The sequence below is a fragment of the Papio anubis genome, chromosome 16 (genome assembly GCF_008728515.1).
Source record: "Papio anubis isolate 15944 chromosome 16, Panubis1.0, whole genome shotgun sequence".
NCBI lineage: Eukaryota > Metazoa > Chordata > Mammalia > Primates > Cercopithecidae > Papio > Papio anubis.
In genome coordinates this window covers 85,815,515-85,958,911 of record NC_044991.1, presented here as the reverse complement: position 1 = coordinate 85,958,911, position 143,397 = coordinate 85,815,515, and the positions used below count along the sequence as shown (strand labels likewise).

At 46.7% G+C, this 143,397-nt stretch overlaps 3 protein-coding genes and 2 long non-coding RNA genes across 9 annotated transcripts; 2 read left to right on the top strand and 3 right to left on the bottom strand.

Annotated features, from left to right (window-relative positions):
• Positions 1-7,236: 7,236 nt before the first annotated feature.
• Positions 7,237-9,290, bottom strand: LOC101007697. The gene is made up of 2 exons (XR_161726.5): positions 8,548-9,290; positions 7,237-7,681 (listed from the first exon to the last, which is right to left on the bottom strand). It is a non-coding gene; the product is annotated as an uncharacterized LOC101007697 (long non-coding RNA).
• Positions 9,291-64,927: 55,637 nt separating this feature from the next.
• On the bottom strand, positions 64,928-105,026 carry NPEPL1 (aminopeptidase like 1). 2 transcript variants are annotated; one of them, XM_031656864.1, is made up of 13 exons: positions 104,940-105,026; positions 87,693-87,762; positions 85,556-85,741; positions 84,963-85,133; positions 79,766-79,855; positions 79,269-79,350; positions 77,389-77,531; positions 71,612-71,689; positions 68,175-68,275; positions 67,228-67,351; positions 66,682-66,858; positions 66,103-66,213; positions 64,928-65,605 (listed from the first exon to the last, which is right to left on the bottom strand). In XM_031656864.1, the coding sequence occupies exons 2-13, from the start codon at positions 87,753-87,755 to the stop codon at positions 65,447-65,449; spliced, it is 1,485 nt and encodes a 494-aa protein (XP_031512724.1). In that variant the 5' UTR covers positions 87,756-87,762; positions 104,940-105,026; the 3' UTR covers positions 64,928-65,446. The 2 variants fall into 2 exon arrangements, with proteins under 2 accessions (XP_031512724.1, XP_031512723.1); XM_031656863.1 differs by lacking the exons at positions 87,693-87,762; positions 104,940-105,026 and adding an exon at positions 86,422-86,686.
• On the bottom strand, positions 98,778-127,636 carry STX16 (syntaxin 16). Of its 4 annotated transcripts, none has more exons than XM_009215858.4 (9): positions 126,243-127,636; positions 118,709-118,720; positions 110,635-110,742; positions 110,101-110,241; positions 108,765-108,927; positions 107,614-107,705; positions 106,916-107,059; positions 104,940-105,020; positions 98,778-102,118 (listed from the first exon to the last, which is right to left on the bottom strand). In XM_009215858.4, exons 1-9 carry the CDS (start codon positions 126,372-126,374, stop codon positions 102,014-102,016), a joined length of 978 nt encoding a protein of 325 aa, XP_009214122.1. In that variant the 5' UTR covers positions 126,375-127,636; the 3' UTR covers positions 98,778-102,013. The 4 variants fall into 4 exon arrangements, with proteins under 4 accessions (XP_009214122.1, XP_003904602.1, XP_009214124.1 ...); XM_003904553.5 differs by having other exon boundaries at positions 126,294-127,636; XM_009215860.4 differs by lacking the exon at positions 118,709-118,720.
• LOC116270831 lies at positions 121,269-126,354 on the top strand. The gene is made up of 2 exons (XR_004179129.1): positions 121,269-121,373; positions 126,163-126,354. It is a non-coding gene; the product is annotated as an uncharacterized LOC116270831 (long non-coding RNA).
• Positions 127,637-140,464: 12,828 nt separating the features above from the next.
• LOC101008777 (histone H3.3) lies at positions 140,465-141,305 on the top strand. Its single transcript, XM_003904555.4, has one exon. It carries the CDS (start codon positions 140,575-140,577, stop codon positions 140,983-140,985), a length of 411 nt encoding a protein of 136 aa, XP_003904604.3. The 5' UTR covers positions 140,465-140,574; the 3' UTR covers positions 140,986-141,305.
• Positions 141,306-143,397: the final 2,092 nt, after the last annotated feature.

Sequence of the window (143,397 nt, the reverse complement as noted above, 5' to 3'; positions counted from 1 at the left end):
GTTTTTACCCTGCTTTGTTCATACCTGAGGTAGGAGTTGGAAGCCATAAAGAAAATGGAAATGGTGCTGGTGAGATCTTTGGGTCTCTTGGGAGCTGCAAGCTACGCAGATGAGCAATGTGCTCTTTCTCCCACTCTCTAATCCCTGAAATAATGGGCTCAGAAATGTGGAATGAAATGGAGCCCTGCTGTAGGATGAGGAGAAAACTTGGGGAGAAATGTTCTCTTTTAAGTCCACCTTGGCCCCATTAGATCAACTCACTGAATGGGTGAAGGGGTAAAGGTTTTCAGTGGTGGGCCTGTTGTTTTCACTATATGGAGGACGCTGACAATATGTGGGACCAGATTGCCGTTGTTACGTCCCAGAAGCACCAGCCCCCATTCATTTCCAACATTAGAAAGGCTTTGTGGTCTGTATCCCCCAGCAACTCCAAGGAGGAAACTGATGTGCAGCTCCTGTTGGATGTTCTTTTCTTTAAGATTCCTTCTGCACGGAGTTTTCTCCTCTGCTTGCCTGTGCTAGTGATGCCTCACCTTGTTCAGGTGCTGTGTTCCTGCTCATCCAGTGTTAATCTCATTCTCTAAAAAACTCCAGCAGGGAATGAATGCCCATCACTACGGGACTGGTTAAACAAATAATGGTCTGTCTCAGCAGCATAATGCTATGCAGCCGTTAAAAAGAATGAGTCCGCTCTATATATACTGATACGGAATGAGCTTCAAGATCTATTGCCAAGTGAAGAAAGCAAAGTGCAGAACACTGTGTGTAGAATGTGCTACCATTTGTTTAAGAAAAAGCTAAATATGCACATGCTTTTACATGCAAAGCATATCTTTGGAAGAGCAGAGAAGAAACCTGCAGTGGTGCTTGCCTCAGGGGGAGAGGGAGACAAAAGTGGGAAGGAGAGTTGCTTTTCACTATTTCCGCTTTTGTGCCTTTCGAAATATTTTTCAAGTATGTGCATGCATTGTTTTGTTAATATAATAAATGAGCACAATATTAAAAATCGATTAGGGAGTTTGCTGGTCAAATAAATCCAATGGAAATGAATGCTTTTGTAGACAGAGGAGTCTCCCTCTTTCTCCTCTCCCCTCCACCCCGCCCCCTCACAGGCTTAAGTTTACAATTTGGAAACATCAAAAGAGTTAAGAGCTAAATCATGAAGGGAAAGGCATTCTAGTTGGATTTCTGGAGTCATTTGTGCCTGAGAATATGAGAGAAGCATAGACATGATTCCCAACAGTGTAGAACAAACCAAGTCTAGCTGGAATTTTTTAAGTGACCAAGTCAATGACCATGCCTCCTACCCAATATTTCCTAGTGACTTGAACCCATTTTACTTACAGGCTTTGATAAAACCAGGTGGCCAGGTGACACTCCATTTGATAAAACCAGGTGGCCAGGTGACACTCCATTTGATAAAACCAGGTGGCCAGGTGACACTCCATTTGATAAAACCAGGTGGCCAGGTGACACTCCATGCTTAGATGCCTAAGCATCCTCTGTCTTTGGTTTTTAGCCTAGGGCCTGACAAGGGGAAAGGGTGCAACTCAGAACTTAGCAGACAAAGCAAGCAGCATTGTGCTGGGTGAGCTGTGGAGACAAAATATGGACATCCTGGGGGAAGGTGCCACAAAGTCGAAGATGTCACTTCCCCCCGAAGTCCTGCATGATGCATCTTGGGTTGCTCTGAGTGTTACTAAGAATCCTGGGCTTTCAGGCCAACAGTTGATTCATTAAAAAAAAAAAATTAATTGAGGCCAGGCACAGTGGCTCACACCTGTAATCCCAGCACTTGGAGAGGCTGAAGCAGGAGGATTGTTTGAGACCAAGAGTTTGAGACTAACCTGAGCAACATAGTGAAATCCTGTCTTTATAAAAACATACCAAAAACAACAACAAAAACTAATTGATACTGTTGACCTGATTCAACAAATGCCTCCCTGATATTTTATGTTGGGGGCAGGCAGAAAGGGGCAGCTTACTGTCCCAGAGGTGGGTGGACTCGCTGCTGATTTCCCACCCTCTCGCTGCTTGCTCCTGTGAAGCAGCTAGGCGTTTTACTCTGATGCCATGAGGAGCCATTTACGTTAGTTGGACCTTCAAATTCAGAATTCCACAATGATTCTGATACTGGCTGGGTTGGTAGTTGCCATTGCACTTTCAGTGAATGAATTGTTTGCAAACGAAGAGTGACAGAGATTTCTGTGTTTGCTTACTTAGGGAACGAGCTGCTTACAAGTGATTTCAGGAACATGCGTGTGCTTCATTCAGCTTGTGGTTGAGATCAAAATAAGAAATGTGGGCGCTTAGCACAGTACCTGACACATTCTGAGTACTTAATACATGCTAGTTGCTTTCATTTTTCCAAATTAGAATCTTTCTAAACTTAAAGAACAACAAATGTAGGACAGCTTCTATTGGTTGAACTTCAATTCTTCTTGGGCATATAGTTTTGTTCTTTATTCATTTGTGCATCAATCAGTGAGCATTTAGTGAGTGCCTTTTACGTGCCAAGCACCTGGGATAAGCATGGAAGTGATAAAAGGAAATAATTGGTCTTTCTCCCCTCAAGGGACCCAATCCAAGACAGGAAGGAGTCAACCAACCATGGCCCTTGGGCCAAGTCCAACACTCTTGTTTTTGTGGATAAAGCATCTATGTATTGTCCATGACTGCCTTCATGCCACCATGCAAGCTGAGTAGTGTGACAGCAGCCATATGACCCACACAGTCTAAAATATTTACTATATTCCCCTTTTACAGAAGCAGTTTTCCAACCCCTGGTCCAGAGGGGGACACAGGAATATTAACATACCTGGAGTATGGGGAGAGTGATGTTATGGCAGAAGGTGATACAGAAAACTTTGGAAGCAGAGAAGAGGAAGCCTGGTCTGGAAGCAGAGGGGCCTTGCTATAGGTATTTAGTATTATCAAAAAATGACATTAAAAAAAAATCTACCACTTCCTAGTTTTTCTCTGCTTTGTTCTGGCTTCCTCTTTAATGCAGAGGTCTGCATATTATTTTAAACAAGAAACTGGACCCCACACCATCCCTGGGTGTTTGGGCAGCCTGTCAAAGGTTTTCTCTTCCCCTCAGGGGAGGAAGCAAGTGATGGAGACTCGGCAATGAACACGCCGACCACAGGTTTGCTGAAGCTTCTAGAAGTGGTTAATGGGACTCAAATGTTTCTGGGTGCATTCTGAAAATACAAATCCCGAAGCTCGTGGCCTCTGTGATCGTCAGGCTCAGACTGTAGGCGGTCAATGACTTTCACAGAAAATGTGTGCTGTCGGGGTTTGGAGACTCAGGGGCAGGTTTTGAGACCTTTTTCCCTCTCTGTTGCAGAGTTTAGACCTATAATTTAAGGTCCCGTGAGTGTTTTTTCAAACTCTCTTTTTACCCTAATTTGAAATGCTCCTATCTCAGCCAGGGAATGAAGACCAAGTTAAGGCGACCCGCAGACGCCACGCTTCCCTGAAAGGTTTCCCTCAGGCGCTCCCTGTGTCTCATCCTCTGGGTGGTGTCCCTGCCCTGCGCGAGATTCTGACCTGGTGCCTCCTGTGTTTCTGCTATTTGGGAATGTGTGCCGGGGACCTGCAAGATGCTGTACCTACTGTCATGTGTCATGCCGTCTGCCTACTCCTCAAACTGCTCAGAGGAGTGCTTCATTCCAGACCAGAGCCTCTCCACACCCCAGTGGGAGCTCCTTGGTGGAAGACAGGGACTGAGTCTGGATTTCTCCAGAGCCTGCCTTCATAGAACCTTCTCTAAAAAGAACCAACTCTAAGAAGAGTTGTCGAGTGAACCATTCAGACGCAGTGATTGGAAAAATGCCGTCTAGTGCAACTCTTGCTATTTTAAAGAGGCCCTGGGTGGCAGGGACACAAAAGACTCATCTAAGATTCTACATTTCCTTCATTCACTCATTCATTCATTCAACAAACACTGATGGATGGCTATTCTGTGTCAGGCACTGTGCTGGGAGCTGGGCAGGCAGTGAGACCCCACAGATGAGATTCCAAAGGAGCAGATGGATATATGCAAGCAAGCAGAGACACTTGTAATGGGAAGTGGTGGCAAGAGCTGTGGGGAAGGGTGGAAGCTAGTGAGGGGACCAAGAGGGTTGAGTGGGGTTAAGCACTAGGAGGTCAGGGGAGACCATGAGAGAATGAGGGCTGGAACTGTGAGGGTATCAAGGGAAGAACCCCAGGAAGAGGGCACAGCAAACCAGAGGCCATGAGGTGGGAGGGAGCCCAGGGCAGGGCAGGCAGCAGAGTCCAGGTCCCCTGACCCCCAGACTGGCCTTCCTTCGGCCTCTTGGCCTGTTCATGGTGCATGCAAGAGAACATGATGGCACAGAGCCTCCACCCTCTTGGGGCAGGTGGAGAAGCAGACAGCTGTTGGCTTGTGTTGTAGGGAGCTCTAGAAGGAACTCTGCTAGGGGCAGGCATAGAAATGGAGCAGGAGGGGAGCTTGTGAGAAGCACAGTTTCTTAGGGCTCAAAACTATGAAAGGGCAGGACTCTGGGAACAGAGCTCAGGCCTGTAGGCCCAGAAGCAAAGGCACCCACTGCTCCTCTGCGGCTCCAGCCTGTCCCACGCTAATCTGAGGGCTGGTGAGGCTCATGGTGGGGACGGACTACAAGGGAGTTGAAAAGATGGCCCTGCTCCATCCTGATCTTTTATAGAGGGGGAAACTGAGGCTCAGCAAGGTTCAGGGGCCTGCTTGGGGTCTAGAGTTCCAGCCTACTTGCTTTCAGCCCGAGGTCCTTCCTGGACAGCCCTGCAGCCTGAGTTCCTTCTGCAGCCCATAGCTGGGGCAGACTCCTCACCAAGCACCCGTGGTGGTCATTCCTACCTCTCCCAAGGTGTGGCAAGGGAACAGAACATGCCCACTGGCCAAGCTTGCCAGAAAATGGATTTTCTATCTATCTGCAGCCTGTGGACCTGGCACAGTGGCTTGGAGTGTTAAGGAAATGTGATGGCCAAGAGTTGCCTTGTCTGAAGGTAGGGATGGAATAATGGCCCATGATTAGTGGGTGCAGACAAATGGGGATGTCAGAGAAGTGCAAACCTCCGGGATCTGTGTGCCAGGGAGGCTTGGAGGAGATGAAGTGGCTGGCTCAGGGCCTGGCACATAGTAGGCACCCACTCGATAAGCTCAGCATCCCCTTCCCTTCCCTGGGGAACATTACATTAAGTAATTGCTTTGGTGGCCAGGTTCTATATTACCGAGAATGAACCTGGCTCCGACTTATCATTCACTTTTACTGTTTTGCCTACAGTGGTTTCTGTGGCAGCTCAGAAAGCCAGAAATGAATGAGGAAAGAGGTGACATTAAAGGAGGGCTGTTAGCAGAAGTGAAAATTAAACAACTCAGCCAAAATCAAAGCCTAGTTGCACCTCGCCTAGACGAATGGGGAGATTAATTGCCCCCCTCCGGAGCCCCTGCCAAGTGCTGGGAATTTGCAAGAGTTTATCTATTTTGATCCTCTTTAGATACAACCCTGAAGCTAAAGGGTTGTAGCTCCATTTTCTGGAGGAGAATATTGAGGCCCAGGGAGGTGCGATGACCTGTCCAAGGCCACACAGAGAAGGAATGATGGGGCTGGAATGGGACCCCATCTTGGAGTCAACACTGGGCTGTTGGAACATCTCATCTCACCAGATCACCCTTGAGGAAAAGGAGGCATGTGAAGAGGGTCCTACTCACCCCAAGCAGGCAGACAGAAGGTGGTGACAGCAGGTACAGTGGAGAGAGTGGGGACAGACACCACCTTCACTCCATTTGGGTGGGTGGTCCCAGGCCTCAGGTTTAGAACAAAGAGGAATTCAAGAGCAAATGGGAGGAGTCCCTAGTAACCAGTCTAAGCATGTGGGGAGCAAATGTGGCTGGCCAAGAATCTCTGATGCAAGAAATTGGCATTATGATAGTCAGGAGTGGCTAAGATTGGTGTTTCCGGAGCCCTAGCATCCCCCCACAATGACCCATGCATTTTCAGCATTGTGATCACTTTACTTGTTCACTGAATTCCTGCTCTGGCCCCACTAAGAAGTGCCCTTCTCAGACGAGGACCCTAAGGTCCAGAAGGCTCATGCCGCTCAGCCACAGTCATATGGAGAGAGGCAGGCTGAGGCTTTGCCGCTTATAGCTCATTCTCATGAGAAACGTGCAGACCACAGGACCATCTACCCTGCAGCCTAGTTGGGCTGAGCTCTGGAAGGTGAGGGAAGGGCTGACCTCACTCATCAAGGAAGAACTAAATCGTGCTCAATACACACTGTTGAGAAGGCAGGGAAGACCAGGAATCTATTTTTTTTTTTAAACAAGTCACCCAAGAAGATGAACAAGAAGGCTTTGTGGTGGCCACAGGGACAAATGCTCTCCTCTTCACGGAGTCACCTCGGGCAGACCTCCATGATTCATTTCCTGGGAGTGCTGGAGCGCCGGGGTTTTGTTGTAAGACATTTTATTTAAAGAAGTGCCAGGCTCTGTTGGTGACCACTCAACTCCAGACCTTGCCCCAAAAAGCTTATGGAAAGCGATGCACCAGCCATCCAAATCCTCAAACAGAAGTCCTATTTAGGCCCCATCTCCTAATTTGCTGAGAAGATGCATAGGAGGGCTCTGTACAGCCACAGGAGGCTGGTCAGAACAGAGAATCTCTATGAACTTCATGAAAGAGAGTGAAGAGTCCAGCAGCATCTGCATAGGAATAGGGGCGGCGCTTGGACCGTCTGGGGCGCTGAACAGACTGTGCTCTTCATCTCAAATAATTAGTCTCTTGCAAGTGCCCTGAGTCAAGCAAGAAGGGCATACTTATGCCTAAATATGATCTAATAAGGTAATCCTTTTCATTTCAATGTCATATAATCAATAGGGAAAATACAGCATATTTATAACTGACAATTAGCCTTTCACCGCATTCCCCCCACTTCGTTCATCAACAAACACCCTCTATAACCCCCATCCCCAAATCTGAGTCATTCTCACTCTATCAGTCAAGTCTTCATGGGTGTAGGGGAAGAGTCTATAGCATGGCTATGACTTTTTTTTTTTTTAAAGCCCACTAAGGATGATTTTAAAATCCACACATCATGCAGTAAGATGGATTTCAGCATTAAGCGGCCTCATCACGAAGAGCTGGCAGCCTAGAGGGGCGATGTCCTTGAGAGGGTGTGTTGGGTGTGCATTGTGTTATCAAGTAATAGAATCAAGCCAAGTAAATGAACTCATTATGACTGGTTTTTTATTCCCCACTTGTCAGGAGTCATAACTGTATGAAACATTCTCCACCTCGATCAATTGGAAAATCAATACCTTGGTATTTGTGGAAAGCATCTCTTATAGGAAGAAATGAAAAGAAATGTTTGGGAAACATTCAGGAAATTAGCCCATCTGACAGTCCCTGTTTTAAAGCAGTCATTCTCCTTTGCAGGAGTTGGTGCTGAAACATGCTCTTTCTTTTGGAAGGGGGCAGGCTGGCTGGGATGGTAAACGGTTTTGATCATCCAAATCATAGTTTTCTTGAAGCATTGATGATGGTGAGTCCAGGTGAATATTTCATTTGCTTGCCTCATGGGTGGCCCTGGCGAAATGAGGCTTCCATCCTGGGTAGCGATGGTTCGGGCTTGCTTGGTTTGGCAGAACCAGTTTGCCATCTTGGCCCTCAGGACTCTGGGGGTGATGGTGAGTAGGCATCAGAGATTACACTGCTTTTGGAATCAGCTGCCAGAGCCCCTCACTGGCATGATCATTGACATCATCACTCCAGCACTTCTTGATGATGGGCTGATGAACACTTTGCAGTATTTCATCAACTATAGATTTTACAAGCTTGGCCTTGAGGTGATGTTCCTGCATAGGCCCCACTTCCTGGATTGTTGATTGCTTTTGTTAAAAAAAACAAAAACAACAACAAAAAAAAACATGGAAAATGGGCCTGGCGCAGTGGCTTATGCCTGTAATCCCAGTACTCTGGGAGACCGAGGTGGGTAGATCACCAAGTCAGGAGTTCAAGACCAGCCTGACCAACATGGTGAAACCCCGTATCTACTGAAAATAGGAAAAAACAACAACAACAAAAAAAACATAGCCGGGCATGGCAGTATGCACCTACAATCCCAGCTACTTGGGAGGCTGAGGCAGGAGAATTGCTTGAACCTGGGAAGCAGAGGTTGCTGTGAACTGAGAGAGCGCCATTGTACTCCAGCCTGGGTTATAGAGCAAGACTCCGTCTTGAATATATACATATATATATATATATATATATATATGGAAAATATCAAACATATGTACAGTAGAGAGAATAGTACCATAAACCCGCATGTATCCCTCACCATCCTCAATAGTTGACCCCCTCTGTCTCCCCTGACCGTGAGTTATTTTGGAGAAAATGCCAAACACCACAAATATTTCTGTGTGCATCTCTAAAAGATGTGGGCTCTTCAAAAGACATAAACAATACCATTATCACAATGAATTATCAATTCCTCCGTATCAAATATCGAATCTGTGTCCAGGTTTTCTTGATTGGCTAATACCTTTAAAAGAAAATGTGTTCAATTCAGGATCCAAATCCAGTCTATGTTTTGTAAGTGGTTACTTGGTTGATATATCTTCTAAGTCTTAATCTACAGATACTCCCTCTATCCCTGCAATTTACCGGTTGAAGGAATCTGATCAGATGCTGTAGAATTTTTCATAGTCTACATTCTGCTGATTGCATCCCCATGGTTTCACTTAAAATGGTAATATTCGAGTTCTAGTGTGTCTTCTTTATTGCCTGAAAGACTTCTATAAAGAGAAACTGCCCCTCATTAACTATCCAATTTCCCTGATATACAGTTCTTATGTTTTTTTTTTTTTTTAAAGCAAGATAAATGCTTGATTTTCCCCTTTATTTACCAGTTTTCGGAATAGTGAGTGAGTTCCCTAGCATCCTCCCAAGATGCCCAGTGAGCTTTCAATGTTTCCATTCCTGGCAGTCATCCCACTGATGCCCGAAAGGCCCCATCTTTGACCAGTGGGAGTGCGTTGCCATCACTGCCTGGGATCTCTTTAACGGGCTCTGCCCTTGACTTTTTCTTCTGTTTAAATCTCAGACCCACTGAGAGCCCCTCTGGCCAGGATCCACCACAGAGCGTGACCCTGTCTCCTTGTCACTGTGCGGTTGACAGATTCTGCTTGCTTTTCTCTCTCGACAGACCTTAACAAATTAGTCTTGTTATTTATCCAATGTCCTAATACCCCAAAGGGTTATAATGAATTTCTGGCAGTGGGGGTGCATTATAAAAGCAAAAAAAAAAAACCAAAAAACAAAAACCAAAAAAAAAAAAAACGCACAAATTAACAAACTGAACTCCCCACCCTCCCCAAATCCCAACAGTCTTCCCGCCCCAGGGCCTGAGATTGCCGTTCTGTCCTGTGGCGTTTACTCGCTGATGTTCAAGGATGTTGTTCGGCATCTTTTTCTTTTTTTGAGACAGAGCCTCACTCTGTCGCCGAGGCTGGAGTGCAGTGGTGTGATCTTGGCTCACTGCAACCTCTGCCTCCCGGGTTCGAGCGATTCTTCTGCCTCAGCCTCCTGAGTAACTGGGATTACAGGTGCCCACCACCACACCTGACTAATTTTTTTGTATTTTTACAAAAATGTAAGATGGTTTCACCATCTTGGCCAGGCTGGTCTTGAACTCCTGACCTTGTGATCCACCTGCCTTGGCTTCCCAAAGTGCTGGGATTACAGGTGTGAGCCACTGCGCCCAGCCTGTCTTGCATCTTTCAGCCTGCATTTCAGCTGCGCCTCGTGGCCGCCCTCAATGCCACAGGGCAGCACATGGATTTCTACTCCCTTATCCATGTCATCTGGTTGATTTACTTGCTGAATCTTCAGTGGAGAAAAGCAGTTGCTGAGGTCTGGCTAGATACTGTGGTTTTCTTGTCAGTCTTGGGATCTTTTAGCATTTTCCGTTCCTGGGGCTGCCTCCTGCTTTCTGCAAAGGTAAGCCCAGCAATCTACATGTCTACCTGACTCTTCCGGGGAAATGCTAATTTTTGGCAAATACTTTGCCCTAGACATGCTGGGTGTCTTTGGGCAGGGGACCTAGGGTTCCTGTGCCTCAGTTTCTTTTTAAAGAAGAATGGTTGCATTGAGGAATAGGACCTCAGAAATAATTGGGCCTGACACCTGGGTCACCTTGTCCTGGAGAATGATTGACTGCTATGGGCACAGTTCAGGAATAGAGCCAAACCCACCAAGCCAACCCAGGCTTGCCTTGAGAGGAATAATTGGCTCACCTCTGCCCTAAAATGCAAATAAAAATGGAAAGAGCAGGAAATAGGAAGAGTAATGCCCCCTTCCACTTGTGTACACTCTTAGCTTTCCTAGCATTTCACACTTTTTCCTTATAGCAGTCCTATTAGGTTAAACCAGACACCAGCACTCCCGTTGTACAGATGGGGAAGCTGAGGCTGCCAAGGAAAGGAGCACACGCTGCACACCAGGGGCTGTGCTGGGGAGTTTTGCTCCCTTGTAACTAGGGTTACAGAGCTCTTGGTGGCAGAAGCCAAAGAAGGCCTGGGTCCGCAGACTACCGGGGTCATCTTTTCCTGGGATGGTCTTATCTCAACACAGTAAAGATTCAAAAATGTATCCTGAGTCAAATTAACAACCTCAATTTTAATCTTAAGTACCATCTCCCAGCACACACAGCTTTTCTGCTTAGGGGTTTTCCTAAGAACATTTCTACTGTCTGCATTAGGCTTTCTCACTGAATTTCTTTGGCTTTCCATTTCTCTCCTTTCTTCCTCTTCCTCCTCCTTTTCCTGCCTCCTCTTCTCTCTCTTTCTTCCTTCACTCTGCCCTCTATTCCCCTCTTCTATTCTTTCCAAGCCTCTTCTTTTTTCTTCCTTCCCTCTCTCTCTGTGATTCTCTCTTTCTTGTTTCTGGCTCTTTCTGTTACCAGCTCTCCCTTCTCATTTTCTTTCTCTTGTTCTCTCCTCTTCTCCTATTTTGCCTTCTCTTTGTGGACAGTCACACTCTCCTACTTTCAACCTTCTCTCCTCTCACCCTCTTTTTCTCCCAGCTTGGTGCTGAAATCTTTAGCACTCCCCCTTCACGTGGTTTCTCTCATCCCTTACAGCCTTGCTCAGCCCCCGCCTCCCAGTTCCCAACGTGGAGATGTCACCTGGGTTTACCACCTGCAGATCACCCTATAGCAACCCTGTTCAGTTAATCAGACACCAACACTCCCATTGTACAAATGGGGAAGCTGAGGCTGACAAGGAAAGGAGCATGGGCTGCATCCCAGGTGTGCAACTGATCCCCAGTACCACGTGCAGGCTGGGCAGGTGTCTCCGTGAAATACCCCACATACCGTGGGGTGGGCAGGATCATGGTTCCCCAGACGAACCAGCTATCAGGCTTTCTGAAGCAGTTTCCAGCATCCTTTCAACTTTGTAAAAGAGAGTTCATCCCTTGACTCTGAAATTATCATCTCCAACATCCTCATCATTCCATATAATTTGAAAGAAGCATTAACAGAACATAGACTCAATGGTCTTTAGAAAAATAATGAAGACAAGGCTAGGCGCGGTGGCTCACGCCTATAATCCCAGCACTTTGGGAGGCCAAGGTGGGCGGATCATGAGGTCAGGAGATCAAGACTCTTGGCTAACATGGTGAAACACCGTCTCTACTAAAAATTACAAAAAATTAGCCGGGCGTGGTGGCGGGTGCCTATAGTCCCAGCTACTCAGAAGGCTGAGGCAGGAGAATGGTGTGAACCCAGGAGGCAGAGCTTGCAGTGAGCCGAGATCGTGCCACTGCATTCCAACCTGGGTGACAGAGTGAGATTCCATTCTTAATAAAAAAATAATAATAATAAAAACAAAAAGAAAATGGCTCCTTTACAGATTACCCGTGGAGAACCACTAGTACAGAAATACCCTCAAATCTCAGTAAGTGATTGTATCTCCCAGATTTTTGCCAGGAAGCCGGATGCCAATTTGTTACTCCCCGAGTACCAAGGGTGTCTGAGTGCCTCTTCACGTTGGGAACTTCAGATTGGACAGGCAATTGAGAACTTAGGACACGCCAAGTGCCATCTCAGCCTCTCTTCTTTGCCAATCTTCTTTCCAATATTTCTCCATTTCATCTTCTTGTAATCACCCAGACAGTACTCAGGGAAGAAATATAGTTACCAGGTTCCAAGGTCTCCATCTAATTAAAAAATGCTTGTGTCGGAGAGAATTTTAATTCATAAGCATTATTCTGAAGGGGTGAAGTGGGGGGGGGGTACTTTCAACAGATGATTTAAAATCCAGATATTTAGTAAGATACTAAATAAAAAGTGGATGATTTGCAAATAAGATTTCCAAATGGCATCTCAAATAAAGACTTTCAAAAATATGGATTGGGGGGAGATAGTGTTCCCCATCCAAAGGTAAGCAGGCTTTGTCTGCTTTTAGGGTTTGCCCTTCTCAGCCTAGAACATATCCATCTTCTTGAAAGCAAATGGGGTTCTATAGGGGAAAATGTAACTATGAATGGTAGAAATAGTCAAAAGGTTTCATTTCCTTCTCCCACTTCTTGCCTTTTCCTTGAATTCTGTCACATGCAAAATCTACTATTTATTTATTCACTCATTTATCAAATGCTGATAGATCCAAACTAGGTGCCCGAGCACTGAGCATGGAGACTTGGCAGAGAGAAGATGGCAAAGTCTCTGCTTGGTAGAGTTTGCATTTCACCCAACCCGGGTCTTCAAGGGTTTGGAAGGGTGAAGAGAGCACCTGCCGGGGAACCCAGAACTCCACTGAGGTTCCACATGGAAGAACGAGTCCTCTGCCTGCAGCTCTGGGGTCACACTCTGAGCTGGGCAAGGAGGCTTCAGGAGGTGCCTTCTGGAAACTCACACGGCATCCTTGTGCTACCTCCTTTACCAAGGAGATGGTGACAAGGGAAGCACCCAAGTGATCTGAGAGGATGAACTTGGCCCCTGAGCATATGACCTTGGTAGTCCCGGGGGCCTTCCCTGCATTGTGTCCCCTTATGGTATGGCCGCTGGGTGAGGTCCTCATTTGGGTGCCCAAAACCATGGGGCAGGGCAGCCATGGCCAGGGACCTTGAGCCCTCTTTGAATCTTTACAGTTGACTTTCTGCTTCTCCTGGTAGCCTCCCTGCAGTGGCAGGTGTTTGTAGATGGGAACAGAGTGTTGTGAGGATGCAGGCAGGTACATCAAGGAGAGGAGCGGAGAGCTGAGGCCGGAAGACCTCGCCCAGCTCAGCCCTATTCTCAACTTTATTTTCTGCCGGTAAGACCTGAGGTCCTGGTCCCAGGCCCTCTGTGGGTGGGCAGTCTTTGCTCCCTTTCAGCATGGTGAGCCCAAGAATTGTTGCTTTTGGAGAAGAAATCACGATAATTTTCTTTTTTAATTTTAAAAATATAAAATTGAGGTATAGTTTATATACAGTGAAACATTCAGATCTTAAGTATGATAGTCAACCTTGATGGAGACACATGAAGGCACAGACGATTTCCATCATCCCGGACATTTTCCTGTCTCCTCTTCCTAGTTAATTCTTCTCCCAGGGATTATACCACATTTTGATGATCCACTCATGAGTTGATAAACATCGATTCTGTTTCCAGTTTTGAGCTAATATGCATAAACCTTTCACAAACATTTTTGCATAGAGTTTTTGTGGAAATATAGTTGTTCCTCTGGATAAAAACCTAGGCATGGAATCACTGGGTAATGGGGTGAATGCACCTTTAGTGTTTTAAGAAGCTGCCAAATTGTTTTTCGAAGAAGCTGTACCATCTTTTTTTTTTTTTTTTTTTTTTTTGAGACAGAGTTTTGCTTTTGTTGCCCAGGCTGGAGTGCAATGGCCTGATCTCGGCACACCGCAACCTCTGCCTCCCGGCTTCAAGCAATTCTCCCGCCTCAGTCTCCTGAGTAGCTGGAATTACAGGCATGCACCACCATGCCAGGCTAATTTTTTGTATTTTTAGTAGAGACTAAATGTTGGTCAGGATGGTCTTGAACTTCTGACCTCAGGTGATCTGTCTGCCTCAGCCTCCCAAAGTGCTGGGATTACAGGCATGAGCCACCGCGTCAAAAACTTTCTGAATGTCTCCTCCCCAAGTCACATGTATGTGTTGACTGGGTCCTGGCATGGGCTCACCACTCATTCACGCAGTCGCAATTTTATTGAGCATCTGTTATGTACTGAGCAGTGTTCAAGATCAGTGGTACAGAGAGTTCAGAAAAAATAGTCTTTTCAACTGATGCTGCTGGAACAATTGTATGCCCATAACCCAGCCCCCCAACCAAAAAACTTAAAACACAAAATGCCTTAATCCAGATCTCACATCATATACAAAGATCATCTTGAAATGGATTGTAGACCTAAATGTAAAACCCAGAACTATAAAACTTCTACAAAAATAGGAAAAGCTTTTCATGACCTTGGATTGAGAAAATATTTCTTTAATATGACACAAAAAAATCATGCTATAACAGGAAAAAGTTGATTATCAGTATTCATCCAAAAAACACAAAACATGTTTTTCAAAAGACACTATCATGATCATGAAAGGATGAATCACAGACTGAGAGAAAATATTTGCAAAACCGGTGTCTGATACAGTACTTGTATCCAGAATACATGCAAACTTTTACAGCTCAATGAAAGAAAACTCATTTTTTAAAATAGGCAAAAGATTTAAATAATCAAAAAAGATAAGATATTAAGCATATTTTGAAAAGCTACTTAACAGCATTAGTTATCAGGGAAATGGAAATTAAAAATTAAGATGAAATACCACTACACACTTATCAGAATGGTTAAGATTAAAACAACAAACCAAAACCCCCTGGTAATACCAAGTGCTGGAAAAATGCAGAGCAACAGGAATTCTCACTCATTGCTTGTAGGAATGCAAAGTGGCACAGTCACTTTGGAAAACAGTGGCGGTTTCTTATAAAGTTGAATGTATACTTACCATATGACACAGCCATTCCCCTCCTATATATTTACCCAAATGAAATGGAAACTTAGTTCCATGCAAAAACCTGGACATGAATGTTCACGGTAGCATTACTCACAATCACCAAAAACTGGAGACAACTCACTTGTTCATTACGTGGCAGATGGATAAATTGTGGTATATCCGTGCAAGGGATATGACTGAGCAAGAAAAAGCAAGGAACTACTGGCACTACGTAGATAACGTGGATGATTCTGAAAAGCGTTATGCCAGACAGCAAAGGTGACATACTGTATCATGCCATTTCCAAGATATTTTGAAAAAGGCAAAACTGTACGGACAGAAAAGGGATCAGTGGTTGCCTGGAGGGATGGGGACTGCAAAGGAGCCCAGGAAATTTTGAAAATAATGGAAATATTCAGGATCTCAATTGTAGTTGTGGTTACAGGACTGTATGCATTTGTCAAAATGCAAAGAACTACACACCTAATAAGGGAGATTTTTACTATATGCAAGTTTTACCTCGAGGAGCCTGATTCTACACAATACCCTGCCCTCAAGGGCAGCACCGGCTGAGGGTCTCCTGCTCGCTGCATTTCTCCCACTGCCTCGGTTTTACACGTTTCTTGAAAATATTTTAAGGTGCCCTGCAGAAGATATGCTTTTGTCCCTCTGTCAAATGACAGCATCTTTGCTTTTTACTCGCTCTTCAACCTTCCAGATCCTACTTGGACATGGTGAAAGTTGCTGTTTTTTGGTATCGTTTTGGATGTGTGCTCTGGCTGTTTTTTCTTGTGGGAATGGCGTGGATCAACAACTCAGGGGCTGGGTACCTGGTGGCCTTTGGATACCTCATGCTGCATGGAGGCCACCTCCTCTTGAAGCCCTTGAAGTTCATTCTCCGGCCACTGGACTGACTGATTGCCTGCTCGGTGCTGGTGGTTGCTGTGAAGACTCTCCTTTCGGTATGGGAGGCTTTCTTTCAAGACTGCTCTTTGTTTTCCTAGCCTGACTGTCTTAATACCCCAAGAAAAGGCACTGCCAAAACCAACAGTCGTCTTAAAAGGCCTTTTTCAAAGTCATGTTTACCAAAGGTGGAAAATGTAAAATGATTCCCCATATGTCATGCATGATGCAGCCTGGGCTTTCTGGAGCAGCTTTTGATGTTGAAGAGCTCTACATTTAAAGGAAATCAAGAGGCAAAAAAAGAGGAAGCCCAATAGAAAGAATGTTTTATAAACTCACTAGTAACCTAGAGACGATCCCCTGATGAATCTGGTGTTCATTCATGGTAACAGAAGGTACTGTATATTTCAAAGAGCAGTCACATTAAAATAATGCAGGGAAAAGTTCATTAACAGTTTGAAGACTGGAGAACTCATGAGTCTGAAACCTGGAAGGGGCCTCAAGAGATTATTTGGTTCTTCCTTCTCCCCGACTCCCTACTGCCATCTTGGGTTGGTAAAACTCAAAATTCCACATGATAGATGAAGACAGAGAAATAAGAGACCAGCCCAGTACTGTCAGCTGGCCTGCAAGCCACTGACCCATCTCCAGACCCCCAGTGCTTATTTTTTCTGTTTAATCTGCTGTGCCCCATGCATGAACTTCCAACTCGGCTGTACATTAAACTCCACTCAGCATAATGGAGTCATTTTTTGGACAACCCAAAGCCACAGATCATTATTCAGAATCTTGGTCCTCGTTGGCCTCCAAGTGATTGCCTGTCGGATAAACTAGCTTTTACTGTAATGGTGACATTCGTGTTACCAATTCATCATATCTCATCTTCCTGGGTGGAACTACCACAGTGTCCTCCAGTGTAATACATCTTAGGACTTCATCCTCCTAATGGCCAGTAAGTCTTCCTTGATGAAAAACACAAATCGTGACAGGGAAGAAGGCTTTAGAGATGATGTGACTTTGCAGATGACAGCATGGAGGATGAGAGAAAGGCAAGGGTTCGGTCTTAGCCCCACAGTTGTGTCTGGCTGCTCAATTTCCTTTGCTCAGTCCTTAGCAACATAGAAGATTCTTCCACAGCTTCCTGGTTAAATCCACTTTAGGTTTCTGGGGAAGAGTATAATTGGATCTCTTTCGCTGCCCAGCCAAATGGTAGTCTCCTGAGTGACTAGTACCCTTGAGGAGACAACTAAAGAGACAAATGAAAGATGACACTGGCGGGGCGCTGGCTCACACCTGTAATCCCAGCACTTTGGGAGGCAGAGGCAGGCGGATCACCTGAGGTCAGGAGTTCAAGACCAGCCTGATCAACATGGTGAAACCCCGTCTCTACTAAAAATACAAAAATTAGCTGGGCATGGTGGTGTGCACCTGTAATACCACCTACTTGGGAGGCTGAGGCAGGAGGTACCCTTGAACCCGGGAGGCAGAGGTTGCAGTGAGCCAAGATCACGCCATTGCACTCCAGCCTGGGAGATAAGAGCAAGACTCTATCTCAAAAAAAGAGATGATACTAGTTGTGGAGGGCAAACTGGTGGGGGGCACTGCAGATGAAGACAAGGGTGAGTCCTCCCCATATTTCTCCTCTGTGGCCAGTCGCTATGTGTGAGTACCTAGAGGTTTTACTTGTCTCCCACTGCTGGCTTGTCTACAGTTTGGACTTGAACTGCACAGTGAAGGGGATCAGTTAGGTAAGCACCCAGAATGTTCACCAGCATGGTGCAGGCACGACCCCAGGGACAGTTGGCATAGAGCAAAGTTGAAAGCATAGTACAGTGATCACCTGCATACCCACCCCTAGATTAACAGCTGTTTAGCCACCTTTGCTTTATCTATATTTGTGTGTGTGCACGTGTGTCTGTGTGCCTGAGTACTTTTGAGACATCTCTGAAAACAAAGATGCAGACATCAAGCCATTCTCCTTTATACCCACCACATTATCAGTCCACCCTAAGAAGATGACTCTAATTCCCTAGTATCTTCTAATACCTGGTCTGCATTCCAGTGCCTCCAGTTGCTCCAAATGGTTGATTGCAGCTCTTATTATTTTTAGAATCAGAGTCCAATCAAAGCTCACATGCTGCATTTGACTGTTTTGCCAGACTGTCCTCTGAAGGGCCACTGAGAAAAGCCCTGGTGGGACCTGGAGGACGTCCATTCCCTCCAGGGAAAACTCAGGGACCAAACCGAGAGGAAAAAGAGGGGATAGAACATCCAAGGCTCTGCCTCAACACCAAATGTCAAGTCAAGGGCAGTGGCCCCTGCGGTCAGTGGCTCCTCGGCTTTGGGGATAATCCCACTCTGTGCCACGGGTGCTTCTGTGGAGTTTGCCAAACTTCAGCCCCGCCACTAATGACCAGGATTCTGGCCTGTTTAGAGAGGGAGGAGCCCTGAGTTCTGCCCGACTGGAGCTGTAACTGGCTTCCTTTTATGAATGAAGGAAAAGGGAAAATGTATTTATTTTCACTGTTGTCTCTGAGTGACATCTTGGGTTAGGCTCTCATTCTCTTTCTTTTAGTTTGTCAAGAAAATATGTGAAGACACAGCTCTCATCTTTCACAGACAAGTCCAGGGCTTAGTGCCGGGCCACGGGGAGTAGGTTTCCGTGCACCACAGTGAGTTGTTGAAATGGAAGAATCTACGGTGCCACAAGTTACCTGTCCCACCCTGTCAATCAGCTGCCTGTTTACCCCAAAGGGAAGGCCACGCAGTGGCTTTCAGCAGGAGTCACCTCAGGGAACCTGGTACGGGGATGGGCTCAGCCTCCAGGGAGGGGCCGGTGCTGATGGGGGAGCAGAGAGAACTGGGTACATTTCCCCAGCTCTGACCTCATCTCCTTGTTTCCCTAGAAAATCAGCCATTTGAGTGAAAAGGGGAGAGGGGAGATGAGCAAAGGACAGAACAGTCCAAAAGGAAGTGAAGCAGGGTCTGTCCAAATTGGAACTGACCCCTTCCATCCAGAGGCATGACCCATGCCAGGCTCTGGCCTGGGTTCCTGGCTTCTCCCGTCTTCCATGTAGCTATCGCTGAGGACAAACCCCATGAACCCCAAGAGAAGGAAGAGGGAGTCCTTTGGGAGGCTGTGCGTTTCACCTTTCTGCAAGTCCAGCGACAGAGCTTCCTGAGTTACTCCCTCCTGGATGTGGTCGCCAATTCGGAGGCCACCAAAGCCTCAGCGTACAGGCACCAGGAGACCTAGGGACAAACACATCAGACTTCAGGGGCTCCAAGAGTGTCCTGTCCCAAAGGGAACAGGCGTAAACAGGCGGCTGATTGCCGGGCTGAGACAGGCTTCTGTCCTCATTTGAATGTCTGCACAACTGGTTTTAACTGATGGGAACAACTCCCTAGAGTTGGACCTCACGCTGCATTTTAACCCTGCACCAAAGAGGAGGGACAGATTTGATCTCAAGGGAATTGTGCTGGACTGCATGACAACTTAGAAATCACAGAAACCTCAGACCACCTGATCCCATCCCTCCTTTGGACAGAGGAAGAGCTGAGGCTCAAAGTGAGTCACCCACCTGGGGCTGCTCTGCTGACTCGGCGAAGAAGAGGGCTGACTGCCATCCCTCCTCACTGAGCCCTTCCACCACACACAGCTTTGTTGTGAGTTTGGGACTCAGTTCTTGTTGTCCCCTTGTGGGCCTCTAATTGTGTAGGGCCATGAGACCTGGGGCCATATGGACTTGTAAACACAGTGGAAGGGTGCAGGAAAAAGACCTGTGGGGAAGTGGCATTGACCCAACGGCACTGAGGAACCAAGGGCAGCTCAGAGTCAAGGGCGAACCTGGCCAAATTCCTCAGAATCTGCAGGTCAACCAACCCTGTCCAACCTCCAAGAGATTACCTCTCTATGCAGTCTCCAGCCCCATCCCAGCTCAGGCTTCTCTCCTCATTTGAATGTCTGCAAGACCGGCTTGCCTGACAGCCCCTTCTGGTGACAAATTCCTCATCTGATACTAAATTGATCATCCAACAGCCCTGGGCTGTTCTCTTTAATTGATGGGAGCAACTCCCTAGAGTTGGACCTCACGCTACATTTTAACCCTGCCCCAAAGGGAAGGGACAGATTCAATTTCAAGGGAATTATGCCATCCATTTTAGCAATTCAGACCATATTCCTGAATTCAGATATGCCACTGATCAAATTGTTTGCTCTGAAACTCAACAGCTTCTTACCCTAAGATCTTGCCTGTCAGTTTTCAGGCTGGGTGTAAAGTTTGTGGAGTTTGTTGAGTGTTCTGTCCTCCATCTCTTGAGCAAAACCTGGTCATTATGCTCTGGAGGTTCATGCTCTTTGGGGAGAAAAGAAGAAAAGGATGGATATCTGTGAGTAGCCAGCTAGACCTGTCTTGTTATGTGAAATGATTGATACAATTCATCTTAGTGCAAAAATTGGTAGTGACTTTTTACTAGCAGAATTCACACAAAAATGTTACCCAGGCTAAGATGACTTTTTAAAATGCATTTTATTGTACAAACAGGAGTGCTAAGCTATTGAAGCAGACCCTAAGTCAGGCGTTGGAGCAGTGAAGATAAGAGAAATCCCCACTGATTGCCATGAAACAGTCAAGTTGGCTTTTCTTTGTTTTTATCCTGGAAGCATATCCCTTCCAAAGGATCTGCCACCTTCTTCTTGCCTGTTTCTTTCTTCGATATAGGGTTTCCCCTTTTTCTTTCTCTTATTTTTGAGTTTCACCAAGAGGAAGAGGGCAATGAGACTGAGGATGTTCCAGGGTTGGGAGCGTGGAGCACTAATGAGCTCTAAATGTGGGTCAATCAGCGGATGGAGGTGGAGAAATTGTGGGCTGATTCTTCTAACTCGGAGAACAAAGGCAGAGCTCTTGAGTGTGATGAGAACATGCGCTTCTCCTGGGAGGAACCATCTCCTGATGTAATTCTTAAATGAAGTGATGCTTAAGCTCTTGACAGCTCAGACGCTCTGCTTTGGCTAAACCCACTGTCCCCCCGAGCAGGCCACATGCCTTGCTGGGTATGAGTCTGTCCCTTGCTAAAAGGGGTTACCCAGAACCTTGTTTAGTCAAGACCATGCTCTCTCTCTCTCAATGTGCTATAAGGCACACATCCCAGATGCTTCCCAGGAAGGCTTTAGGGGGTACACAGATAAACGTAGTTTTTGCTTAATGGTTACACTAAAAAATGCAATTCAGGCCTGGCATGGTGGCTCACGCCTGTAATCCCAGCACTTTGGGAGGCCGTGGCGGGTGGATCACAAAGTCAGGAGTTTGAGACCAGCCTGACCAACCAACATGGTGAAACCCCATCTCTACTAAAAATACAAAAATTAGCCGGGCGTGGTGGCACGTACCTGCAATTCTAGCTATTCAGGAGGCTGAGGAAGGAGAATCGCTTGAACTCGGGAGGTGGAGGTTGCAGTGAGCTGAGATCGCGCCACTGTACTCCAGCCTGGGTGACAGAGCGAGACTCTGTCCCCCCCCCCCAAAAAAAATAATAATAAAATAAATAAAAAGCACAATTTAGCTGGAAGTATCTAGACCGTCCAGTAGGTGATTTCAAGGATATTATAGCTTGGAATGAAACAAAGTTTAAAATTGAATGGACTGAAAGTCAACTATGGAAATCAAATAATATTGGAGAAATTATGGCATGCATAATGACTGAAATTGATGAAGTGCTATTTGGTTGCCTGCTCAAGTCTGAATTCCAAAGTGTCTGAGCCTGCCAAGACCTCCCCAACCCCAGACCCTCATCTGCACTGTGGTCACCTGACGTTGGCAAACTCCACCTGTAACTCGTGTCCCATCTTCTCAACCAGACAGGGGTCAGCAGTCCCCCATGGCTCTCACCATTGACTCCTTTGCAGTACCTAGAGCAGAATCCTGTCCATGTTGCTACATGAGCTGTTAGCTGTTGGAGACTGAGTGTTGATGAGGCCCCTCTGAACTAAGGGAAACTTGGGAGCATAACTTTGGGCATCTCTTCCTCAGCCTCGGTTTTAGGGGAAAAGGCAAGCACTGAAACCAACAAAATGGCAAAGGCATTTTGATTGGTGGAGAAGAAAATGGCTTTCTCTGTTTGTCTTCAATTGCCACGATGTAGAAAATCAAAGCAAAGCAAAAGAAAATTGCTGCTTTGCAGAGAGCCTGCAGGAGTTCTGACGATTTGGCCATTAACAGGAGTTGCCTGCCCAGAAAGGAAGCTGCCAGAAGGGCCTTCATAAAAGGTGAGATGCTGTTACCATGGGATCATGGAGGTGACCTGCTCCCAGTGGTCTTGAAACAGGGACACTAAACTGATCCCTCTGCCACCCTGGGAGCCAACAAGAAAATGAATTTCTCCCCTCTGAACTGTGGTATAATGGAAGTGCCTTTTTGTCTGGCGCATGTAAAGAGCTTAGGTTTGGAATCGTGCTTTGAGTTGAAATTCTGAATTCAAACCGAAGTTGCAGGAAGGACCTTCCCCCAGCAGCAAAATAAAAACCCCCCTGGTCAAGAAGTGTTCTTTTTGACTGGACCCTGGTTTTGGGGAAATGGTTAGGTTATTTATTTTAAATGACATTTCTGCCCTTTTGTTTTGAGATTTTCAGAAAACATGACCCCCCAAAGGGCCAGGAGGCTCAAGAAGAAAGACGTTTCAGTTTTTGTTGGTCACGAAATAAATATCTTTCTAAAGTTGTCCCTTTTAAAGTGGACTAGGTTTTTTCTTTCCTAGTTGAACAAGTTGAAGAAAATCATGTCATCACTTGGCTCTCGACCACTCTGATGGTTCTGTTTTATCTGGCAATTTGTATGAGGGGTGTGATACACAGTTTAACCTTCCTAATTGGGGGACACACTGTCTGATTTAGTGACAAGACTGAATTATGGTGCTTTTAAGAAAAGATATTCCACTTTAGTACTATCAAGTTCACAAAACCATTAGAACTGGTCTCCCAAAGCAACGCTCAGTGGTGCCTCTGTGGGGAATCTTCTCAAAACAGAAAAGAAAAAGGGCTTATTAGCCTGAACACTCTCAAAATCAGCATATTATTTTAGGTTGTTTATGCATTTCCTTTTCAAATTTTATTTGCACTAATTAATTTGCCCAAACAAACCATTTTGTAAGATTGGATGAGGGCAGGGGGAGTTCATAAACACTCCAGGAGTTGGTTCTGGTTTCTTCAGAAGCTGAGTAAATTTTAGCCCAGTCTCTGTTTTGAATGACCCCAACCTGGTCCAGGGTGGTGATGGCTGATAGACTTCAGGTTTTGTCTCTGACTAGATGATCTTCCCATGACAGGAAATGAAGATGAGACAAAATGGTGGCAGCCTTGGGTGACATATCCTTCCGGTAAGTGGGCCATGAAGGGGGCCTCTACTCAGCTACTCAGCTGCCAGGAGCACAGCCCTTCAGAAGTCCAAGTATGGGAGCCAGTTGGGCCCGCTGGCTCTTCTCAGTTCCCGAAGATCAGCCCATTCTTCAGAAAATGTCCGCCATCTTACACAATGGGGACTGTAGCAAGGAAGCAAGCAGTGGCTCATGCTCGGCATGCAAGTCCACAAAGACCTTTAGAAGCAAAAGCTTCTCCCCTTTTATATAGGTATCCTATTAGTTCTGTCCCTCTAGAGAACCCCGACTAATACAGATTTTGGTACTGGGAGTGGTTATAGAGGAACAGAGTATTAAGGATAGAACTATTTCATTGGTTTTGAGGTTTCTGGAGTTGGCTGCTTAATATGATTAGACCCAAAAATGCTAAGGACTCTACTTCTAATATGGAGAACACTGATAGTCCTTGGCATGAACTGTTTAGAGAATCATGCAAAACAAATGTATCTAACACTCCTGATTGATTGCTCCTAATTGTCAAGGAGTTTAGTGACTCTATACATAATGCCTTTGACCATATGTGGAGTACCAAGCTGGTTGGTTGCTCCTAAGTCCAGTGGACAAAGTGATGAAAGAAAATGATGAACTCAGGGATTCTGTCTCCCAGCTTCAGAAGCAGATCCGGGGCCTTGAATCTGCTGCTCCTGAGTGAGAGTCTTATTTCCTGTAGAGAAAGAGCTGAAATGGTGGAAAAACAGACACAAGCTCTTATTATGTGAGTGGCTGACCTGCAAAGAAAAGTGCATGTACAGCCTCACCAGGTGTCTACTGTTAAAGGGAGGGCATTGACTGGAAAAGAATAGGACCCTGCAACTTGGAATGGGGACATGTGGGAGGACCCTGATGAAGCTGGTGACACTGAGTTTGTAAACTCTGAGGAACCTTTTTTGCCAGAAGGAACAGCTTCCCCACTCCCAGTACCAAAATCTTTATTAGTCAGGATCCTATAGAGGGACAGAACTAATAGGAGATACATATATATATACATACACACACACATATATATGTATAATATATAAGTATGATATATAAATATATAAAATATAAATATATAAAATATGTATAATATAAATATATAAAAATACATAAATAATATATAATATAATATATAACTATTATATATTATTTATGTATTTTTATATATTTATATTTTATATTATATTTTTAATAATATTTTATATTTTATATTTATATTATATATTTATAATATATAACTATTATATATTATATATTATATATATATATAGGGGAGTTTATTAAATATTAATTTACATGATCACAAGGTCCCACAGTAGGCTGTCTGCAAGCTTGAGGAGCAAGGAAAGCCAGTCCGAGTCTCAAAACTGAAGAACTTGGAGTCTGATGTTTGAGGGCAGGTAGCGTCCAGCACAGGAGAAAGATGTAGACTGGGAGGCTAGGCCAGTCTCTCCTTTTCACATTTTCTGTCTGCTTTATATTCGGTGGCAGCTGATTAGATGGTGCCCACCCAATTAAGAGTAGATCTGCCTTTCCCAGCCCACTGACTCAAATGTTAATCTCCTTTGGCAACACCCTCACAGACACACCCAGGAACAATACTTTGTATCCTTTAATCCAATCAATTAATCCAATCCATAACACAGGTCAACCAGTTTTCTTGGCATAAATCACTCCCATTGTCATGGACAGGTGCAAAACCCAAAGGCGTGGAAACAGAAGTGCTCATGTGGAGATGTTAATCAACCTCTTTGCAGTATTTCGGGCAAAAGGATAAGCATTTCCAGGGGCGGTTCAGTCCTCGTCCTCACTATGCATGTGTGAGTGTGTGCAGGTTGCATTCTTATTATTTAGGTTGTTTTCTTAAGTGTGCATTGTAGTTGAAAGTATGCAGAAAAATACTGAAGTGAGGGAAAAGAACCTCATATGTTATTACTCTTTGCTCCTTTAGGGTTCCATTTTTCAAAAAATTTTGTTTTTATTTTTGGCAAAGCCACAGCTACTTAGAGAGGAGGAGGAAGGCTGTTGCCCCGTCTTAGGCCCTTCTACCAAACAGCACTGACTTTTCCAGGAATAAGGAGAGAGATCATCCAGCAAAATTCTCTTTGGGGTTGACTTTGATGTTCCGATGTCTAGATGCAACTTTAAACATCTTTTAAATTCACAAACCACTCCTAAGAGCCTTTTCTCTTCTGAAAGGAAATTACTTGGAACAAATATGACATCGATTTTCCATCTCCCTTGCTTAGTCTCATTTGGTCTGATTTTTATTATTTAAGGCTTACCGACAACGAGAATATACAGTGAGCAATGGTTCTAATTAGATTTTGTGACCTTTAAGAAAGAAAAGGAGGGTCTGGGCCCGACAACGTCTGAAACTGCCAGAGAACAGGGCAGGGATTTATGAGTGTCTCCCTGCAGCTCACATGTGACGCTCGGACAAATAGCTCTGCGTTTGCTCTCAGGAGGAGGAGGCAGGACCCAGGTGGGATGGGGAGAAGCGTGTGAGAGGAAGAGGGGGAACCATGGCGTTGCTGTGGAGGTACTGCGACAGCAAAGCGGGGTTTGTGTGGTCACTTTGATCAACAGATGGCCAAATAAGGAACACTGGCATCCAACAGTTCTGCCTTTTGACTGGGTCCATTAGCAACAAGTGGACTATGTAGGAGAGATGAGGTCATGAGGCCTATGGGAAGCATAGGGGCTCTTTTGTATGCTCTGATAGGGAGCGGGTATCAAGAAGGTGATCCCCATGGCTGGGGCAATGGAATATTTGCTGAAGGGGCAACTTGTTAGTCTGAGATGTTGGGGGGAACATGCATTTTTCCAAGCCTGTTTTCCATAATGGCTTGGGCTTTGGAATGCACTGACCGACCCAGAGCGAGATAAATATGTGGTCTGTCGAGTGTCCAATCTTTCCTAAGTGAGGCATTCACTGGAGTGAAGCCCTGGACCCTGACAAATAGTAAATAGGAGCCAACACAAATTCGAAAGGCTTTTTTCCTTACACCGGCCTGCTTTTCCTAGTGTCTGGAATGAAGATCAGGTGACTGAACATTCGTGCCTGTAGGGTACTCGCAGCCTCCAAAGAAGTGCGCAAGGTTATTTATTACGTTTAAGGTGGGCCATAACTTCCCCAACCCCATCAACATGCCTGCCTTAGACACACACGCACCCCTACTAGGATGTAACAAGCATTTACAAAAATGTACGTCGAAAGCAGATGGGAATTTCTGATGGATGCCTATTTTATTTTTCTTTGGTGTGATTTGGGAGGTGAGAGGCTGGTGATGCACATGGCTGCAGCTGAGGCCAAGAATTCAGATGAACCTGGTACGTATGGAGGCTTTACCATATCCAACACAGGAGAAAAACCTACCAGGGAAAACAAATGGGACCGGGTCAGTGCACATACTCCAGCAAGCTTGGTCGGGGATGAAAATGCGTAGAGGCAGCTCAGAGAGGTAAACACAAAATAAAACCAAGCTCTAAATAAGACACTGCCAGACTTTCCAGTGGCGTTTAGCTACCCTTTCTACCACGTTTCCGAGGTGAAGCAGGAGAAACACGGCTCTCTTTGGGAACCTGTGGCTTCAGCCCTTTTTGATGTGACATGGAATCTTCGTTTCTGGAGAAAGGTAGAGTTTAGGGGCTAGAGTGGCCCCTGGCTTGCAAATGCTTTCTATGCTTGGAAGCTCATGAGAGAGAACACTGACTGGGCTGTCTCCCTGGGGTTGAGAGGTGCGTATTCACACCCAGTTGTAGGAACCAGCCCATGGCCAGTGTTCATCAGGGCTTACCGCGTAAGCCAGGCACAAATCTGACCCCCCTTAACACAGATTCTCAGGTAAAGATAGTGATCAGGAGGTCACACAACTTGCACAAGGGCCCTCAGCAGGAAAGTGCTGGAGCCAGGATGTGCCCTGTGACAGCCCCTCTGACCCGTCCACCCCCAGCTCTCTCCTCCCCGTTTGCTGGGGAGTTCGTCCAGGATTCCCCCGTCCACGATTTCAAATGACCTTTCTTCCTGAGCAAGTTGGTCTGGGATCAGCTCCGACCTCCACCCCACTAGCTGATGTGATCTTCGGTGAGTTAGTTAAACTCTCTGGATCTCAGTTCTCCATCTGCGACGAAGGATAACGAAAGGATCTAAGGGAGAGGATTGCTCTAAGATAAAACCACACTGGAGCATGTGCATAATAAGTACTTAATAAACATCAGCTATTTATAATGCAAACCTTACTCACCACCCTGTCCCAACTGCAGAAGGAGGGGTGGAAGCTGGGTAGGGTGCTTAGAGACAAAAAGGTCTCTTCTCCCCACTCCACCCCTGGAACCCATCTTCTTCATCCACAGTTCCCACCTTGGACAGGAACCTATAGAGTCCAGGGAAATCCTCCTAGCAGGGCCCCCACAGCAGCGCCTCAATACTTATTTGGTGTGCTGGATGGATTTTTGTTGATTTTGGCTCTGTGTGGCAAGTTAACAGAAAGAAACAGCGATGGTGTTGGTGGCATTTCATCAGCTGTCTCTCTCAGATCACTGGGGCCAGCTTTCTGTCGCCAATGATGGAAAGCTGATGAGCCAGCAAGTCACCTCCTCAGAGGGTTCCTGTTCTTTCCTCACAGAAAGCACAGCCTGGAGGCTCCTTACCATGGCCTGGTTCTCCTGGGTGTTCAGGAAGGTCACCAAGGCCTGGGGTGCACCAAGCAGAGACAGTGGCAGTTTGGTGGCCCGGAGGGTGGAGCAACGTGTGTGGCGGTCAGCTGTCAGTAAGGCAAGCTTGGCCGCGGCAGAGACGGCTTTCTCTTACGATATCAATTTCTTTTAATTATCCCATTCCGACAACTTTGAAAGTCACTTTGTAAGCTGACAGATGATTTATGTCTTGCATTAGCTCCTGGCAATGGCTGCTGAAGGCCTGGACTACTCCCACCCTCCCTCCTGGCCACACACCCAGCATGATCCCAGTGAAGCCCGCAGGGAGCCGCAGTGCTCAGCCACCCGTGTCCAGGGTTCCCCGGGAGGTCTTTGGGCTGACAGCAGGAGATCCCCTTGGTGATCCTAGGTGGCCACTTGAGATGCAAATTGCGAAGAATTGCGTGTGGTCAGTTCCCTGTAATGGAAGTAGAACGTGCTGATTTTTCACTTCCTTCTCTGTTGCCCTCCTTTGCTTCCCTCCTTTTTCTTTTTCTTACTAAAATAAAGATCGGACATTTATCTCCAGGGAATGAAGGCCACCAGAGAGAGCATTCTGAGATACCGCCATGCCCCACTGCAAGAGACTGCACGAGCCGCCACAGTCAACAGGGAAAAGGGATAGAAGCCGCAGCCGGGCGGCAGAGGGTTACCCAAGTCCTGACAGCAGTGGCCAGAAGATACCCAACTGGCTGAGGAAAGAGGCGAAGCCATGGCTATAAAGATCCACAGAGAAACACGCACAGCTTCAGCCTGGATCCCCTCCAAGAAGGAGGTGGATGACAGGTTGCCCTCCTCAATGGTGGTAGCGCACTGTTCTCAGCTCCAAAGAGGTTCCCTGCCCTGGAAGGACCCCACGTGAAAAGGGCACCTCCTGAAAACTCAATCTCTCTGAAGGTCAAGACTGCGTTTTGTGGGCCAAGGACATTTATAGAGCTGTAAAAGGAATCATTTTTGCTAATGCTATGAAATTATACTCCGAGGTGAATAACAGCAGCCCACGGCAGGTAGAGAAGTAATTTCCTCTTGTGCGAAACCTGGCTTTTAGAGAAGTCAAGGCGGCCCCGGTTGAAGTTGACAGGGCCCCTTTTTCTGTGCAATTTAAGTGACCAAATGGGAGCTGTGACTTGGTAAATGCGTGCCTCTAACAAAGTCGCCTGGGAGGGGTAAATGATGCAGGCCTCACGAAGACACGTAATAGGAGTGCCAGAGCAGGAGGGAGACCTGGCGAGAAATTCTAAGAGGCCTCGTCCTGGGTCCGTCCATAAATTCAAATGTGGCTGCATTCTTGAGCATGGGCAGGCCCTGTCCTTGTCGCTGGAACCAGGATGACAGGCCCCTTGGGATGACAGCCCGGGCCCATGGTGTGCTGAGGAGACAGATGCAGGAGGGGCTGTTCCCATCAGAGTGGTAACAAGGGCTTGTTTCCAGCACTTTCCATCTGCCGGCCATGGTCCTGAGTGGCTTTGTGAAGATAAACTTCCTTAACCACCTCAGTAACCCTGTGAGGAAGGTAGTAAGATTATCCCCATTGGACACAAGGGGAACCGGAGGGCCGAGATCACCCTGCCGCCATGTTCCCAGAATGGGTACCTCCGTGGGTGTGGATGTCCGCTTGCTGTGGACACAGTCTGAGTAGCCACGGCGGTCACCTCTGCCTGTCCACTGGCACCCCTGCAGACTGGGGAGTCTCAGTGCCGCTCAGAAACGCTTTTGCTGGGACCTGGGTGACACCTCAGCTGTTCCTGTGGCTATCAATCCAAACCTGAGCCCCTCCCCACTCCCCTCGACCCCACCAGCTCTTCCATCCCAGCAGGAAGAGAAGCCAAAGAGGAACATGAACATTCCCGAATCCTCTTCCCCAGACCTGCCATCTTGACCCTTTCCCCCGTCTCCCATGAGCAGTGGATTCTCACCTCGAGGCTGGGTTCCCCTCCCCTGGTCCGGGGCCTCCCTCATTCCTGCTCTGCTCCCCTGAGTGCCGTGGCTGTGTTGATTCTATTTTCTAGCCCTGCTCTTCCATTCCTTCCTGTGACCCAGCAGGTTGGGGTCTTCAGAGGCCTCAGCGAGTCACGCCCTTACCCCATGCCTCACCACCAAACTTCTTCAAAGCGTCAAAGGGCAGCTTAAGCCTTGTGCTTAATTTCCACACCAGCCATTCCCTATTTGGTCTAGCACAGACTGATAATGAGACCACTCTGCCTAACAAGGGTGAACCCACGCCCATCTCCTTGCAAATTCCTTCTATTTGACTTCTTTGGCGAGGCTCCCACCACCTTCCTGGATCTCGGTGGCCTAGATTTTGGACACCACTTTCTCTTGGTTCTTCCTCTGCGTGTGTCCTAAGCATCAGGCCAGCATTTCCACCTGCTCAGGAGCTCTCTCTCACCCTGCAAGATCCAGGCGCGTGACTTCCCCCGCCGCTGGAACCAGCTCCCTCTGCTCTGTGGTCTTTGCCCATCAACAGCCTTATTCCAAATCTCATAGAAAGTCTTCACCAGCCATCTGGTTCCTGGTGTGGAATCCCAGGTGGTGTCGTTACCTTTTTTTTTTTTCTCCTTACCCACCATGTCCAGGGGATGCTGCACGCGGGGACTATTTTGGGAAAGTCTCTGGGTTTCAGGACTGTACCCACTGTGGCCCTGACTCAGAGCATTGTTGTCTCTTCTCTGATCTCTCAGTGACTCTCCACTGGTTCCAGCCCCTCCTCAACCCAATTCGCTCTTTAAATTGACCCGGATTCTTCCCATACCTGCCCTTAACTCTTCTATGGTTGTCCTACCTCTGGAAGAATGAAATCAGATCACCAAGGATGAGAACACCTCAGCCCAGCCAATGAGGCCCTTTGTGATCTGATGGGCTTTCCATTCCCCAAGCCCCACATTCTTTTTTTTTTTTTTTTTTTTTTGAGACGGAGTCTCGCTGTGCTCCCAGGCTGGAGTGCAGTGGCGTGATCTCGGCTCACTGCAAGCTCCGCCTCCCGGGTTCACGCCATTCTCCCGCCTCAGCCTCCCAAGTAGCTAAGACTACAGGCGCCCGCCACCACGCCCGGCTAGTTTTTTTTTTTTTTTTTTTGTATTTTTAGTAGAGACGGGGTTTCACCATGTTAGCCAGGATAGTCTCGATCTCCTGACCTCGTGATCCACCCGCCTCGGCCTCCCAAAGTGCTGGGATTACAGGCTTGAGCCACCGCGCCCGGCCCAAGCCCCACATTCTTTGAATTGCACAAGATACAAAATGTGCCGAGAATGTCCATTCACCAGGCTTCTCTGGTGGGAGGGTGTATTAGTCCGTTTTCATGCTGCTGATAAAAACATACTCGAGACTGGGCAATTTACAAAAGAAAGAGTTTTAATGGACTTACAGTTCCACATGGCTGGGGAAGCCTCACAATCATGGTGGAAAGCAAGGAGGAGCAAGTCCCATCTTACATGGATGGCAGCAGGCAAAGAGAGTGAGGTTGTGTAAGGGAACTCCTCTTTATAAAACCATCAGGTCTCATGAGACTTATTCACTATCATGAGCACAGCACAAGAAAGACCGGCCGCCACGATTCAATTGCCTCACACTGGGTCCCTCCCATAACATGTGGGAATTGTGGGAGTTACAATTCTAGATGAGATTTGGGTGGCCACACAGCCAAACCATATCAGAATGGTTTCCCCTCATCCTCCAAGACCTAACCCAGCCTCATCTCTCAACTTCTATGCCACCTTAGACGTGACTCTGCCCCACCTACTGTGCCCTGGGTCCTGCCTTTCACTGGGGCTTCTCTGCCTTCCCTGACCTGTGAGCCCTGTGAGGACAGAGGGGGTGGGATCCCTCTTTGTGTCTCTGCAGTCTAGTTCAAGGTCTAGAACGCAGCAGGTTTTCGGTGTTTGCTGGTAGACTTGTTAAACAAATCAATGCAGTCTTCATTGATCACGCAAGAATAAATCTCACACCATCCCAAGTGATTGTGAATTCCACATGGGAAGAGTCTGGAATCAAAATTCATGAGGCCTTTTTAAAAACATGTAGAATGCCCTTTGATGCCAATGTGATCAGTTGGTCATTGAAGGTTTTAAAAAATGATGTCTTCAGGGTCTAGGGAGGTCACAGAGATGGTAATGCATAGTTGGTGTGGGCCAGCTAGGAGGGGCAAAGGCGTAAGCAGGGAGAGGAGAAGGACCCCACCCCAGGAAGGATGCCTGGATGGGTAGCTTCCCTTGCAGACAATGGGCTGGTAAGTCCAAGCGGTACCTTGACAGCCATTACATCCCACCTGTTATACCTCACCTATTCAGAGAGTCAAAAAGACCAGCAACTGCAGCAGAAAAGCTCCCTTCAAGATGTTGCCAGCTAGTGATCTGTGCTTTAAAAGGCAAGGAGTATCTGTCACCCAGGTTAGGCACCAGCATATTTTTCTTGTTCAATCCAGCCGCCCAAATGGTTGTACTTGGATTAGCAAGTTAAGCTAAATGGTGTTATGCTAGATACTCTCCAGTGCAAAGCAAATGGTTCTTTGAATTTGATTTCTTGTTTGAAAATACTTTAGTCAATAGAGAAATTGTGAGCAATTGAGCTCTTTTTTTTTTTTTTTCAAATCACATAAATTTTTTTAAATGCATCTAGGGAGTGCCTGGTAAATGGAAAACCTTGTGGCTGAGTGTTCCAGGAAAGTAAAGAATTGCTCGCTGTGTAGAGTTTGAAAAAAATCAAGGGTTATTTTTACCTATCGGTATTTCTTGTCTGGGGTTGTAGTCCTGTCTTTCTGGGACTCACGGCAGGGTCACTTCTTTCCCTAGCATGTCCCAGGATGGCAGCTGAGCAGCCAGACAGCGTTCACGGGAGCCTGCCACGCCTGGTGAAGCCAGCCTTCGCCTTACTCCAGATGGTCATGTCCAGGTCTGAGATGCTCTATTTGGTGATCATTCTGAATCACGCGCTCTTGGCTTCCATCCTCTTGATGTTCTCCCCATCTTGTCTTTCCTATGGGCCATGCTTTCAGTCCCAAGGCTCTTAAAACAATTTTGGATGGCAGCAATCTATTACATGGAGGTAGGTACCAAGGGGAGACCCCTCCAAGACCCATCTGCTGCCAGTGGATTATGGCAGCAGATGAGATACTCCGCCCACCACCATCCCAGCCACCCACACCCTTTGAGGTGACTTTACAACAACAGTGCCACATGTCAGGTGCTAGAATCAAATCACCTGACCTGGTGGAACCAGAGACTGCAACCCCTACTGTTCTCATTGTCTCCCAAGAGTGTGTCAGCTTTCACAAGTCAGGTGAAGTGATAACAGGTACTTCTACCTGCCTCACATGTAGTAAATACTTACACAGTGGACTTCGGGAATGCATGCTTCTGTTTTTTATCTTTTCTTCTTTTTGCATCTTAGACATAATTTACTACTAGCTCTGGTGCTCTTTCTGACTCCAGTGCCACATTTGCAAACTTGAAGACAGCCTGTCTATGAAATTAATTAGAGCAAAAATTAAGTACCAGTCATTGGGTTCTTTCTCCCACCACATCATTTTTATGGTTCCTCTCCTGTCACTGCCCCTCCCGTGCTCCCAAGAGCTCTGGCTGGGGAGGGAGGGACGCCTCCCAGATCTGTGTCCCCTCCTTCAGAATCACTGGAGACTCCTGGGGGAAGAGGCAGCTGGCCAGAGTCCATTCTGGCTCTTTTTAGGCTCTGATATCCCAGGATTGTACGAGCTAGAAAGAAATATTTGTGGGTTTTTTTGGTTTGCTTGTTTTGTTTTGTTTGAAAAAAAACAGTAAACATTCTAAAGGAAATTTTAATCCACTAAAATAATGCACTTTTAAAAGTCCTTGTTACTTTTTTTTGTGTACAAGTAGATCCTCCCAATTATAAATGAAACAGATTGGTTTTGATTGACTGCTTATAGCTGAGTCCAATAAAATTTGATGCCCCTTAAACTATTCCTCTAATTGGACCTTCAGTTAATACCATCTCACATTTGGATGGCTTGATCTGGGAGGGTCTATACAACTTTCCCTCTCTCTTCATATCCTTCAATCCCTAGGGGCCTTCAGAGAGGCCAGGCCCTGCAAAGAGAGGGAACATGGGCTGGGAATGACATGCCTGAGTCATTGACAAGGGCCCACATCTCCTGTCTCCATGTTCATTGACATTTCCTCTACCAGGAACAGAAAACACTCTTTGGTCTGCACGTGGCTTCTTCCATCAGGTGCTCATGGCAGACATCCCTAATCTACCAAGGCCTGGTGACATCCTCAGGGTCATTCCCAACTCCTACAGAGTCCGACTTATTTCTCAGGGTGAGACTCGCCTGTTCTTGCCTCAAGCCTTTGAAGCTCCAGCTTTCATCTGCAGAGCATGGTTTTCCGTGACGTGCCGCATTTGGGGTGCTTTAGAGAGAGAAAACCACACACGCCAGTGTCTGAACTTGTCCCTGCCAATTGAATTATTTGGAGTCATGAAGTCATGCTGGGATTCCAAAGGTAGAGACCTTGTGGCTTCTCCATGAGTAGCACTCGTACTTAGAGGGCTGGCTCTCCTCAGTTCCAGCTGACTAGTAAAAATAGGTTTTTAAAGAGAATTAGAGAAGGTCAAATTGGAGAGTGCCTTAAAGATCATCTAGACTAACCCCCTAAATTTTACAGACAAGGAAACTAAAAGGGCATTGGTCCAAGGCAGAATTGCAGGTGTGAGCCCACTCCTGAACTCTCTTCTGCATCACACAGGGAGATTCCCCATCAGTCAGTTCCATCCTAGCTGCCAGGATTACTGATGACAGATGTAGGGGGTACTGCCCACTCCCCAGGACCGGAGGCATCTTTCCACGCCCACTCCTCTGTTATCTCTGTGTGAACCAGCTTCCACACAGGAGCATCAACAGCCGGCCCCCAAGGGGGTCCCCATGAGGCACGAGGCTATTTATGTGACAGAAGAACTTGTACTATAAGAGCTGGTGAGATAGAAGCAGTTCTCTCTCCCAGGGTGGTGCCCGAAAATAGCATTAAAGAAATTTGGTCTAACATGACGCATCCGGCCATTCACTTTCTTGGCTCAGAAAACTGCTCTCCCTGATGTCTGATAATCTATCAGCATTAAAAGGATGGGGACTTTGGGTGACCTTTTCCTCTTGCCAAAGGAAACAAAGCCATTTTTGAGCATTTTCAGCATAAAAAGACAATCTCTTAAAACCACTATTCCACGACTCGCCGATGAGAAGGGGCAGGCTGGCAGAGCCGTCTTCACCTACCTGCCATGCATCAAATTGATTTAGCAGGCAACAAATGTCAGGAGAAATTAAAAAGGGAGTAATAGCTCAAAGAAATTAAAAAGGCTGGCCAGCCTTCAGCAGTGTCACATGGGGCCAGCTTATGTATTCACGGTGGTTTCTGGTGTTTTATTTCCTTTTAATCTCTAGCCTCTGATGATGACCAGAACAGTCTCTTACATTTGTGACGCACATTAGCATACACTGAGCGCTTTCCTAGGCATTCACTTGCTTTATGGGTGTGTGCGCGTGTGTGCGTGCGTGTTCATCAGACCGTTTGCAACGAGTTTCCCTGTCTGTTTCTCCTTCCTGTCTGGAGGCCACTGTCGTGGTCAAATAATTTTGCAGTTTGGATTCTTTCCCTGGACCACAAAGTGATACACTGGCATCAGTGGGAAAAGCCACTTTCTCTGCCAAATATAATTGGAATGGAGAAGAAGGACAGCTGTGTCCTCTGTGATCTCCTGCAGTTACTTGTGCTGTTCACCCACCGCTCTACCACGAAGGGACATCAGCCCCAAAGCAGGGGGGTTATGAAAGCTCGTTCCATCTCCTACAAGACGTTCTTTGCTCATTTCTTATTTCTAATTAAAGTAAGAGGGGATTGGCCAAGGCCGTAGTAACTGCCTCCATTTTCCAGATGTGGAAACTGAGACTTCCTGTGGCTGCTAGAACGTCTTCCTTGGCCAGGGACATCACAATAGCAGAGACTGACCATGGAATTTTGACTTCCTGGTTCAGCCTCCAGTGGTCGTTGCCCTGCCTTCTGTTTGAGCGTGCTTTCTTTTCAGTGAAGTTTAAATCATTTGGTTTCGGACTTTCTTGTTCCCTGGCTAACTTCCCTGGAGTTCTGAGCCATGGCTGCAGTCCTTCCTCAGCAGTGAGCCCCACTGTGTGCCGACTCCCTTGCTCTCTCCCCACAACCTCGGGGAGCCCCCAAGTTGTGTTCTCATGCTCCTCCTCTTGTCCCACTCTGTAGAAAACTGTCCCTGTCACCGTGCCTCTCCTTCCCTAGAAACCTTTCTTTTTCATCTTCCTGCCAGGGATTTATTTTATACTCCTTTGCCTCTCTCCTGCTTTCTCCCTGCCCCCAGGGAGCCACACCCACTCTCTCTCCTGTGCTTCCCCTCCTGCCCTCTGCGGACACTCCAGCACCTTCTCCAGTCCTCATATCCTCCAGCTGGTTTGTGGGCCGAGTGTGAGTTTGGGGAGGCTGTGTGGCCATGGTGGTGGGTGGAGACTCCTCAGCCCCCTCCTCCCTGCCTGTCCTGCCTCTCCGGGGCTTGGGACCTGGTTCATTGCAAGGGGAAGAAAAAAGGCAGAAAGCAAGAAAAAGCAGCCACGGGGCTCCAGGCAGTGGCCACCTCATGAGACAGGTTGAGCAGAACCCCTACTCCTAGGAGCTGCCTTTGCAACTGCCAGCCCAGCGCTGGGCGTGCTGAAGAGTGTTGCAGAGTAGGCTATACCCCACTCGGTCTGGACCCCAGGCTCCCGAGGAGGAGCCCCCCATAGTCTCAAACCAGCTGCAGTCTGGCAAAGTGTGGGCCATTGGGGTTCCCAAGTGATGGGCCTGGGAGAGGGTCTGCTGGTCATTGTTCCCAGGCCCACCACACACTTCCTCCTCACCCAGGGCCCAGACCTCCCTGCTGCTCCACCCCCACCCCACCAGGCTCTCTCCTGTCTGGCCTGGGACTCCAGACCTGGTCCCTTGGGATCAGGGGACACGACACAGCAAACCCCCAGCCTGAGCTCAGACGCTGGTGGAAACCACGTGGGGCTGGTCATGGGGGTGGGAATCAGTGGAGGAGATGGGCAGGGTGCTCCCAATTAAAATAGCTTCTGGAAGAAAAGGTCAAGGAGAAGGCCTGTATTATTGTGTCTTGCCAGGGGGTCCCCAAGACCCAGAATCCAGGAAGAGATAGAGCCTACTCAGGAAATTCCCATTCAGTCAAAAGCAACCCAGCCAAGGGATGCTAAAGAAACAGCCGAAGAAAGCCAGGAAGCAGATCATTAAAAGGTAATTAAGAGACTTCATTCAGAAGGAATGGGAGAGGAAGGCCGTGAGGTAGGTGCCTTTCCCCCTTCCTCACAGACCAACTCTCAGCTGCAGGTAGAGCTGGCATGGCTAAGGAGGGCCGCGTGGTTACTGTGGAATTATGTGCCCCTGAATCCATACATGGTGGAGGCTAGAACTGGGCCTTGGGAGGAACACTCAAGCAGGAGTCAGATCCTAGACTTAGGTCTGCCACTTCCAAGAGCACCCATCCTCGCCCTGTCTCTAGTCTGTCTGTAGAACTGCAGGAGATTATTTATTCACCCATGCTTTTGCCCAAGCATTTGTCAATTCATACTTTGGTCTTTCCTCTTATCTGCCAGTCCAATCACTCATCCACCTAACTATCTTTTCCTACCATATCCCTCTTTCCATTTTTATCTTTCCTTCCATGTCCATTCATCATCTACTTCCTTCCATATTTCCATTCCATCCCTTCATCTACCATTCCATTATTCCATCCATCCCCACCATCCTTCCACCATCCACCATCCATCCATATATACCCATCCATTCACTACCCCATCCTTCCATCCACCTACCTATCCACCCATCCATCCACTCCATCCATTCCACCCCTCATCCATTCCTACCTATTTACCATTTATCCATTCCACCATTCGACCCAGCTTCTCATCCATCCACCCATCCACACATCCACCTACCCACCCATCCATCCACCACCCGTCCACCAGCTCGTCAAATCCCGCCGTCCATTGCCCACCACCATCCATTTCTTCATCCATACCATCCATTCCACCCTTCCACCATCCATCCATCCACATCATCCATCCCACCACCATCCATCCACACCACCACCATCCACCACCCATCCATCCACCCACACACCCATCCATTGACCCTATCCATGCACCATCCATCTACCTACCTATTCACCCATCAAACCACCTACCCATTCATTTACTCACCCATCCACTCATCCATTCACGCACCCATCCTTCCGCCTCCTCCGTCATCCTGCCATCCACCCCTGTTCATCCGATCTGCCACCTCCTGCTTGTCAGCCTTGGCTGTGGAATCACACATGCCCATTGTGCTCTTGTTCCCGAGATTAACCTTCACGTCTGTCAGCATTTCCCCTCAATTACCCCGGCATGAGATCAGACTGGGGCTCCTGCTGGATTTGAAACCTGAGGAAAAACAGAAACAGAGCAACTTGCTTAGTGTCACACAATGGAGATGTAAACCTGGTACCTGTTCTACTCCACCAAGCTCTTCTCCAGCTGCACCAGACTAACCCTTCAGCAATTGTGTTTGGGTTAGTGCTGTGCACCAGCACTCATGGTAGGAGGAATTCAGGTGTTGTGAAAAAGAAGCCTGGCATTCCCCTGTAGATTGGTCCCTGAACACCAGAGTACTTGCCTTCAGTGCTCTTTGCAAATATGAGCTTGGGAAAAATAAACACGTGTGCTGTCCTCAGCTTCCCCATCTGTCAAACCAGAGTCCTCTATGGCATCCTCCTAGAAACTTCCAGCTGGTTGTGAGGAGTTGTCCAAATTGGGGTGGCCTACAGCGTCCTCCTCTGCCTTCAGGACCTTCCAGGTCTACCACCCCATCTGCCCACTCTTCCACAACCTCACCCACCTGCAGGCCAGCCGGAGGTTGAGTCCTCACATTACTGGTGGACGTGCTCAACTTTGCCCTCATCCTCTTTGGGTACTGACTAGGCCTTCAGGGTAAGCAAATGAGCCCCAGGCCCATGCAGCTCCCCCCAGACTGCCGAGCTCAGCACTTTGGTTTCCTGGGAATCACTGCCCAGGACTCTGGATTCATGGAATTTCCTTCTGCAATTTCCTTCTGTTGTTAGGGGCTGGGGCAGCCATTAGTTATCCTTAATAACCAGGCAGACGACAAGATAGCATTGCCCTCAGCTTTCTTAAAAGCAGAGTGGTCACCCTCTCTCTTTAGAATAGCAATTCCACCGACTCCATTACCGAAATGGCTCTTGCCTTCCGTGCCCCGTCCAAGTTGCTATTTTGTTGTTTTATTGCTTCTCTGAAAAGCTCCTACTAATTAAGGGGAAAGCTGGATACAAATCGGGCTGGGGCTGCAGTGCAAAGGACAGGCCCTGTGCTAAACTGGCTATAGGGGCTTCTCAGGGGCCCTGCAGCTGCTGCCTCCTCCCTGTCCAGGGCTCTTGGCATCCTTTGAGAAGTCATTAAAGACTCTGAGAACCTGAGATATTTGCCAGTCAGAGTGGGGCTGGAAAGAGAGACCAGACTGCCTCACAATGCCTTCAGCTCTAGTCTGTGCTCAGTGGCTGGAGGTGGGATGCAGTGACAGTGGGGATGGCCAGGGTTCCCTCCAGCTGTGGATCTCAAGGAGCATGTCTTATTCTGTGTCTCAGAGCTCACAGAAGTGTCAAAGGCAGCAGACCCCCCAACAACAGACTGAGAATTCCACTGAAGAGACAGGGACATACATGTATTAACAGCAAACCACAGTCCAAGCCAGAGTCCATCAAGGTCCTTGGGTCCTGAGGCCTGTCAGGGTCCTTGGATGCCACATGGGTGACCCTTGGGGATGGGAAGGAATGTCTGGAGGGTTTTCTGGAGCTGGCAGACATTGGAACGGTCCTTGAAGACCAAGTCAAAGGACAGGAAGAGAGACAGAGAGAGAGAGAGAGAGAGAGAGAGAGAGAGACAGAGAGAGAAAGAAACAGATACAGATATATATATATATGGAGAAAAAAGATATATATACACACATATATATGTATATATATGTATATACGTATGTATATACACATATATATGTGTGTGTGTCTGTATATATATATATAGAGAGAGAGACAGAGTCAGAGACAGAGACAGAAAGAGATAGAAACAGAGGGAGGGAAAAGAGGGGCCCTCCATTCCTGGCCGGTGTCCTGCTCTTTCTGTGCCTGGGCCTGCAGTCCTGAGAGTAGCTCCTTCTACCCTTCTGCAGAGCTGGCTCTGTCTCATCCTCTGTCCCATCCTTCAGGTCTTGGCATAAAGGCTATCCCCAAACCCCCAAGCTGATGTACCTGGCCACTGCCTGGTGACTTCCTTTGCAACACTTACCACAATCATGGGTGGTATCCCTGGCTCCCTGGGGGTCATCAGTGTCATCCTACTGCAAGTTCTATCTCCCTTCTTCACCCACATATCCTGAGTACTTAGCACATGGCCTGCTGGAGAATGTGATTATTTGTGGAAAGGGTGGTGAACAGATGGGATCACTGTGGTGGCTGGGGTCTGACGTGGATGGGGATGGGATAAATAGAGTATATCAGGTTTTGAAGGCGTTGGGGTGGAGTGGGACATGATGGGACAGATGAGGTGATGGATAGGTTGGGTGACAGGTTGGGGAGAGATGACATGGCATGCACAGGTTGGATGGACCAGTGCCCCCTGGTGACCTCCTGGTGGTCCTCTGTGCTCCAGGTTCTGCCTCGTGCCTTTCCTCTTGGAGCTGAGAGCTGTTATAGACTGGGTATGGATAGACACTGCCCTCAGTCTCTCTAACTGGATCCATCTAGGGCACCTGTGTGCAAAGGTCTTCATCATGAAGCACTGGTGGGAGTCTGAGAAGGTGGGTGTGGGTGGGAGGCGTGGAGGTGGCAATTTTCCTTGCCTCAGTCCTGTCCTTACAGCAGTGAGACTCATGTCTTGCCCAGTGTACCAGGTGCTTACCTGGCAGCTTGGCCCTGGCTCCCAGGGCTCATGGAGTTTGTAGTGAGTTCCTCAGCAAAATGGCAGAGCCCATGCTGAATTCTCCCACCATCACTTGGGAGTGCTCAAAACCACCTGGCAAAGCAGACATCCTTTCATTCCCATTTTACGGAGGAGGAGACAGAAGCTCAGAGTGGCTGTGCGTCCAAGGTCACATAGCTGGTTAGCAGTGGCATTGGGACATGACTCCAGCTCCCCCTGACCCCAGTGTGACATTCTCTGAATCACCCACCCTCCTCTAACTTTTAAGAGTGATTTGCCAACCTGCCCTCCCTTGAGTCCATGTCTGTCTGATCCAAGGCATGGCCCTGACCTGCCTGTCCTCTTCAGCAGAAACATCCCAGTCTCCTGGGCACAAGAGGAGGCTGGGAAATATGGAGTTGGGGTTGTTATCACATTTGCTTTGATTTTCATGTGGTTCCTCCTGGTTTTTATGTCCCTGTTGAAGACAGTGGGTGACAAGATCAACCAGCCCCTGAACATGCCTGTCAAGATTGCCATTTATAGCTACAAGGTTGCGACAGTGGAGGAAGGGAGGTGCCTGTCCCTGGTGCTGTACTCAGTGGGGTGGAGATGCCAGTGCCTGCTCCCCAGCCTGAAGCCTTTGCTCCTCCAGCTACGGTCCTAGAGGAAGACTCAAAGCTCAGACCAGCCTCTGAGCTTTTTTGCCTTATTATCATTTTCTGTTTTGTCATGGATTTTTTTGAGGAGCAAATTCAGAACGTTAAATGGGGCATACGAGGATGTGATGACATTAATTGAAGGTTGAACAATATGTTTTCAACAGTATGATAACAATATGTCATAACTTTTTATTGAGATGAAATTTACATACAGTCAATTCACAGATAAGTGTACAATTTGATGAGTTGTGAGTGATACAAATAACCATGTAATCACCACCCCAATCAAGACAGATATCATTGCTGTTTCTCCAAAAAGTTCCCTCATGACTCTTCCAGTCCACACTCACTAGACTGGACTGGTGTAGTTTCCATAATCATAGATCATTCTTCTCTGATCTGAACTTCCTATACATGTCATCATAGAATATGTACTCATTTATAGAACATGACAGTTTTCAGATTCATCTGCATTCTTGCATGTGTCTGTTTTAATGCTGAGTAATATATCATCATATAAAGATATACAACAATTTTTCATTCTTCTATAAATAGATATTTGGGTTGTGCCTGTTTTTGTGGACATACATTATCTTTTCTTTTAAGTGAACATGTAAGAATGGAATTGTTTTGTGATGGAGTAGTTGTATGTTTAACTTTTAAAAGAAATCTAGAAAGTTTCCAAAGTGGCTGCACCATTTTGCACTCTCACCAGCAATGTCTGAGAGTTCCAGTTGCTCCATGTTTTCACCAACAGCAGGTATCATCAATCTTTTGAATTTCAGCCTTTCTGATAGGTATGACTTGGTATCTCATTGTGCTTTTAATTTACATGTCCCTGATGACTAATGATATCGAGTAACTTTACATGTTATTATCCATTTGTGTATCTTCTTTTGTGAAATATCCATCCAAGTCTTTTTCTGTTTGTTGTTGTTGTTATGCTGTTTTATTATTGAACTGTAGGTGCTCTTTAAATAGTCTGGATATAAGTTCTTTGTCAGACATACATATTGCAAATATTTTCTCCCAAACTGTGGCTTGCCTTTTCATATTCTTAATGTTGACTTTTGATAAGCAGAAGTTTTTTATTTTGATGAGGCCAATTTGTTAGTATTTCTTTTTGTGATCAGTAATTTTGGGGTCCTCTCTAGGAAATCTTTGCCTACCTCACGTCCATGAAGATATTTTCTCATGTATTCTGCAAGGAGTTTTATAGTTCTAGCTCTTATGTTAGGTCTATGATCCATCCATCTCAAATTAATTTTTATTTGTCATGTGAAGTAGGAGTCAAGACTCTTTCTCCTCTATATATATTCCTAGTTTTTCTAGCCCATTTGCTGAAAAGATGCTTTTTTTCCTCACTTGGCATGATACCTTTTTGAAAAATCAATTAACTGAGTATGTCTAAGTTGATGTCTATTTTCTATTATGATCCATTGATCTGTCTGTGATTCCAACAGTACCACACCATCTTGATTACTGTAGCTTCTGATATATTTTGAAACCAGTAAGTTCAAGTTCTCCAACTTGGTTGTTTATTTTAAAGATCAGATTTTTTTCTTTTTAACTGTTCTAAGCCTTTTGCATTTCCATTTAAATCTTAGAAACAATTTGTCAATGTTATTTAAAAATTCTATTCATATTTGGATTCGAATTGTGTTGAAGCTAGAAAAATCTGTTCAGTCTGGGAAGAATTTGCATCTAAACAATACAGAGTCTGTAAGGTACACATGTGGTTTTTATCCATTTATTTAGATTTTTAATTTCTCTGAGAAATGTGTTCTACTTTTCTACATGTAAGGCTTGTACATATTTAAAGTTATTCCTAGAAAAATAAAGTTATTGTATGGGCCTTGATGCTACTATAAGTGGAATTGTTTTAAAATTTCATTTCTAATTGCTTGCTGCTAAAATTAAAAATGTAATTAATTTTATATATGTGGTTTGTATTCTGTTACCTTGCCTAATGTGCTTATTAGTTCTAATGGTTACTGTGGTACATTCTTTAAATTTTTTTTTCATGTAGACAGTCATGGCATTTTTAAGTATAGGGAGGATTATTCTTTTATCCCGGTCTATATGCTTTCTATTTTTCTTGCCTTATTGCACTAGCTAGACTTTCAGTGCATTGGTGAAGAGAAATGGTGAGTTCAGGCATCCTTACTGTGTTCCCAATCTTAGGAGAAAAGTCTTTAATGTTTCAGCAATAAATGTGATGTTTACTAGAATTTTCATAGATGTCCCTTATCATTTTGCAAAAGTTATCTTCTTGTCCAAGTTTGCTGAGAATTTGTGTCATAAGTGGGCACTGAATTTTGTCACTTTTTCTGTATTTTTTGAAGTGGACATTTGTTTTGCCAGCTTATTTTGTTAATATGGTGAGTTACATTGGTTGATTTTTAAATGTTCCTTGGAAAAAAACACTTAATAATGATGTATTATTATTTTGTATATCGCTGAATTAAATTTCCTAATGTTATCTTAGGGATTTTTTTCTGTCTGCTTCATGAGGCACATTGGTCTATAATTTTCTTATAATGTCTTTTTCAGATTTTGGTATCTAGATTATACTAACTTTCTAAGATGATTTGATAACTATTTTCTTCTCCATTTTCTGAAAGAGTTTATGTAAGAGTTGTATTATTTTTTCTCTGAGTGTTTAATAGTATTTACCAGTAAATACTCTGGGCTGAAATTTCCCTGTGGAAAGGATTTAAAAACAAATTCAACTTTGATAGATATTAGAACAATCTGAGTATCTTTTTCAAGTTGTGCCAGTGTGGGTAAATTGTATTTTCTAGGAATTTCCCCACTTCATGTAAGTAGTTGAATTTATTGGCATAGAATCTCTCATAATATTTTCTTATGATCCCTTTGATGTCTGTAGGATCTATAAGGGTACCCCTCCTTTATTTCTGATACAGGCAATTTGTGGGTTTTCCCCTTTTTTCCTGATCAATCCTTCTAGGAATTTTAAAAGAGATTTATCAAGATATACTTGGCATACAATAAACTGCACATGTGTAAAGTATATAATTTGATAAATGCTGACATACTGTGAATGCTGACATCTGTGGAACCATCACCATAATCAAGATAATGAATATTTTCATCACACATAAAAGTTGATTCATGTCTTACTGTAATTCCTTTCTCTCTCCACCCCCGTCCCCATGCAGCCATTTTCTCTCTGTAACTATAGATTCATTTGCATTTTCTATAAATTTATATAGACAAATTTACATAGTCTGTGCTATATTATTTAATCTGGCTTCTTAAGAAGTACCAAAATTTTAGGTCATATTGCTTCATGAAAAAAATATATCAAAATTTGTTTTTTTATCACATGGTGATGGACATTGGCATTTCCAGTTTTTGTCCATGAAAATTAAAACTGATGTAAACGTTCAGGTGTAAGCCTTTATATGGATAAGGCTTTCATTTCTCTTGCATAAATACCTAGAAGTAGAATGACTGGATTTTATGATAGGTCTTGGTTAACTTAAAAAAAAAAAAAATTCAACTGTTTTCCAAAGCAGTTGTATAATTTTATATTCTTACAACAGTGTAGAAGAGTCCCGATTGCTCTACATCTTCTCCAGTATTTAACGGCCAGTTTAAAAATTTGTAGCTATTCTAATGGGTGTGTAATAGTATTAAGTTATAGTTTTAATTTGTAATTACCTACTGACAAATGATGCTGAGCATCTTTTTATGTGCTCATTTTGCCATCTACATATGTTTTTAGTGAAATGTCTTCTAAAATCTTTAGGACATTTTAAAGTTGGTTGTCTGTTTTCTTATTAATGAATTGTAAGAGGTCTTTATTGTGAATAAAAGTGTTTGTCAATTATGTTTTGCAAATATTTTCTCCCAAATTGTGGACTGCCTTTGCCTCTTCTTAACAGTGCTTTTTGGGGGGGAACAGGGTGCTATTTTTTCTCTTCTCTCTCTCTCTTTTTTTTTTTTTTTTTTTTTTTTTTGAGACAGGGTCTTGTTCTGTTGCCCAGGCTGCAGTGCAGTGGCACAATCATGGCCCACTTCAGCCTTGACCTCCTAGCCACCCAAGGTGCTGGGATTACAGGTGTGAGCCACCATGCCCAGCCTTTGGTCTTTTTAAAAGAATTTAATTTTATTTTTAAGTGACAAATAATAATTGTATATATTTATGGGGTAAAATGTGATGTTTTGATACATCTATACATTGTGGAATGATTAAATCAGACTGATTAACATATCAAACAACTCCCATACTTATTACTTTGTGGTGAGAACATTTAAAATTTACTCTTTTAGTAATTTTGAAATATATCATAAATTATTAACTAGAGTCACTGTGCTATGCAATAGATCACTAGAACTTATTCCTCCCAAATGAAACTTTGTACCCTTTGACTAACATCTCTCCCTTCCCCAGTGATGTCCTCCGCTCTGCACTCTTGTATCCACCATTCTACTCTCTACTCATATGAGTTCAACTTGTTTTGATTCCACATAAAAGTAAGTCCACGTGATATTTGTCTTTCTCTTGACAGTTTCTTTTGAAGAACAAAACTCTTTAATTTTGATGAAATCCACTCAGCATAATTATCTTGTGATCCATCCGAGTTGTTGCATAAATCAGGGCTTCATTCCTTTTCATTGTTGAGAAGTATTCCATGTTATGGATGCACCACAGTTTGTCCAACCATTTACCCACTGAAGTTCATCTGGGTTGTTTCTTTTTTGGTTTTTACAAATAAAGCTGCTATGAACATTTGTGTACAGGTTTTTCCATGAACATACGCTTCCATTTGTGTTCAGCTGCTGGGTCATGTTGCATGTTTAATCTCACAGGAAACCACCAAACTGTTTTCCAGATTGGCTGTGCCGTTTTATAGTTCCACTATCAATACGGAGTGATCTATTTTCTCTGTAAATAGTGATAACAGTGTTATTGTTATTTTTTATTTTAGTCATTCTGCTAGGTGTGTTGGTGATATCTCATTGTGGGTTTAATTCGCATTTCCTTAATGGTTAATGATGTTATACAACTTTCCATGTGTTTATTTGTTTTCTGTATATCCTCTTCAGTGAAATCTCTATTCATGTCTTTGGCCCATATTTCTAATTGGGTTGTTTGCTTTTTACTGTTTAGTTTTGAGAATTCTTTATGTATTCCAGATACTAGTTTATTTTTTGTTGAACATATGGCTTGCAAATATTTTCTTACAATCCATAGCTTATCTTTTCATTCTCTTAGCATCGTCTTTGGTAAAACAAATATTTTAAATTTTGATGAGGTTCAATTTATCCGTTTTTCTTTTTATGGATCACGCTTTTGGTGTTAAGTCTAAGAATTCTTTGTTAGCCCTAACTCCTGAAGATTCTCTCCATGTCTTTTTCTAAAAGTTTATAGTTCCATAGTAACTCCATAATCAATTTGAGTTAATTTTGCATAAAGTGTGGGATTTAGGTAGATGTTCATTTTCTTGCTTATGGATATCCAATTACTCCAATACCATTTGTTGAAAAGATTATCCTTCCTCTGTTGAATAGCCTTTGTGCCTTTGTTAAATATCAGTTTGGAGCATATTTGTGTGGGTCTCTTTCTGGGTTCTCCATTCTATTCCATTCATTGATGTGGTTCCCCTCCACCAGTACCATACTGTCTTGATTACTGTAGCTAAAGTGTAAACCTTAAATATCAGAGTGTGTCCTCTCATTTTATTCTTCTTTGTTGTTTTAGCTATCCTAGGGTGGTGTCTTTCCGTATATATTTTATTTTATTTATTTATTTATTTTGAGATGGAGTCTTCCTCTGTTGCCCAGGCTGGAGTGCACTGGCATGATCTTAACTCACTGCAACCTCTGCCTCCCGGGTTCAAGTGATTCTTCTGCCTCAGCCTCCTGAGTAGCTGGGATTATAGGTGCCCACCACCATGCCTGGCTAATTATTTTGTATTTTAGCAGATATGGGGTTTCCCCATGTTGGCCAGGCTGGTTTTGAACTCCTCACCTCCAGTGATCCACCCGCCTCAGTCTCCCAAAGTGCCATATAAATTTTAGAATAAGCTTGTCTATGTGTATTTTAAAACTTGGAATTTTGATAGAGATTATATTAAACCTAAATACCTATTTGAGGTGAATTTGCATCTTTATTATATTGAATTTATCAATCCATGAATATGGTATGTCTCTCCATTTAGTTAGGTCTTTTATTTCCTCAGCATTTTATAATTTTCAGCATAGAGATCATGCACATATTTTGTTAAGCTGATAATTATAGCATAGGCCTGTTTTTTGTTGGTTTTCTGTTGTTTTTTTGTTTTTTTGTTTTTTGCTTTATTACAGTAGCTGGGACTTCTTGGACTCTGTTGAATAAGATGGTGAGAGTGTACATCCTTGCCTTGCTCTTAATCTTAAGAAGAAAGCATTCCATAATTTACCATAAACTATAATATTAGCTGAAGATTTTTGTAGTTGCTCATTATTGGGTTAAGGAAGTTTCCTTCTATTCCTAGTTTGCCAAGAATTTAAAAAATTGCGAAGGAATGTTAAATTTTGTCAAAGGACTTTTTCACACATGTTGATGTGATTGTGTGTCATTGATATACGCATTTCACTGATTTTCCAACATTAAACCAGCCCTTTTGAATTCCCAGGATAAGCTTCACTTGGTCATGAGGTATCTCATGTACATATGTCTTTTATATATATACACACACATTACACATAAATATTTCAATACACAAATATTTTTAATGTATATATACATATATATTTATAAATATGTATTATCTTTGTTTTTACAATTTGTAAGTGTGTTGATAATTTTTGCACCTATATTTATGAGGGATATTGTTCTGTAGTTTTCTATTCTTGTGATATGTATGTCTCAGAGCAATGCTAGCCTCATAAAATGAGTTTGAAAGTGGAACTTCCTCTTCTGTTTTCTGGAAGAATTAGCATGGAATTGATACTATCTCTTAAATATTTGGTAGAATTCACTAGCAAAGTCATCTGGGCCTGGGGTTGTCTCTGTGAGAAGGTTTTAAAGTACAAAATCAGCTTCAATTCCTTCAAATTCAAATTTAAATTCCATTTATTTAGTAGTTATATTGTTATTCAGGTTACATATTTCATCCTGAGTGAGTTTTTATTCTTTGTGTCTTTTAAGATATTTGTTCATCTGACCTGTTGCTAAATTTATTGACAAAAATTGTTCATAATATTCACTTATTATCCTTTTCATTCCTATATGATCTGTAGTAATCATCTCTCTTTAATTCTATTATTGTTAAATTATATCTTTCTTGTTTCCTCTTGTTTCCACCTTGTTACAGGTGGCCCATGCCTGTAATCCCAGCAGTTTGGGAGGCCGAGGCGGGCAGATCACTTTGAGGTCAGGAGTTCAAAACCAGTCTGGCCAACATGGTGAAACCCCATCTCTACTAAAAATACAAAAACTAGCCAGGTGTGGTGGCAGGTGCCTGTAATCCCAGCTACTCAGGAGGCTGAGACATGAGAATCACTTGAATCCAGGGGGCAGGGTTTGTAGTGAGCTGAGATCATGCCACTGCACTCTAGCCTGGGCAATACAGTGAGACTCTGTCTTAAAAAATAAAATAAGTTTTGTTTTGGTTGATTTCTCTGTATAATTTCTCTGTTTTCTCTTGTACTTTGGGTTTAATTTATCCTTTTTTTCTAGTTTATTAAGGTAGAAATTTAGATCATTGATTTGGGTTCTTGCTACTTTTCTAATGTAAGTATCTAATGTTTGACATTTTCTTCTAAGCTTTAGCTGCATCCCACTAATTTAAGTCCTGCTTTAATTTTCATTTCGTACAAATATTTTATACTTATTCTTGTAATTTCTTCCTTAACCCATGGGATTTTTTTTTTTTTTTAAAGAATGCTCTTTCGTTTCTACACATTTAGGGAGTTTCCAGATATTGTTGCTATTAATTTTTAATTTCATTTCATTATGGTCAGAAAATATTATTTGCACAATTTCAGTTCTTTTAAATTTATTGAGAGGCTGGACATGGTGGCTCACACCTGTAATCCCAGCACTTGGGGAGGCTGAGGTGGGAGGATCAATTGAGGCCAGGAGTTTCAGACAAGCCTGGGCCACATAGCAACACATCTCTACAAATAAAAGCAAACAAACAAGTAAATAAATTTATTGAGAGTTGCTTTATGGTTCTGAATATGGTCTATCTTAATGAATGTTTTATGTGCCCTTGAAAATAATGTGTATTCTGCTGTCATTGTTGATGGCATTGTTCAGGTCTTCCATATATTTACTTTCTACCTGTTTTATTGAAAGGTTTTGAGAACTCCAACTAACTATGAATTTGTCTATTTCTCTTTTGAAATCTGCCAGTTTTTGCTTCATGTATTTTGAAGCTCTATTATTTGGTGTATAAATATTTACGATGATTTGGTTCTTCTTCAGGAATTGTCCTTTTTATGATTCTAAATGATCCTCCTTTTCCTTGTAATATTTCCTGCCCTTAAATCCACATTATCTTTATACTAACACAGCGACTCCAGATTTCTTTTGATAAGTGTTAGTATATACCTTTTTCCATCCTTTTACTATTCCTTACTTTCAGCTTTTGAAGTGGATTTCTAGTAAACAGCTTAGAGTTGGGTATTGTTTTTATATCCAAGCTTATTGTCTCTTATTTTTAACAGGTGTGTTTAGACTATTTACATTTATTGTAATATGGTTAAATTTAAATTCATTATCTTGTTATATGTTTTTATATGTTTCATTTGTTTCTCATTTCCTTTTTCCTCTTTTTGTGCCTGAAAAGATTTTCTAGGCCACAGCACAGGGAGTGGGTATGCAAAATTCAGTGAAATCTATGAGTTGAACAAGAATCTAGAGTTTAGAGAAGCCAGGGTAGTGATAATTTGTGAATAAGAGTATTTGATACTGTACTTCATCTAATATATATAAACATTACAACAATATAGATCCACTTATCCACTCTCACATGATCCTTTGTTCTTTGTTGCTATATGCTTTACATATACACATGTCATACACCTTGCCATATGATGCTATAATTTTTGGTTACGCAGTCAGTTGTCTTCTAAGAAAATTCAAAAAAGAAAAAATTATTTTAAATAATCCATGTTTTTACCATTTTAGTTGCTTTTTATTTCTTCCTTTAGATCTGAATTCTATCTGCTGTCATTTACCTTCAGTCAGAACATCCTTTAGAATGAGCTTGTCCAACCCATGGACCATGGACCATGCAGCCCAGGACGGCTTAGAGTGAGGCTCAACACAAATTCATAAACTGTCTTAAAACATTATGAGTTTTTTTGTGATTTTTTTTTTTTTTAGCTCATCAGCTATCATTAGTGTGAGTATATTTGATTCGTGGCCCAAGACAATTCTTCCATTGTGGCCCAGGGAAGCCAAAAGGTTGGACAGTCTGCTTTAGAAGATCTTGTGGGGCAAGTCTACAAGTTATAAATTCTCTGTTTTTTGTTGTTCCTATTGTTACTGTTTTCAACATTTGAAAATGTCACTATTGGCTGGGCGTGGTGGCTTATGCCTGTAATCCCAGCACTTTGGGAGGCCAAGGCAGGCAGATCACGAGGTCAGGAGATCGAGACCATCATGGCCAACATGGTGAAAACCCGTCTCTACCAAAAAAATACAAAAATTAGCTGGGTGTGGTGGCACACGCCTATAGTCCCAGCTACTTGGGAGGCTGAGGCAGGAGAATTGCTTAAACTCGGGAGGCAGAGGTTGCAGTGAGCTGAGGTCACGCCACTGCACTCCAGCTTAGGTGACAGAGTGAGACTCCGACTCAAAAAAAGAAAAAAAGAAAATGTGATGTGCGCCTGTGATCCCAGCTACTAGGGAAGCCGAGGCAGGAGAACTGCTCAAACCTGGGAGGCAGAAGTTGCAGTGAGCCAAGATTACGCCACTGCACACCAGCTTGGGTGACAGAGCAAGACTCCATCTCAAAAAAAAGAAAAGAAAAAAATAAAAGCAAATGTCACTATTTCATCCTCATTTTTAAAGATGTATTTTTTGTTTGTTTGTTTCTTTGAGACAGAGTTTCACTCTTGTTGTCCAGGCTGGAGTGCAATGGTATGATCTTGACTCAAAGCAACCTCTGCCTCCTGGGTTCAAGTGATTCTCCTGCCTCAGCCTCCTGAGTAGATGGGATTACAGGTGGCCACCACCATGCCCAGCTAATTTTGTATTTTTAGTAGAGATGGGGTTTCACCATGTTGGCCAGACTGGTCTTGAACTCCTGACCTCAGGTGATCCACCCGCCTCGACTTCCCAAAGTGCTGGGATTATGGGCGTGAGCCACTGTGCCCAGCCAGGATATTTTTGCTGTCTATGGAATTCTGAGTTGAGAGGTTTGGAAATTTTTTTCCTAATGCAGACATTTGAAGATGTTGTTCTCTTATCTCCTAATCTTCATTATTCCTGAGAAAAGTCAGTGTCAACTGTACTGCCAACCTTGATTGTAACGTCTTTTATCTCTGACTGCTTTTGAAATTCTTTTTTATCTTGGGTTTTCAGCAACATGATTATGACCTTCTTTTCATGGTTTTCTTTACATTTATCTTGCTTGTGTTTTTGCTGGTCATTCTGGATCTTAGTTGATTTTTTTCCTACCAAATTTGGGGAATTTTTGACTTTTTCTTCAGATATTCTTTCAGTTCCATCCTCTCCCCCTAAAATAAATAAATAAATAAATAAATAAATAAATAGCTGATTGATATTGTCTGAAAGGTCACTGGAACTTGATTCATTCTCCTTCATCTTTCTTTTCTGCGTTATGCTCTTTACTTGTCTTTAAGTCTAGTGACCCTCTCTTTTGCTGTCTCTGCTATGTTGTTAAGTACATTTAGTGAATTTTTCATGTGAGATATTGCAATTTTTTAGCTCTAGAGTTCCCATTTAAACCTGACTTTTAAAATTTTTCAAAATGTTGGTACAATGAACATCTAAAATGTATCTTAATCATTTTTAACTGTACAGTTCAGTGGTAGTAAGTACATTCATATGGTGTGCTGCCATCACCACCATCCAACCACAGAACTCTTTTCTATGATGTAAAACTAAAACTGTCCCTGTTAAACATGAACTCTTTAGTGTCCCTTCCCCTAACCCTTGGAAATCCCATTCTGCTTTCCGTCTCTATGAATCTGACTAGGGAACTCATATACGTGGAATAATAATTGTATTTGTCCTTTCGTGACCATCTTATTTTACTTAAGCATAATGTCTTCAAGGTTCATCCAAGTTGAACCATGAGTCAGAATTTCCTTCCTCTTTAATGCTGAATATACATACATTGTATGCATGTATCACATTTTATTTATCCATTCATCCATTGATGGAGACGGGTTGCTTCTACCTTTTCGCTATTGAAAATAATGCTGCTATGAACATGGGTATGATGCTGATTTTTAAAATTCATATTTGAAATATTCATTGTTAATATATAGAAATACAACTGATTATTGATATTGGCCTTGTATCCTCCAGCCTTACTAAAGTCACTTAGTATTCTAGAGACTTTTCAGTAGAATCCAGTAGATTATAGCATTTTCTACACAGATAGTCATGTTTTCTGTCTTTATTTCCTCCTTGTCAGTTTTTTTTTTTTTTTTTTTTTACTTTTTCATGCTTTTTTTTTTTTTTTTTTTTTGAGACAGAGTCATGCTCTGTTGCTCAGGCTGGAGCACAGTGGCATGATCTTGACTCACTGCAACCTCTGCCTCCCAGGTTCAAGCAATTATCCTACCTCAGCCTCCCAAGTAGCTGGGATTACAGGTGCCTCCCACCATGCCCAGCTAATTTTTTATATTTTTGGTAGTGATGGGGTTTCACCATATTGGCCAAGCTGGTCTTGAACTCCAGGGCTCAAGTGATCTGCCTGCCTCAGCCTCCCAAAGTGCTGGGATTACAGGTGTGAGCTGCTGCACCCAGTTTGCTGAGAGGTTTTTAAAATCATAAATGGATGTTGAATTTTCTCAAGTACTGTTCCCTCATTTATTGAAATGATCACATGATTTTCCTTCTTTAGCATGCTAACATGATGAATTACATTAATTTATTTTCTAATGCTGAACCAGCTTTTCTTTCCCAGGATAAACCTCATTTGGTCATAATACATTGTCTTTTTGTATATTGCTGGGTTTAACTTACTACTACTTTGTTGAGGATTTTTGTACAGATATGAATGAGTTGTCAATCTTTAGTTTTCTTCTAATGTCTTTGTTTTTGATATCAGGATAATGTTGGCCTCATTAAATAAGTTAGAAAGTGCTCTCTTTCTGAAAGAGCTTGGATGTAATTGGCATTATTGCATCATTAAATATTTAGTAGGATTTGCCTATGAAATCATCTTGGTCTGGAGTTTTGTGTATTGGAAGGTCTTAAAATAAGAATGCACTTTCTTTAGTAGAAAGGCATATCAGGTTATCACTTTCTTCTTGGGCGAATTTTGGTGCTTTGTGTCTTTCAATGAATCCATCATTTTATATAGATTGTTAATTTATGGGTGGAGTTCTTCATAGTATCACCTTGTTATTCTTTTAATATCTGTAGTGTCTAGTGGTATCTCCTTTTTATTTCTGATATTTATAATTTGTGTTTTCTCTCTTTTTATTGCAGTTAGTCTCCCTAGAGAGTTATCAAGTGTATTAAATATTTTCAAAAACCTAACATTGGGTTTAATTTATTTTTCTTTTTCTATTTTTCTGTTTTCAGTTATACTAATTTCTGCCCTTATTTCTTTTATTCTATTTTCTTTGGGTTTAATTTGTTCTTTTTTCTAGTTTCTTAAAGTATAATCTTAGATCATTTGGCACTTTCTCTTTGACATACAGATTATTTAGAGGTATGTTGTGTAATTTCCAAATGTTTGCGAATTTTCTAGATATCCTTCTGTTGTCAATTTCTAGTTTAAGTCCCTGATGGTCTGAGACTATACATCATATAATTTTTAATTCTTTTAAGGTTGTTAAGCTTTTAAGGACCCAGGATATGATCTATTTTGGTGAGTGTTCCATTTGTACTTGAAAAGAATACATGTTTCATTACTGTTGGCTGCAGTGACTGATAAACATCAATTAGGTCAAGTTGGTACTGTTATTCAGGTCTTCTATACATGTGTTGAATTTCCATCTATGTATTCTATACTGAGAAAGAAGTGATGAAGTCTCCAAACATAACTGTGGATTTCTTCTTTTAGTTCTATCAGTTTTTGTCTTATGTAGTTTGAAGCTCTGTCATTGGGGAATCTACTGTTTAGGACTGTTATGTCTTCTTGGTGAATTGGTTATTTTATTATTATGTAACACCCCTATTTGTACCTGGTAATTTTTTGTTGTTCTGAAGTCTTATTTATCTGATAGTAATATAGCCATTTCTACTTTGTTTTGATGAGTATTTGCTTGGTATATCATTTTTATCCTTTTACTTTTAATCTGTCAATTGAGGGGCCAGGAAACTTTTTTCTGCAAAGGGCCAGTTATTAATAGTAAATATTTTAGGTGGCAAGGCGCGGTGGCTCACGCCTGTAATCCCAGCACTTTGGGAGGCTGAGGCAGGCTGATCATGAGGTCAAGAGATTGAGACCACGGTGAAACCCTGTCTCTACTAAGCATACAAAAAAATTAGCCAGGTGCAGTGGTGGGCGCCTGTAGTCCCAGCTACTCAGGAGGATGAGGCAGGAGAATGGCATGAACCCAGGAGGCGGAGCTTGCAGTGAGCCAAGATCATGCCACTGCACTCCAGCCTGGGTGTCAGAGCGAAACTCTGTCTCAAAAAAAAAAAAAAAAAAAATTGTATATATGTGTGTGTGTGTACACATATATATATATTTATTTATTTATATTGTAGGTTTTGTGGCCACATATGGTTTCTGTTACCTCTTTCTTCCCCTCCTTTTCTTCTTCACGACCCTTAAGAAATGTAAAAACCATTCTTAAAAACGGGCCATGGGCTGTATTTGGCCTCTGAGCCATAGTTTACTAATTTCCAGTCTATACAATTGTATTTAAAGTGTATTTCTTATATATAGTATATTAGTCTGTTTTCATGCGGCTGATAAAGACATATCCGAGACTGGGCAATTTACAAAAGAAAGAAGTTTAATTGGACTTACAGTTCCATGTGGCTGGGAAAGCCTCATGGTCATAGCGCAAGGCAAAGAGGAGCAAATCATGTATTACATGGATGGCAGCAGGCAAAGAGAGGGCTTGTGTAGGGAGACTCCTGTTTTTCAAAACCATCAGATCTCATGAGACTAATTCATTATCATGAGAATAGCACAGGAAAGGCCTTCCCCCATGATTCAATTACGTCCCACTCAGTCCCTCCCATAACATGTGGGAATTCAAGATGAGATTTTGGTGGGGACACAGCCAAACCGTATCATTTAACATATGATTGGATTCTGGGTTTTTTGTTTTTTTTTTTTTCAATCCAATGTGACAATTTTGTTTCACTGCTATATTTAAAATGTTTCAATTTAATGTCATTATTGATATAGTTAGATTTAGGTCTACCATTTTATTATTTTTCTATTTTCTCATTTTTTTCTATGTTCCTTTCTCTGTCTTTTTTTGAATTATGTGAATATTTTTAGCATTCTATTTATTTTATTTATTGGCTTTTGTTGTTATATCTCTTTGTGTTATTTTTTAGTTGCTGCTTTAGGGATTATATACATACCTAACCTTTCATAATCTATTTAGAGTTAGTATTTCATCATAACATGTAAAATATAGAAGGCTTATAACCACGTGGTTATCTTTACCTTCTCTGTGTCATATTTTACCCTCTTTATGTTATACTTTTAACTTCTCTGTTATAATTGTCATATGTATTAAATCTACATACATTGAATCCCCTTGATAATGTTATAATATTTGTTTTTGATAGCTTATATACATTTTAGGTACTTTGGAGAAGAAAAGTAGCCCATTATATTTACCAGATATTTACCTTTTCTGTTGTTCTTCCTTCATTCCTGAAGTTCCAAGTCTTATACTGGTGTAATTCCTTTGTCTGAAGAACATCCTTTCTTTTAGAGTAGGTCTACTGGTGTTGGATTCTTTAATTCTTTTATTCTTCTTCCTCAGAATGTGTCTTTTTTTTTTTTTCTTTCATTCTTGACAATTTTTGCTCTATGTAGAATTCTGAGTTGACAGTTCTTTGGTTTCATGCTTTTAAAGATGTGTTTCTGTGTCTTCTGACAACCATTTTTTCTGGTTAATCTTCAGTCATTATTTATCACTATGGTAGGTGTGCTTTTTCTCTGGCTGCTTTTTAGATATTTATCTTTGGTTTTCAGTTAATCTGATTATGATGTGTTCGGGTGTGCCTTTTTTTGAATTTATCCTGTTTGGAGTCCTCTAAACTTCTTGAACCTGTAAATTTATGGCTTTTCCCATATTTGGAATGGTTCTGCTATCATTCTTTCAAAAAATATTTATCTGCACAAATCTTTCTTCTCTTAGGGATTTCAATTAAGAGTATTAGATGTTTTGATATTGTCTTTCTCTCCGTGCCACTCTCTTCTTCCCAGTTCTCTGTCCAGCAAACTCCAGCTGCCTTGGCCATCCTGGATGTTCAACTCTGTCGCTTGAGCTCATGGAGCCCCCCTGCCTGGGCTTGGCTTGGGATTTCTCCTCCCTGGGCCACACCTGGAAGCTCTCCCCTGGCAGGGAGCTGGGCTGGTTGGAGGCTCATGTCATTTGTTCCATTTCTCACAGGCATCATTCTGGTGCTGCATGTTTCTTGTGTCTGAAACACTGCTTTCTATATATTTGTCTGGCTTTCTAACTCATCTAAAGCAGTAGGTAAATGCAGCCCCTGCAGCTCTACCATGGCCAGAAACAGGAGTCAGACCAAATTTCAAGGGGCTCTGCCTCTTGCCTTGCAGGACGTCCTCACTTCCCCCCATCCGCGGGACTTTCCTGGGCTCTGACAGCCCAAATTCCACTCCCTCCCTCTGAAGTCAGTAAGACTGTGGCTCCCTGTGTGAATTCCAGCCACCCCGTGCTGAGGACTGGGGCATCCTCAGGGAAATGGTCATATTCACACGGCACTCTCTCATGACCTGCAAGGCCTGTGTCCACCTCTCCCACCCCATCTCACTTCCCCATTCCCGTGTCCCCCTCTCCTTTTCAGGAGCAGTGGCCTCCTTTGCGTTTCTGTAACTTGTCATGGCCCACTCCAGCCCTGGGCCTTTGCACATGCTGCATCCTGTGCTGGAACTGATTTACCCCATCTTCTGCACCCTTGAGTACTCACGTCCTTGCGCTCTCAGTTCAGATATCTATACCTCCGGGGAGGCGTTCCCTACCTGGTCCCCTCCCCAAGCAATGACAGGCCTCCCTTTAAAATGTCCTCATCATGCCACCTGCCTATACTTCACAGCAGTCATCCCAGTTTGTGGTGTATTTCTTTGGGCGATAATGTGATAAGCACCTGTCTCCCTGGCGGCTGTGAACCCTGGGAGGGCAGGGGCCATCTCTCCTCAACTTTGTCTGTCAGTACCTGACACACAGCAGGAGCACAATGAATGTTGATTGAATGAATGAGTGGATGCAAAACTACACGCAGAGGGGAGGTGGGGGCCTGCAGTGTTCCCTGACACCATCCCCTCTGCCTAGAACTGCTGTCTGTGAGTCGTTTATTTATAGCATGGGGAGGAAATAGGGCTGCGCCATCTTCCAGCCATAGGAAGATATCATGTCTTCCTTCGGGGACCCACGAGTTTGCACAGGAGTGGGCAGGAGCCACGTGTGTCTACTCTGTTTGGAATTTTCAGGGCCAAGTGAGGATTGGATGGAGGAAGCAGAGCTGAGAGGGCAGAGGGTGCGGGGCGCAGACTGGACGGGGAAGGAAGCCAGGCCCGAGCACCTGGGGCTACCTTTGTTTCTCCAGATCTGCACTTGGTTTTTCCTTCCCCAGTTCAGGAATTCGTCTGGCCATGAATGTGGAAGCGGCCGGCAAGCACGTGGTGTGCTACACGGAGAAGGAAACTCGAGACCCACTGGCTGGCACGCTCCTGCGCGCCCGAGAGAGCCTGTAGGAGCCCCTCCTTGCTCCAGCAGTGCCCTGGCACAGAGGGTTTTCTGCTGAGCACAACTGTTGCAGGGTGGGGTTTAGGACGTGACCAAAGGAGTTGTCTTTTGCCCATTTACATGGCACTTTCATGGACCTATGTCCCCCTTGCATAGGTAAAGAATCTGGCTGACAGACGCCAGGTCTCAAAGCTACAAAAGTGGCAGAGTCGGGATTTGAGCCCAGTTCCGCTGACCTGGGCACGGCACATGGAGCCATCCTGCCTCCCGGGGCACAGGTGGCCAGAGGAGTCCAGGGCCCATCTATATTTTTTAAATGTATTATCTTTTTATTGTGGTAAAATACACATACCATAAAATCTGCCGTCTTGCCCATTTTTGAACGTACAGTCGAGTGGCATTAAGTGCATTCATAATGTACAACCCGCACCGCCATCATCTCCACAACCCCTTTCATCTCATAAAATGGAAACTCTGTGCCCGTTCAACACTAACTCCTCATTCTCTCCTCCCTTCAGCTCCTGGCAACCACCCTCCTACTTTCTGTCTCTATGATTTTGACTGCTCTAACTTACCTCGTAAAAGTGGAATCCTCCAGTATTTGTCTTTTTGTGACTGGCTTATTTGACTTAACATAATTCCTCAAGGTTCATCCATGGTGTAGCCTGTGTCGAAAACTTCCTTTTTAAGGCTGAACATCCACACCTTGTATTTGTGACATTTGATGATTACTCGTTCATCCACTGATGGATATTTGGGTTGCATCTACATTTGAATGATTGTGAATAATGCTGCTGTGAACCTGAGTGTGCAAATATCTCTTTGAGGCCTTGCTTTCAATTCTTTGGGGTGTATACCCCGAAATGGAGTTGCTGCATCATGTGGTCATTCTATTTGTAATCTTTTGAGGAACCACCATACTGTTTTTCACAGCACCTGCCCCATTTTCCATTCCCACTGACCATGCGCCAGGATTGTGATTCCCTTACATTTTTACCAACACCTATTATTTTGTTTTTGTGATAGTGGCCCTCCTAATGAATGCAAGGTGGTTTCTCACTGGGGTTTTAATTTCGATTTTTCGAATGACGGTCATGCTGAGCATCTTTTCCTGTGCTTATCTGCCATTTGTGTACTTTCTTATCTATTGAAGTCCTTTGAGTGTTTTTGGATCAGATTCTTTTATTGTTGTTGTTGCACTTTTGGAGTTTATATATTCTGAATACCAATTTCTTATCAGGTATATGATTTGCAAATTTTTTCCCATTGTGTGGGTTGCCTTTTTACTCTATGAATACTGTCTTTTGATATGAAAAATTTCTTACTTTGCATGAAGTCCAGTTTGTCTATTTTTTCTTTTGTTGCCTGTGCCTTTGGTGTCATAGCCAAGAAATCACTGACAAATCCAAAGTCATGAAGATGTTTGTTTTGCAAGGCCCATCCATTTTACAGATGAGGAAACCGAGGCCCAGAGTCTGTGGTATTCAACAGCAACAAGTCCTCTTGGCCTGGCTGTATGTCTCTGTCCGGCCATCTATTTATTCACTTCCCTCCCTCCCTCCCTCCCACCTTCATCAGCCAGCACACGCGAATCTGCTGGGCCGTCTGGATTTGGATGCCCCCTTCTCTTTCACAAACGACCTGTGCAACCTGGGGCTTCTGCACCTGTTGGAATGGGGGAGAAGATAACAGCACCTCCCAGGGGCTGCCTTGCAGGTGGCAAAATTGCTTATGATGCATTAGCTCTTCTGGTAATGGCTAATAACATCCCGATGGGGGGTAGTCCTCAGTCACTCAGTCACCCCTGCCCCTGTGGGTACCAGGGGCACAGCCCTCCTCCAGCCTCCTGCAGGACCATGCCGGCTCCTTCTTCCGGAAGCCGTTCCACTTGCAGGCTGGGAAGACACACCTGCAAGAGGGATTCATTTTTCTGGGATCGCATGCCAGTAGTGCTTAACAAATATTATTGGACAAGGAAGTTGGCTCTGGGCTTTCACGCACTGGAACAAGCTGGGTCATGGACGCCACAGAAACTTACCCAACTCGTTAGGAGAAAGGGGCTCTCAGGCTCAAAAGTACTCATGGTTGTGAAGTTGGGGTAACTGCCCTCATTACTGCTAAATTTATTTAAAGGAGGTGAAGGGGTCCATGACATCACTGAGTTTCTTACGCAGCCAATGGGAACGGATCGTTCAGATGGAGGCTGCCGTGGGTTCTAACTGCGCTATCAGTGAATGTAAACCAGGCTTCTAAGCTTTTTAATTGTGGGTTTTGGTTTTCAATGTTGTTTTCCTGACTGCAGAATGCTCCCTGGACTGATCCCCAAAGCCCTCAGGATTCCAGCAGGCACTGAAAGCAAAAATGGCCTATTGGCTGGATGTCAGGAAGGACTGTCACCTCCCTGAGGGTGTGTTAGCATCTCATCTGCTGCATCCCTGTCCCCTCAGCCCTGTGCAAGGGAAGAAAGCAAGCCCGGGCCATGGGGAGGGGCACAGGTCTGGGCTTTGGGGACCAGCCTAGCAGCAGGGTTGCACGATGGCAGCCCCTTCCCTCCTGAGCCCTATCTGTGAGGCTGTGGGGAAGGACCCCCGCTGGGGCCATGTTCTCCAGGAGCTGAGCCTCGTGTGGGTGGGGTGGGAACTTTGTGCACTGCCGGGTTTGCCTCCGAGAGCTGCACGATGACAATGCCGTCCATGTGCGCGGGGCCTGGGCTGTACATGTGTGCAGGGCCTGGTACTTTTCCAAGGGCTTTTAAATGCATTATCTTGTTGAAGGCTCATTTGAGGCAAGGACTTGAAGCAGACGGGAAAACAACCAATTTACTGAATCCTGAATGGAGAGGAAGCTGAATGCAGTGTGTGTTTTTGCTGAATCTCAAACCAAAACAACCTTTTGTTAAAGAACAAACAAATAAACAAAAATGCTGAACACTAATTCGCCAGGGAACACAGTCTGAACCGAGGCTCTGGGCAGAGAATCAGGGCAGCGAATTCAACAGCCACTTGGGTTGTGGTGGGGGCTGTGGATGGCAGGCAAGCTCATGAACAAGAGCTTCTGGGGACCTGGCAGCAGGACTGAGGCAGGAGATGCTGGTGGGAGGGGGTATTTCAGGTGGGGGACCTGAGCCTTGAGCGAGGCAGGAATGAGGAGCCTGTCGCGGCCTCGGGTCCTGGTGTGCCAGAGTGGAGGCCCTATGTTGGGAACAGCCTGGGACAGCTTCAGAGGTTTCCTGGGGGGTCACCAGCCCAATCGGAGTTGCACTTAGAGTAATTAATCTGCATCGGGAGGTGGTGTAGGATTTTCTAAGATGATTGAACATCCAAGCATTCCCCAACAGAAACAGCTTCATTCCATGCGAGTTGCCTCTTTTAAGTGTCTCTCTCTTCCATTTTTGCTGGCACAGAAGGGGAGGGCACAGATGGGTGTCTGTGTGGTACAGGGAGGGCTTGAATGGGAGGCGAGGCGGAAGACCCTCTACCTCACATGGGTCCTAGTGGGACTCACACACCACAGGCCACAGACCAGTGCACACGCATGCACGCACGCACCGCCACGGTGACACGTGATCAGAGACGTGCACTTGGCCTGGAGTTCCTGCTGGAGACGAACTTCCCGGAAACCACCTCACAGGAGTCTGCTCCCTCAGGCAGCAGGGGCCAGAGGATGGGTGGTGAGAAATCCTCTTCCTCACCACCAGCCAGAGGCCGAGTCCACAGGGACCAACACCCAGTCCCTTCTGAACGGGCCTCAGCGGCCTCTCCTGCACTCCTGAGAGTCAGGTGACCATCGATCCCTTCCTTAAACATCCGTCACAGCCTGTCAGAGGCAGCTCCCCGATGTGGTCGCCCTGAGTGGCCCTGGGTCTTCTGAGGTCATTTCAAATGTCTCTGGGGCCTGGAGCCGCCACTCCCCTGGTTTCCCACCTTTGCTGACAAAGACCTGACCTCTGGGGAGAGACTTTTCCCTCAGTTCTGGGGACCTGCATCAGGGTCCCCTCCCAGGTTGGGGACTGTACCCCTCTCACCCAGTGCACCCTCGCAGGCTGCAGGATATGGACTGGCCGGCCTTCTTGCGCAACATCAGGGTCTGGCTGCCACAACTGAGGCCAGCCGATGCCCTGAAGACAGCCTGGTGGATAAGGGGTGGGTGGCGCAGGAGGATTGGTGGCCTGGCTGTGACCAGAACCGGGGCTGTGGCCACGACCTGGAAGTGGTCATCTACAATGACACAGCCCCCAGAGCCCAGGCTTCCTGGCAGATGCCGGTAAAACGCTCTTCAGCCTGGAAGTGCAGCTTTCAGCTGGGCTTTCCACAGCCCTCTGGCCCTGCTCACCTGTTCTCACAGTGGCCTTGAATGTGCATGTGCAGCCCTGTGTGCCCTCAGCCCCAGGTGTGCACAAGCCACTGGTGGCAGCCAGATCCAGGGCTCCCTTCTCTAACATGGCAGGAGGAGGGGGCCTCCCTTTCCTCTCGCCTGCTCTGTTCATCACCTCCAGCTCCTGCAGCCTTTTTCCCAAAGAGACATTTCCATCCTCTCATCTCTTGTCCCTGTCTTTAGGATAACATCACCCAGGTGGGCCGGGGGATTCCAGGGAGGGGGTGTGGGTGGGGTCCTAGCACCGCCTGCTTTCCCCAGCATCACTGGGCTCCTCGTGGCCCTGGTGATGCTCTCGGCCAAGTTCATCTGGGAGCACTTCCTCGGAGCTTTGCGCTAGCCTGCCTGTGGGAGCTCTGCACCAAGTTCATCTTCCTGCACTGCTCCCCGGAAACCATGATCAAGCGGACCCAGAGCACCCACCTGCCCCCCAGCACCGCTGGCCGCCCCATGACCCTGTTGCCAGGGCTCTGGCGGGCCCTGGGGAAGCAGCTATTGCCTCCTAGAGCCCTTTGGCCCCGGGGAAAGCCAGGCCTCTGGCTCACCCCCATGGGACCCCTGACGCTGGCAGGCAGGCCAGGCCAGCCAGCAGCTGGTGCCCAGCTGGGTCCCTGGTCCTGAGGCCGCCTTTGTGCCTGCACAAGGGAGACTCAGTTCCTCCCCTGCTCCCTGACCCTGCATCCTGTGTCCACACGGGCGCACCCCTGGTAGGGGGAGCAGACGGTACCAGCTGCCCTGGAGAAGGAGCCAGACCACCTCGTGACCTCTGCCTCCTCTGGGTGTCTCAGGGGAGGCCGGCGAGCGGGGCCTACTGCAGCGCCATTAAGCAAGCTAATGACCCGTGAAGGCTCCCAGCCCGGCTGCAGCCGCCCCTGCTTGGAAGCTCCGGCTCCGTCTGCCCGGCTGCTGCCCACAATGGCTGGCATTGTGTTGGGTGGCAGTTTCCTCAGACAGGGCCAGGACCTTGGAGCCAGTTCTTGCCGTTTCAGGCCCAGCCAGGGCTGTGTACACAGCAGGCAGTTAATAAATATTTGCTTGGGATCAGGCCCAGAAAGAGTCACCTTGATTTTCAGGGCTGTGGGGGCACTTGGAGTCTGGGGACCCTTGGGGTGAGGTGGCCAGGGACTCAGGACGCAGCCTGGGGCCACGTGTCCCGCAGAGCTGCAGCCAGGTCCTTACCCTCGGCCCCAGCTGGAGAGAGAGGAGCACTGTCCCCCTCCCTGTGGGGCCTCAGACCCAATCCCTTCCTGGGGGGCCCCAGGCAGCCCTGCTGCGACTGAGGGCAAAGGGGATGCATGGCAGGGACGAGGTCCTGGCCTGCACTGTCACCCAAGCCAGTGGAAGGCGGGCTCCTGGGTGCCATGGACCCACTTCACCTGCTTCTCCTGGAGTCCAGGTTCAGGGGTTCCCTGAATCCTGGCGGGCTCCCGGGAAATCTGAATTGGCTTCGGGGCCCTGCCCTTTATCACCGGGACAGTGTGGCCAGGGGCACGGAAGCACAGTCAGCCTCGCACAGGACAGGCTCCAGGACCCTCAAGAGACAGAACAGCCTCCGTGCAGGCTGCCGGGCTGTGGAGACTTCGAGAGCCCACAGCGCTTCCGTCTGGAGTCTGTGCTGTGCGCACCCAGAAAATCAAAATGATCAGGAGGGCCAGGCCTAGGCCCAGTGGCTCACTGTCCTCCCCCCGGGCTCCTGTCATCAACACTGGGTTGACCAGCTGGGGCTCAAAGCCAGAGCTGGTCTGGGAGAAGCAGGAGGCAGCCCTGCACTTCAGTCCCCAGACGTGCTCCAGGACCCGTTTTGAAAATGGAGGGTGGAGGGAAGAAGAAGGAGGCCAGGTGAGGAGGTGGTGTGACCATATTTAATTGAACCTCAAGTGAATTCTAAGAAGCCAGAGTGTGACTTCTCTTGCCCTATAAAATCGGGTCCCCTGCAGCAAGTCAGTTCCATCTTTCACAGGGCTGGGCTGGCTGGATGCCCTGGCAGCCCCGGCTGGAGTAAGAGCCTGGCTGTCAGCCACACGCGTGCCCTGCACAGGACCTGGGGCTGGGACAGGGCACCAGGCAGGCAGGAGGCCTCACCCCGGGGTGCAGAAGGCCCCAAGGGTAGCAATTTACAGAAGCTGTCTCAGTCCTGTAAGTAACTAACAGAAACAAGCCCCAGCGCTTGCCGGTCCCCTCACCGTGGCCTGCACCAAACTGTAAGCTGTCTCCTAAAACTTCAGCTGTTTCCACCACCATGGTGACGACCACAAAGAAAAACCAAAATCCATCTGAAGGGTAATCTTTCAATTGCTTAAAATTAATCAGTGCAAAGTGAGGTAAAAGATCCCCGTTTGTCAGGGCCGAAGCAGGAGGCTCACACAAGCCTGCGTCTCTTGGAGTCCCTCCCCACGTCCCCCTCCTCGACATCCACCTCGCAGCCCAGCGGGGACACCAGGTTCAGCAGAGGGTCCTCAGAGGCACGGCCGAAGAGCGCCAGCAGGAGGGCCACACCGAAGCCCGTGGCTCGCTCACCCTGCAAGCAAAGGGCAGGACAGAGACTCTGGGCGTGGGGCTGCAGCACGGGAGGGGCTCCTGGGGACCCCTCACCTCCTGGGTCCCCTCCACGTGCCCCACAGTCCCCTTCTCAGGAAGGAGATCCTGAGCACCAGCTGGAGCCCAGGGCCTTCCATGCTGCTGGCTGGACACACTCAGGGCCAGCAGGCCAGACACAGGTGGTGGGCAAGGCCCTGTGTGCTCTGCCTCAACCCCAGGAGCTCCTCAGGGTGGGGATGGGTGAGACAGAGGGCCCAGGGCCCCCTGTGGAGGACAGGCTGGCTGGGGAAGGGTCACACACAGCAGCCACTCTGTTCCCAGGGAGGATGAGACCTGGGCGGGACAGCGGACTGGAAGCTGGGTCACAGACACAGAAGTTTCTGATGAGCTCGGCCAGCAGCTCCAGAGCTAGAGGGGCACTCTGTTTGGACAAGAGGGCAGGAGCAGCCTGGGCTGGTGGAGAGTGGGGACACTCACGGCATGCACCGGTGCAGCAATGTCCAGGTGGACCCAGACTCCGGGCCAGTCAAAGCCGATATGTGAGGCAATGAAGAGGCCAGCACAGGAGCTGGGGCTGTTGTCTCGGTCCTAGGGAGGCCAGGAGGACACAGTGCCTGTGGGTTGCTCCGGCCGGGCCCTCTCCACCCTCCCCCATCGTCTCTCACTGTTGCCGTCTGCAAGGAGCCCGGGGTGGCTGGGAGGGAGTCAGTGTGGGGAGACAGCTGAAGCTGGGCTGGGAGGGCCTTGACCATGAGCCAAGGAGTCTGCCCCCACCATAGGCCAACGGGGAAGCCAGCAAAGGGCCTGACGGGGCAGCTGAGTCAGATCCAAGACTGGGGGAGAAACCCCTGGCTGTGTGGCAGGGAAGCCAGTGAGTGGCCCATGCCGTCTGGGATGGCTCCTGTGCCCCGACACCTGCCTCTCAGGCCCTCATCTGCACTGTGGCTGCTTCTGGGGGACCCTAGCTCCCTGGGTGCACCAGCACCCTGAAGGCAGGGCTCTGCCTGCCCGGCTCCACCCAAGTGGCAGGCTCCAGGCTCCAGGTTCCAAACCTACCGCCACCGAGTTCTTCATGTCAGCCACGGCTGAGGTGAACTCGCTGAAGTGCAGTTCGGGGCAGTAGACCAACGGGTGCACCAGGTCCCCACACTTCCTGCCCGCCTTCACGCAGGCAGCCTCCCACTCAGCGCTGTTGGTGAGCACCGCGGCGTGGTACTTCCCTGTGGCAATGCCCTGGGTGGGCAGGAACCCGGGAAGCATGTGGACGGGACGGCAGGAGAGAAACACCCAAAAGAGGGATTGAGAGGCAGACAGAGAAATAAGGGAGCCCGAAGAGAGATGGCTGAGAAGCAAAGAAAAAAACACAGGCAGAAAGGACTGTGGCCATGAAGCACAGAGAAGGTGGTTCCCGGCTCTGCGTCCAGCCTGGGTCTCAGCGCTGCCCACACCAAGCTCAATGGGCAGCTCCTCCTCCCTCCTCGTGCCCAGTTATGAAAACCTCCTGACGGCAGCCCCCACCCGCTGCCTTCCCCACCTCAAGGTCCAGAGGGGGGTGGGGTTCCCCGGTGCCGCAGCTGAGGGGTGGACCCAGGCAGCACTCACCTGAGCCCCGGTCAGGGTGGCCATGTCCAGGATGATGTCAGCCCCCAGGTCCTTGCAAGCATAGGACACGCCATCTGCCAGCACCAGCCTGCCCTCGGCGTCCGTGTTGTTGATTTCCACCGTCCTGGGGCATGGCAGAGATCCCCGCTCAGGGACGGCATTCCCTGGGACATTGGCGTGAGCCCCTTTGGAACTGGGAAGACCCCATTTGGAGCTGCCCATCCCTGTGGCTCCCCAAACCCTGACACATTCCCCCACTGGGGAGGCTGGGATGGCCCCAGTCCCTACAGCAATGCAGTGCCTGGAGCAAAGGGCTTCCATGACATCCCTGCCCTGCTGCTCTTGAGTCGAGAGCCAGGGACCAGCCATTTGGCTCCCCCATGCCTCAGTTTCTTCATCTGTAAAGTGGGTGGCATGAACCAGCTGGGCTGGCCTTCAGCACACTGTGCCTGGCACCCGGCAGATGAGGAGGAAGAGCAGGAGATGCGGGGAGGCGCCCGCTCAGGCACCAGCGCCTGGGGTTGGGGACAGCTCTTCTCTTCTGCGTTCTGGAGCCACCTGCTCCTCAGCAGCCAGCTCAGCTTTGACTCTCCAGAGTCAGTCTCAAGGGGGAAACCCGGGGGTACCCCCGAGCAGGAAATCTGGGGGTCAGAGCTTCACACACCCAAATAATTCAGGCCTACATTTTGGAAAGGCCTGTCCTGGTAATGCAGGGTAGACCATGAGCTCCTGGGCCAGGCACTGCAAGGGAGCCTAGCCCCTCATCCAGGCGTCACGGGCCCCTCAATATGAGGTGCCCCGCTACCAAAGCTCCCTGGCACTCTGGGAAGCAAGGAGCCTGCTGCTGGGCGCCCTCCCAGTGTGCCTGGAGTGAAGTGGCACTGCGGGCCGGGGAGGGGTCATGAGTTCCAACAGTGGGCAGGAAGGAGCCGGAGGGTCAGACGTACTTCCCTGAGTACAACAGGTGGATGTCATCCGGCCTTGTCGCGTTGGGTCCCACCGAGTTCTCAGCCAAGCAGAACACAGCGTGAAGGTTGTCTCTGAAGCCCTGGGGGGGAAGCGGCAGAGGCTCCAGCTGTAGGTCATACGTGTGGGGAGGAGGGAGGACGAGTTGGGGGTTCTCAGACCCACAGACAGCAGAAGAGAGACTGACAGATGGCTCCAAGTTGCAGGCACCAGAGCTCGCCCGCCCTGCCATCCTGGGCACAGTCCTGGCAGATCCCAAGGCCAAGGTTCACCGCTGGGGTCTCCTAGCCTCCCCTGGCAGAGCCCACCCACCACAGTGGATGAGCCTGGGCACGGGCTGGGCTATGGGACTCTTGGGCTGCATGGGCTGGGCAGTCATGAAGCCTCGCCAACCTGTGCCAATGGAAGGTGGCCAGCAGCTGCGTCCCCTCAATACACACACACACACACACACACACACACACACACACAGAGGGGCAGGAAGAGCTCAGCCTCGTGGAAGTTTAGGTGTGACGTTATAGTTTTCTGATGCCAAAATGAAGTCATTTGTTCGATGAGAAACGTATGGCCAACAGGTGGTAGCGGTTCCTGCCCTGCACAGGCTCTAAGGGTGCCTCCTGACCCCAAGCGACCCATGCCTGGGTGGCAACGTCAAATGGAGTGGTGCTCTCAGACCCCTGTCCCTGCCCTTCCTCTGTTCCCGGAGCCGAATCTTTAACCAGGATACATCCTCCTAGCACGGCGCATGCCTCGAGGGTGCTGACGCACAGTTCTATAGGATCCATCTCCTGGAACAGCCGACTCTTCCACCACGGGCGCAGAGCCCTCACCAAAGGCAAACGCTTGGGACGGTGGGCAGGGGCAGCCAGCAGTGCAAGGAGTGGCCAGTGGCAGATGCTGCAGCAGTGGTGCTGGGCAGGCGGCAGCTGTGAGTCCCTGAGGCCTCCCTGGTCCCCTGCTCAGTCCTTGAGCCTCACAGATGGCCCCGCACCCCCACGCAGCACAGGGGAAAGAACTCCACCAGCCTCAGGGTGATGATCTAGGGGCCACCTGTCAGCTCCACAAGGGCCCTGAGTCCCCCGCTCCCACTCTCGCAGCCCAGCCTGTGTCAGGGACATGGGGCAGGGGCTTCAGGACCCTCAGCCTCCTCCTGTCAGAGCTCCTCCCCAGATACCCCAGCACTGACATTCCATCTGTGTGTACAGTGACCACAGCTTGTCCCTGTGCTGAGACCTCCTGCAGTCATTCCAGGGGGCAGTGGGTATTTGGGAACAAATGAATAAATGACAGCATGACCCTGAGGTCACAGGATGAGGCCATGGGGCTCCAAGCCACAGACACCACAGAGATGAGCTCCACCAACAAAGGACGGGAGCCCTGAAGTCCTCTCAGAAAGCAGGGTTCTGGATCTGTGGCCTGCCAGGGAAGACAGGTTTCCCAGAGCAAGTAGAGGCAGCACCTCCTGGGCAGGCACGTGGGACACGAGGAGAAGGAGGAGGGATTCTCAAATGGATGCTTTCAGCCTCCCAGGGAGGGCTGCTACCCACTGAAGGCTGGGCTCTGCCCCTAATTTCTGATCTGGGGCAGAGCTGAGAACCCACATTACTAACAACATGGAGATCCCACTGGAGAAGTGCTGGCTTAGAGGACGAGCGAGCTGCAGCCCCAGCGTAAACAGTGCTGAGGTCTCCGTGGCTAGATGATGTGACACAGAGACAGCGCAGGCACGGCCCTGCCCTCGCGGCCCTCACAGCCAGTCTTGGGGGGTCTCCAATCACCAGGGGCGACTGAAAAAATCCAGGACTCAGCAGAGCTGGAGGTGAGCCCTGGAGCTGTCGATGTTCGCACACTCCCTGGGTGTTCCCCGGCACAGTCAGGACTGCTGGTCTATTTATTTATTTATTTATTTATTTATTTATTTATTTATTTATTTATTTATTGAGACGGAGTCTTGCTCTGTCACCCAGGCTGGAGTGCTGTGGCCGGATCTCAGCTCACTGCAAGCTCCGCCTCCCGGGTTCCCGCCATTCTCCTGCCTCAGCCTCCAGAGTAGCTGGGACTACAGGCGCCCGCCACCTCGCCCGGCTAGTTTTTTTGTATTTTTTAGTAGAGACGGGGTTTCACCGTGTTCGCCAGGATGGTCTCGATCTCCTGACCTCGTGATCCGCCCGTCTCGGCCTCCCAAAGTGCTGGGATTACAGGCTTGAGCCACCGCGCCCGGCCTAGGACTGCTGGTCTAACAGAAGAGGGTGGCCAAAGATGGGGCTGCACAGTGAGTGCTTCAGGGACAGCGTGGGAAGGCTCTCCAGTGCCACGCCGGGGCTTGGGCCTGGTCCCCCAGGGCAGCCAAGGGTTTGGGGTAGGTAAGTGGGGCAGGGGCTTGCTTTTTTTGGTACCAGGGTTGGAGGGTCGCTAACACCCCCAGAGCCCAGGGCCACCGCGCTCCAGGCGTACCCTTCCATCTTTGAACGCTAGGCTAGGGAGGTAAAACCTTGGCTGATGAGTCCGTGCACACTCTTCATTGGCCTGTTTCTTTAGACAGGGTCTCGCTCTGTCTCCCAGGCTGCAGGGCAGCAGTGGGATCTTAGCTCACTGCAGCCTCAACCTCCCAGGCTCAATCAATCCTCCCCCACCTCAGCCTCCCAAGTAGCTGAGACTACAGGTGTGCGCCACCACGCCTGGCTAGTTTTTAAATTTTTTTTTTTGTAGAAACGGGGTCTCGCAAGGTTGCTTTGGGTAGTCTTGAATTTCTGGCCTTCTAGTCATCCTCCTGCCTCCGCCTCCCAAAGTACTGGGATTACAGGCAAGAGTTGGCCGCTTCATTTGTTTAATAAGCACTTTTCATGGCCCCAGGGACATCTGGGCTCCATGGGAAGGCCACTCAGGTAACCCCCATGCCCACACTCTCCCCGAGTGATTACTGCCACTGAGCAAGGGCTGAGCTTTGGGGCGCCTCCCCAGGCAAGAGAGGAAGGGGGCCCGGCCAGGCCTGGGGGTCAGGGGTGGTGACTTGGCAAGACCAGTCGCCAGAGGCAGCTCTGCTGCAAAGAAGGGTTGTGGGAGGGGCACACAGAACAATGCATGCCCCTGCCTTGAGCTTCTGCCTGCCACATGCCACGCGGGTCTAGGCCAGGATTCCTCACTGAGCCAACTGCTCATGGTGCTCTGGAGCCAAGGCAGGCCCTGAGCGGAGAACAGGGCTGGACCTTGTCCTCGGGGCCTCCCAGAGCAGCCCTGATGAAGGCGGGAAGCTCTGGGGGCCCAAGAAGAGCCTGAGGGCAGAGTGGGGACAGGCTCCCGCTGGGGAGACTCAGGTAGGAACATGGTGGTGCCTATGGCGGGACAGACAAGGGAGAGGGGAGCACCCATAGGGCACACCCAGGATACCCCAGCCGAGGGTGGGCAGGGCCCCACTCACCTGCTTGATTGCAGCTCTGAAGGCCCCTAGGACGGCTGCGGCACCCCCGCAGTCTCGCTTCATCCCTGGCATGGTAGTCTGCAGGTGGTACAAAGAGACCCGGAAAAAGGTGAGCCGTGAGGTCCAGGCCTGGCAGCAGCAGCCCTCCACCCCCACCCAGCCCCACGCTAGCCCCCCGCTTCCCTGGCTCCCAGGCCTGGGCAGCCCCCACACCAGGCCTCCTGGGCATCCACAGAACTCATGAACCTCCTACTGGCCAAGCGGGGTGTTCTCCAGAAGCAACAGGGAGTCTTTGCTATAGATGGTGGGGCTCCCTTTTGTTTTGACAGAACTTTGGGGCCATCAAACAGTAACTGCATGGAGGGGGAACCCGAGGAGATGCCTGGAGCTGCAGAATTCACCGTGGCCAGGCTCTGACATAGCCACAGAGACCCCGTGCTTTAAGGCCGGGCACCCTGACCTCAGTCCTGGGCTGCCACACCGCCTGGGGGTCTGTCTGCAGGGACCCTCTCTCTCCACTCCTCCGCACAGTGTGAGAAGGAAGCTGAGGTCCAGGGAGCCTCTGGGGCTTGCTGGAGGTCCCTGGCCAGCACCTCGGGGACCTGGGTGGGCTTGCTTGCTTCCTGCACTCATTGTAGCTTCCTTCTGTGCTGATGGTGGGGAGGAAGCCTGAGGAGCTGCTGCCGCAATGCAAACCTGCCCTGGCCACCTGTCACCCCCCAGAACAGGGCCTAGCTTCCTCTCCCTGGCATATAGAGGCCTTTACCACCTAACGAGACTTAGGCTCAGCATTCTCTGCCCTTCATCACAACTTTGAACGATGGTGAGGGCTGATGTTAGCCAAAATCAGTCACATCCACCCCCAGTGACACCCATCCACCCCCACCGACACCACCAGCAGCAAGGACACCTGTCGCTCCCTCATGTCACTGCCAGGTCTACCGCCAGAAGAAGGGACCACCTTTCTACTGAAAACAAGTCATCTCTTCCTAGCTAATCTGCGAGAAAGCACAGGGTTGTTTAAATGGAAAAACAGGGCCTCCGATCTGGAATCAAACCATGTGCAAAATGGGTCACACAGAAATGCCTGGAAACGGCTGCTCACTGTACACCATGTCTCCCCCGTCACAGCTGCCAGCTCCTTCCCAATTGCAGGCAGAGCCAGGACCGGGCTTGCAAATACAGCTCCATTGATTGTGCAAAGTTTCACCAGCCCCCATGCATTGTTTCTGTTTTTATAGAAGAAACCATGTTCGCAGTGATTTAAGATGGTCTCTGCCTTTTTCACCGGGCTGACACTTACACCCCCTGTGCTGGAGTATTAGCCACAGTCCCAGAGAGGTTGGGGAGCCCCTGGATTCGTTTCCACGCCCTCTGGGAAAATGAACCAATGCCAATTGCACGTTAGAATTTCCTTGCTGAAGCAGTAAAATTAATTTTTAAAACTCTCAACCCTTGGGTACAATACATTTTCCATATTCTGTGTGACTCATAATGCACTCCTGCTCTTGCTGACGGGCAGTGGTCGCTCAGAGCAGAAGCTCAGCTGTGATTGCTGGGGCAGTTGTGAGCTCCATGAGCCACTTTGGCCACGACACCACTTTTACTTGAAAGAAAAACTGACAGACAAATGGCACTTAATTGGATTTAGGTATCTGGCAGATATTTCCCAGAAAAGGAACAAACTCAGCCTCTTACTTCCAGAAACAGCTGACATTATTTATTGCCAATGGTATACATTTGAGCTTTTAAGCAAAAATCAGAATTTTGAAAAACTTTCTCCTGTCACCGTGACAACTTCCTCATACTCAATGACTTTTCTGATGAGACGGATGGTGATATTAAGTGATTTTTCGATACTATATAACGTAATGTGTCAAAAATTTGAATTTCTGCAGAACTCTTGAACCAATATTTTTCAAGTGAACATGCATATTACAAAAACCAAAGTGAGACAGAACAGTGGATTTAACTGCCACGGAGCACCAAAGTCTACTCGTGAGGCTTCAGATTCCATGTTATAACCAGCCTTTAAGAAGCTACCACTTGTTGAGTTTTGGTGTAATAGCAAAGAATGTTCATAGTTAGCTGAAAAAGGTACTAAAATCCTTTTCCCTGTTTCAACTATAGAATGTGAGAGCCCAGACTTTCTTGATAAAGTTGAACTGAAACAACACGTTTCCACAGACTAAATCGGAAGCAGATGCCAGGTCCCTAGCTGTCTTCTATTAAGTCACTGACCGGATTTGTGAAAATGTACAACAATGCTACTCTCTCAGTAAATTGTTTTTTCATTTTGGAAAATGCTTATCTTCATAAAATTATATCATTTATGATAACATGCAATGGATTTATATGCTATTTTAAATGAATTATACATGTTATAAATTTCTCCCTTCTAATTTCCAGTAGAGTAAATATCAATAGACAACATTCTTATACATAAAGCCTCTTTGGGGTTCGTACTTGTTAAGAGGGTAAAGGGGTCTCCAGTAATGCATTTGAGGCCTGCTAGTCCAGGCTGATCTTGATCTGCCCTTGAAATCTTTGAAAAGGGAGCTGTGATTTTTCTTGCAAAACTGGGAGCTGGGCTGGCTCCACCCAGCTTGCTTTTTGAGGAGTGACCATTTCTGCACCATTTGCTCTAGACGCAGCCACTGGGGAGAATGCCTGCTGTGTTCACGTTTCACACCAGGCCCTTGGGATGAGACTGTGAGTGCCTTCAGGTCAGGATTGGGGTCTCTCCTTCAATGGCTGGAGCCTCAGTGCCCACTCCACATAGTAACAGCTCAGGAAAGGCCTGCTGGTTGATCCCAAATCCACGTAGAACAGTTCCAAGTGCAGCGGCGAAGATGGGCTGGTTTAAAATAAAAACCCAGGTATTGTTTCACTGGTGCCAAAACACCCAGCTCTTCCTTGTATTATGGTGTCTGCAGACCAGTTGGACCCTGGGAATAGGCAGGGGCTATAGTCTCATTTTCAGAAGGTGATCTGGAGCCATGGAAAACGCCCTACTCTCTGGCAGTTCTACCAGCCACCCTCAGACCACAGCTTCCCCGGAGGCTGTGCGGCTGTGGCCTCTAGGAAAGGCCTATGTGGTCAGGTTTTTCCTTTGTGTTCATTTCGAGGCCAGGAGCTGACTTACTGCACAGGTGCAGCCACAGCCTCATGAGATGAAGTCAGGTGCAATATTTTCCCTAAGTGACTAGAGTTAGTGCCACAAGCAAACAAATGAATTCCCAGGAAGCTCATCTTCTCACACTGATCCACAACAAACCGACATCAAAAACAAGCATCTGATCCGCAGAGAAGAGGGCCCACAACTCTACCAGCCAGAATGTAGCAGCTTCCAGGGCGACTGACCGCAGGTATTGAGGGTGCGAGGGTGGGGGCAGCCAGTACCAGGTGCAGGCAGTAAGGGGTGCACTATCTGTGGCGAATTTAGGAATCATAATAAACCGACTAAAAGTCGGTTTGCTTATTACCACCATGTGCTGGTATCTCTGAACAATGTCAGCGATAACATATTCCTCCTCCAAAAATCTGTTGTTGGTTGAAGTTTAAAAATTTGCTGTGGCTACAGTTGCGTTTTAATCTTACAAATAAAAGCTTCAAATTCCCCTATCTTTGTTGCTTATCCTGAAAGTAACATTACATGGATGTTAACAGTGACCCGACACACAACTGGCCCTGACACTCGCGGAATCTACTACCCACATTCCTTCTGAGAATCGCTCTGACAGTCAGATCCTGTGGCCTGGCTCTGGGCACAGTCGGGGCCTCCAGGGCCCATGATTTCCTACCTCCCGGTGTCGAAACAGAGGACCCAAAATAAAACACAAGAGCACGGGATGGTCAAAACGAAGACGCGGAACCTGAGTTCCTTCAGTTCCCTCACTGCATGTGAACACTTGGAGTTACTGTGTCCAAAATGTTTTTGTTCCACGGACATCTGAAAGCCACAAGAATCCACCCTGAAGAACTGAACACATGGTGGGTGTTGTGATTGCTGGAATTTACTGTGAAATGGGATTTTTGGGAATCTCTGCCAAATGATACCGTATTAAAGACTTTTGCTAAGTATCTGTGTATCTGCTGCCTCACGTGATTGGAGCTCTTCAAAATCAAAATTAACAAAGAGTATTCTTGGACCAACTGTGAATGAAGATAGCTGACAAAGCTGATTCCTCTGCCTACTGAACATACATTAGTAAAGAAGATCAATTTAAACGAAATCATTGTCAAATGTGTAGATGCTAAGACCCAAAGCCAGAAACATTCATTCCACCATCTATCACTCCAACAGACCCATAGGGAGGCATGTTTTTTTCTTAAAAAAAAAAATACATGAATGCTAGTTGAGTGTTAATCCATTTCTGTTTTCTTTGTAGTACAGTATTTATTTTCTTTTTAATTTTTTTTTACTGGCATGATAATAGGTATGGAACTTAATAATAGAAAAAAAATTTTTTTTTTAAAAAAAACCTTTTTATGATTAGTTTAATTTCTTGCCTTGTTCTAAACAGTTTTGTGGTTTCGAGGAGGGATGGGAACTACTCATCCATTCCAGGTATGAAATAAACTAGGCATGCTGGAAAGCAGAGCCAGCGAGCTGCACCAGCGCCACCCTGAACAACAGCTGACACCAGGGCTCAGTGTTGTGGGGCAGCAGCAAGTGGTGGGGCCCGCCACGAACCAAACTGGAGAATGGGCAACACCAGGGGCAGGCCCGCTGGCTGCAGGGGAATGCTGCCCGGTGGGACCAGAACGCCAGCACTGGCAGACCTGAGTTCACAAAAGGCCGGAAATCCAGGCTTTGATGAGAATCCTTCCTGGTTTCAAATATGGGGAGCTAATTCAAATTTTCAAAACGCCAGGCCTCTGTGAGCCTTGCGGGCTACTAGTTTGCAGTGTCTGTTCCAGATGCACTCCCTGCTCCTTCCAGACCTCCTGAGGCACACACTTCCCAGTCTGCTCCCTCCCTGTCCTTCCCAGCCCAAGACCGAGCACAGCTGCTCACATGGTGTGTTCGCACGGTGTGTGGGATGAATGGATGGAGATGGTGCGGAGGAGGGAAGTTCGCACGGTGTGGGGTGAATGGATGGAGATGGTGCGGAGGAGGGAAGTTCGCACGGTGTGTGGGATGAATGGATGGAGATGGTGTGGAGGAGGGAAGGGCTTGCTGCGGCAGGCCGACTAGGCCACGACCGGGGCTCCACAAGCACCTGTCCTCCTGGGATGGCAGGACAGAAAGCCACACCACGGGACGGGCGTCTAGGGCCACCTCACAGGGAAGTTCCCGGGTGACTCGCTTCTGTGCTGCGTCCAGATTCCCCTCACTCTTGGGGGTCACGTGCCTTTGGAGGGTCTTGTGTGGCCACCCTGAGCGTTTTCTCGGTGGGGACCATGGCAGACTCAGAGACACAGGCGTCCCCTCGCCCTTCCCTTCCTCGGACAAAGCCCCGCAGCTGCAAGCCCTGCCTCCCTGGCCCTGCTTGCCATTCCTTCGGTCATTTCCGGGGCTGCTCTCGGGCCCTGGCCAGGCTTTTGTTTCCAGACCCTTTTGAAGGGTGGGCATGGAACCCAGGGGGCCACGTGAAGTTGTCGCCTCGGCATGGGAACTGGCCCTGTAGACTCTCCCTGAACCCACCCCAACCCAGAACCCCCAGAAACCTTGCTGTCCCCCACCCCATGACACCTCTGAGAGGGCTGGCTGGACCCAAACTGGGCCCCTCCCCACTCCCAGAGCCCTCTGGAGAGCTGGCCCTGCACCTCACCTTCCCTTTGATGCTGAGGCCCCCAGTGTCATAGACGATGCCTTTGCCCACCCAGGCGATGGTCTGCGTGGCTCCGTCTGGGGTGTGGCTGAGGACAGCCAGGGCTGGGGGATGCAGGGCGGCTTTGCCGACCCCATAGATTCCTATGGAAAGCATGGGGAGAAGTGGGTTAGGCTCGGGCTGAGCTGAGTGGGGAACTCCCAGAGGTCCCTGGAAACCCCCACTCTGGCCGCTGGTGTTTCTCCTGGAAAGGCGCCTGCCTGAGCCTGGGGCTCCCGGCCCCTTCTCCTGCCCCTGGCCAGTGTGGGATTGGGGAATGCAAATTACCGCCAATGCCTGAGACTGCAAACAAATTCTATGCAATGTATTGTTAGGCAAGAAAACCCACTGAGGGAAAAAATACTGTATCCTTTCCAGAAAGAAAAGAACAGGATTGCAGAATGAAATTATTTTTGGATAATGCCTCAAGGCTGCCCCAGCCCATTCTCGTCCCCACTTCCTGAATCCTTTGAGCACTCAGGGACTGCACCGCCCTTTCACACTCGCTCCCACGGTCTCTACACCACTGCCTCTTTGGTTTACATGACACATCTTATCAAGGAAGCTGTGGCCCGTGTGTGTGCAGTCTATGGCTCAAAGTCCTGCAATAATTGAGTCAAATAATCATAGCAACAATGGTGAGGGCTAATCATGGCCGCCTGACAAACTCCAACTCATCCTGTTAGATCCACAGCAAACGCCACCTCCTCTGTGGAGCTTTTCCTGACACAAGCGGCGTCTCCCTCCACTTGTAAATGGCTTCTGTCTAGGTAGACACCACCAGGATGGCCCCTGTGACCCCCATGTCCTTGTGTAGTCCCTCCCCCTCATGTGGGCAGGTCCTAATGTCCCACCTCCAACCAAAAAAAAAAGGTAGAAGAGATGAGATACCACTCCTGGGATTAGGTTACAGAAAAAGATGGGAGTTTCCATCTTGTTTGCTCACTTTTCATCCCTCTCTCTCGCTCAGAGACCTCGTTCGGAGGGTGGCTTATACTGCAAGGAACTGCTGTCTCCAGCTAATGGCCTGTGAGGCCCTAAGACCTGCCAGTAGCCTGTTGTGAGCCTGCCTGGAAGCACATCGTGGGCCCCAGGCAAGCCTTCAGATGACTGCAGCCCCAGCCAACAACCTGACAACAGCAGGCAGAGACCCTGCACCAGGGGAGGATCCCCAACCCCCAGCATGGTGAGGGGATAAGTGTTGTTGCTTTCAGCTGCTATCTTCTGAGTAATTTGTTTTGTAGCCTACGTAACAGAGACAGCCACCTTCCCCTCGCCAGTCTACAAGCACCATGGGGCAGCTGAGTCATACTTATCTGCCCCTCTGGCTCCTGGGCAATAGGGAAAGGTGGGTCTGGGGACTTGTGGAAGGCCTCTCTGAGGAGGGGGCATCTGAGCTGAGATGCACTGGTTGAGATGACCTCCACCAAAAATATATCTTGGGGGAAAGTATTCCAGATAGGGAGAGCCATCCGCACACAGGCCCTGCCTGCCACGATGTGAACTTGTGTATTCAAGGAACAGAAAGGCCCTGCTGAGCCAGTCCCAGGAGTAAGGGTGTGCAGCACGCGAGGATGCTGGAGAGGCTGCAGGCAGGGAAGGACTTGGATCTAGCAGCTTCCAGAATCCAAATCAGAATCTGGATTGCTCCCCCTTCTCCCCCAGGGATGGCTGCTTCCCAGGGTCTGGCACTGGGCTTGGACACAGGCTGATTCCTTTCAGGTCACAAGCAGGATGAAGTTTGGGACAATGTGCCATATGGCCCGCCGACCCCCCTGTCACCCAAGTGCTCCTGGTCACTGCCTGAGGCCAAGACCTGCAGGGATGCAGCCCCCACCCACCTCCAAATCCTCTCGTCTTCAGTTCCTCATCCCGGATGATGGTTGGGATGATCCCCAGCTCCTTTCCAACTTTGTTAATCTCCTGGACATGTTCATGGAAAAAACAGCAACACAACGACACATGAAGATGGCTGGAAACAGGAGAGGCCCAGGCTGGGGCCAGGGATGAACTGCTGCCCGTGTGGAGTGGGGGAGCCAGGCTTGGGAGCCAGCTTCGCGTGTGATGAAACCCAGGAGAGGGGGCTCACCCTCCACACTCTCTCATTTCCTGCAGCTCTGGCTGCAGTCCTGCCAAGGGGCCTTGAAGAGGAGGCTCTGTCCTCCCCACACACCCTTTCCTGAGGCTTCCTAGAGCTGGGCGGACAGCAGCACTCCATCGAGGGCAGCCCTGAGGCCACATCAGGGTGTGGACAGCCCCTGGTTTCCTCTGGCTCTCCTGGGGAGTCTATGACACCCACCCCAGCCTGGTCCCGCCCCCGGCATGATGACCCACAAACCTCGAGGAAGGTGTCGGTGTTCATCTCATTGCAGGGTGTGTCCACGATGCGGGCTGCTAGCCGCACGCCGTCTGTGGCATTTGCTAAGCACTAGGGAAAAAAAGGCCATCACTGGGGTCCTGGGACCAGGTGGGAGGCAGATGTTCTCCACTTGTCCATCCCCCAGGAACACAAAGGCATCAGAGGCAAATGCCACCCACAAGGCTATTGACAGGGCAGCAAGGGGAGAGGAGAGAGGGAGCATGGCTCTCACTGCCTGCCCCACCCCCAGCAACCCAGGGCCACCAGCCACCTGTAGAAAGAACCTTCAGCACAGCCACCACCCTGTGCCTCCACAAGTATACAGGAGTCCCCAGCCTGGGGTCCTGCCCTTCCGTATCTGGATCCCTTCCAAGCCCTGTGTCCTGTTTCTCCCTTCATCCTAGCTACAGCTGAAGGTAGGTGGCCCCTGAGTATGCCCTGAGCTTCCCACCCCTCACCTCTGCAGATCCCACAGCCCTTTCCCTCCCACCAAGATCCCAGTCATCCTTCGAGGCACTTCTCATAGGCCATCTCCACCAGTAGCTTTTCCAGATCCTCCCCACCAAGCAGAAGCACTCTACATCCTGAGCGCTTGAACCCGCTGGCCCTCCCGGACGCCCTCCCTCTGGGCCACTGCTTTCCTCAGGAGTCCCACGCAAGACAGACGGGGGTCTGGCTGCCCTAGTGCTGTCACTTGACACAGCACGGTTCTGGGCACAAAGGGGAGGGACAGAGAGAGGTCTCGCCTCATGGAACTGACGTGTCCACCCAGGAGCTGAAAACATGAGCCCTGCTTGCCTGGCAGGGCTTCAGAGCCCACACTTGAAGGCAGGGCAGAGAGGGGCATGTGCACCAAAGCACACGTCACGTGGGTCCCAGAAATGTGTCCTTCAGCCCTGGCTTGGGCCCTTCTTTGCCTTCTCATGTGTGTCTCACGTCTGCCCTGGGACCCTCACTGTCTCTCAGCTGAATCTGCGGGCATCCCTGCCCCACCCTGTCCCCTACCGTGCACCCCCAGGCGCAGAAGCTTCAGACAGCTGGCTGCTTGCGCGGCCTCCCTTGCTCACCAGGAAGACAATATTAAGAGAAAAGCAGCGCCGTTTTGCGGGGGTGCAGGACAGCATCGAGTTTATCATCCCTGCCTCTAGTCTCATAATGTCAGGGCAGCAAGCGCCGGGTCGATACCGCAGCCCAGCCACCTCCTCCGCCCTGCAGAGGTAATTAAACCCCAAAGCCTCAAAGGTAGAGACCTGGAACTTGACAGCTCCGATATGAATGTGCCTGTGCCGTCCCTGCCGCCTGTCAGCAGGTTTTGTCTGTGAGGGCATGTGGGGACCAGACAAGGACTGTCTGAGAAGTGCGTCAGTGCTGTGTAACTTGCCTCCAAGGAGGCCAAGTGTCACCTGGAAGACCCCAGACCACGGCAAGCTCGGGGCTCTGACGCAACAGCGCTTCTGCGGGAGGCAGGGCAGGGCTGTGGGTGCCCTCCACCAACACACAGCCATGCTGCACTGGGGAGGGGTGTCTCTTATCACGAGGGGAGGGCCACTCATTCTGTCCACACGTGCCAGGCACCATGCAAGACTCGGATAATTCAGAGACGTCAAGGGAGTCAAGCTCAGCAGAGGCTCACAATGCACAGTCCCAGTCTCTGCTACAGAGAGGATGAGGCCACAGGATGCAGAAGGGACAGGGTCCTGGGTGGGGACTGGAAGGTTCCCGCAGGGAAGAAAGGGAGAAGCTGAGTACAGGCCACATGGGTGTCAGATACTGGTGTGCTCAGGACCCAAGAGGGCTGAGTGGTGGCAGCTGTAGCTTAACACCTGGCTCTGCCCTTTGCTGGCGTGGTCCCGGTGAGTCACTCAATGTCAGCAAGCAGTTTGCTCAGCCCTAACCTGGGGACAACAGGACGTATCTCACAGGACTGTAGAGTGTACCAGCACGTGCTGTGTGCACACTCCTGCCTTGAGTGTAGGGCGTGACAGCTGACAGCACTCAGAAGATGCCACCTTGCACACAGATGCACCTTTGGAAGGTGAGCGAAGCAGGAGCTGGAAGGAGGCCATCTGTGGCAGGGTGACCAGGAGACTGCTGCCATAGCCCAGGAGAGCACCTTAAGGCATGGTACTGGGCAGAGCAAAGACAAGAAACAGGACACACTGGCTAGTTGGGACCAATGGGGTTGGGGGCCACGGGGACTCACTGTCCCACTGCTTCCATCACCAGATGTTTATTGGGCCTTTCTCATGTGTGGGGTCGGGTGCTGGGATCATTGTGCACAAGACCAGGTCCCTGCCCTCTGGGGACTCCCAACCCAGTGGGGAGCACAGGAGATCAACAAAGATGTGACATGTCTTATAGTAATGGTTTAGATGACAAATGGGAGGGTGGTGGTAGCCAAGAGGGCCAGGCCTCCCTGGGGAGGGAATGTGGGCAGAGGCCAGAGGGAGACCATGCTGGGCTGGACAGGGAAGGATCCTGGCGCAGGAGCATGAGCAGGAGTGGGTGTGGCCAGTCTAAGGGACAGCAGGAAGTCCACAGGAGGGGAAGGGACCGAGGGCAACAGAGGTCAGGGTGCCCTGCTATCCTTGGAAATAAGGGTGATGCTTGAGCCCCCAAGTGGGCTCTGCGGGCACCCCTGCCCACCTGGATAGCAGGCCTGGAACTCAGAAGGAAATTGCTAAAGACAGAAGAAGCTGGCCGGGCACGGTGGCTCAAGCCTGTAATCCCAGCACTTTGGGAGGCCGAGACGGGCAGATTACGAGGTCAGGAGATCGAGACTATCCTGGCTAACACGGTGAAACCCCGTCTCTACTAAAAAAAATACAAAAAACCAGCCGGGCGAGGTGGCGGGCGCCTGTAGTCCCAGCTACTCGGGACGCTGAGGCAGGAGAATGGCATAAACCCAGGAGGCGGAGCTTGCAGTGAGCTGAGATCCGGCCACTGCACTCCAGCCTGGGCAACAGAGCGAGACTCCGTCTCAAAAAAAAAAAAAAAAAAAGACAGAAGAAGCTGATGCTGGTGTCTGACCCTGAGAGGACTGAGCAGGTCGGAACACTGGAGAGGCCATGAAGAGGATGTTGAGAGGTGGTGACAGTCTGGGGAGCAGCAGGAGGGAGGGAGACCTCTGGATGGGGCAGATGCATTTCAAGGAGGGATGGCAATGCCCCATCCAGCAGTCCTTAGAAAACCATGTCAGGATGGGGGCAAAAACTATGTTTCCATGGGTTAAGAGGGAAAAGAGGATTAAGAAAGGCAAACCAGTTAGACTTTTTTAAAAATTTGGAGACGAAGGAAAAAAAGGGGAGCTATCTCATGCTGGTGAAGATGGAAAAATTCGGGTTGAGGGTCAGTGGTTGCAGGCCTCAGAGAGGACACAGTGAAAGAAATGAGGTGCGGCCCAAGCGCCGGTGTGGGAGAGCTTGCTGCCTGGGGTGAAGGTGACAGCCTTCCAGAGCCAGAAGTGAAGAATGAGCTCTGACACGAGAAAAGACAACCTGGGTGGCGCTGGGGCTCGGGGACTGGAGGCGGCAGGCGCTGCGCAGAGGCTGGGACCGCTGCCGTGAGGAAGGGAGCCTGATGTCAGGCCCATCCAAGGATCTGGAGCCGGGAAATCACTTCCGGCCTTGCAGCCTCAAAAGGATCATTCTCAGCATTGAGTGAAATAACACATGTAGAAGCGCTCCCTGTAAAGGGTGCAGCAACACACATGCACACACACCACACACACCACTCATGCACACACCAGCACTCACACACACAGCAACACACGCCACATACACACCAGCACTCATACACAGCAACACACGCCACCATGCGCAACCCACTACTCACACACACACAGCAACACATGCCACACACACACCACACACACCACTCATGGACACACCAGCACACACACAGCAACACATAGCAACACACGCCACACACACACCACACACACCACTCATGCACACATCAGCACTCACACACACACACAGTAACACATACCATAGACACACCATACACACACCACTCATGCACACACCAGCACTCACACACACAGCAACACACGCCACACATGCACACACCAGTACTCAAACATAGCAACATACACACCACACACACCACACACACCACTCATGCACACATCAGCATTCATACACACACAGCAACACACGCTACTCATGCACACACCAGTACTCAAACGTAGCAACATACACACCACACACACCACTCATGCACACACCAGCACTCACACACACAGCAACACACGCCACATACACACCAGCACTCATACACAGCAACACACACCACTCATGCACACACCAGCACTCATATATACACACAGCAACACACACTACACACACCACTAATGCAAACACAAGTACTCAAAGACACACAGCAACACACCACACATGCCTCTCATGCACACAACAGCACTCATACCCACACAGCAACACGCACTACACATACACACACACCCCTCATGCACACACCAGCACTCAAACACACACCCCACACATACACACACCCCCACACACCACTCATGGACACACCAGCACAAAACACACCCAGCAACACACACCACCCATGCCACTCATGCACACACCAGCACTCATACCCACACAGCAACACACACCACACACACCACTCATGCACACACCAGCACTACACACAGCAACACACCACACATACACACCACACACACCACTCATGCACACACCAGCACTCACACACAGCAACACACACCACACATACACACCACACACACCACTCATGCACACACCAGCACTCAAACACAAACAGCAACACACACCACACATGCACACACACCCCACACATACAACACATGCACACACATACATGCACAGCAACACACACCTGCATACATCACACATACACACACAGCTCACATAAGCGGGCAGCGTTATTTGGAAAACAGCATGGACGTTCCTGGCACTGATTACGTGCTCAACAAACACTGCCTGTATACAACAGAATCCTGAAGTCACAGGCCACGCTGAGGCAGAGGGAGGAGGCCTGGGTTTGGAAAAGCCTCTGCAGCTTCCCAGGAACCAAAGCAGCCAGCCCCGCTCCTGCCCCCCGCAACAAGCTTTTCCCTCTCTCGACCTCCCTCCCACCTCCCCGATCTTGCCACGGCCCCTGGGCCGGGTCTGCCCTTCCAGACACCCACCTGCAATGTGGACACCTCCACCGGCCCGTTGTCTTGTCCTACCAGGAAAAACTCCACGGTGACCGTCTTCTTCTCCAAGCGCCGAGAAGCACCTGAGCGGTGGGTGAACAGCGGGAAGGCCCGGGCCAGGGCACAGGCGGAAGCAAACACCTCTGGCTGCTCGCAGACCATCTGCGGCACAGGGGGAGACGGGATAAGGGGTGCAAGGGCCGCCACCAGGAAGTGCAGGGAGCTGCTCTCCAGAACATCGGTTCCCTTGCAGATGACATCTAGACAGAGATGTCCCACAGCAGCCGCCACCCCATCCCTCAGGTCACCCCAGGAACCGTGGAAGCACCATTGGTCATGCTCCAAGAGAAATAACACATTGGCCACCAGATGTCAACAGCCTGACCTGCCAGGAAAATGACGAACAGAGGGACAGACACTAGGTGGGCCTCAGGAAATCTAGGGTTGAGTCTCTGATTTGCCACCAAAATTAATCTGGGGCAAATCCCCGCGTCTCTCTGGACCTGTTTCCCCATCTACAGGGCAGGGATTATAACGTCCACAGCCCTTGGAGCACCGCGGCTGCCTCCTCTCGAAGCACTCACCACAATGCAGCGATGTGCTCCGGGCGGCAGGCAGGTCCGCACCAGCCGCGTGATGAAGTGGGCGGCTGAGGGGCTGTTGTGCCGGCTCACCCTGCAGGGCAGGGCAGCCACGGTGGCGTAGTTCAGGTAGAGGGGACAGCTGTCCGTGGGGTTGGGGTTGAGCGTGCTCAGGGCAGCCTGCCAGAGCTAGATCAGAAGGGAGAGACAAGAGACAGAGGCTTCAAACAGCGGCCCACGTGCCAGGAGGCCCTGCCCTGCGGCCACGACCACGCCTGCAGTCCTGGAAGGGGCACTGCGCAGCTCCCCGCCACCGTTGTCCCATCCTTAGGGAGATGTGTCGCCTCTCTGCAGAGCTAACTGTCTCTAGGCTGGCTCGCATCCCCCTGGTGGGATGAAGCCACCAAGACTGGAAGGGAGAGGCTGGGGGCTGCTTTGCTTCCAACACTCGGATAGGGCTTAGGCGGCTTCCACCAGAGAGGGGGCAGGGGCCAGGTGTCCCCAAGTAAAGGCAGCTGGGGACACTGCCATGGGAACTTCTGGAAGCCAGGGCCTGTCGTCAGGCAGGGCCGACGCGAGGCCCTGGAAGCGGCCGCGTCTCCCGGCCCAGTCCGCAGGTGTCGCGGCCTCGGGGGGCGCAGGGCTGGGCTGACAGGAGGACCACCGCGCCGCACCGGCGACGGGGCCTAGGGCTGGGCCTCCGCGGGCGAAGACTGGCCTGGCGGCTGAGCCCGTCAGGGAGGCGGCCCAGCCTCGTTGGGCCCGGCCCGGCGGCGGCGGGGGTGCGGCGAGCGAGGCGGGGCCTCCGCGGGCCGCCCGGGCCTGGGCTTCCGCCGCGCGGGGCGCATGGCGGCCGGCGGCCCGCTCACCTCCTCGGTGACCCGGGGCTGCAGCTTCCCGCGGACGTGGCTCCAGGGCACGCGGTGCAGGTGGTGCAGCTGCCCGAGCAGCAGTAGGGGCCGGCTCTGCGGGTCCGAGTCCCCCGCGCTCGCCTGGAACTGCAGCCCCACCATCTGCCATCTTCTCCCTGCTGACCCACGCCCCCGGGTTCTGCTCCGGCCTGGCCCGGGTCTGCCCGCCGTTTCCTCGGTCTGTTCGTCCTGCCCACCCTGGCCTGGCTCATGCCAGTTCCCCGGCCCTGCCCGGCAGCCCGCGGGCCCCGCCCCTGCCGCCCGGGCTGCTCATGAGACGTGCAGGGCCCGCCCGGGGCGCGAGGGGGCGCCGGCCAGGCCGGGCGGGAGGGTGCGGGCAGGCCCGGGCGGGCAGGCCCAAAGTCGGCCCCGAGCAGGCCCAGCCGAGCAGGGCGCTCGCGCCCGGCCTCCAGCGGCACCGCCCCTGGTTCAGTCTGGCAGCTCCTGCTCCAATGCCGGCTAAGACGCGCGGTCTGCCAGGTAGCGGGCTCTCCTGACAGGCCTGTTCCTTCCAAGTGGGCCTGGGCTAACGTGTAGGCCCAAGTCTCACTCCCATCAAGAAGTCTGCCCGGGATCAGGCTCAGGCCGGCCCCAAACAGGTCCCCCGGGGTCCCAGAGCAGCCGCTTTTGATCCCCGGGACCCTGCACTTACACTCATCAGGCCGGAGGGGCCCAGTGACTTGAGTCAGGTCCTTTTGTCCCACTGGCTGGCATGGTGGCATAGCGCGGGATCTCACTCTCCTCACTTAATCGTGTGGCTCCCTACATGCCATGCTATCAGACTGTTGCAGGCACTGCCCCATGAGAGTGTGCCAGGGACGTGGCTTTCCATCCAGGGCACTGCTGCTGGGATGGCCAGTTACAAATCCAGGCACTGCCTGGCTGCGTGGGGGGCCTTCCCACCCACCCCTTTGCAAGAAGGGTTATCTGGCACAGTCTAAGCAGGAAAGAAGGGAGGAGATGAGACGAAGAAGGAGCAGGGTGACCTGAGTCACCTCAGTCGCCTTGCAGGGGAGGAAAGGCCATCAGAGGGTGCGGGGCAGGAGCCGGGTGGTGGAGGAGCCAGGGGTGAGTGGTGAGTGGATGGTGGAGGCGGAGGGTCCCACCCACAGGGTCAGATGCAAGGGTCAGGAAATGATGATGCATTGGGGAAGCTCCACGCAGGAGTCATTTAAAAGCAAAAATCTGTTACCCAACATCCTGATTGCTCAAGGGCCTTTGGTTGGTACCTTTCTCTGTTTCCTCCATGTAGTTCCATAAGCTACTCCTCTTATTTTGAGTTTCTTCTTCATTACCAGCCTAAAAATGGAAAAAAAGGAAAAAAAAAAAGCAGTGTCAACTCCCTGGCCTGATGTGGGAGGTTTTCCACCACTGACACCCAGCTGGCCCCCTAGCTCCCTAAGTTATACCCCAGCCACAAGCCATGCTTTCACCTTCCCTGTCTGTGGACTCCAGGTCTCCCTGCTCAGCTCTGAACCGTGGTCCCTGGCCCCAGGGCAGGCCCTCGGAAACACCACATAGACTAGAGCATCAGCATCCTGAAGGCAGGTCTTTTTGCCTGTTTTCTGTTTTTTTGTTTTTTTCCTCCAGTGCCTGGCACAGAGCAGGCACTCAAAAAAAAAAAAAAAAAAAGCTGTTGAATGACTGAAAGGAATTCCTTTGAAACCCTCAGCTTTCCTGACATAAAAGTCAACGCTAATTGGATCTTATTTTCTTCAAAAGATTTTACAGCAGCTGAATGTTTTCACACATTGGTAAAGGGTACTAAGAGCGTGTATAAAGATCTCTCACTCTTTTTTCTGTTTGCAAATATGTTGCAGACAGGCACACAGCACTCCAGAGGACTGAGACAGCTGGAGGATCTTCCTAGAGGGTGAGAGACTAAGGCCATGCCCTGACAGATGTAATAGGACTTCCACAGGCGAAGAGGTTGAGAAAGAAAGCATTCCACGTGGGAGAAAACACAGACACAGAATATGTCCAGCAGGCTCTGAAACCTGTGTGGTTAGAACAGAAGGTTCCTGGAAAATAGAAGAGTGGGTGAGGAGATCGACTGGGGAGCCTGGTTCACTCTATAGAATTTTACAAACTGAAGAGGGATCCAAGAAGCATTTCAGAAAGTCAGATCCAGCAGGTTTGTGTACCAGGAGTTGGAAATGAGATAAACTGTTGGTGGAGAGGTCATTTGGGAGATGTTTTTCTTTTAGAATTCTTTCATATTTAAGAATAGACTGAATAACCCTGACAGCCCCCAGAAAGGATGAACAAAATGATTCAGTTCAACCAACATTTTGTACACAAAGCAAGAGAAAACATTAGATGCTTGTTAAAAGCAAATATTGGTGATTCTGGTTTTAAGCCACGCCTGAATTGAAGAAATCCAAACTAAACAGAACGCTAAGGAATTATTCCACTTCAAATGCCTGCCAATTTCCTCAAGATGCAGCTTGTGACAGATACAAATACATTCCAGGAAAGTACTTTCCCCTTTTCACTGCCCATGGCTTAGTATATATTTCACTATCAATGAAAAATTCACCTCTATTTAATTTTCCTTAAAAAATGAAAGTTTAAAACAAATTACCAGATCTTTAATGCAACCCAAAAATCAATTTATGTTTTTGATGACTTGAAACCTATTCCACATCCAATTGGATGTTCAGACTTTGCTCAAAAGTTGAAGAAAAGATTAAAAACTTCTGGAACAAATCAGAATAAAGTTCCTAGAACTTATTAGGATGTTTTTTGGTACAGTTCACATCCTAGGACACATTTCTGAAATCCTATCATGTAAGATGGCTCTATGTGTTTGAAATGTGCATTTATATGTTAATTTCATGTCAGGCTTCACCCGTATAAAGCCTAATGCCTGCTTAGACTCAGCTGATCGCCAGGAGGCTCTCAGATTCCATTATATCCGATACTTCAAAGAAACACTCATTTCCGTGGTGCATCTGCTTCATGTTTTCTGGTGTTTTCATTCATTCATTCATTTGACATACATTTGTTGAACATCAGTTCTGAAAAGCTCCAGGACCCGTCAGGCTTTGGGGATGCAATAGCATGTATGTATGTATATGTGTGTGTGTGTGTGTGTGTGTGCACGTGCATATGTGTGTGTGGCCAGAAAGAGGAAGGGGGAGCAAATAGAACAGTAAAATTCAGAGATCCAGTCACTGGGAGAAGACTGAGTTAGGGAAGGCCCCTTGGACTACGATGAGACTTTTGAGTTGGGTCTTGAGGGATGGATTAAAGTCTGTCAGGCAGTCTGATCCCCGACCAAGAAATTGTTCATGCAAAGGCCTGAAGTAGTAAAGGACATTGTTCATTCTGGCACTGTCAAAAGCTCATGTGGAACCAGGCCCCGTGACTCAGGCCTGTAATCCCAACATTTTGGGAGGCTGAGGAGGGTGGATCACTTGAGGCCAGGAGTTTGAGACCAGCCTGGCCAACATGGTGAAACCCCATCTCTACTAAAAATACAAAAATTAGCTGGACATGGTGGTGCCTGCCTGTAATCCCAGCTACTCGGGAGGCTGAGGCACGAGAATCACTTTAACCTGGGAAGCAGAGGTTGCAGTTAGCCGAGATCGCGCCACCACACTCCAATCTGCACTACAGACGCTCTGTCTCAAAAAAAAATAAGAAAGAAAAAAAAAAAAAGGAAAAGCTCGTGTAGCCAGACATAAAGTGTGCATAAAATATACACTGACCTTGCAGGTTGTACTTGACCTTGCAAGTAACTGGAAACCAGTGGAAGTGCCTCAGGCAGTCCTAAAGTGAAATCAAGGAAGGGCTCCTTCCTGCTTCAGAATGACCTGCTCATGAGCCCAGAGGAAGCAGAGGCAGACTCAGCTCCAAGGACCTCCCTCCACCACATGGAGCCGGAGCAGCTGGCTGAGAAGTGAGCCCACAACCAGTGAAAACTGTGACAGCCACACGACCGCCTCAAATGCTGCCCCGCGTTGTGGATGTTTGTGCTGTCCCTCGCCACAACCTGAGTGCCTGCACAGCAGGCAGGGCCTCCGTTCCCTTTTGCAACTGGCACCAGACACGCCACCTAGATTTGCACTAAATGTTCCCTGAAGGGAGGAAAAAGAACTTGTTGCCATGAAAACACATTTCTCTAGAAACTTTTTTGAAAAGTTGATTAACTTTTGGAAAAGATGAAAAACTAGTATAATGAACACTTGTATACCCTTCACCTAGATTCATATATATATACACACAGATATATATACACATACACACACCCACACAAATATACACATACACACACACACACACACACACACATATACATACAGGCACACCTTGGAGATATTCTGGGTTCAGTTCCGGACCACCACAGTAAAGTGAGGTATGCCTGTATATATACAAACATGCATATATGTATATGTGTGTTTATGTATATGTATATGTGTGTATGTATATGTGTATATGTGTGTATGTATATGTGTATATGTATGTATGTGCACATATTTTTCCCTGTACCATTTAAAGTAAGTTGTATACACCCCTACCTCACTGCGTATGTCTTAAGAACAAGGACACCAGCTGGGCGCGGTGGCTCATGCCTGTAATCCCAGCACTTTGGGAGGCCGAGACAGGCAGATCTCCTGAGGTCAGGAGTTCAAGACCAGCCCAGCCAACATGGTGAAAACCCGTCTCTGCTAAAAATACAAAAATCAGCCAGGCGTGGTGGCATGCGCCTGTAATCCCAGCTACTCGGGAGGCTGAGACAAGAGAATCGCTTGAACCTGGGAGGTGCAGTTTGCAGTGAGCCGAGATTGCGCCATTGCAATCCAGTCTGGGCAACAAGAGCAAGACTCTATCTCAGAAAAAAAAAAAAAAAACAAGGACACGAGCCCACATAATCATGATCATGTGCTGATCATACCCATGAAATTTAACATTGAAACAATACTATTATCCAGTATACAGTTTGCAATGAAACTTCAATTGTCCCCTTGTCCTTCATGGCTTTTTCTTTTTAAATCCAGAATCCAAATAAGGCATTGCGTTTGGTTGTGAAGGCTCTCTGGCCTGCTTTAATCCAGAACAGTCCTTACCGTTCTTTCACGCACTGCTATGTCCTACAGAAGCTCTCACCATCTGGGTTCGTCTGTTTCGTTAGATTTGGGTTGAACTTTTTTGGCAAAAATACAGGTTATGGTTCCCATCGAACCTCATCAGGAGGCACATAATCTAAGTGTCCCCCATCATTGGGCAAGTGGGGTCTGCCAGATCTCTTCATGGTAAAAGTGTATTTCCCCCTTTTATAATTAATTGAATTAAAATAATTTCCTCTTTATAATCCATGGAGTGACACTTTGAGACTAAGAACCTTCTGGGTCCCAACCACCTTTTCCTGAATGTCTTCAGTATCCAGTGATGATTTCTGCCTGAATCAGGTATTGGTTGAGTGACTTTCCAGCTCTATCCTCCCTTCTACACTTATTACCTGGTGTTCTTCAGCAAAGACCTTCCCCCTCTCCCCAGGGCTGGCAGCGTGATGTGTGGAGTCCAGTGCAAAACGAAAATGCAGAGCCTCTCTTTCAAAAAACAATTTCAAGATGGCAACAGCTGAGCACTAAACCAGGCACAGGGCCCATGTGGCCCATGGTGGCTGCACACCCATGAAGCCAGCCCTGCCACAGCCCATACGTGTGTGCATCTCATCAAATGTCACTGCTCCCAAGTGGGGACCCACTTAGGCCAATGAGAGCTGCATCAGGCAGCCTCCTTTTTGATGCGTTCTTATCCGTTTTCAAGGGCTTTGTCCTTTCTGGAACAGTAAGATGCTCACAGGCCGGGCGCGGTGGCTCTCGCCTGTGATCCCAGCACTTTGGGAGGCCGAGGCGGGTGGATCACAAGGTCAGGAGATCGAGACCATCCTGGCTAATGAAACCCCGTCTCTACTAAAAATACACAAAATTAGCTGGGCGTGGTGGCGGGCGCCTGTCGTCCCAGCTACTCCAGAGGCTGAGGCAGGAGAATGGCGTGAACCTGGAAGGCGGAGCTTGCAGTGAGCCAAGATTGCGCCACTGCACTCCAGCCTGGGCGACCAGTGAGACTCCGTCTCAAAAAAAAAAAAAAAAAAGAAGTAAGATGATCACAGGCTCACTTTGTTCTTTCCTTGACCCAAATCCAGAGTCAGTCATTTCTCCAAGAAACCTGGCTCCATTCAGTGAGGGGAAAGGTTGGTTAGAGCCAAGAGCTTCAGAGTTAGAGACCAAGCTCTTGTGCTGGGCATGCTTCCTGCCACTTGGGCATCATTGCTCCTGGCCCTCTTGGATGTGGAAGGATCAGATTTTCTTTAACATCATGAGTTGATACTGATTCCTCCCATTCAAATCCACATGACAGGGCTTTTCCTCACCTGCCTGTCTTCCATAATTGCATCTCCCTCTGCCACAGCGAGAACCCTGGTTCCCAGTCCCTCCTAGGATTTCCCACTCTCTGTTTCCCACACTCCCCCATAGCCTCTGCTCCGGACAACAAACCCACAACATAGAGTTCAAGATGTTTTAACTTTTTGTTCCTAAGAGTATATCCCAGCGATATATTCCACATTTACTTGATTTTTGTGCAGCTTACTGATTTGATGTACATTTAGTTTCATAAATCTGTACTTCACAGAAGGGTTCACCATTTTCCTTTTTTCTACATTTTCTTTTTGACTACATATAACATTTTGTATCATTCAAATCACACCTGTAAAAAGGAAATTTTCAAAGGAGTCTCCCCATCCCTGCCCTTCCCCCCTTTTCTCAGTCCTCCTTCATAGGTAGTATTTTTACCCCCACAGCTAACCTTTTTCACCCCCACATGTAACCGTTTTTATTAGCTTTTATCTTTCCTGATTCTATCTGAAAAAAAAAAAAACAAGATTATTCATGGATCTTGAAAGGTAGCATACTACATGCCATCTTTTGCACTTTGCTTGAAAAGCACATTTGGTAGCCTCATCTGCATGTACTGTGTCTTTACTTTCTGGTATCAGTGGGATGAGAAAATGTGTTAATAAAAATGTGCCAGCAGAATCATTTATTAACAACAAAAAACATCTCTTCTAGCATCAGTTTTTAGGACCTCTCGATAAAATGAGGGGGGCCGGGGCCAGGCACAGTGGCTCATGCCTATAATCTCAGCACTTTGGGAGGCTGAGGTGGGCAGATCACCTGAGGTCAGGAGTTCAAAACCAGCCTGACCAACATGGAGAAACCCTGTCTCTACTACAAATACAAAAAGCCAGGCATGGTGGCACATGCCTGTCATCCCAGGTACTCCAGAGGTTGAGGCAAGAGAATCGCTTGAACCTGGGGGACGGAGGTTGCAGTGAGCTGAGATCACGCCATTTCACTCCAGCCTAGGCGACACAGCAAGACTCCATTTCAAAAAAAAAACAACAAAACAAGTAGGCTGAACTAGTTGCTCTCTGAGGTCCCTTGACAATCTAGCAGCCTAAATTATCCTCCCAGGAAGGACACAATGTAAGACAGCAATAACCTTCATGTCTCAGGAACTAAACTCTATTTACTTCTGAACACCAGCAAAATTATGTTTGTAGTTGCAAAAGTTTTCAAGGGCATGTTGAAGACCTGGAGCCTTTGGACAGGGAGGCTGTGAGAAGGAAAAGAGAAATAATTAACAGACCAAATGTGGTTCCACATTCCTTTAAGCAAACTCAATATAAGAAAATGGAGACTTATAGAAAAGCAAAATTAGGGGCTAAATGTTTGTTTTGCTGGAATCTTTTCTTTAGGAAAACTTTCAGTTATAGGATCCTTTTACATAGTATGTTTCTCTAGAGCATTGAAAATGATTCAATCTTCAAAAACCTGAGTCACCTTTTTTTCCAGAAACACCCTTGTGTTTATTATACATCTATCTGCAGTATCTGAATATAGAGCTTTTAAAAGCAAAAAGAATTGATTGATGTAGGTTTATGTTTCATCTCAGATTTTGGAGGGTGTCGAGGTAGGCAGGTCACTCTGAGGTCGAGTTTTCAAAATCAGCCTGACTATCAGTGAACCCATCTCTACTGAAAATACAAAATCAGCCAAACGTGTATTTTTAGTAGAGATGGGCTCATCATGTTGGGTGGCTGGTCTCGAACTCCTGACCTCAGGTGATCTGTCTGCCTCTGCCTCCCAAAGTGTTGGGATTGTATGGAGCCACTACTGCTTAAGTCTTTTTCTTAACGTTAAGCACTAGGAATACACAGTAAATACACACTATAAAGCACTGTTTTTAAAACAGGATTTATTTGTTACATTATAAACTCGGCAGCACACGAAACCAAGTAGTGAATACATCTTTTTCCCCCCTTTTAAATGAGAGGCAACTTTTCGTCTCCCAGTGCTCTTGGGACCACAGAAAAGGGGACCAGGTAGATGGAAGGACTCAGCACTCTTGGGTAGGGGGTGCTTCGGGGATCTAAGTGGAAGAGGTGATAGGGCCGGTGGTCAGCTCAGGGACTGCCCCTGTTGGGGTCCAGGGCCTGCTGGTGTATCTGTACCACTGCTGGGACTTTGGTAGCTCAGTGTTGTGCAGATACAAAATGTATGCCTCCGTGAGGCACACGATGTAAGTGCTGAAGTTCTGTGTAAATTTATTAGCACGAACTGAAGGTACTGTCATTGTTTAACTCATCCGACCTTTTAAATGGATAACCAACCTTGAGGCTTAATTGGATTTAAAAAAAAAATCAATTTCTAGCCATCGCATAGTGTTGAAATGAAGTGCTGCATTCTCAGGCAATTGTAAAATCAGTTTTGCTCAGGACTATTTTTTATTATTTACAACTTTAACATGACATTATCCATCTTGATAAGCGTTTTATGTACACACATACCTTTCATAAACAACCACAAACATACACGTACGTACACCAAGTCACGTCACAAAAGAATCATCATTTTCCGTTGAGCAGCAGGCTGATTCATCAGCAGCAATCTCTTCACACCAATTACACAAAAAACTGAGCTGGGGATAATGACATACCACTGTTTGCAAATCTCTCTCAGCCTCAGCCAGTCTCATCTTTGTAATAAGAAAAAAATCCTTGAGGAAGCTTTTTACCAAATCGCATCTTGACCATTAAATCTTTCTTGAGGAAGGTCATTTAATTTTATGGAAAGAAATGAAAAATTAAAATGGCATAAGCAGAAATAGTCCTGATCTGGAAATCAGAAAGCTGACGATTCTAGTTCTAGTTCTGTGGCTTTGGCAAGACGGAATCTTGGGTCTCAGTTTCCCCCTCTGGAAAAGGGGGATGTTGGGATGGGGGGAGTTGTTCTCATTCCCCCACAGTTGATGAAAATGGAGGTCTATTATGGTGTCCTGAGTCAGAACACCAAGTTAAACACACACACACACACACACACACACACACATTTAATCCCTCAGCACTTCCTCTGAGAAAAATAGACCAAATGATGCATAACGAGGGTCTTCTGCCTCCACAACATGTAATCATTTGGATGATTAGCTAAAAGCAATTATAGAATTGTAGTTGACAAACAGAAAATGCTAAGCCCAGTGGTCTCTTGTAACTGAGCCTCATTTAAATGTGCATTGTGTTGAATGGAGCCTCATTTAAATGGTCCATCTTAGCCAGATTACGGAACTGAAGTGGAGAACCACACAGTTACCCTGAGCATTCAGGACAGTCCAGAGAGCTAATTTGGACAATTGGACAAATGATTATTTTCTTTTGCCTCAATTGACCAGATAATTGTACACAAGTCTCTGCCATTTGACTCCATAGAATGTCCCTTTGTGTAGTAAGAAAGCCTGGTCATAGACTGGTACCATGACGTCTGTCCGAGGGTGGCATGGAGCTGGGGACAAGACACACAGCTGACACCCACCATCTAACTCTGAGTCCTAAATCAGAAGCACTTTCACACGTGCTGAAAGTCTCTGCTTGCACCCAGAGCTCTCATTAGTTCCTTCTAATACCCATCACTTGGGAGGAGGTTGTTTTCAAAACAGAATTAAACAAAACCATCAGGCAACAAGGTTAGAAGTGGAGTCTGGGTGGCCAAGAAAATTAAGTTTTTTGTTTGCTTTCTGTTTTTGAGACAGAGTCTCACTCTGTCGCCCAGGCTGGAGTGCAGTGGTGAGATCTCGGCTGACTGCAAGCTCCGCCTCCCGGGTTCACCCCATTCTCCTGCCTCAGCCTGCCAAGTAACTGGGACTACAGGTGCCCACCACCATGCCCGGCTAATTTTTTGTATTTTTAGTAGAGATGGGGTTTCATTGTGTTAGCCAGGATGGTCTCAATCTCCTGACGTCATAATCCACCTGCCTCAGCCTCCCAAAGTGCTGGGATTACAAGCATGAGCCCCCGTGCCCTGCTTTTTTCTTTTTTTTTTTTAAAAGATGGAGTCTCGCTCTGTTGCCCAGGCTGGAGTGCAGTGGCACAATCTCGGCTCTCTGCAACCTCTGCCTTCTGGGTTCAAGCAATTCTCCTGCCTCAGCCTCCCTGATACCTAGGTTTACAGGCACGTGCCACCACACGCAGCTTACTTTTGTATTTTAGTAGAGACAGGATTTCACTATGTTGGCCAGGCTGGTCTTGAGCTCCTGACCTCAAGCGATACATCTGCCTTGGCCTCCCAAAGTACTGGGATTATAGGTGTGAGCCTCTGCGCTCAGCCAAGAAAATTAGTTTTTAAGAGCCAATATACACCAAGATATACAATTCTAGGCATGCATTCATGTGCATGCACAGTGCTAAGTTCTGAAATATAGCTCATGCTGGATGAACCAGGTCTGCCTACCTAAATCTTAGAATGGAAACTTAACATAACTGATTGATGAATTAGAACCACAGAGAAGCAGGAAGTCTTTGTTATGAGCTGTCTTCCCTACACCCAACTAGGGATATCCCTTCTGTGAAAAGCTCTCTCCACATGGTCCCACATGGCTTAACTAGGGTAAGGGATGCCGATGATCAAAATTAAGGCCACATGTAGAATGACATGCTCTCCTATTAGATTTAGATAGAAACGGTGCTAGGAAAATAGGCTAGGTAAATTTTGTTGTGGCTACAGAACTATGGCAGACAGACCTGGAAGGATTCTAGATTGCTCAAACGTTGGATCAGGATCAGACTTCTTATAGGATGGTCGCTAAATTTCCAGAGGAAATCTATATCCAGCCTGTTTACCTGCTATCAAAGTGAGCATTCAAAGGGACACCCCAATGGTCTCCCACTTCCAGGCCTCCTGGCAAGTCATGCCTCCAAGTCATTGGTGGCATCTTGCAGCTCTCCACTGACAGCAATGCTTCTTCGGATTGTGTCTGCATACTCTTGTAGCACTGGTTCAAGACTGGGCCACCAAAGACGTAACTGAGAACGTAACCCAAGAGGTCACCAGTTACATGGGTGTTGTACCTTTATGTGGTCCTCTTCGGGATGGAAGATTTCTTTAATGTTATTAAGTATCATTGCCGGTCAGAATATTCTTGAACCCTATGGCAAATGTCTCTCCTTTCAGAGTGGATTTGATTCTTGGACAGAGCCAGTGGCCAACATGTGAGTTGGGGAAATGTAATTTCTAAACAAAAAACAAGGTGAGAGCGCAAGAGGAGGTTGTTTCTTTTGTGTAGTTTGTCAACAGGCTCTGAAAGGAACTGCTGTTGAGTCACCGCAGCACCTCAAAACCAAACACCAAGTGCGCCAAGGAGACCTGGCATGACAGCTGCTATTTTTTGTATGCGTAAGTTCTGGTGACGAAACCACATACCCCTACCATCACTCAGGTCCACATCTCCCACCAGCAAAACATATGCATCAAAGTCAAGTTTCAGGACAAAGGTCCTCCTTGGAGGACCCCAGGACGGGCACAATCAAGGGGAAACATAGTCTTGGCTTTGAGTTCAACTGGCAGACACTGTCTCTGAAGTTTTTGGTGTAACAAAGTAGGAAAAAATGTCATTTAGAAAGTTAAGTCTCCTAGAGCCTGTGTGTAAGAACTGCTTCTCAACAAGGCACATCACAGTTTTATTTGAAGATTTCCAAATGTTTCTTGGTATGTATATAAAGCACATATTTTCATAAGAAAAATAATTATCTGCCTTTTCGGCAGTTGTTCTTTTTGTATATTGGATAGCAAACAGATTGTCCCTTTGAAAGCATCCATTAGATAGATCAACTTGCAGACACTGAGGCAAAGGCCTCAGGCACAAAACAGTCAGGGGCCCAAAGGATCACAAAACTGGCCAGGCCCTCTCCTAACACAAATGCATTGGAAGAAACCATGAACCCATTGTTAAATTAATACTAGGATTACAGGATGTTCTTTAATCTGCATGATTGCTTTATTGTACAAAAAGTTTCCAGTAACAGTAAATTGGTTTTAAAAAAGGACAAAAAAGTCATTTTGGATAGAAGCGCTTCACTAATTGCTTTATTTAAGCATACAAGAAAAAAAGTCTTATCTGACCAATTAGGTTGGAAGGGTTTTATTACCTTTAAGAAGCTATTAGCTAGGATAAAACACTGAAAGCACTGGTGTCAAAACAAATAAATAATGTAAATAACGCTCTCTCAATTAGCAGAGAAAGCAGTGAATCCGTTAAATCAGAGACACACATCACTTCCCAAGCATGGCTCAGCCAGCACCACCACCCCCAAAACGAACAAAACAAGAGACAGCAGTTTTCAGTTACAATCTTGGGAAAGATCAGGAGCTTTGGAAAATGGATGGTAAACATGTCTGTTTCTCCTTCTACCTCCACTCAACCTGAGCTACCCCTGGACACTTTAAAGGAGGCATGTGTCCAGAAGATGCGTCCAGGGATGCCCAGAGGGAGCCTGCCCTGCTAGGCCTCCTCTCAGAGGGTGCATCCCAGGCAGAGACTGGCCTGGGTGATCATTACCTCCATGGCCCAACAGAGTGTGGAAAAGCATGAGGTGCCCACAGACCATGGCTGTCAGCGAGTAAAGGGAAAGAAACCCTGACGTACCATGATTCTTTTCCTCAAATGCTACTGATCTCTCCCCAAGTACAGGCTCAACAGAAAAATACAGTGGTTTGAGGACTCCAAGAAGTCAGCACACAGGCCCGGGGGCCAGCTCCAGGCTGGGTCTGTCTCTCTCCCACCTTGGGAAACCAGTTATAGCACCAGTGCCCTGGCTTCAGGTGGAAAGGGACAGCTCTCCCACCCAGACGGGATCTTTAAAACTATTTTTTTTTTTTTTTGAGACGGAGTCTCACTCTGTCACCTAGGCTGGAGTGCAGTGGCGTGATCTCGGCTCACTACAACCTCTGCCTCCCGGGTTCAAGCGATTCTCCTGCCTCAGCCTCCCGAGTAGCTGGGATTACAGGCGTGTCCCACCACGCCCAGCTAATTTTTGTATTTTTAGTAGAGATGGGGTTTCACCATGTTGGCTAGGCTGGTCTTGAACTCTTGACCTCATGATCCGCCTGCCTTGGCCTCCCAAAGGCTGGGATTACAGGAGTGAGCCACCGCGCCCAGCCCCTCCTTAAAACAATTTCTAATCAGATCCATTATTTTACCCAAATGGGTTGAGGGGACAAAAACCAACCCTCATCACCCTATTTGGTGAAAATAAATATAAATAAATGATGATCCTCTCTTAAAGGGTCATTTTCCTTCAGGGGTTTATAAGACTCAGCACTTTAAAAAGCTTGAACAGGAATCCGGTATTGCCACTGTGGACTGTTTTTGAGGCAGGTTCCCTAATTTGGACAGCCCCACTCCTAAGAGCAGCAGATCTAATTTGGAACGTCTCAACCATGGGTTAAAATCAGCCGGGATGAAAGGACACCTGCAGTGACTCTCAACCGCTGATGAGGTGCTGGCTTCTTATTCTCCAGCCCTCCTTCCTAAACAATGCTTGTCATGGAATACCAGGTCTGCTTCCTGAAATGCCAGGGTCCCTCTAGGTCCTTACCACTCCACAGCCACATCAGTAATAAGAAAACCAGTGGCTACCTGGAGGTGGCACCAACTTGGAAAGGGAGGGCTGGGCAGGGGTTTGGACGTTAAGCCCATGAGCTGTTTGGACAACTTCAGTCTCTGGAATTGAGTTTAAATTTCTGTAAACAACTTCAAAGTCAATTCTAGAGAGATACTTTATGTGACTGGTCCAAATAAAACACATTTAATGAGGTCATATTCTTCCTAAACTTTTTAAGAGAAGCAAAAACAATGGAAAAGCCATTAAAATTTACACAAAGACCATTAAGACTCTACTGGTGTCAATTAAAACAAGGCCAATAAAACATGAACAACTTCAAAGTTACCATCACTATCCACACTGTTCTACAGTTATACGAATATATTCAAGCACCATATTGATAATAGGTAGGTAAACGACAAAGTCCTACTTTGGCGATCTAACCCATGCTCACACAAACGAGGAGCTTCCTAGTCAAGATGCGCCCAGTCCTTGGCAATGTGCCTGCTTCCTGGGCATTGCTCAGCGGCAGGCAATGGAACAGCCAATAAATCAAATCGCTGGTGGAATATTTTACTTTGAAATGGAGTGATGTTTGGTTAATAATCTGAGATCCACTAATCCTAAATGGGGTGACCCATTTAAAATGGCCTCTGTGTAAATTCACAGTTCATTAAACAGAGTCTGGTTTGCACAGGGCATTATGTAGTTAGTATATAACTCATGGATTGAGCAAGGATGGCTGGGGATACCCACGGGGACACACTGGCTGAGTCTGGTGGCTTTCATAACACTGTCAAGCTTTCTTTTAATGTGAGATTCATTTAAATCACTAACTTAAATGTAGGTGGTTTTGCTTAGTAACCTCTTTTGGTTTACAGTAGAAAATGCAGTGCAAACATTTTAAATGAGGAATATTCCATTTACAATTAATTTAAACTTATGAAGCTGTTTCAACTGGCCTATCTAAATGTGTTAATTAACATCAATGATGGTTTCTTATTTTTCACACTTTGTTACTCTGATCATTAACAGTGATGGAAAAGCTAAATTAAGTTAATGGGGAACGGATTATAAATTCTTAAAGGACTTCTTAGTTTGTTTTCAACTGGAAAATATATAGAGAAAGATGAAGAGGCATCTTTGCCTCTACTCATCAATTTTTGGTAACAAATTTCTTAAAAACCAGATGGTTTAAAGAAAATTTTTCCAAAAATTATTTTAACATTCTGCTCAGACATGGCTGCTAAAAAAATAGCATATACACATATAATACTGAACAGCTTCTGCAGTGCCTGTAAACTCTCAGCTCATTTTCTCTTTCTAAAAAAAATATATATATTATAACTGATCACAGAACTCAATCTCTATTGTGCAGCAGTACCAAAGGTTCTTAAATTCTCAACAATGAAGGAAAAACAAAAACCCATTCCCCGGACCGCTTGAGCAGGACTAGGGGAGGAGGAGTCTGTGGATGGTAAGGTTCGCTGCCCGGACGCCCTCGGATTCCTCGAGGCTGCACTTCTGTGGGCAGCTGGCGGGGCGCAGGCCAAGCCCCTCACACCCGGGAGATCCACACGTGCGGCACACACGAAAACCCAATGCCACTTATCGAGACTTCACGCCAACGAGGACAACAATGAGCACAATGATGATGACAAATAATATTAAAATCACAAGCATCTTCCGATTCTTCTTTTGATACTGTTCTGCCTACAAAAAGAGGAGGGAAAAAAGGCCGTCATTTTCCCCAAAATCCCAGATCAGGTCCCACTTGTTTCCAGAATGAGGCTTCCAGATCTCTCGGCACAGTGACTGAGGTCTCTGCTACAGGCTACATGATTGTAATCCCTCCATCAATCCCAGGGAATTCAATCACCAGGAGTGGAAGAGCCCCATGATCCCGGAGCTGCTTATTTACCCTGGACGTGGAAATGGACTTGTCGGAAACCTACTACTAAGACAAAGGCTGACAGGGAAGTGAAAGCTCATGCTTCCGTGTACAGCTGGGCGTGCTTCTCCCTGCTTCTCCTCCTACAGGCCGTGGCAAGCGCCCCTGCAGCAAGGGCCGCCTGTTCCTGCTCCGTGTTCTTGAAGCGAAGGCACAGCTCCTTCACCGCGGAAGGAAACAACGGGCTGGAGAACCGTACCTGGCAGGTAGGCAACAGATGCCCAAAGAGGCCCCATTTCAACCTCCCCTAAATTTGGAAACAAGAACTCATCGTTTGAAATAAAAACACACGTGTGCCCCATGGATGTCATACGCATAAAGATCCCTCTGAGGCGCATCCTCCCAGTGCTGCTAACAATATAGCAAAGGAGCTCTCCAAGCTCCATCTGGGCACCAGGCCTCACCCTGCACATCTCTTCACCCGAACACCGCATCCTGGAAGCTCGGCAGGAGCGCGGGAACTCCACCATGCCCGGTGGAGAAATGCCAAAGGGCCCTGCCTGGCTGGCGAAAGACACACAGCACTGAGAAAGGAGAGCCAGAGGACAGCAGAGTTCAGAGGGCGCCGGGAGGCACATCCAGAGAGAGCATGCGCTGCCTCTTCCAGACCTTGCTATGGCACAGGAGGGAGGAGGAGACAGTGGGAAGGCAGCCCTGGCGAGAATGGCAATCTCTCCTGCTCCAACCCCTACGGTAGGCTTGTTCCCTGAGCCTGCCCGGCCACCTGGAGGAGCCCCTCATTCACCAGGAGGAAACATCAGGCAGGGAAGAGCACCGGAGAGTCCGGTCATGGGGAGCAGCTCCCGACGCTCAATCACCCTTAGACTAGCCGACTGCCGAGCACGCGGCCAGTCGCGCGTGCTGCCTACAGCCTTGTGGCTGGAGGGAAGATGGAGCACGCTGACTTTTCTAATAAGTAACCCAGAACACCAGGGAAGCCAGTACTAAATAATATACTGTAAAACCTCTCAAAATGATTTATAAAGTAGAATCTAAAACAAAATTTTTAGTTCCCACTAGATTTGCTCACTCCCGCAGAGAAAGCTTTTCCTTTTATCTGTGTTATATTACAAAACATATTTCACTAGTTTTTATTTAAGAAACTTCAAAACCAATGCATAATTCAGCAGCACATCAGAACCTGGGTATTACAGAGTGAGAAACTAAAGTTAGTTTTCACTTTTAATAGACAGGGCTTGGCAACCAAATTAATCTAAATGCTTAAAAAACCCCTGCATAGACGAGGTCAGACTTCTCTTCCCCACCATAGGCTGAAGTCTCATATCCACCCACACGTGGCAACAAGCCCCCTGATAAGACAGCTCAGGGCTTCTGGTTAGACTGGTGCAAGGGCTGACTTTTTGTAAACCCAAAACTGCTGTTAGATGGGGTGATCTCTGGTATAGGAAGCGACTGATTTTAGAAAAATGGTAGCGTAGTCCAATAGTGAAATGGCAAAACACTCATTATATGGCTAGAAACTCCACTGAGTCCCAAAGATACAAGGAAATGGATATGACTTAATTTGTGAAGTATTGTTATATTCCTTTTAAAGAAAATATGTAACCAATTATATATGGGAGTCTCCAGCAGTTTATGCATGTTTCTCATAACTGATAAAATTCCTAAGATGCTTTCCATCTATTTTTTTAAAAGAAAGAATATCATAAAAAACATCCCTGAGGCCAGGCACGGTGGCTCATGCCAGTAATCCCAGCACTTTGGGAGGCTGAGGTGGGCAGATCATAAGGTCAGGAGATCGAGACCATCTTGGCTAACATGGTGAAACCCCATCTCTACTAAAAATACAAAAAACTAGCCGGGCGTGGTGGCGGCGCCTGTAGTCCCAGCTACTCAGGAGGCTGAGGCAGGAGAATGGCGTGAACCCGGGAGGCGGAGCTTGCAGTGAGCCAAGATCGCACCATTGCACTCCAGCCTGGGCGACAGAGCGAGACTCCTTCTCAAAAAAAAAAAAAAAAAAAAAAACACAAAAACATCCCTGGAACAGCTGCCTTATTAGCACAGAATAAAAGAATCACTACTCTACTCTCACTTCAACAAACTTCTCTTTTCTCAAGGTAATATACAGATATGCTGTGATAATTAAAAGAGATATTAGATTTTTATCTTCTCCAGAATGATTCTCCACGAGCAATTCATCAGAAATGTGTCACAACAAGAGAGGCCCAAGTCAGTGGCAACAAGCACACAGATTTTCAACACATATTTTAGCAAATGCCCAACTGATTTCCTAAAACGAGAAGCATCAAAAAAGAATGAAATATTTTCTAAAAGGAAGAACTCCAATTCCTTTAGAATTTACTGTCACAAAAAGGGGTTCTTGGCAATTTTGGATTTAAGTGTGAGATACACCTGGAATCATTAACTACAATAAAACGGCAACAGACCCCACAACTGGCTTTAAATGAAATGACGAATCCCTTTTTACACTACTGTATTGAGAGTGGACAACACAGACAAGAATGCTGAAGATCGTTATGGTGGAAGAGAACCTTCTTACCAATTCTTGATTATTTGAAAATAGTTCCTAAAATTCCCAACTTTTGAAAGACATGTTATTACCTTGTGAAGCTGTTTCAAGCCATCTTCGGTTTTGATACAGGACTGTTCAACGTTATAGTCAATTCTATCAAGGACGGTACCCTAGGTAATAAATAACAGTTACAGACAATCAACAATGGCAACTGTGAAAATTGAACATCAAAAATGAGATATGCAAATTACAGACATCAGCATCCATAAGATGATATTTTCTTTCCCTGTATGCTGCAGGTACACACGGAGGGCTCTGGAGTTCACCCTCAATTGGTGTCAGGAGCTTGATGGCAGAGTGCTGGTTACTGCCATCACGTCTAGCTCACGAGAAAGAAGTACTGACAGATTGAGGTTTCCTTATTAGTTTCAGTTACCATAGAATATGCCATATTCAGACTTACTGGGGCCTTAAACAATATATGGTTCAGTGGACAGAGGCTCTGACCAGCACAGAAGCTCTGTGCCCCTTTGCTGTCTACATACTTGGATTCAAGTAAGCAGAGACCACCAGGTAAGCTCGACCCTGTTATGAGTAGACCTGCAAATTGACTATCATGTCTGTAAACGTGGATACACATCTCTATGGGTCAGAGCAGAAAATGGTAAACTCCAGTCTACCACCTAAAATTAAAAATTTGGACTCAAGGGGAAGATGTTTAATTGTTTAATCTCTTAATACAAATTGGAAGAAGTAGACACTGGGCTATGAGGAAGAACAGAGCTTTTATTGGAAACATGTTGGATAAGAAGAGAGAGCAGTTCACTGGGAACCGCTGGAGTAATTAATGTAACTGGATCTTCCAGAGCCTGAACACTCCATTCTGCAGTTGGTTTCAGGGGGATCAGGACCCAAATCCCTGCTGGCAAGATAATAAAATGCCCTAATCAGATTTTAACAGTGAACAACAATTTAATTCTACTTGAAAGCTAGTGGTTCCAATCGCCATTACACAATAACCTGCCAAAATTAGAAGGGAAATCTTCTATATTATCAGAATCATTGCTGAGCTTGGTCAGAGTCAACACGGTCTCTACAGTAGGGTGCTCACATGAGTACCCTCGAGGCATGGGAAGAGAATATTAGAACTTCTATTTATTTTTTATCAAAAAAAGATTAATATTCTTATAGGGAATGACAGTAGCCTATGTATATAATTTTGTAAATACACACATCTTCAGGCTGAGTGTCCCTTATCTGAAACGCTTGAGACCAGAAGTATTTTGGATTGGGGATGTTTTTTAGATTTTGGAATATTTGCATACACATAATGAGATATTCTGGATGGGACCGAAGTCTAAACACAAAATTCATTAATATTTCATATACCTTATATACATGGCTTGAAAGTAATTTTATATTTTATATATATATATTTTGAGACAGTTTCACTCTTATTGCCCAGGCTGGAGTGCAATGGTGCAATCTCGGCTCACCGCAACCTCCACCTCCCAGGTTCAAGCAATTGTCCTGCCTCAGCCTCCTGAGTAGCTGGGATTACAGGCACCTGCCACCATGCCCAGCTAATTTTTTTGTATTTTTAGCAGAGACAGGGTTTCACCATGTTGACCGGGCTGGTCTCGAACTGCTGACCTCAGGTGATCCACCTGCCTCAGCCTCCCAAAGTGCTGGGATTACAGGTGTGAGCCACCGCACTCGGCTACAATATTTTTACTAGTTTTGTGCATAAAACAAAGTTTTGACTGCAACCTGTCACATGAGGTCTTGTGTAGGAATTTTCCACTTGTGGCATCATATCAACACTCAAAAAGTTTCGAATTCTGGAGCATTCTGAACTTCATATTTTCTGATTAGGGATGCTATGTATATATTCATAAACATATGTGTGTGTGTGTACACACACACACACACATATAAAATGACAGGTGCACACACACGTTGGGGGAATTGGCTCCAATTTTCTTCCCTGAAAGGAGTACAGGAAAAAGAAGGCACAGATAGTATGGCAGGAAAACCTATTCACGAGGAAGGCCAGCTCACATACCTGTTCTACAATCATCGCTCCTAAGTCCCTGAATATTTCATTCAGGTCAGAAATGGATTGTACAATCTGGCGAATCTCTCGTTCCCGCTCTTCCACCATCAGTGTGTTCTGCTCCACCAGAACTAACTGGTCATCTGTAAAACCCTAGCAAAATAGTGCACAATTTGTTGGATAGATTGTTTTCCCCTCTCAGGAAAGCTATGGTGTACTTGTTTAGATATAATTTAAAGACAATAATTTAAAGAAAATGAATTCTGAAAATATTTCTACAAAGCACATAAATAATAAGCAAGCACTTATTTTTCCCTAACAGGAAAGATTCAAACTCCCTAAGCCAGCAGGATCTAAAGCTCTGAGGCCATAGCAGGGAAGACAGAAGCCCACGTCTGCAACTCTGCAAGGGCAGATAAACAAAACCCCTGGGATAGCCCTCTACTTCTCTGGGCCCTTCCTAAGAAGGCAGGGTGTTGACCACTTTCCCAAAGGCTCTGGAAAGCAGATTACAAGGTCTCTCTGTGGCCTTTGGAAAGGAACAAACAGTATGGCTGTTCTTCTACCTGCTGCAAAAACAACTTGATGAATATACAAGTCAACTGTACCAATCCATTGACACTGTGCAGAAGTTCGAGGTCTAGGAGGAGAGAGCAGCAGAATGGGGTGCACAGACACAGTAATCAGCTTTGCAGCCACTCACATACCCGATGGTAAAGAGTATGATCGTCTCCATCATCCACTAGTGGTACTGATGTGTCGAAAAAATGCTGGGATCTTTCCTCTCGATTCTTCATGCCTATCACAGATAGGAATTCACCTTACTTGAATATGTAGACCATCCTGGGTATTGTTCTACCATTAAAAGGGGGAATTCTAGAGTAAACTCCAACAGTCAAAATTGAGATATTCTTAGCCGCTTTAAAGAAGCCTAACTCCAGTGAGGGTGGAGGGAGAGTAAAGAATTACAAACATACAACAATATGCAGGCATTTGGGATTATTCAAGACAAAGTCACAGTGTAAATGTGCACAATTCACTTGATGCCAAGACAAAAATGACACAACCATCTGAGAATTTCTAAGTGAAACAGAAATATTTAATCTAACTGCTGTTACAAAACATTAAAAAAAAAAATCAGTATTTCTCTCTAGAAGCATCTCTAATAAGAATTCCATATGGCCCTAATCAAATTTTGGAAGTAATAAAATTAAAATACAAATGTGCCAGTTGTCAGAGGGAGGGTGAACTGAAGTTTTTTTTGGAGTATGTGGGGACTTTATTGATTACAATGGCAATTTTTAAAAAACCCAGTTTACAGGGTGATGAGAATAAGAAGAGAGCTGAAATCTGGCTTTGCACTATTGGGAAGGAAAGGTCTGTTGGGTGAAACCCATGGTGCCAGCAGAGGAAGTGTTTCAAGAACCCTGGGGAGGGTTTCTCAGGCGCTCTCCAACACTTTGGTTGTTATGCAAATACGTGGCTTTCAGTAATAACAACTGCTTTTTACCTATTGAAGAGCAGCTCTCCCAAACCCCAACATCTAGAAAACAACAGGTTTTTAAAATGTGCTTGATTTTCAAATTCTTGCAGCTTGACACAAAACAAATTTTGTTTGCTGAGATGCTGAACTATCTTGGTGCCCTCCCCCAGCCTTGGTTGGTACCCCATGCTGTGCCTTCATTCCAAGCCAGGGTTTCACATGAGGAGGAGGCTTCCCTTTATTGCATAAGGTGTGAACGTGTTCAAAAGGTAACAATGAAAGGTATTGGACTAAATGAAAAATTAGTCGCAAAAAAGAAAACATAAAGTGCTTTTCTTACTCAAAATCCCTTCACTAGGCCCGGGCAGCACTCACGTTTGAGGTAGCCCGACTGTGCGTGCCGGAAGCTGGTGGAGAGTTCCTGCAGGGCCTGCGCCAGCGAGGCCACCACGTTCCCAAGCAGCCGCCCCTCCTGCTCGGAGCAGGCCCGGGCCCGGCTCGGCAGGGCCTGCACGGCACGCTGGCACCTGTGGAAGAGCTAAGAGAACAAGCCCGAGGCTCAGGGCAAGCCTGGGAGAGAAGCCCCTCTGCTAACACTGCCATCATCACAAGCCAGAGAGAGAAGTGAGAGGCTCTGTTCACTCAGGCTGGTTTAGAGAAAGGTGAACAGATAAAAGGAATCTGTGGCTTAATTTATACACACAGAAAGATTTCACTAGACTTCAGCTCCTGCCGTGTAAGGCCTGCTGTGTGCCCAGCTGCTCACGTATCACGTTAGACAGGCTGAGTATCCCTCATCCGAAATGCTTGGGATCGACAATGTTTAGGATTTCAAATTTTGGGAGATTTTCGAATATTTGCAGAATACCTACTAGTTGAATACCCCAATCTGAAAATTCGAAATCCAAAATGCTCCAATGAACATTTCCTTTGAGTGTCATATTGGCACTCAAAAAAAAGTTTCAAATTTTGGAGCATTTTGGATTTCAGATTTTCAGATTAGGAATGTTCAACCTGTATTATCATATATCATATTATTATTGCATTCCTCTCATTTAATCCCTAACAAGCATCCTATGAGGATGGTACTATTATTATTAGTCCCATTTTACAGATGAGAACACTAGAGTCAGAGGGATTAAATGAGAATCATGTAACTGTTAAACTGGTAAGAGTCAGGTTTCAAACATTCCAAAACCCCAGGGCTTTTCTCAAAGCACCATATTCCTCTGATAATTAGCACCCAGGAGACTTAAGTAAAAAATGTAAACACTGAAGTTTAAACACTAGTCCTATTATTTTAAAATTAATCAAATTTAGTATTTTATAAAAATTTTTTCTAGGCTACTGTTTTTTCAATTATGAGGACTATATTTTAGCATTAAAATTTCTTACCACTAGTATACGATATTAGCTATACATTTTAAAATCAAAAGATTGAACTCGATAATGTTTGAAATTTCATATTTACTTTATTACTTTATCAGTCCACAGTAGTATCTGCCAACAATTGAAAAACAGTCCCCACACCTCCAAGGCCTCACAGGTACCTACGCTGACAGTTGGAGGACTTCTGGGCCTACTGAGGTCCCTTTGAGAACTTCGGGTTGGGAAATGAACTCCAGGAGACTGACTTTGAGTAACACTCTAGTTTCTGAGATTGCCATGAGAAGGCTCACTGGTTTCCCCAGGACTCACTTGCACTCCTCACCTGAGTGATCTCTTGGGTAGTTATCTCAATGGCATGTTCCTCTTCACTGCTGTCATCCAGGGTGGGTCTGTTTAAATGCTTGTCATGAAGGCTGGCCAATTCTTTCATCTTCTGCTTAATCCGGCCAACATCATACTGAATCTAAGCAAATGAAGTCACAGAACTCCACTGATGCCAGGCAAGCTATTGGTCTGCCTCCGAGACAATCAGCTACACTCAGCATACAGAATTTGGTCTTCAGCAAACTTGTTGGCTTGCTGATGTGTGAGCAGCTTTAATTCAAATTACCAGAAAATCACATAGCATTCTTCCTTGTTGCATGGTTTTCAATTTATTCCTATAATTCAGGTAGTTACTACCAGTGTTAAAACTAAAGCTAAAATCATTAACACACACAAAGACAACTTAACCTGAAGTATTTCTAGAAATATACATTCAAGTGCGGCCAAATTCGTTTATATGACAGATATCTTAAAATACATTGTCATAATTACTTAAAAAAACAAGATGGTATGAAACTAACATGCAACTTACTTCATCCACTCCATCCACCCATTTAGGAGGTGACCGTTTTGTCACACCAATTGCTGCTTCTGGATCTAAGCTGATGCCTGACACAAGTGCCATACGGTCATCAGCAAGCTACAGGAAAGTAAAGGGACAGGAAAAAAATTATTCCAATCTAATTTAGATACAAATACTCTTACTCTCTTAAATGTTGCTCCCTGAAAAGATACAGAAAGGAGTGAATGTTTACTCTCTCTTAAATGTCGCTCCTTGAAAATATATAGAAAGGAGTGAATGCACTTGCCTGTATTATAAACTTGCTTTTGATAACTGCTAGGATTTGGATTGTTCAACTATCTTTTCATGCACCAGCTCTTAATTTCCTTGGATATACTTGAGAACGTGAATTTGACTTGATCTGGCTATAGAAATGTAATGAAAAAGTCAACAATAGATCCTTAAAATAAATACCTCTTAGTACTAGTACTGTGATAGAACCGCAAGAACCGCAATGATTCGTGTGATCAGTTACAAGTGGAAAAAAAAACAAAACTAGGTGGTAAATGAAACAACTACAAAATGCTCAATAGTAGCAAGGTTTACTTAAATACGCTTAGCTTATTTTGGAAAGAGGGCTGATCCAGTTATCTCAGTCACACAGTCATTAACCACGTGTTAAGATGTGTGAAACAACTGCCTAAAACTGCTAGCAAATTATCTACCATTTGGCAAAAGCAGTCCTTAAGATCTCAATGCAATCTTACACTGTCATTTCTTTTCTTCAGTTAAATGTCCACAGGCAACATTTCCCCTTATTTTGAAATGATATCGATGGTTCTTGTTTATTTTAACTATATAAGACACTGCTGTAGAAAGCTTTTAAGAATGGGAGGGAAATCGGGTGGGTGTGGTGGCTCACGCCTGTAATCCCAGCACTTTGGGAGGCCAAGGCGATCACCTGAGGTCAGCAGTTTAAGAGTAGCCTGGCCAAAATGGTGAAAACCATTCTCTACTAAAAATACAAAAATTAACTGGGCATAGTGGCTTACACCTGTAATCCCAGCTACTCGGGAGGCCGAGCAGGAGAATCGCTTGAACCCAGGAGGGGAAGGTTGCAGTGAGCCATGATTGTACCATTGTACCATCGCACTCCAGCCTGGGCAACAAGAGCAAAACTGTCTTTAAAAACAAAACAAAACAAAACAAAAAACGGGGAGGGAAATCATGGGTTTGGCATGGTTAAGCTGTTTTCTTGCCTGCAGGCAGTGAATCGGTTGAAAAGCTCTTGAGGTGCCCTCCAGAGCTCAGAATTTTTAAATGCCAATTTCAAAAGATCCAAATGATGATCAAAGTATAATGGAAAATAATCTATAAAAGTCCTTTATAGATAATACTTTGGAAATTTTCTAAATCACACTGTAGAGTTGGGTGAAAAATTCATACTGCTTTTCTTCCCTCTTCCTTGCATTTATCTAAATTTATTTTTTCATTCATTAAATACTTATTTCCTTTTCTAATAATAAAGGAACAAGACAAAATTTTAAAATCCACAGATGAAGGGAGAAAAACGTCATATAAAGAAAAACTTAAGATTAAAAGAACACTTCAAGTAATAGGCCCTAAATCCTAAAGAGTTCACAGTAAAATTCTTAAAAGCAAATTGGTATCTTCACCATCAACCTCCCTGCACACCCCGGGGTGGTTCTGCCACCATCTGCTTCAGGCTTTCTGTGTGCTCTGGGGCATGTGTCCACTCAGGGAGCGCATCCTGGGCAATGACCATGCTGGACGGACCAGGCCCCATTCACTAATCCCAGTGCATCCAGGAGCCGTGATTAAGCCCACCGGTGCTCCAGCACGGCAGGGATGCTGCAGGGCCAGTGTCATTTCTTAAACAAATGGTGTGTCATCCAAACCCGCACTGTTTCGGGCTCCCAGGCCGTGAAGTGGTAATTCTCTACCACCACCACGTTCTGTTTGGTTTTAAGCGTTCACCAATAGGAATTTTACGTTCTTGACATTATTTTAATCCTCACAAAAACTAGGTGAGCTAGAAACTATGATTCTAACCTATAAATATGGAAATTGAAACTCAGAAAAGTCGCTTGCCCAAGGTCACAGGGCTATTATGTGACAGACTGAAACCTGGGTCGGCTGACTCCAAAAACCCCTTCCACCCTCAAAGGTGCCAATCACTCCACAGGCCCATGAACTATAACTGCAATTTGCTAAGAAAATGAATCAAGACAAGCCATCAGATTAAAACAAGAAAATATAGTAGTTTGATTCATTTCCCACCTACTACACCAGGGACTATAGGATAGGCCCCCAGTGAGTGACGTTAAGTGTCAGTAAAGATCACCCTCTCTTCCTGACCATCCGTGGACAGAGAGATGCAGATCTCACCCTCTACAGCGCAGGCACAGAGGAGGCCAGTGTCAAGCAATCAAAGGAAGACTTGTTTATTCCTCAACAACTCCTGCTCCAAAGTCACCAAGAGGTACACAACTCTGTGGGAGACACACTGACTAAAAAGCAGGGGGACAAACCACAGGCCCAGCTCCCAGTACCTGCCAGCCATACATCAGGTGCTGTCTATAGGTACTGCTGGACTGGAACAGAACTTGAACTCCAGCTGTTTATACAAAGTAAAATCTAAAATTGCTAAAGTACCTCTTCATGAGTCCTAGAATTTCTACCACACCAGTTTATTATCGAATCCACTATATTTTATTATTACACATTTCAATACAGTAATTATTTACAGTGATTTTATAATTTTTAAACTCATGATCTTACTTTGTACTGTTTTTACTGTTTACAAATACGTATTACACTAAAGAAGACAGAGAGATGGTATCTATCTAAATTTACTTGCATTGGGATTAGCATCATTTTATCCAAAACAACAAATTATAAACCACCTTATGAAAAGTCAGTTGAAGTGAATACAACTCTTTGAAGTAGTACTTGATTTTATGCATGTGTTCCCCCCAAATTAGATGTAAATCAAAAGTGGGGAGAACACACTCTTTGTTAAGGGTCCTAAGGTAGCTTGATAATTAAGAGATCCCTACACGAAGGGCACGGATGCCAGCCCGCTCAGCTGGTATAGCTTTCCCATACACTCTATCAGGGTTTTGCCAGTAAGATAGAACAACTGCTTCTTTGGGAGTGAAAACTTTAAATAGCGAATAATTTGTCTCTTTTATGACACAGTCTATAGCTATAGTTCATTATGATAAAGAAATACCGCCCTACTGAGAAGAAGTGTGTCATTTCTTTCATCAGTATGGATTTGTAATGTGTATCACAGTATGTACTATTAAAAAACAAGACAGTATGTTTTGGGAAGGGAAAACAATTGTTGAAGATAAACATCAACTATTTGAAATGGGAACAAATATGGACATAAAAAATTTTTATGTGCAAAATAAACACCCTTTTAATTTCAGAAACCTCACTTCCCATTTAAAAACATGTCTTATTTGTTGAAGATCTAGCACATATATCAATTTTCAAGTTGTCATCCTATTTCATACAGATCTTAAAAAATGGCCAGATTTCTAATTCTCTTCACTTACCCCTGCTGAATTTCAACATGGTGGCCCCTCTAAATATATGATGTTGGTTACTAAAGCTTTTTTAAAAATAAATTTGTGCGGCCAGGCGTGGTGGCTCACGCCGGTAATGCCAGCACTTTGGGAGGCAGAGGCAGGCAGATCACCTGAGGTCGGGAGTTCGAGACCAGCCTGGCCAGCATGGTGAAACCCCGTCTCTATCAAAAATGCAAAAATTAGCCAGGCGTGGTGGCATGCACCTGTAATCCCAGCTACTCAGGAAGCTGAGGCAGGAGAATCACTTGAACCCGGAAGGCAGAGGTTGCAGTGAGCCGAGATCGCGGCAATGCACTCCAGCCTGGGTAACAGAGACTCCATCTCAAAAAATTAATTAATTAATTTGTGCTTCTGAAGTAAAAAAATCTTTCCATATTTTTTAAATAAAAATTGTACTTAAGAGAATTAAGAACTCTTGTCTCTTTGATATGTAGTTCCTCTCTCCAAGAACTACTGGGGTCTGCTACCCTAACCTAGAGCCATCCTTCCTGAGAGAAATGCAGAAAAAATCCAACAGATGTTCAAAACAGCACACCCAATGGCTTTCCTGCTAGTCTCACCAAAGGTATCTTTTGCCTTTGATCCACTTTAGATGTTGACATTTGTCCCTTTAAAGAGTACCAGCCAGTATGGACAAGTTGTCCACCTATGGAAGAAACATACACAGTCTTTCTTATAAATCTTGCTGTTCCAGATCTACAGCCCTCCTACTCTTAAAACCCCGCCTTTCCCTGAAGGCTGATTTAGTGTAGCCTAAGATTACAGAAATAGCAAAGCCTCTGTGGAGATTGGAAAAGTCAGATACACCTCTTCCCCATCTAAAAAAATCAACTAAGCTTAGCCATAACGCATTGGTAATGAGAACAATACTGATCATTCTGGACTGTCTATGGCAATGAACACTTAACAAGTCCAGAAGGGACACTGAAAATCAACAGACTGGCAACTCATGCTTCCACATGAAACTCTGGGAGCCTGTATGATGAAGTCAGACCACTTTGCTAATAGACAATTAGGCTTAAGAAATCCGAGTTGTTGGAGAAGGGAATAAGCATGTAGATAAAAGAAAAAAGTGATGTCAGCACTACATTTTTCTAAACCTGCGATAATTTTAAAATAATGCTTACCTTTTCTGATTATGAAATTAATAAATGGTCAAAATAAACACTTTTAAAATGGTGTAGGATGGTGCAGTGGCTCACACCTGTAATCCTAGCACTTGGGAGGCGAAGGCGGGTGGATGACTTGAGCTCAGGAGTTCGAGACCAGCCTGGGCAACATGGCAAAACTCCGTCTCTACTAAAAAATACAAAAAAAAAAAAAACCCCAAAAAACCGAAAATAGCCAGGCATGGTGGCACGCACCTGTAGTCCCAGCTACTCAGGAGGCTCAGGCAGGAGAATCGCTTGAAACGGGGAGGCAGAGGTTGCAGTGAGCCGAGATTGCGCCACTGCACTCTAGCCTGGGTGACAGAGTGAGACTCTGTCTCAAAAAAATAAACAAAAATAAACAAAATGATACAAAAAATATAGAGATAAAAACACTTGAGAATCACATCATCCTGATACTGTTGTCAGTTGCACTGATTTTCCTTTTTTCTCAACTAACATACATACTCTGAGGGGGAGAACAAGGAAGGGAGCAATCCGTTCCTCTCTGCCTTCTGTGAGCACTGTACTGAGCACTGCTACTGACCTGGCCCACGCCAGTCCCAACAGCAATCCTTCAGAGGGGCGCCGCTCCCTACTTCACCAACATGGACACTGGGGCCGGGCCCAGGCACTCTCAGATGTGCACTAATCAGCCATCCTCCAGGCAGTGTGGTTTGGGGGCTCGATATTTGTATCTTGTGACTTTTAAAATAATTCTTACCTTGAATTTAAAAACTCCCAAACTTGGGAGATTTCTTTGTCATAAGACGGGAAGTAGATTAAAGATAGAGAACAAAGGAGAGGGCCAGACACTTCCCTGGGTAAGAGAACCAATGGTGGGCTCGGCTTCCTCCTCAGGAACACCTTACTTAGTGTTTTCTGAGAAGGAAAAGTGACATCTCCAGGGGACTCAGGCTAGAGGAGGAGAATGACAATCAAACATGGAGAGACCGCAGGAAGCCCCTGAAGTGGTGCCGTCGATGCCTTCACCCTGGGAGATGCGGGTGATATGCACTCAGGGACATTTGTTCAGGCCTCACCTATAAAGGGGTGGCTACTATCTAATCCACTCCGGAGCTGGGCGTTTACTATTTCCAGAGACGCCAATGTGAGGCCTTGCTTCAGCTTCAAAGAAGCCTCTGGACACTGTCCCCAACCACACCCCCAGCTCCTAGGCCAGTACCTGGCACTTCAGAGTCCTGAATGCACAATCACAGCCAGCTGAGTGAGCCGACAAGAAACGAGTGGAATAAATGAGGTAAATAAAATATACGTCACAGACAATTGTGGAAGCCACACTTCATGAAAAAGATAATGGTGCTGGACAAAAGAGCAAAAGGGGCAAGTGAAACGCACAAGGAAATGAGGTGGCTGTGGGCACCCACGATGAGGCAGCAACCTGCATTTCTAATAGCACTGGGGTGCGCATGGAGGAGATAGTGCTCTCTACGCAGGGCCTCTGATCACGGAGCATGAAGACTCCCTTTTAAGCCCTTAGAGGTGAAGCATAAGAAAAGCAAAAGGGCCTGCCAAGTTCATGCAGTGAGTAGCCAGTTTCTGGAACTTGCTGCCTAAAAAAGGAAGTAGGAAAGACTGGAAATCGGTTCAGACAGCAGACCCCGAAGTAATTATGACCATTTATGTGCCCCTCCTTGGAACATTATTCAAATGGTTCTTCAACCTAAGTGGTTCTATAATTTGTTACCCTCCCCCACACCCTATACACTTCCTTCTGAGGTCAGAAGCTCCATAGCTTCAAACTGTTCTGCCAATAGCAACACCTATTTTAACTCAGAATGCCTGCTCTCCAAGCCCCCAAGCCTTAACATTTTTAAAGATTGATCAGCAAAGCCACCCACGTCCACTGTGCTCCAGAGATCCCTACTTTCATGTGTGTGAGCTGGGCCCTCTCCAGTGCCCAGTGCCCAAGCGGGGAGCTGGCGGTGAGGTTCCTGAATGGGAAAGGAAACCCCCACGCAGGCATGACCATGACACCTGGCTCAGTCAGCTACCAGTTAAGTGGGGTTTTTTTTTTTAACTAATTGTTTTTAGTGGCAAAGTATACATGCACATGGTTTAAAAATATATATGCACCCTAAGAAAAGAGTTTGTAATAGAAAGGAAGTTTTTCTTCTATCTCAGATGTTTCTTGGGGTGTATCCGCTGTTAACAGTTTCTTGTATATCTTTTCAGGAATTTTTTAAGCACACACAAGCATAAATATGAGTTATTTTTTCCTGAAGAAACAACACAAAACAAAACAGAAAGGAGCAGGAATCACACGATCCATGCTACTCTGCATCTGGGTCTTTCCACTCTGCCATGTGTCTGGGGCTCATTCCACTGCAGCTCTCATGGATGGGCCTCACTATTTGCCTGGTACAGAGGGTCAGAGATGCTACACGATGTATTTAACCAGCTCCCAACGACAGCTATTTCGGCTGTGCTCAGTCTGTTGTCATTATTAACTAGTTAAGGTTTTTAGAATATATAGGTAGATCTGAATCTAATAGTTAGGACCCTACTGGTTTTAAGGACAGTGATCCTAATCCTACTTTACTGTTCATACTTCTAAATGAAAACAAACAAGAACAACCCTCACTTCTCCATCACTCTATACTCCGGAAAAATATTCTTACCCCTTCAATGCTGAAAACAGACAACAGACACAAACATTAACAACAGTTTTCATCTCATTTTTTCTCAACCCTTTTACTAGGGCTACTAAAATAAAGTGCTTTGAATATATACTCTCTCCACCTTCTGGGCAAGATGCTACTAGCTAATAAAAAGGCCAAAGGCACCCCCAGCTAGGAGATGCAGAACTGGGCCCAGGTGACAACAGCTTCAGGTGCATCCACTGGGTGTCAACTCATTCCAGACAGGAGTGACAAGGAAGACCCTCCCACAGTTGCCGTGGCTACAGTCCTTCTCTCTTAGGGCCTTCACAGACACGCTGGTCTTCTATACTGTCTACCTGAGCAAGTGCACCACTCACCTCTCAGAAATCAGGAAGCTACAGACATTAATTCCCGAAACGTTCTGGCTTCCTTGAAGAAAGTGTTCAACCTTTTTACTGCTTCCAAAGTTGAGACACTTTCCCAAGAGTAGTAAACAATTTTCCCAAAGCCTTTTTCAAATCATCAGTTCACATGGTGTGAAAATATATTAAATTCTACATATTAAACTGTTAAAAAAATTAGAAAATAATCAAAACAAATGCTAAATATTTATAAGCTGTTAGCATTTTATATATGAGCAAAGACTTCAGGAAAAGCAGGTATTTTATAATCTCAAATTACCCAACATATAAAAATATTCAAAACACGATACCTCGTCCAGCTCCTGAAGAGACATGTTGTTCCCATCAGTCCCATCCAGTTAGGGAAAGCAAAAAGAAAGCAGCATGGGACAGACAGACAAGGCATGGTCAGTTGAGAAAACACTGAGATTTTAAGCTAACTAAATATAAAGATCCACTAAGCAAGGTATTTTAAAATCTCCTTTTGATTCTTCTTTTTTAAAAATAAGCTACATCAATATATGCTTTTATTTTTATTTACTGCGGTTGTTTTGAAAATGAGCTAGGAAACAAGCAAAACATGATTGTAAATATTAAAATACACTGGAAACAGATAAAACACACTTGCTTTGGTTTCACTAAAATATGCTGTTAATCTGTTTCATAAACACCAAATATCACATACAATACCACATTCTAATTTCCCTTAGGAAAATAAAATGAGAGCAGAGCTAAAATGTAATTTTATCATATTAAATAAATGTATATTTTAACATGTAAATCAGACCTGCAAATGCAACAAAATTAAAAAATGAACGACCCACAGAAACTGTCTGTAGCCGTATTCAGATAACATGTGAGTGACCACACATGCAAGGTCTCTGCAAATTACATCCCGCAGACACGGCTTCATCCCTGGTAGTAAGAGAGCTGAGAAACCACTCTTTCCCGGAGAGAGACACAGGTGGCAAAATAAAAGAAAAACTCTTACCATCTCTTGGTATGTATTCTTATTAGCTAGAAAGCGTACAGTGATTCATAAAGCTCTTATAAAAGCAAGCAAACGAGACAAAACAGAAGGTAAGAATACATTTTTTCTTTTAAGGGGAGTGGGAAGGGAGAAGCATGACACCAGAGGGTTAAGTTTCAATTGAAAACTAACGGTTCTTTTTTAGATCAACATGGAACTCTATCTTCTGGACAGACATTTACTAATGACAGATAATCTAAACAACTAGCTCTTTTTTTTGTACAGTATTGATCACTGAAATAATTTGTGGTGAAATTCAATAATCAATTGTGTTTTTTTATGTTTAGCAGTAAATTTAGAAAATAAAAAAACAACTTCCTTATTTAAAAATAGTGCAAATGAAGCTGCTGTATCAGGGCCAAAATATTATTAAACAATGATAGCAATAAAAATGTAATCAAACTTTACTCCAGTAAAAATTCAATTAGATGACATTATGGAAAGCTGCAAATCCTCTTCATTCCTTCTACAATTTTCTATGAGAGCAAAAGAGAACTCTATACACACCCTGCCATAATAGTAGTACTAGACGATATTAATAAAGATAGTATCAAATGGAAATCTGATTTAATTACCTTTTACTTCACAAAGAAAAAAGTTTTTATTTTTTAAAAGCTTAACATTAAGAGAACATTAAAATCTTTTATTAATAAAACATGATGCAAGACAAAACCCCTAACTTGAGTATCTCAGTCTTCTTACTATTCTGCAGCAGCTCCCTGGCATTTAATCTGTGAACGATGTACTACTGCAAACCTCGGTTAAAATCTCGGCTGCACATGTGCCTATGCTCTTGGATTATTAACCGAGCACACACACCCTGATCTTCTGATTGCTACAATTATTAATTGATAAGAGGTGAAATCTGAATCATAGGATTCTAGGGCTAGAAATAACTCTTTTCTTACAAATAAGAAAACTAAGCTTCAAAATGTATAAATGCATTGCTCGAAGCCACAGACCTTGTTAATGGTAAGACCGGGGACAGACCCAGGTGTTCAGGTCTCTTTCCACCCCACCCTCCAGCCTCTCTAATTTAATTAACAATTCAGGGAATTACTTGTAAAGGCAGCTACCACCACATCAGGAATATTAAATTAAGGTCACCTTTTCAAAGACCCTCCCCACCATTCTGCTACTTAAAAATAGAAGGCTTTCGAAGCTCTGCTTGCCACCAAATTACCAGGAAATTTAGTCAAGACCTGAATTAAAACATTTAGAATTACCATCAGGAAAGACCAAAATAAAGCCAAATGAAAACACATTACTACACATCATCACCTTCTAAATCTTTATGTCTAAATCTAGGTTTTTGACCTGCCAATGGCATGCAATCAAGCAAATACTGAAAACTCCAAGTAGCATGTGGAATTTATAGTCTAAAGAACTTTCTACATAAAACTGAAAAATCAGTGGAAACCCATCTGTGTTTACTCAGGAAGTCTGGAAAAGTTGAGCAAAATGAGTTGGAAACACAGGTCTATACTATAGTGATATTTACTTTATTTCCGTTACTGCCAAAATAAAAGTTTGCTTCACTTTTATCCAACAAAGTACCCTTATTCTCAAAGTAAGCCTCACTGCTCCCATGGAATCTTTAAAAGCAGAAAAGCAAGTAGATCTAAAGAGAAATATATAATGATTTCATACTTGGATCCTAAAGACAGAGAACTAATTTTCCAACAGACTCAGCTTGTACTAAAACTTAGAACCTTCAATCTGCAAGTTAAAATTGACTGTGTAAGGTTTGTAAAAGTGAGATAAAGAAAGATGCTAGCCTCTTGCAAGAAAAAAAAAATTGTTTTTAAACAATAGGTCCTTCCATTTTCCAGGATCTGCAACACAAGTTCTGAAAATGCAGCCAACACCAGAGTGGCCCAGGAGGTGAGCACGGGGCTCTCAAGCCAGGTTTGCCAGAGTTCCAGTCACAGCCCCCAAACCATCAGGTGGGTGATGCTGGGCCAGTTTCCTACCTCCTCTAAAATCTGTTTCCTTATCTGTATCTGAGAAAAACAATAGTACTTATTTGATAGAGCACTGTGAAGACAGCCAAGCTTACACATGGAAAGGGCTTAGTCCAGAGTCAGGCACAAAGTAAACTCTCTATAAATCTTAGCTAATATTGTAGTCAAGCCTGAATAAGAACCTTAGGTTTCTTATAACCATAGTTAATCCTTAATTTCTTTTTTTTCCTAAAGCACACATTTTATTAAAAATAATGTGCTTAAGTTTCAAACTAATGTAAGACCAATTAACTCTAGCTTCCAATTATAGATTATGCATTATTTTAAAGCAGAGTATAGATTAGGCAGTAAACACTAAGAAAGTAGCTCCAACCCCTATATTAGATCCATTCCCAGGGATCGAAGGAAACCACACAAATCCATACAGAATTTCATCAGATCAGAAGAGCATCTCAATATCTACCTTTCATTCGTTTCTTTATGACTTTACAATTTTTTTTGAATGATTGTTTAGCTTCATAAATCCATTTCAGTTTCCTAAGGCCAAGCTGCTTGAATGAGTTGCTACCTTAAAACCTGCACTTGGCTGGCATAATAATGTGAAAGTTACTTTTGCATGGTACTGGTAGGCTACTTCTAAGGATTTCTGTCAGTAACCTTGGACTGACAGCCACAAAGCTGTTGACTATGAATTCCTCCTTTTCAAATTAAAGCTAAAGTCAGGAGAAACAATGTATTAAAACAGAACTTGAGAAAACACTGTTGAATCCATAGGGCTGGAAATCACCTAACTCAAACCCCTCAGTTTACAAATGAGGCAAAAGATATCCAAAAAGATTAAAAGCTTGCCTAAGGACACACTCTGAGCCTGCAGCAGAACAGGACTTAGGCCTCAATTCTCAGATTCAATTCTCAGTGCTCTTTCCTTTATTTCATGCTGCCCTGAGGCATGAACGTGATGGGGCACTCAAAACTGAGGCCAGAGCAAAATGCATGGGAAATACAACTGCATTTTGTTAGGAGTGTATAAAGTCAAACCCGTCTGTTTTTAACAATCAGTTTTACTAACATTAATACAACTAAGAACACAAAAAAAGTAGAATTTTGTTCAGTTCTGGGTGCTGAACTTTAAAAAGGATACAGAAAAACTAAACATCACTTATAGGAAAGAAACGTAACCACTCTAAGCCGGGACTGCTAAGCCTGGAAAGAACTCTGGGTAACAAGGCTGCAGGGTTACCAGACAGAAGGAAGACCCGAAGGAACAGAACTAAAAGCAGGACCCCAGGACACAAACAGTTGGGATTAACAGGCAAAGACTTTTTAGTGGTAAAAATCGTGGAGCTGCTGGCATTTTCCATCATAGTCACAGAACATGGCCAAACAAGACAGGCATAAGGGGTTATCACAAAGGGGTACACTAGGCCAAATGACCTTTAGGTCCCTTCTGGCCCTTAAGGCTTTGTGTTTATCTGGTCACTGCCTATCCTCCTTAAATTCCTGTTTATTTGACGTATTTGCCTGAATGCTGCAAAACCCTGTATGCACGCACAGGTACACACAATAACCCCACTACAACAACCAAATTCTAGTTTTTTCCCTCAAACTAGGATGCAAAAAATGCATGTTTAAATCTTTTGAATGACATGGCTAAAGCCATGACATGGCTACAGGTGTGCTTTGCTTTGAGGTGTAAGAGACATACTACTCTGCAATTAATTTCTGCAGCTTTTTCCTGAAATAAAGATGTCAAAATTCAGGGTTATAATTTTTTTTTTTAAGTCTGTTATTTTAGGTGTATTTTTAGTTGGTATCAAATGCATCAAGATCAAAGTCTACAGCTTTTTCTTCTAATTAGAAACTTAAAATTCCAGGTTATTATTTTTTAAATTAAGTTAAACTCAGGTTTAGTTTCTTCCTTTCAAATTGCCTGAGTGTTAGATATATATTTACAAATTGTCTCTTTTTAACTGTTCTACTTTACTATAACGAATATACTTAAGTTTCTATTTAAAAATTTTCAAACATGTAGAAAAGCCTACAAAATTACGTAAAATGTCCCCCACATACTCATCACTAGACTCAACAATGAGTAACAATTTGCCTTATTTGCTTCCTCTGTTTTTGGAGGGGTTTAAGGATTTAGGTAAGACACCTTGACATTTCACCACTAAACATTTTAGTAGGCATCTCTAGTAAAATTAGCAAATGTAGTGTATTATAATTAATTTAATTAATTCTTTAATGTCACCTAATACCTAGTCCATATTCAAAATTTGACAGATATGGTATTGTTTGGTTTGCTACATGGCTTTGAAATTTACAAATCAGAAACAAGGCTTTAAATTTTTTATGAGCTAGATATGCAGTGAAAAGCATTGCTAAGAGTTACTCAATACAGTTTTTGCAAATTGTGTTAGACGTGGCTTTTGCTTCAAAACGTTTATAAAGCTTTTCCAACTTCCAGATAAGTTGAAAAAAATCATAACCTCTATGTGGTCTTGTTAGCATTTCGCCGTATTGTGTGCAGAAATAGATTTTGTAAGATCACCTGTAAGCAAAGTGAAGACGTAACACTTCAATCCTAAATACTTCAGAAATTTATGACATGCCATTTTTTTAAACACAACTAAAATATATAAATCTGTGTTTTCCTTTAAAATTTTAATTCAGGAAAACTATGTTTGTTAGACTGCAAAACCTATTTTTTACACAGTATGAATTGACTATAAGGATATTTTAAATGATATGGCTTTCAATGATCTGAGAAAGATTTTAAATGGTCAGACTAATACAAATATTAACATTTTCAATGGCATGACATTTAGAAAACATTTTTTAATGTTCTGACTTAGAAATATATTTTTAGTTGGGTTTAGAAATCATTTTCAAAAAACTGTGAGTTAGGTAAATATATCTGTATATACCCTGACGTATCTATTTTTCCAAACTGTATACTTTAGCTATCCATTTTTAGTTATTTTGCTTAGCTTAAATATTTTTTTTTAATTGCCTAACTTAGAAAATAATTTTCTAAAGTGGTTTGATTCAGAGAAGGACTTTTAAAAAGCTTCCTGTCTCAGATACTAGGTTTTTAAACCGTCTGACTAAATGGGGGAAAAAAAAAAAACAAAAAAAAAAACCCTCATGTTACCCAAAAGTTCAGGGTATTTTGAACCTTAATGATTAAAAATTGAAAAATAAACAGTATGTTTTTCAATCAATTAAAACTGATACCTTAGAAATCTTAATATCAGTTTCAGTTGTTTTTGAGGCAGCACAAAAATCAAGTCATTTAAGGAACATGTAGTTCTTATTTAACATTACTGAAGTACCATTAAGGAATTGTATTCATCCAATTGCTACTCAATTTCTTGGCTTATTTTTTTCTTCAAAATTAGCGCTAGAATTAGCCCGTTTCTATGCTACCAGACATCTTTACATTTATTTCAATATAATGTCATTCCTTTCAGTTTATAAATGTAAAACCCTTCAACTTCTTAATTGAAATCTCACACACACTCTGTCCCTGTTTCTAGGCTTTTTGACCTGAGTTTACATGCTTTTATTCCTGAAACCGCTCATATGGCTTAAAATCACTTTTCTATCAGTTATATGGCCAAAGACATTCTCCACTTGTGACTTACAAAAAGGAGAAACTGTCTTTGTAGACATGATAATCATGACATATGGCAAAATTTTTCTGAAACATTTAGATAAAGTCACAAAGAAAAAAATGAACTGGCAATACAGTCCCTAGGAGGTGAAATAAATGCGGGGTTTCCAAAATTGCCTATCAAGTATAATCCCCAAGAATGTGGTCCTGGGATGGCTATTCCCCGCCTGTTCCAACGCTGCTTCTATTCCAACCTAGCCTCCCTACAGCAGGTAGCCTGAACTACAGCCAGTTTCATAACTTCACTTTTCAATTGAAGACATTACCGAGCTAACGATCACTGTCTGGTATAGATCATCCAGACTCGCCCCTTATTTAACAGAGCAGTAAACTGAGGCTCAGAAAGGGAAAAGTAGCCCCCATTAAAAACAAACCAGAAACAGTAATTTTTCCAGGACCACCCTTAAAAAACACTACTGCTAGGCTAACTAAAGGTTCTGGCTAATTTAAAAAAAAAAAAATGCTATTTTAGAGGGTTAATTTTCACATATACCTCCTCAGGCTTTTTTAAAAAGTTCGAAAGAAGAGGAAAGCGTAATTTCCCGTCTGGGAAATGGAAAGTGAAGAGGCTAGCACCTCGAGTCTTAGAAACCCAAGCCCCCAGGAAGAACAGTGAAACAATTATTCATAGGGAACAAGGCCACACAAGGGCTGCGGGACCGTTAAAACGGGCAGAAAAACAAAACAAAACAAAACAAAACAACAACACAACTGCTTCCTCTTTAGGAGAGGGAGTCGTTCATTTGCAAGGATTTGGGTCCATGGTCCCGCGACCCAGCCATTAGGACCGAACTGAGGCTCACTATTGGGGGGAGGGGAGCTTCAAACAAAACGAAACAAAAAGGCTTCAGAAAGGCCCAATGCTTCCCAATGTTAGCGTTAAAACATATGTAAATTACAGGCGGCCTGTAGCGCAGTGACGCCAAGGCGGGGGATGCGCGGGGGGGTGCTGCGGAAGTGAGGAGAAGACAAGGCAGAGGTGGAGCTGCGGCCTCACAGCACCGCTTTTTCCCCATCCAGGGTTACAGATGCCCCCTGACTCTAGCCAAGAGATCTTATTATTCTTAGTCTTATTATTCTTCTTTTTTTAAACAGAGAGACAGACAGAGACAGACAAACAGGCAGAGCCGCAGTGCACACGGTTCGTGTGTCGGAGAGGCCGCCGGGAGACTCACCGCAGCAATGCTACGTGAATGCAGAGGGCTGGAGGTGGTGTGACTACTCACTTGCTCGGCTAACAGCTGCCGGTTTTGGATGGAATTATTCCGCAACAACAAGAAAGCGTCGGTTAAACGCCTGGTGGCCATGTCTCACCCTTTGTGACCCCCCTCTCAGGGGCCCCCCGCCCACTTATATTCCTGGTTTATTCACTTTCTTTCTCTTGACCCGGCCGGCCCACCCTTTCACAGAAGCTTCTCGACAAGGCCTCAGGCCTCAAGCCAAAAAGACGCTGCTGTGCCCTTCGCCAAAGCGTAGAGACCCCTCCCCAAATAACTACCTAGGCTTTCCAATTGTCTGACTCCCCCTACCCAGGACCGACTTCGATCTCTAAGCACTTGAATCCCCCCAATCCTTGCGTAGCGATCCAACGTTCTAGAGACCCCACCCCAATCCAACCTTGGATCTACAAGCGTCTAACTCGCCAATCCAGCTCTGGACTGGGAGGCCCTGAAGCCCCCTACTCCCTGAGACCCCCAAAGGTCTTTGCTCTCTACCCCTAACTTGGCTTGTAAGCGTCTAGGCCGTGCCCTGAGGTCTGGCTGTGACTCAGTTTCCCCACCAGAGGCCTGGCCTAGGCCCTCTTTGGACAACCGGAGCCAGGCCTGGGGCCTGGACTCCAGGGCGCCTGCAGCTCCCTTCTGGGGCCTTGTCTGAGCCTGCTGAGGCCCTGCCCGACCTCCTGACCCCTTCCTTTCCTGGGTGGCCTGGTCCTCCACTGCCAGCAGGCTGCTGGCCTGCAGGAGGACAGCAGGGCCTGCCTCCCCGGCCTTCTCACTCCTCTTCTCCGGCTCCCTCCATCCCCGGATCTGACTGCAGCTCAGCCCCGGGCCGTTTCCGTGCTGTGGTCCCGAGTTCTGGCGTTCCCCCGGCCCTCTTCCTGTCCGTCCCTCGCGAGTGCCCCCCTGCGACTCTCGCAAGCCTTGCTTGCAACGTTCCGGGCGCGGGAGCTCCCTGCACTCCTGCCCCGGGACACGAGAGTGCTCCGCCCTCTCCCGGGGTGCCCCTGGGGCGCCCCGTTTCGCCTTCCCCAACTGGGTCTAGGCACTAGGAGCAGGCCAGCGAGCAGGCCCGAGCCTGGGGAGCGTGGCCCCCAGGCTGCAAACCGCTGCCAGGGCCCTTAGTCCCTGCATTAGAGTGGAAGTTGCGCGGCAGGCAAATTTGGGCTCCCCGAGAGCCGAAGTTTTGGGCGCGGGGAGTTGGAGCGGGAGAGGAAAAGTTGGAGACGACTGCCTCTGCAGGCCGAGCACGCTCTACTGCAGGCGCCGGCGTTCGCTTTTTTTTTTTCTTTTTTTTTTTTTTTTTTTCCACTCTGAAAAAAGATGTACCCGACAAACAACCAGGAGGAAAAAAAAGGAAAAAAAAAAAAAAAAAGCGAGAGCTCCAGGCAGTCTGGCCGCGCAGCCGCCGGCAGTCGGGGGTCGTTGGGGGCGCCCGCCCTCCCCAGCTGCCGCTTTCTGTAGGTGGCACTACAGGGTCGTGGAATCTCAAGTGGAAAAGTTCCCCGAAAACTTTGACACCTCCTGCCCCCGTCCCCGCGAAAAATATCTCTGTTCCCCGCCTGGGCCCTGGCCCGGAGCCCCCCGCGCCCCTGGCGTCCCGGGCCCGGTTTCTCGCCGTTGGCCAGGCCCGGGGCGCCCTAAGCACCCCGGCTTGCCGCCCCGGGCCAGGTCGGCGGGGTTCGTGCAGGGGCTCCTCGGGGCCGCGTCGGGCAGCAGCCGCCCGGGCCCGAGCACGGCGCCCAGAAACAGGCGGGCGCCCAGTGACGGAGACCCTGGTCCGGCCCGGAGCCGCCCGGGAGGCCTGAAGCCAAGGGCCTGGCCCAGCGCTCGGCGGGAGCGGGTCGAGGGCGCAGAGCTGTGCTGCTGCGCCTTCCGGGCCCCCGGTCTGTCTAGGGCCGGCTTCCCAGTGCAGGGCCGGCTTCCCCTTGCCGGGCGAGGGTGCGGGCCGGACTCCGGAGTGGGGTTCCAACAAAACACCTAGGCCCCAGAAGCGGCCCCCACGCGTCCTTTGTTTCTGCGTGGAACAAACTTTACACACGTGTGTTTTCCGAGGGTTTCCCGTGTGCTGAGCGCTTGCAAAGCGGAGTCGCGCCCGGGGAGACGCGAAGCCGGTGCCCGCGGCTCACCCAGGGACCCCGGCCGGACAGCGGCACCCGCGGGGCGCGTGCCGGACCCCCAGACGACCGGGGGAAACGCCGGTAACTGCCCCCCGCCGTGCTTTTTCTCTCACGGAGAACGTTCCCGCGCGTTCGTTGTGGAACTAAAAATTAATGTCAAACATATCCATTGAGGCAAATAACAAAATGCATACAACGAAACCCACGTAAAATCGAGAGAGCCGCGAGCGGGGCTGGGCGAGTTCACTGTGAGAACCCGCCGGCTTCCGCTCTGCGCGGAGAGCAGGGCACTCGCCCGGGGACGCTTCGCTGCGGTGGAAGATTCGGGCGACAGGGGACCGGGTCGCCTCGCGGGCCGGGTTGGGGGCTGCAGGGGCGCGCTGACAGGCCATCCAAAGACAGAGGCCCTGGGGAGGGAAATTCGGGGAGCCTGTGTGCTTAGCGCGGTGCCCCAGGAAATATTTGCCCAATAAGGAAGAGTTCTGTCCTCACCCGCGGCAGATCCCCCCGCCAGCTCTGACCCCAGCAGCACGGCCAAGCCTCCCCCCTCGCCCCTTTAGGGGACAGTTATTTGTAAATAACAACTGAGCTGGTTGTCGGTAGGAGAATCAGATTAGAAACATGGTCCCCACTCTGTTCCTATCTCCCCAGCACTCATCACCTCGCAAAGCAGGGGGTCTTGTTTACTTTTCCTGGCGTTCTCCCCCAGGCTAGAACGTGATCTTCCTACGCAGGGACCGTGTTTTATTCATCTTTGTACCCACTGCCGTCTCATCTGGCTTGGAACAGGCTCCGGATAAATATTTTTAAAATATGTGCATGAATGAATGAGAGACCTGAGATTTAGTCCCCAAACTCTCTGACCTCCTCGAGTGACTTTAAGCCTTTAGAGCCCTTATCTGTTAAGAAAGAAAGAAAAAAATGTGGGTTTTTCGTAATCCTCGTAATCCGTGCCCTGTCTACTTCTCTGGGGTTATTGTGAAGATCAAATAAGATAAGTGAAAACTCTTTGTAAACTAGCAGGTGCTGAGCAAATATTGTATAGGATGGTAATTCATTCATTCCCTCCGTTCAGGAAGCTTAACAGAATAATTCCTGGTCTTGTGTTTAAGCAGATGGTGGTCGCCTTTCCTGGTCAGTCTTAAATATTTATTACAGGACAATCTCATTCTTACATTTAGGAAATCAATCAAGCTTCCATTTCTTTGAGCGCAATGAACACTGCTTGCACACATAAATAACGGAAGACAAACCCTCGTATTCCCAAAACAGCCACCCCAAGCAACTCAAGAGCCCAACAGCAGGGAGGTCATGAAAATCCAAGAAATTGGCATAAACAGCCCAAAGGTAGCACCGTGCAGCTCTAACCAGGCTGTGTTTAGGTATGGGATTGTGTGCCTGAAATAGTGTTAATGAAGAGGAAACCCAGAGAGGACATGCACTCCTGGCTCCAGTCACGTCCATGGTCCGTGTTCGCCCTGACCCACACTGGAAGGGAGTTGGGGAAGGATGTAAATCATTATGTTTGAATGTTCGTTGGCTGTTTTATTTTCCTGTCAAGTAACTTAAGCTTGATTTTTTGTTTTTGTTTTTTTTTTAAAGCATTCCCCGATGGCCAAGTATGTGTTTCCTTGGAATTGAAATCTAGGTTGATGGTTTTACATTTTAAAAGCTTTCATTGTGACTCATTCTTGGCCTGGGCTCGGATTCCGTCATTCTCCTTGGGCTTGGTGAGGCTCAGCGTCCTGTTTCTTGGGCTTCATACCCACTTTCTAACATTCTGCCAACGAATCCAATAAGTCACTTTTGGGGACAAGTGTTTCATTGTTGTCATCTCATTCAGTACAGGAGGGAACCCCAGTGAAGCCAGGCTATGACTTGGGCAGGAGCAGGTTTTCAAGTACTGAGAGGGGATGGTTAGCACAACAGGTCAGCAGTGGGACACACACCTTTGGTGAAAACAATTTAAATGAGATAGGATTTGTGAAGCCCTTATACAACCTCAGCATAGAGTAAGTGCTCCACAAATGGGCAATGTGATTTATCACAACAGTAGTCTTGCTGTTGGAAAGCTCACGTGGGCTCTGCTCTCCCTGGAAGGCATCATAAACTCCAAAGAGAATGGCATGATATTGAGAACTGAACACTTGGAAATCTAAGCACATTTCTGAGCTTCTTGTTCTGGACCTTGGGAATCCAGATGTGTCTGTGGTGCACGCTCATGTGGAAGAGGGGGCTAAACAGTCTCAAAGACACCTTTTAACATTGGCCTTTCTCCCACCTATAGAAAGACAGATGATTGTTTGTTTATCAAGCAGCAAAAGCCCCCAAGCCTAACACATGTCTTGTCTGCACAGATCTAACAGACAGATACGGGCCAGGTTCAGGTAACAGGAGTTGTGTGTTCTACGTCTCCAAACAGTTCCTCAAAACCTTGAGTACTTCCAACAACAGAAAACTCCCTACCTGGGTCTGTCTTCAGCTATGATGCCTCTCCCAAGAAGGGAGACTCCGGAGAGAGGCAACAGTTTTGCTTTGTCTGGAGTCCCGTAGCTTTTAGTACCAGACAATTCAATACAGTAGGCATTTCTAAAAATCTACTAGTGGCTGTGCCTAGCTCTTGCTGGGCACTGCTAAAAGAATGAAACAGAGCAAAACTTTTGCTTTCAGGGAATTTGTATCTCCACTGTCTCTGCCCAAATTCTGGCTCTCATCTTGTACATTTTTCCAGCAGCCTGCTAGCAGCCACCCGTCTCTTCCCTCCTCATCCTGCAGCCACAGTGACCTTTCCAAAGCACAAATCTGATCATGTCACTGCCTGATTGAGGCCCTGAAACAGCTCCCTCTGGCCTATGCCAGTCAATCCAAATGACACTCAGCAGAAAACAGGTGCTGTCTAAGTTGAACCAAGCTGGGCATCACTAATATTAACTAATGATGGTGTTTACTTGGTTGTCAGAAAAAAAAAAAAAAAGAAGCAGCAGCTAATTAATAGAATAGTCTCCATCTTAAGTGCTTCTCTTCTCACTTTCTCTTAAACCTTCAGTTCCTGCTACCACTTGGCTGTATTAGAATATAGTATAAGACTAGATCTGACTTATTCCAGAATCATGGATTTCATTACAATTTTTTTCCCCATATATCAGTATTTTCTGGAGTTCTGCATTTAGGTTTTCTATGCTCTCCACATGGTGGAGTGCCCCTGGGTATTCAAAGCCCTGCCCAACAGGCCCCACCCAAATGGTGAGCTTTTTTCTTTCCAGGACTTGGCTCACAGACCTTTCTCTGCCTGGTGGGGGTAGTGGCGGGGGATGTGTCTTGCCCCTTGTGCTTGGTAAACCCTTCCTTCAAGACTTAGCACCTCCCCACTGTCAGGTGTGATAAATGTTTGCGGAATGGATGAATGGATGGCTTGATGCACAAAAGGTGAGATTAAATATATTAAGTGCTAGAGAATACCAGATGGTCAAGACTCAAAATGGGTGGAGAGATTAGGGCGGTTCCCTGTCCCCCTCACTCACCCCTTTTCAGCCACACTAGCCTTCTCACTATTCCTCACTCCTCCTTAGCACCTGCTCTGCTCTCCTTCCTGGCTTCTTCAAATAACTGGCTCCTTCCCACCACTCTTGTCTCAGACCACTCAATAGAAAGTAATCCTCCTACCCTGTCCACGGTGTGGGGAGAGGACTCTCCTCTCCCAGGGCCCCTATGTCACCATCATACCAGGTGCCTGCCCATGCTTGGTCAAGTTCAAGACTGAAACAATGTCTAACATCGTGGCTTTTGGTCTTTGAGGCCAAGAAGAGGCCTCTTGGGTCACAACACATGCCAGCAAAGCATATCTGCATTTTACTTCTTTTTTGTCCAGGATGATGTTGACACATGTGTACTCAAATAAATCAACCCTCCCATCTTAACCATCTCCCTTGGCAGGAATAATAAGTTAATGTGCCAAACCAGGACTGACCTGGATGACTCAACCCCTGAAAAACATAAAGGAAATCATTGTGTTTTTCCGCTAGCAGGTATTGAAACATAGCCAGCTCACTCGTTTCTAGTTTTTTTCCCATGGCCATGGCCACTGACCTGCTCATGGTCATTTGTGTGATGTGCAAGTGCAGGGCTCGACTCCAGCCTTCCCCAGATGCTGCCTGTGCAACCAGCAGCTTCTTATTAGCTACGTGGCCATACATGGCTCAATACTCCTTTGGTCGCAAGGGACAGAACCCAAATCAAATGGACTTAAGCTTCAAAGCAAATGTGTTGGCCCAAACATCTATGCGTGGCTGGATCCAGAGGGGGAAAAATATCAACAAGGAGTTTCTATCCCTCAGCTCTTCCTTTGCTTGTGCTAGTTTCATTCTCAAGCCAGTGAACCCCAGGAGGTGGCAAATTGCTCTCTGGAAGCTCTGCCCTGTTATCTCACAGGACAGCAACCCAATAGATTGAGCATTTCTCTTTTCCAGTGGTTTCAAAAGTCCTAGAATTGACTCTCATTGGCCTGTCATGAGTTACATCCTTATCCCTGAATTTTTTTTTTTTTTTTTTTTTGAGCCAAGGTCTTACTCTGTCTCGCAAGCTAGAATGTAGTGACACAATCACAGCTCACTGAAGCCTCAACCTCCCAGGCTCAGGTGATTCTCCCACCTTAGCCTCCCAAGTAGTTGGGACTACAGGCATGTACCACCATACCTGGCTAATTCTTATACTTTTTTTTTTTTTTGAGACAGAGTCTCACTCTGCCACCCAGGGTAGAGTACTGTGGCACAATCATAGCTCACTGCAACCTCAAATGATTCTCCCACTTCAGCCTCCCAAGTAGCTGAGACCATGGACATGTGCCACTATATCCTGCTAAGTTTTATATTTTTAGTAGTGATGGGGTCCTGGCTGTTCTCAAATTCCTGGGCTCAAACAATCCACCCACCTCAGCCTCCCAAAGTGCTGGGATTACAGGTGTGAGCTACCACACCCAGCCATAATTTTTTATACTTTTTGTAGAGATGGAGTTTCACCATGTTGCCCAGGCTGGTCTCGAACTCCTGGGCTCAAACTATTCATCTGCCTTGGGCCTTCCAAAGTGCTGGAATTGCAGGTATGAGCTGGTATCCCAAAATTCTAAACTTAGCCAGAAAGTAGTGATCATCAGAGGGGGTCAGACCAGGATCATGTGACCACTTCTGAACTCAGGGTGGGTGGCAGGGTCTGATCCACCCAAACACAATGGGCTACAAACTCGCCTCTTCTGAAATCAGTGTGTTGGAATGAAGGAAAGTGATGTTGGGTGCTCGCATGCAACAGATTTCTGCCTCAGGTCTGTTTTCAATCCACTTTGTGCCCTTTGCACACTGCCATATGCCTCTCCTTCAAACCCACTCCTCTGGCTTCTGGAACTTTGGTCATGCCTGATTCTTCTCCTTCATAATCCCTCTGAGGCCCAGCCCCTAAATTTTTATTCTCCCCAGTGTTAAGTCCTTGCTTTTCTGTTACCTTTCACCTAACCACAGTGGCAGGTCCCGCCTACCTATGGGCCTCCTGCACACACTCTGCCACTCATTCAGAGCATCCATGTGGATTTTCCATTGCACGGAGCTGCCTGGGTGTCTTACACGCTCAACAGTGAAACATTGGCTGCCCATCTGAGCATTCTCTTCCTTCTCCTCTATTCCTTATCTTTCAGTGGCACCCCTAAATAGAGCCTTTAGTATCATTCACCATCCTGGCTCCCATTTGCCCCCACCACCTGCTAATATACCACTCAGGACCACAGCGTGACAGATTCTGCATCCTAAATATCAACAGTCTGCTCTCCTCTCCATCTTCACTGCTCTCATCACCTCTTTTGCCTGGAAAGTCACAACAGACTGTCTAGCTGGCCGTCACACCTCCAGGGCTGGTCCCTGGTGTGGAATGCTCTCCAAACCATCACCTTTCTAAAACTATCAATCTGTTCATGTTCCTTTCCTGATTAGATAACTGCTTTGTCTTCCCACTGCCTACTAGAAAAAAATTAACTCTTTAACTTTGCTCTCAAAGCCGGACGTGTCCAGGGTCTTTCCAGCCACTCCCGCCTTGAGTCCTGTGCCCTGCAGAACATTCTCTGCATACTCCGTGCTTCTATCTTTTTTTTTTTTTTTAAAGACAGGGTCTCACTCTGTTGCCCAGGCTGGAGTGCAGTGGTGCGATCTTGGCTCATTGCACCCTCTGCCTCTGGATTCAAGTGATTCTCCTGCCTCATCCTCCCCAGTAGCTGGCATTACAGGCTCGTGCCACCACATCCAGGTAATTTTTTGTATTTTGGTAGAGATGAGGTTTCACTGTGTTGGCCAGGCTGGTCTCAAACTCCTGACCTCAAGTGATCCGCTCACCTCAGCCTCCCAAAGTGCTGGGATTACAGGTGTGAGCCACTGTGCCCGGCCTTCATGTCTTTTTGATGGAAATCAAGGCTGATTGAGTCAGACCTGTGTCACATTATCTCTGGAAATATGACTGGACAGGGGGTCTGGGTGAGTCTCATTTGATTCTCTCTGGGTGCTCCGTTTCTCCTGAGGAGCTAGCTATTCCAGAATCTGGGGACCCAAGACACGTGTTATCTGTGTCTTCCAAAGGAGAGACTTCCATAGGATAGATATTTTTGGGGTCCATAAAGACACTAGAGTGATAAAACGTGGTGTAACTGAGAGGTTCGTTCTTGCAGAAGTGCCAATGTAGGTAGGGTGCGGTAGGAGGATAAGAGGAGCTGCACTCCAGTGGACTCCCCCATCTAAGCGTGCTTCCTACTGTGACAGTTACCAGCACGATGATTTCCAGCACCTCTGTGGTGCCCCAGGGACAAGGTTGTTAACAGTCGGTACCAGGATCTGACTCAATCCATGAAAGAACCAGTTGACTGACCAACACAGAAGTATGGAGTAGCTACCATGAGCCCAGCCTTGTGGGAGACGCAAGAGTTATATAAAGAAGTTCTGCTCTCAAAGAACAGTCTAGCTGGGGACACAAAACCAACAGACGGGAAACAATTAGTGAGCAATGGAGCTTGAAAAAAATATGCCAAAGTGAGTATAAAGGCAGCAGCAGTTCAGAAAGGGGAGAGATGATATTTCAGTGAGAGCATCCTTCATGGAGGAGGTAGGGGAAGACCTGTGCCTTGAAGGATGGAAAGGGCCTTCAGAAAGGGAAGGGTGTTCCAGACAAGAGCAAACAGTAGGAGCAAAGCTGAAGAAGCAGGGCTAAGAATAAGGTGGGCAAGAGAGCCTGGCTGATCTGTGCAAGCCTGGGCAAGGTGTGGACACATAAATTATAATGGAGCAGCCAGGCATGGTGGCTCATGCCTGTAATCCCAGCACTTTGGGAGACCGAAGCAGGCAGATCACCTGAGGTCAGAAGTTCGAGACCAGCCTGGCCAACATGGTGAAATCCTGTCTCTACTAAAAATACAAAAATTAGCCTGGCGTGGTGATGGGCGCCTGATATCCCAGCTACCCAGGAGGCTGAAGCAAGAGAATGGCTTGAACCCAGGAGGCAGACTTTGCGGTGAGCTGAGATCGCACCACTGCACTCCAGCCTAGGGGACAGAACAAGACTCTTTCTAAAAAAAAAAAAAAAAAAAAAAAAAAAAAAAAAGAGCAAGATTTGGAGGCCCCAAAAGTCAGGGGTTTAAATTTGATGTGTATTGAATTCACAAACATTTATTGAGTATCTACTGTGTGTCAGGTACTGTGAAATTGTGCAGGACATTAACAGATGAACAAGTCACAGGGCAAGTCAGACACATCAATATCTCATGGTAAGTGCTGCAGTGAAAGTAGCTGCCTAGCAGGCCAAGTGGGGCAACCAGCCAACCCAATTTAGGAAAGATTTAGGTGGGCTTCATGGAGGAGGTGATATTTATGTTAATCCTAGAGAGCACTGGAAGTAGAAGGGGCAGGAGCATGATCTAGGCACATGTAAGGATGTTCACTGCAGTGTTGTTTATCCTGGTGAAAAATGAGAAACAATTTAAACATCCAGCGAAAAGCAACAAGTTAAACAAATTTGGTCCACCCACATGAAACCCCAGGCAACTTTAAAAAGAATAAAGAATTTCTGTATATTTTGATTTGGAAAGATCTTGGAGATAACAGTGTTAAGAGAAAAAAAATCACAAGATCCAGAAAAAATATATTGTGTGCTGTCTTACATGTGAGAAAAAAAGAAATATACATTTTGTGGGTAAATGACTAGGCCATCTCTGGAAAGAGACATGAGACATGTGGATAAGAGTTGTTTTCAGATAGAAGAATGAAGAGGGGAATACAGCTGAGGCTGTGACACAATCTTGATGTGAAATGACTCCAAAAGGAGGTATTGCTTAAAGCTTGAGTCTTAGAAGGTGCTAAGGGTTACCCAGGCAGATGGGCGAGGAATAGGGTTCTGGACATAGGGGACAGTCCAAATGAGCCCGGCTGTTTAGAGACCCTGACGGGGCTTGGAGAGAAGGTAGACTTTGGACAGGTGGCTGATAGGCAGGCAGAGGCTGGCCCCTGAGATTGGTGTGCCACATAAGGAGTTCACACTTCAGTCTAAAACCACGCCCTCTCTCCATCCATCAGCATTGATGTGGACCTGTGATGGATTCAGAGACTGTTAACTTGGCCACGCTCAACTGCATTTCCTGGAACTATCTTTCCTGCATGTTTGCAGTTAAGATGGACCACAAGGAATATTCTTGGAAGAGTCTTGCAAGATACAGAAGGCAAGAGAGGCTGCAGCCGTGTTTTGCAGTTGGCACACATTGCTGCTGATCTGCTGACTCACCTCACTGGAGTGAAGCAGCTGCCACAACACCCGCAACCTTCTCCCGCATCTTCTTGCTGCTTTTTGACTTCCGGCCGTGTGTATGTGTTCAGCTCTGTGATGAAGGGCTAGGCTTCTGCAGGACAGCCTCATCACTGTGGTTAGAGGCCACAAGAACAGCCGTGGGCTTCAGGCTGCAATCCTGGGACTCTGGCTTGTGCTCGTGGGTTCCCGCCCTCCCTACTTGACATCTGCTTTTCCTCTCGACTGCCTATCCTGTGGACCTAACACCAGCATCAGACTTGAGACGCAGCCTTGCAAAGACTGTTTACCTGGTTCCCACAAATGCGTAAGCCAATTCTCCATAACAAATCCCCTAAAATAATTTATATGTATATATGTCCTATTTCTACTTTTTCAGTTGAACTCTGGCAGATTCACCCATCCTGTGCTAGGCGCTGTTGTGGACTCTGAGGATACAATGATGAACAAAACCAGTGTAATTCCTGCCTTCCTCTCCCCCATGCCCTCCCCACCATTCACCTTCTAGGAGGAGGAATCAGAAAATAACGAATAAATAATGCAATCCCAGAGAGTGATAAATGCCAGGAGAAAACCAAAAAGAGTGACCTACTTGGACCAGGGGTAGTTCAGGGGTGCTTCTCAGAACAAATGGCATTTGAGCTGAGCCCTGAAGGGAAGGAGGGGACAGCTGTGCAGGAGCTCTCTGGACAACAGGCACTTCAGGGCAATACTCCGAGGTGGCATGAGCCCGGAGTCTTTGAGGAACAGAAAGGAGACAGGCAGACCAGAGGGCTTGAGGAGGGAGAGAGCTCAGGGTAAGCTGGAACCCAAGGCTGGCTCCGACCTTGTTGGGCTTGGAAGACAAAGCAGGGAGTTTGGATTTTATTTTAAGAGCATCCTGGAATTAAAGGATCTTTCAAAGTTGGCCGAGTAAATGCCCACACACAGCTTTGCCTTTGAAAAGCGGGGATAAAATGTGGTCTTGCTCTGTGTGTGTGGGTGGGGGGAGGCAATTTGTGTCTTGGTTTTTGCCTCGGCGTGACTTACAGACCAGTGCCAGGAGAGCCCAGCTCCCTACTGCTCTCACCAGAATTCCATCTTCCCAAGGAAATCAGGCTTCCTCCTGCTAAGGAGTTCTGTCCAGGCCTGTGATAAAAGCATTATGTGAAGCTGAGTAACTTGTGTGATTTTACGCTTCATTTCCTTGGGATGCCATTAGGAACATCAAGCACTTCTATCTTTATTCGACACAATTTCCTATCCTGTTCTGCCTTGAAACAGAAGAAAAAGGAAAAGAGGGAAATGGTATTGGGAAGTTGGATTGGGAGTGGTAGGGCAGCCATTCTAGGGCAGGGCTTTTGAAGCCCCCCAGAGGGAGAGGCTCTGGAAACAGGATGGATGGCAGCCACCTTCCCAAGGGGTCACTGGTCAGCCTCACGTTCTCTGGCTCCTGTTCCAAGCCTCAGCATTTCTGTCTAATTGATTTAAAAATAATGTATTTATTGGACAGATGCCTGGAGATCAGGTAGCCCAGAGAAGGGAAGCTATTTGCCCCAGGTCACGCAGCAGCTCTGTAGCATAGTTTGGCCTTGGAGATAGCTCTTTCGACTGCCAGGGCAGCCCTGAGCACCTCTCAGAGAAGAGTTAGTTTCTTCCCCAAGTCTCCTACAAAGACCAGTACCTCCTGTATTTGGTTCTCTGGGACAATTGGTGTCTTTTCTCACTGTGGAGATGTGATCACTTAGATTTTGATTTAGTTCACAAGCAAGAGTGGAGCAGGGTGGGGTGCACAGGCTGGAGGCAACCAACACAGGAAGCATATGGCAGGGTAAAAACGCAGCCCGCCCGGCGTGCAGTGCCGTGTGCCCCCACTGCATTGGACGAATGGGTCAGTAGGTGGATGGTGGTCACACGTGAGTGCTGGCTTCACTCTCTTCTCTCTCATAATTTAAAGACCTGAAGTTCCACCTCCAGGAAGCCTTCCTGGACTAGTGGAAGATCAATCTTTGGCCTGAACCAGTTACCTAGGTAACTTCCACTGTTTCTGGACTCATGAGTCTTTCTGGTAAGGGTCGCAGGACTGAGTCTCAATGGCCTGAAGCGGGTCACTTGCCCATACCTGTGACCACTTAGTGGCTATCACCAGGGGTGTGAGGCTCATCTGGTCTAGCCTGGTCACCTGCTCACGACAGAGCTAGAGCTGGACCAGGCCTCCCGATGTGTGGACTGAAGCACCAGGGTGCTGTCCTGAGGAAAATCAGGGTGCTGTTACCAGAACACCCTGGCAAGCAAGAAAGAACAGCGAGCCCTACAGATGGCAAACAAGGATTTCCTTATCTCCTGGTCAGAACCACTAAGAACCGTGGAACCATGTGTACTTAATTCATGTCTGTACTATCCTCACGCAGAGTGAGGGCTTTGTAAATATTTGCTGAGTGAATGAATAAATGAATAGTAAGTGAATGAATGAACCTCCCGAGTGATAAAGGCAGATCTTTACAGTGGGCACGAGGCAGGGACTACTGTGTGCAGGGAACGGCTGCGGGCTCCACACTCGGTGTGATTGGCCAGTGAGACAATCTGTGGTGCCCAGGCTGTTTGGAGTGTGCAGGGCCACAGCAGGCAGGATAGCGCCCCTGCCAAGGGCACTTGGGCTTGAAGTTAGAGCAGGGAGGCTGGCATGCTGGTGGCAGGGCTGAGGCTCAGGGTGCAGCTCAGTGTGAAATGAGGGCTGCTCTTCTCAGACATGGCAGCCTTGGCCAGCGGCCCTCGTCCTACAGAAACTTTGGAGGCAACAGATGGATCTGGAGTGATAGGCATGCTAATTTCTCTCACCTCATGGCGGCTGAGCCATCACAGATCAGAACGGAGAATGGATAGGCATTTCTGCTGGGATAGGGGTGGTTGCAGAAGGCCTGTAGAACATCTGGGAGCAAGGATGGGACAGCATCTCTATCTACCCCAGAGGCGGACCTCAGCCTGGCTGGTGTCCCCTTGCTGTCCTTAGTCCAGCCCTCCGGGTCCCAACCAGCAGGGCTGAGCCAATGACAATGGCAATGGAACTGAAGATTTTTGTTTTCAATGCAGGAAGTTCCAACAGGCAATCTTCAGCCTTGGGAAGGGGTGGGCAGAAGGGGCCACCCATGTCCGAAGGCAAAACAAGGCTGCTTTGGGATGTGTTTCATGCAAGTCCTGTGATTGAGTTTCCCATGCGCAGGGAACAGCTTTTTCACAGATTTTTGGTCTTTTAAAATGAGAGTGGTGTTCGCAGCCGCCGCCGCGCCGCCGTCGCTCTCTAACGCCAGCGCCGCCTCTCGCTCGCCGAGCTACAGCCGAAGGAGAAGGGGGGTAAGTGAGGAGGTCTCTGTACCATGGCTCGTACAAAGCAGACTGCCCGCAAATCGACCGGTGGTAAAGCACCCAGGAAGCAACTGGCTACAAAAGCCGCTCGCAAGAGTGCGCCCTCTACTGGAGGGGTGAAGAAACCTCATCGTTACAGGCCTGGTACTGTGGCACTCCGTGAAATTAGACGTTATCAGAAGTCCACTGAACTTCTGATTCGCAAACTTCCCTTCCAGCGTCTGGTGCGAGAAATTGCTCAGGACTTTAAAACAGATCTGCGCTTCCAGAGCGCAGCTATGGGTGCTTTGCAGGAGGCAAGTGAGGCCTATCTGGTTGGCCTTTTTGAAGACACCAACCTGTGTGCTATCCATGCCAAACGTGTAACAATTATGCCAAAAGACATCCAGCTAGCACGCCGCATACGTGGAGAACGTGCTTAAGAATCCACTATGATGGGAAACATTTCATTCTCAAAAAAAAAAAAAAAAAAAAAAAATTCTCTTCTTCCTGTTATTGGTAGTTCTGAACGTTAGATATTTTTTTTCCATGGGGTCAAAAGGTACCTAAGTATATGATTGCGAGTGGAAAAATAGGGGACAGAAATCAGGTATTGGCAGTTTTTCCATTTTCATTTGTGTGTGAATTTTTAATATAAATGCAGAGGCGTAAAGCATTAATGCAAGTTAAAATGTTTCAGTGAACAAGTTTCAGCGGTTCAACTTTATAATAATTATAAATAAACCTGTTAAATTTTTCTGGACAATGCCAGCATTTGGATTTTTTTAAAACAAGTAAATTTCTTATTGACGGCAAAAAAAAAAAATAATAATAAAATAAAATAAAATAAAATAAAATGAGAGGCACATGGAGGGTGGAAGAATTTGGTGGTCCCCAAGGACCTGCTGGGAAAGAAGCGTCCCCAGGCTCTTGGCTCAGGCTGATGAAGCATCTAGGTTTTCAAGACCCTGCCTAACTGGGCTTCCCCTAGTGGGAAGGCGGGATGCCACAGTTTTTTCTGTGCTCAGCGCCGAAAATAGTCTGTCTCACTGAGCTCTCTTTTACAGACAAAGAAGCCATTTCAGAGAGCTCGGGTGACCTGAGGTCATGGAGAGGCAGAGTCAAGATGGAACTCAGGTACGTCTGGCTCCAGTTCCCACCTCCTGACCACTGAATCATGTTGATTTGGGGGAAACCTACCAGCATCACCCATGATAATCTTAGTTAAGGCCACTCAGCTGAGAGCACCTTGTAACCAAGTCCTTGGGGACCTCACAGAGCCGCCAGGAAGAGGAGCTGGACTCAACCACGGACAGATACTGACAGAGCAGCTACTCTGTGCCAGGCAGGGATCTGGCTGCTGGGGATGCCACTGGCTGCCAGACACAAGCTCCCTGCCCTCTGACGGAGAGGAGACACACAAGAAGGATGGTCAGGGAAGGCTTTCAGGAGGAGGTGACATTGATTCAGAGACCAGTAGTAAGCCACGAAGCTGTCGCAGGGAAGAGTATCACAGGGAGTGGGAAGAGCAGGGAGCGGAAGGGAAGCCGTGAGGCTGGAGCATGGCAGGGGCCAGAGGTGAAGAGCCTACCAGGCCATGAGGACTTCGGGTTTGTTGAGTGTAGTCAGGTATTGCTGTTTCCTGGAACATCTACATGTGGGCATCTCAGGGGCTCCCTCTTCGGCTCTGAAAAGCTTCAGGCCCCTGAAGGGCTACAGTTCCTGAGGGGAGCAGTTCCTCCAGGCCAGACACAGCCATTCAGGCCCTCCCAGCTACTGCTATGGAGAAGGTTTGGGGTGGCCTTTCCTTTTAATGTTGGTCTGGTGAGCTCCCACCACCTGGGTGGTCTCATCCCCACATCCTGATGGTCACCTGCGCTTGATATCACTTGGGATGAAAGGATTCCAAAGCCCTTCTCCTGAAATTTCTACAGAACATCTCTACGTGACACATGCACAGAGGGCAGTCAGGGAGATTTACCGGTTAGAACCAACCCTTCCTTCCTTCCTTCCTTCCTTCCTTCCTTCCTTCCTTCCTTCCTTCTTCCCTCCCTCTCTCCATGCTCCCTCTCTCCCTCCCTCCTCCCTCCTTCCTTCCTCCATTTCTTCTTCCCCCTTCCCTCCTTCCTTGCTCCCTCCCCTCCCTCCCTGCTTTCCTTCCTTCCTTCCCTCCTTTCCTTCCTTCCTCCTGACCTTCCTTCCACCCTCCCTCTCTTTCTTTCGTTCTTTCTTTCTCCTTCCTTCCTTCCTTCCTTTCCATCCTCCCTCCTTCACTTCTTCCTTTTCCTCCTTCTTTCCTTCCTTTTCTCCCTCTCTTCTTCCCCTCCCTCCATCCTTTCTTTCTTCCTCTTTGATCTTTTTTGTCTCTCAGCATCAACGAACCTCCAGCTGGCCCTGCTTTTTTTCCAGGAATGTTTATGGCACTCTTTCCCACTTGTTTTTATTTCCAAACATGTGACAGGCCACCTATCAAAGGATGGAATAGGGAAGAAAATGAGAAGAGAGAGGTCGAGGGAGCAGCCGTGGGGTAGCTGCTTCTGGCCTTTAAGTAAGTCCTTTGCCCACTCGATTTGTCAGTTTATTTGGCTCTCGATGGGGAGGCATCCGTCCTTGACCCTCGGAGAGTCCTGAGAGACATGAGGAGAGGGGTTCTCCATGGCAGTGAGGGGTTCCCCAGCAGGGAGCCTGGAGAGAAACGGCTCCAGACCAGGCTTTCCTGGCTCGGTGATGCTGACAGTGGGGCTGGTCTGCTGTGGGCCGTCCTGTGCATTGGAGGATGTCTAGCAGCACCTCAACCTTAAACTCTGACAACCAAAAATGAACCCAGACATTGCCAGGTGTTCCCTGGACACAAA

Bases quoted from the DNA above. Each gene is read 5' to 3' on its own strand.
- NPEPL1 (XM_031656863.1), bottom strand. From the start codon at position 86,565: ATGGTGGGGCTGCAGTTCCAGGCGAGCGCGGGGGACTCGGACCCGCAG. The intron at 85,742-86,421 runs GTGAGCGGGCCG...CTTCTGATCTAG, and splicing joins AGCCCCGGGTCACCGAGGAG to CTCTGGCAGGCTGCCCTGAG. The intron at 71,690-77,388 runs GTGAGGTGCAGG...TACCACCTGCAG, and splicing joins GCCTCAGCATCAAAGGGAAG to ACTACCATGCCAGGGATGAA.
- STX16 (XM_009215858.4), bottom strand. From the start codon at position 126,374: ATGGCCACCAGGCGTTTAACCGACGCTTTCTTGTTGTTGCGGAATAAT. The intron at 107,706-108,764 runs GTGAGTGCTGCC...TATCTGTGATAG, and splicing joins ACAGTCGGGCTACCTCAAAC to GCATGAAGAATCGAGAGGAA. The intron at 102,119-104,939 runs GTAATAACATGT...CTCTTTTTGTAG, and splicing joins GCTTGAAACAGCTTCACAAG to GCAGAACAGTATCAAAAGAA.
- LOC101008777 (XM_003904555.4), top strand. From the start codon at position 140,575: ATGGCTCGTACAAAGCAGACTGCCCGCAAATCGACCGGTGGTAAAGCA.